General features: G+C 48.1%; 4 protein-coding genes, 1 non-coding gene and 2 pseudogenes across 13 annotated transcripts; 4 read left to right on the top strand and 3 right to left on the bottom strand.

Moving 5' to 3' along the window:
• Window positions 1-1,054: 1,054 nt before the first annotated feature.
• Window positions 1,055-10,692, bottom strand: LOC136151171 (RWD domain-containing protein 1 pseudogene; annotated as a pseudogene).
• Window positions 10,693-10,949: 257 nt separating this feature from the next.
• On the top strand, window positions 10,950-39,330 carry ZNF318 (zinc finger protein 318). Of its 7 annotated transcripts, none has more exons than XM_065912481.1 (10): window positions 10,950-11,534; window positions 14,099-14,250; window positions 19,679-20,294; window positions 21,536-22,999; window positions 24,632-24,731; window positions 26,854-27,158; window positions 32,925-33,125; window positions 33,582-33,681; window positions 34,602-34,720; window positions 35,002-39,330. In XM_065912481.1, exons 1-10 carry the CDS (start codon window positions 11,079-11,081, stop codon window positions 38,305-38,307), a joined length of 6,819 nt encoding a protein of 2,272 aa, XP_065768553.1. In that variant the 5' UTR covers window positions 10,950-11,078; the 3' UTR covers window positions 38,308-39,330. The 7 variants fall into 7 exon arrangements, 5 of the variants coding, with proteins under 5 accessions (XP_065768553.1, XP_065768552.1, XP_065768557.1 ...); XM_065912480.1 differs by having other exon boundaries at window positions 19,679-20,318; XR_010660021.1 differs by lacking the exon at window positions 35,002-39,330 and having other exon boundaries at window positions 19,679-20,318; window positions 33,235-33,681; window positions 34,602-34,649.
• A 20,337-nt stretch (window positions 39,331-59,667) lies between these two features.
• Window positions 59,668-59,770, top strand: LOC136151997 (U6 spliceosomal RNA). The gene has a single exon (XR_010660158.1). It is a non-coding gene; the product is annotated as a U6 spliceosomal RNA (small nuclear RNA).
• Window positions 59,771-60,482: 712 nt separating this feature from the next.
• CRIP3 (cysteine rich protein 3) lies at window positions 60,483-63,347 on the top strand. Of its 3 annotated transcripts, XM_065912366.1 has the most exons (8): window positions 60,483-60,586; window positions 60,848-60,942; window positions 61,366-61,423; window positions 61,520-61,651; window positions 62,440-62,511; window positions 62,605-62,699; window positions 62,788-62,845; window positions 63,012-63,347. In XM_065912366.1, exons 1-8 carry the CDS (start codon window positions 60,544-60,546, stop codon window positions 63,071-63,073), a joined length of 615 nt encoding a protein of 204 aa, XP_065768438.1. In that variant the 5' UTR covers window positions 60,483-60,543; the 3' UTR covers window positions 63,074-63,347. The 3 variants fall into 3 exon arrangements, with proteins under 3 accessions (XP_065768438.1, XP_065768439.1, XP_065768440.1); XM_065912367.1 differs by lacking the exons at window positions 61,366-61,423; window positions 61,520-61,651 and having other exon boundaries at window positions 60,553-60,586; window positions 62,411-62,511; XM_065912368.1 differs by lacking the exons at window positions 60,483-60,586; window positions 60,848-60,942; window positions 61,366-61,423 and having other exon boundaries at window positions 61,575-61,651; window positions 62,411-62,511.
• A 677-nt stretch (window positions 63,348-64,024) lies between these two features.
• SLC22A7 (solute carrier family 22 member 7) lies at window positions 64,025-69,761 on the bottom strand. The gene is made up of 10 exons (XM_065912364.1): window positions 69,341-69,761; window positions 68,585-68,688; window positions 68,317-68,471; window positions 68,025-68,193; window positions 66,887-67,010; window positions 66,446-66,555; window positions 65,753-65,967; window positions 65,483-65,591; window positions 64,553-64,759; window positions 64,025-64,156 (listed from the first exon to the last, which is right to left on the bottom strand). The coding sequence occupies exons 1-10, from the start codon at window positions 69,734-69,736 to the stop codon at window positions 64,102-64,104; spliced, it is 1,644 nt and encodes a 547-aa protein (XP_065768436.1). The 5' UTR covers window positions 69,737-69,761; the 3' UTR covers window positions 64,025-64,101.
• A 6,632-nt stretch (window positions 69,762-76,393) lies between these two features.
• Window positions 76,394-111,828, bottom strand: TTBK1 (tau tubulin kinase 1). The gene is made up of 14 exons (XM_065912460.1): window positions 111,721-111,828; window positions 106,488-106,635; window positions 106,168-106,241; window positions 105,829-105,969; window positions 104,796-104,900; window positions 104,303-104,368; window positions 103,791-103,883; window positions 103,580-103,705; window positions 102,111-102,265; window positions 100,758-100,989; window positions 100,343-100,521; window positions 97,120-97,681; window positions 77,475-79,036; window positions 76,394-76,781 (listed from the first exon to the last, which is right to left on the bottom strand). The coding sequence occupies exons 1-14, from the start codon at window positions 111,826-111,828 to the stop codon at window positions 76,394-76,396; spliced, it is 3,939 nt and encodes a 1,312-aa protein (XP_065768532.1).
• Window positions 111,829-126,058: 14,230 nt separating this feature from the next.
• Window positions 126,059-128,953, top strand: LOC136151170 (5-hydroxymethyl-dUMP N-hydrolase-like; annotated as a pseudogene).
• Window positions 128,954-135,652: the final 6,699 nt, after the last annotated feature.

The following is a 135,652-nucleotide window of genomic DNA, read 5'->3' as shown; positions in this document are numbered from 1 at the left end:
ATCCCAAGGACAGAGAGGAACTTGGGAGGCTATACAGTCCATGGGGTCGCAAGGAGTTGGACACGACTGAGTGACTGAACTGGCCTGAAATGAGTGACTCTTTCCATTTTTTTTTTTAATCCCTCTTTTTTAAGACTTTTTCTTGCCCTCTCTTTTTTCTCTTGACCAATCAATTCTGCTAGTTTTGCTTGTTTAGTTAGTTTATTTTAAAGAACTTTCTTTTGTCTTTTTTAAAATTTTAAGCTTATTATTTTGTATTTGGTATAGACAATTAAAGAAACTTATTTTGTCTTTTTACCATCTGTTGTATTCAATTAATTTCTGCCTTCATTTTTATTACTGCCACTCTTCCTCTTTCTTCAAGGTTATTGTGATTTCCTTTTCTTTAGTTTTTTACCTGGAAACTTAGCTGAGCAATTTTTTAAACTTTTCTTTTGTAATATAAACATTTAGGACTATACATTTTTCTCTATAAATCACCTTATCTGCATCTAATGAAGTTTTGGGGGGAGGAGTTGTTTCTATACTCATTATTTATTGAAGTATAGTTGATGTACAATATTATATAAGTACAATATAGTGACTCATAGTCTGGTGAAGCTTTTACTTAATTCTGAAAATGTTCACACTTAAAAGTTGAAAGAATTGTACAGTGATACCCAAATGCTCAACACCTAATTTCTACAGTTAAGATTTTACTTTGTTTGCCTTATCATGCAAATTTTCATTTATTCATCCCTTCTATTGATTTCAAGGGTCTTATTTTTTTATTCACTTGGAAGGAAATGACAGATATTAGCACATTTCACTCTTAAAAACTTAAGAGTTTTAAAAAGCATGCATGTCATTACCTGCAGTTCATTATTTTTATTGATTGATTGAAAATTTAAGATCAGTTTATTAAGCTCAATGATGAAAGCTATCAGAAGACTTTTTTCCTGAAAATCATTTTTTCTTATGAAAAAAAGAAAAGAAAATCAATACACACCCTCAGCATAGACACAGATGCTGTGGCAGTCAAGCCTCTCTAAGAGGAGGATAGTTTACTAGTTGGTCAAGTCACTCTCTGGTCAGCAGGACTGTAGTCTGGATCATCCTCCTTATCCTCTGGCTCCAAGTCATTTAATTTCTGGGCCAGTGACTCATCTACCTCCACGTTGTATCCGGCATCCTCCAAGAACTGGATATTAGCTGTGTCAAGATTACGATCTGTTTCAAACAGCTGTTTCCCACTTAATTTACTTTTTTCTGCTTTTTCTTTTACTTTCATTCATTAAAAAAAATTTCCAAGAGTTCTGTATCAAACTTGGCCTTCCAACTTAAGAAATTCTGAATAGTAATAGGAGTACCATAAAATTGCTTTTCAGTTTCTGCTCTTCTTCTTGTCTTCAAGTTCCTATTTGACCTACCAATTTCACTTAATTTTATTGCACAGCTATTGCTAAAGATAATACTATAGAAAGGCTTTCTTCTGCCTGTAATGCTAGTAACTTTAAAAATGTCTGAGACTTTATTACCTTCTAGGTTTTTCTGGAAGAGTATTTCCTAGAGGGGAGCTTCATCTGGGTGCTTTTCCCTATATGTAAACTTGAGGGGAGGCACAACAGTTTCATTGTTCTCTCCAGCCTTATATGTCACAGGAATGGTGAGGCTGGTTGGATTTTTCTGATACTTAGCTGAAATACTACCAAAGGAGAATATATCAGGATATCAATATATCATTTGTATTTTGGAAGACCAGTTGTTAAGAGGGTTGGATCAACATACAATCAAGCTCTGAAGGAATCAGGGTAGATGGACTCCAGAGATTCCAATTTAAAAAAAATATATATATATATATTTAATATTCTTTTCCATTATGGTTTATCACAGAATACTGAATATAGTTCCCTGTGCTATACATCAAGACTTGTTGTTTATCCATTCTAAATACAACAGTTTGCATCTACCAGCCTCAAACACCCAGTCTATCCCTCATCCTAAAATACAGAAAAGTGCAAAAATCTTAAGTATATAGCTTGATGAATTATCACAAAATGAATACATCTAAATCAAGAAATAGAAAAGGATTCCAGAAACTCCCCTTATGTAACCATTACCTTGACTTCAGACACCATAATTAATTTTGTTTACTTTTTGAACTTGGTATAAATAAAATCATATAATTTGTATTTTTGTCTGCATGGCTTTCTTTGGTACAACACTGTATCTGTGAAATCCATATAGTTGCATCTAGTGATGATCTTCTTTTTCATTGCTATATGGTATTCCATTGTATGAATCTACTACAGTTGAAATTCTACAGTACTCATTCTACAGATGAAATATTTACTACTATAAATAATGCCATGAGAACATTTTTGTGTGTCATTTTTATTGTGGTAAAATATACATAATATTTCCCCTTTTATTTATTTTTAAATATACTTAAATATATTAAATATATTTTAAATCCAGTGGCATTAAGTATATTCACAATATTGTACAACTATTACCACAATTCATTTCCAGAACTTTTTCTTATCTTTTTGATGCACATATGTGGATATTTCTCATGGGTATATACCTAGGAAATGCTAGATCACATTGTATATGTTCAACTTTAAAAAAATATTGCCAGGCTTCTCTGGTGGCTCAGTGGTAAAGAATCCACCTGCCAATGCAGGTTTGATCCCTGATCCGAGAAGATCCCACATGCCACAGATCCCATGGGCCACAGCTATTGAACCTGTGCTCTAGAGCCCAGGAGCCACAACTACTGAAGTCTGAGAGCCCAGAGCCCATGCTCTGCAACAAGAAAAGCCATCACAATGAAAAACCCATGCACCGCAACTAGAGAGTAGTCTCCGTTCACCACTAGAGAAAACCCACGCAGCAATGAAGACCCAGCACGGTCAAAAAAAAGAAAGAAAAAATTATTGCCAATGTTTCAAAGTGGCAATAGTAACTTACATGCCCACTAACCCTGTATGATAGTTCCCATGGCTCTATGCCCCTTAATTTTTAATTTTAATTATTTTAGAAATTTGTTTTGTATCTTTTCTCACTTCTCCGATAACTGTTTAGCACCTTTTCATACACTTTATGGTCATTTAGACAATAAAAAGGGCTAAAGAAACAGAGAAGACAAAACTGTATCATGAAATTTGAAGCTAAAGTTGTATTATTTGTGTGTTGGCGAGTAGTTTACATTTCTAATAATATGTCTCCCATTGACTAAAATCAACCCCACAGGGCACTATCTCTCACACTTCCACACTGCACATATGAGATTATATCTTAAAAAAGAAATAAAATCCTTTACAGTCACTTGAGCGGGGTCTAGGGACTTAATAGTGACAAAGGCATGAATGGAATCCACCATGTTGAACAGAATATCATGTTTTCTAATTACTATTATTACCAAAAAGTGGGGTCTAGCTGCTCACCGCTCTAAAACCAATAAACAGGCCAACCTGGTGGAAGGGAAAGTTTGCTTTATTTCAGACGCCAGCAACTGTGGGGCAAGGGCAGATGTCTGTCTAAAGACAAACCGCCCCCCTCCCCTCCCACCACTCCCCGCCCCCCACAAGCCGGGGGTAGGAGCTTTTATAGACAGGGAGAGGGGGCTGCGTACAGTCAGCTCTGATAGTCATCTTCAAATTGGTCATCAGTGGTCTTACCTGCATCATCTTGGTTATTTTAGGTACAGTTAATCTTCAGTTCCAGGGTCCAATTGTTCCCATTTCTTGAAGCCAATTCTTGGAATTGTAGCAGCTTATGTCATGGGTACAGCCTAGTTATCATGCAGTTAGCTTCTTCCACCCTCCTGTTTTTTTTTAAATTAATTAATTAATTATAATTGGAGGCTAATTATTTTACAGTATTGTGGTGGTTTTTGTTTTAGTATCTATAAGACAGTTCATCTATAAGCCATATAGATATGGCTCAGAGCATTATCTAGAAGCCCTTGAGGAGGGACTAAAGGTCCTTAACTATGCTCAATTAGTACATTATTATTATTTGGTCTTCTTTGACTGTTTGCCTTTGTTTCTGCATGTTCTCACTTCTCTGATTAAACTCACTCTTTGCCTAAGTCTTTCCACAGACAAAAGGCAGGCAGAGGACATGGGGGGGCAAAGACCTCAGGGTCCTGCTCTGTTTCATTATTACTGATATGTAGGGTGTCACACTATTGCCACTCCACTCACAGGGAGTGCCTAGGCTCAGTTCTCATCTAAAGACTGCCAACATTTTTGTCCCACCCTCTCAGCACACAGCTTTCCATAAGGCTATGGCCCCAAGCAGAAGGTTGACAATAGTTTTGTTCAGCTTGCTTGTAGGGGCAAAGTTGTCCTTGGCTTCAAGCTGAAAATCAGTCCTAGATCCCTCACCTCCTGGGAGGCATAAATCTCTGACTGCTACCCTTGATTCCAGACTTATTTCGGAGCCAGGGGCTCTATGGCTTCAGCAAATTCACAGAGGTGTTGATGTTTTAAAGTTTAGATCTCTTCACTCTTTTCAAGTTTTGTCTGTCATTGCTATATGTCTGTTACAGAGTATGTGTGTGTGTGTGTGTGTGTGTGTGTGTGTAAAAGCTGTAAGCCGTTTTCATCTGTCTAGTAAGTTTCTCTCTCTCTCTCTCTCGTTTTTTTAGCCACACCGTACAACATGTGGATCTTAGTTTCCCAACCAGGGATCGAAATTGTGCCCCCCTGCATTGGCAGTGCAGAATCTTAACCACTGGACCATCAGGGAAGTCCTAATAAGAGTTTTGTGAATTGATGACACACAGGAGTTGTGACAGGATGTTAGTTAGATGCTCCCTATTGTCTTTGGAGTTTCAGCAGAAGTCTCAAAGGCAGAAAGCAACACAATAAATGCCAGGCAACCTCTTCTCCCATCCATTTCAAAGGGAGATGGGATAAGATTGTGAACCAGTCTGCCAGCATTACTATTAATAATTATCCACATTGAATCAATATAAGAGAAGGAGAATTGTGTTGGGGAATTCCCTGTGAGCTATATCCTCTCCCACCATTCTGGGGAGGGAGAGGGGGGTTTTCCCCTTTGCTGAAAGCCAAGTGGGGGCTTCCCTGGTGGCTCAGATCGTGAAGAATCTGCCCGTAATGTGGGAGACCTGGGTTTGACTCCTGGGTCAGGAAGATCCTTTGGAGAAGGGAATGGCTACCCACTCCAGTAATCTTGCCTGGAGAATTCCAAGGACAGAGGAGACTAGCAGGCTATTGAGAGAGTCAATTCCTAGGCAGAGTGATAAGAAGTCCAGGGGTCCCCAAGGAGAGAGGGGTCTGGAATTCTCAAGGAGGAAGAAAGGACAAACTTCTTTGGTCCCTCTACATTCCTTAGGATTATATAACAATAACGTATCCTGTCTGAGGACAGTCTGGAAAAAACCTTCTGTCTCATCCTGTCATCTTAAGGTGTAAATTATGGGAGTAGGGCTAGTGAGGTCTTTACAACCTCCAGACATTCTTGTGATTCACTGTAATAACTAGTTAGAGAGTATATAATTCCATTGCTAACACTAGCAAGGGGGTACTCTTTCTGCCCCCTTCTGATGCTCATGTCAGAATCTTTCTCTATCTCCTTTACACTTTAATAAAACTTTATTACACAAAAGCTCTGAGCAATCAAGCCTCGTCTGTGGCCCCGGATTGAATTCTTCTCCTCCAGAGGCCAAGAATCCTGGCGTCTTTGCGTGGTTCAGCAACCACCTTTCACTATGGCCCATGGGGTCACAAAGAGTTGGACATGACTGAGTGACTAACACACACACGCACACCCAAGTGAGACACAGACCTCCACTAGCACCTTGCAGAATGTTTGGCTTAGATCTCCTAGAATTAGAAAGTCCACAGGGACTCATGTCCTAACTCCCACCTGAGGAAGTCCATATGCAAAATGCTGGCTGACCAGCTTTCCTGGGACGAGGAGTAAGGTGGGTTGCACAGAGAATGAGCTGCACTGCCCTTGCCAGTAGGGCAAAGATGCATGAGTTGTCCTGTGGGACAAGTATGCCTAGAAGGAAACAACGTGAAGTCATTAAAAAGGTCCTTCCCACAAGGGATGCTCTGAGAGGAAAGGAACTTCATGAGAGCATATTTTACAGAATCTGCAGCAGGCCATGAACTTGGAGGCAGGGGGAGAGGAGTCATAGGCAGTTAATCAGAGGAGAGGCATTGCCTAGGTCCCAGTAAGAGCTAAAAAAAGCCCATAACAGTGACACACACAAGAGAGAAAGAGCCAACTTTCTTGAGTCCTCCAAGGCCACAGGGAACCAAATTTCGACGATAACAGCATCCCGCCCCAATTGGAAAAAGCTATGGCCCTTTCCCCTAACCTTTTCTCCTCTTATACCAAACCCTAGGGGAGGAGTTTAGAAACAGCAGCTGGTCAGCAAGAGAGAAGGAGTAAACTCTGAGGAGTAAGGATGTGGAGAAACTCGGCACATCTTCCTTTATCACAGCAAGACTCACACCTGAAGCAGGCAAGAGCTAGAGGAGGGGCAAACCTTTAGCATGAATGAAGTTGAGAGTTGAATTACATTTAGGGCCTAAATGTATGAAAATATATGAAATATATGAAGAATATGAAAAGATGTGAAAATATGAAAAATATGAAAGTATATGAAATATATGAAAGTATATGAAAAATATGAAATATATGAAAGTATATGAAATATATGAAAGTATATGAAAAATATTAAAAATATGAAGTATATGAAATATATGAATAATATGAAAATATGTGAAAAATATGAAATATATGAAAGTATACGAAATATATGAGGAATATGAAAATATATGAAAAATATGAAAGTATATGAAATATATGAATAATATGAAAATATATGAAAAATATGAAATATATGAAAGTATATGAAAAATATTAAAAACATGAAAGTATATGAAAAATATGAATAATATGAAAATATATGAAAAATATGAAAAATATGAAAATATATGAAAAATATGAAAGTATATGAAAAATATGAATAATATGAAAAATATGAAAGTATATGAAATATATGAAAGTATATGAAAAATATGAATAATATGAAAATTTATGAAAATATGAAATATATGAAAGTATATGAAATATGTGAATAATATGAAAATATATGAAAAATATGAAAGTATATGAAAAATATGAATAATATGAAAATATATGAAAAATATGAAATATATGAAAAATATGAATAATATGAAAATATATGAAATATATGAAATATATGAAAAATATGAAAGTATATGAAAAATATGAATAATATGAGAATATATGAAAAAATATGAAATATATGAAAAATATGAAAAATATGAAAGTATGAAATATATGAAAGTATATGAAAATATGAATAATATGAAAATATATGAAAAATATGAAATATATGAAATATATGAAAATATATGAAAAATATGAAATATATGAAAAATATGAAAAATATGAAAGTATATGAAATATATGAAAGTATATGAAATATATGAAGATTATGAAAACGTGAAAATATATGAAATATATGAAGAATATGAAAACATGTGAAAAATATGAAATATATGAAAGTATATTTAGGGCAGGTGTGAAGGGGAAGCAAGGGAGTTTTCCAATTATATACTTTGGGGCCAGCTCCCCTGATAAAAATAATTATTCAGTATTAGAAAAGGATTGAAGAGGAAAAGTTGATACAGTGTAACTATCCCTGATTCAGCATATATGGACTCCAATGAGCTATAAACACCTATTCACATTTTCTTCATATTTGCTTCAGTTCAGTTCAGTTCAGTCAATCAGTCATGTCTGACTCTGCGACCCCATGAACCGCAGCACGCCAGGCCTCCCTGTCCATCACCAACTCCCAGAGTCTACCCAAACCCATGTCCATTAAGCTGGTGATGCCATCCAACCATCTCATCCTCTGTCGTCCCCTTCTCCTCCCTCCCTCAATCTTTCCCAGCATCAGGGTCTTTTCAAATGAGTCAGCTCTTTGCATCAGGTGGCCAAAGTATTGGAGTTTCAGCTTCAATGTCAGTCCTACCAATGAACACCCAGGACTGATCCACTTTAGGATGGACTGGTTGGACCTCCTTGCAGTCCAAGGACTCTCAACAGTCTTCTCCAACACCACAGTTCAAAAGCATCAATTCTTTGGCGCTCAGCTTTCTTCATAGTCCAACTCTCACATCCATACATGACTACTGGAAAAGTCATAGCCTTGACTAGATGGACCTTTGTGGACAAAGTAATGTCTCCACTTTTTAACATGCTGTCTAGGTTGGTCATAACTCTCCTTCCAAGGAGTAAGCATCTTCTAATTTCAAGGCTGCAATTGCCATCTGCAGTGATTTTGGAGCCCAGAAAAATAAAGTCAGCCACTATTTCCAATTTGCTTAGATAACACCAAAAGCAATGGGTAACCAAAATTCATACACAGAATAATAAAGACCGAGTGTACACCTCTGGCAGAGTTTTAATTAGCACTCTGCTCCACGTAGTCACTTAGGACCCAGGCTGACAGGCTGTACCTTCTGGAGCACATAGCTTCTTCAGTTCCACAGCAAGGAAAGAAAGAGCATTTTATAACTACTCTTTCCTGATTCCCAGAGGTGATACAAGGTGCTTGCATTCACAGCTGTAGTGACTAGAAAAGTCATAACACTCCCCTTTTTGAAATGGGGAAGGAAGCATTCTTTTTCTGGTGCTAAGCATGATAGGAGCCCCAGATATGGTGCATGAGTGCTCAGTCACCCAGTTGCATCCGACTGTTTGCAATCCAATGAACTATAGGGCAAGAAAATACTGGAGTGGGTTGCCATTTCCTCCTCCAGGGGATCTTCCCAGCCCAGGGATCAAACCAGCGTTTCCAGCATCTCCTGCATTGGCAGGTTGTTTACCACTCAAGATTTCCAGGACATTTTACATGGCAGCCTCACTTACAGAGGCTGTCACTCTTCTTTGATAGGACTTTTACCTGCTGAGCTACTGTATCTAAATCTTAGATTTCGGGTCTCTGTCGCACACGTTATGAAACATATTTTTAGACTGCTCAGAAACCTTGTACATAACTCATATTTTCTGCATAAGAGCCATCACTTTCTCAGATTGCTTTACTGTCACTTCTTTTACTACCATCAATCCTGGTAGTTTTCTTTTCACAGAGAAATCACATTAAAGAAAGCTCTGTACTGTCACATTACACAGTTAAAAGAAAACAACAGAACTGGGTTGAGATCTGGATAACTGGCATTTGACAGCATTCATTCATTAGCTGATAACTCATTCCCTCATGATGACTTCCCACTATACAGATAATCCCAACTCATATTTCAAACAAAATTGGCTATCTGTGAAAAATAATCTGAGATTTAATTTAACGGACTATGCAAGGATTCATATAAAAAATTCCATGTAAACTGAATATGGGAAACAAAATCGTTAAAAGTGTTAACAAATATGGGAGAATATATTAAGAATCTTGACATGATGAAGGCCTCTTTAGGCCAGAAAATCCAAAGTCAGCAACTGGAAATTCAAATGCCTCTAGGGAGCAAGCAATACTGAGTGAAGATGGGTGTGAGAGAGATCAATTAGTAAAAATTTATTTTAATTTTACTGAGCTATGAGGTAAGTAAATGCCATTATACAAACATGTGAAATTGGACAGACTCTAAATTTAATATGAAAAATATCAACTAGAAAATGGGAACCTTAGGGAATGCCCTGGCAGTCCAGTGGTTAGGGCTTAGCGCTTTCACTGCCAGGCCAGGGTTCAATCCCTGGTCAGGAAACTAAGATCCCACAAGCCCCACAGCTCTATCAAAAAAAAAGAAAAGAAAAGAAAATGGAAATCTTTTTAAATTAATTTTTTGTGTTGTCTCTTCTTTGCAAACAGAAACTTGATTTTCATACCAATTTCAGGCTTTGTGTTTCTAATAGAGGAAAACTTTCAAGCCATTAGTACTTTATTTTGAAGAGTTCAATTTAGCATCAACATTTTTTTTTTCATGTTTTGACCATTGTTTTTCTTATTTTTTTTTAACTTTTGTACTTAGAATGTATGCAGGACCCTGAGTCCCTGTACTTAGTATACAGGGACTACCACTGCACCCAAGAGTCCAGGAAAAATCTGGTCGCAGACTGGAGGATTCCAAATCCCTTCCAAAATCTCTCCAGGCCTCCTAGCTGTCACGATGTAGACCCCTAGCGGTGAGCTACGTTCACGATAAGTGTTCTGATTGAGACAGCGACAATTTTACTCGGGTGCCTGCTTTGGGTTTGATTCTCGCCCCCGAATCGCCCCCATTCCGCACTTCCCATCCTCAATTTCAACTTCTACAAAAGAGGCAAAATAGAAAGTAAATTGTTGGCCGTGGTGTGGCTTCTATGGGAGCCGGGACTTCGTCGGTCGTTCTTGCCGAGGTGCGTAATCTTCCCCATAACGCCTTGCAGGTTTTTAATATTCCCATCACTTACAACCATTTCTTGTCCCCACGTAAATTAACAGGGTTGCGGGTAGGGGAAAAGTAAAGATGCTCCCGCCCCCTCGAAGCCACCAGCGTCCCGAGGACGCGAGCATCCCCGGAAGAGCCAACTCCGCTCCCACTAATCCGTTCCCTTCCGCTCGGCCCAGCCCGGGCAGAGCCCTTGGGGTCACGTGTTCGCCGGAGGAGGGGAAGTGGGCGGCTCAGCGGCCGCCATCTTGCCGGCTTGGAGGCGGAGCGTGAGGAGCGCGGGTCGCGCGCTTCTCCTCCCCTCCCCTCGCCCAGCCTCGCACCGCCCTTCGTGCTCCTCCCCACTTCTGGCTCCCTTGGCCGCTCCCTGAGTGGAGGAACGGGGAGCCCCGGAGGGCGGGGGGGTGTGTCGGGCCCGTGCTCGCGCCCTCCAACCGCCAGCCGCGGCCGCGGGGGCGCGCTCAACCGGGCCCCAGGGGCGGCGTGGGGCTGAGGGGAGGGGGCTGCTCCGGCTGCGGGGGCGGCGCACGGCGGCCGTGGCGGCCGGGGTTGCAGCTGCGGCGGCGCGCTGGGGGCCCGCGTCCGGGGCGCCCCCAGGTTGGCGCTGCCGCCGTGGCCGCGGCTGCCAGGACCATGTACCGCAGCGGCGCCCGCTCCTCCGTCTCTTCACACCGGCCTAAAGAGAGCGGCGGGGGCGACCCGCGCCCCGGCCGCAGCTCTGGCTCCTCCTCAGGCCCGGCTCGCCGCACCTCACCGCCGTCCTCCTGCTCCTCCTCGTCGCGGACCCCGGCTCGCCGGCCCCGCTCTCCGTCAGGGCACCGCGGCCGCCGGGCCTCTCCGTCCCCTCCGCGGGGTCGCCGCGGATCCCCGTCTCCGCTCCGCGGCCGCCGGGCCTCGCCATCCCCGCAGCGGGGTCGTCGCGGCTCCCCGTCCCCGCCGCGGGCCCGTCGCGGCTCCCCGTCGCCGCCGCGGGGCAGACGACTCTTCCCGCCGGGCTCGGCCGGCTTCCGAGGGAGCAGCCGGGGGGAGTCCCGCGCCGACTTCGCCAGGGACGGCCGCGGAGACCATCCAGGCGACAGCGGCAGCCGGGTAATCCCACCCCTCCACCCGGACTCTATGCTCCAGCCCCCTCGCCCGGGATTCCCGCTTTCAGAAACCCTCGCCGCCCGCACGACCCGAGGCCTCCAGGCCGGGGTCCCCACATGGAAGCCCTTCATCCCCACGGCTCCCCTCAGCGACACCCGAGCCAGGAGGTTCCCGGTCAGCCCCGGGAACTTCATTTGCACAATAACGGATTCTGGACGCGCCCGGGCGCCGGCTCGGGACGCCGTGCTGCGTTTCCTGGGAATAGGCTGGTTCTCTCCCTCTGTGTGAGGTGTGAAAAAGTTTGCCGGGCGAGGGGAAGCTCCTCCACGCCGTGTGTCTGGTACTTTTTCAGTAGTGGTGTCCTTAGAGTTGGGTGGTTTTGTGTGTGTGTCCCCCTAGAACTGAGCTGCGCCCTGGATCTGGAAAAGGGTGAAATGTCTTTGTGGCGACTTAGGGTGACTTAAACAGTTCTCAGGATAGACACCGAGAGAATGTAAACTGTTCGGTCTCTGTGTTGGAGCTGCTTCTCCGAAATCGAAGTGAGGGTGTCCACAGTCGTTGTAATAGCTGCTGCCACTTAACCTAGTTGTGTGGCAGGAATGATGCTCAGCCCTTCACTTTACACGTTCTCTGTGAACATTCACAACCTTTTTGGGGGGGCGGAGGGGAGAGTTACTGCTTATCTAACAGCGAAGGAACTCACAGAGGTTTAAGAAACTTAATCAAGGCGATGCCCATAACAAGTGGTGGAGTGTGATTCAGTTCTTTGCCTGGTTCCCAATACCCTGAATTTAACTGTTATGTTTCCCTGCTGAAGGGACAGAGCATGAGGTTAAAAAGGTTAGTTTAGAGGTAATACTGACTTTTCACGCATCTCTCCGTTAGTAGAGCCTCTGGGCAGGATCTGGTGTTTTGGTGTTTGTTTTTATTATTAGTTAACCAATCCTTTAAAAAAAAAAAAAAGTGACAAAGTTTCTGTTTTATTTAGTGGATCTCTTAACAGTACCTGGGTACTCTTGGTCATAGGTGAACTGACTTATTAAGATTTTAAGATTTTCGTAGCTGAGTATGATAGTCTGAATGTTAATCACTACAGAGAAAGTAAGGAAAACAAAAAACGATGAGTTTCCATAACTTCCCCTTTCTTCTCCAATGCACAACCTATTTGCTCCAGTCTTTTGTCTCAGTAAATGACATCACTCGTTGCTCAGCCAGAAACAGTGATCATCTCCCTTCTCCCAGTCTGTAAGGATAACTTCATTTATCTAAACTATCAGCTCTCCCTCCAAAATACATCCTCCAAGCTGTTGTCCTCCTGCCATCATTCTTGCCTAAACTTTATTATCTCTTGCTCAGTTTATCGCATTAGGCTCCATTACACTCCACTTTTGTTACCATCCAGTTTTTTCTATACCTAGAAATCAAAATGATTTTTAAAGACCTCCATTTTATGTATTTGAGAGAGATTTATTGAACGCTTACCATGCTGTTCTGCACACTGGGAATAAAGTAATGAACAAACCAGTCAAAAACCCTGCCCTAGTTGAGCTTATGTTCTGACAGGGGGAGTTGGATAATAAGAGAAGTAAAATGTCTTGGCATGTTAAACAGGATTAAGTGCTAAGAGAAAAAACAGAAAGGAGTTACAATTTTTCGTAAGGTAGCCAGAGAAGGCCTTCTGGGAATGTGATTTCTTAATAAAGACCTGAAGAAGATGAGGATGTGAACAGAGTAAGCATCTAGAGGAAGTATGTAGTTATGTCACTCCCCTGTATGAACCCCTTCTGTGGCTTGTTAAACTAAGAATAAAAATCCAAATTTCCTAACTGTGGCTTCTGCCTGTTTTGTGTCACTTCGCTGCAGTCACGCTGGCCACCTTTCTGTTCTCCCAAACATGCTAAGCTCATTGCAAAGCATGCTCTTTTTGCCTGAAACATCTTCCATCTGTTCTTTGCAAGACTGACATCTCATCATTCAGGCTCCAGATTAAATGGTATCACCTCAGAAAGCCTTCTCTAACCATCTTATCTGAAGTAGCTCCTTTTCCCCAATCTTTCATGTCATCATGTTTTAATGACTTTATAACACTTCACAGTGCCATCAGAGATATATATATTTTTTAGCCTGTTTGGCTTGTCTCCTTTATTGGAAATATAAAGATTCTGGTAGCAGACTTAATTCACTCCTCTGACCCCATGCCTGGTGCCAGAAAATTAAAGAATTTGGGAGGATTGGAAGTATGGACTTTTATCTAAGAAAATGATAATTAAAAAATTATATATATATATATATATGTTTATTTATCTGGCTGCACAAGGTCTTAGTTGGAGCATGGGAATACTTTAATTGTGGCATGTGGGATGTAGTTCCCCAACCAGAAATGGAACCCAGGCCACTAGACCACCAGTGAAGTCCTTGATTATTTTTTTTTAAGTCCTTTATTTTTGGAGTAGTATCTTACCATAATCATTTCTCACCCTGTAGGACCATAGTTTTAGGAAGGAGAACAGTTTTGAGTGTAGGAATGTCTTGACCCTTTTGACTGTTACTATCTTTTACTTTTGTAGAGACGCTCTCCTGGTCTGCGATCTGACTCTTCTTTGGAACAGAGCTTACGGATCACTGTTGGCAATGACCACTTCTGTGTTGGCATACCAGAACGGAGGAGACTTAGTGATCGACTGGGGTCACCAGTGGAAAATCTGGAGGATGCAGATAGGTAAGCTTCATCTGAGGCAGGGCACCATACGAGTACTTGAAGGTAGAAATGTTGCTGTTTTCCGAATGATGTATTTGAAAGGGTGGTACCGGCACTGAAGTTTATGCCCTATGTCCAGTAGAAAGTATAACATTGAAAAGAGTGGGGTGGACTCTGTTGCTGAAACAATTATGCAGAAAAAAAGACTTTAAAAGATCTAAGACTTCCCTAGTGGCCCAGTGGTTAAGACTCTGCTTCCACTGTAGGAGGCATGGGTTTGATCCCTGGCCAGGGAACTCCAATCCTGAGTGCAGCTTGGCCAAAAAAAAAAGGTCATCCTGGCCCCAACTGGAAAGGGGGAAGTTGAGGGAATATAAACAGTTCCCCAAATTAAAAACAGTTGAGATGATACAGATTCTAAAATAGTGGAACTAGGGGTCCCTTCTGCAAAGGAAAGTTCTGAACAAAATAGGATATCTGGGAAATCTACTTATTTATGGCTGCACTGGGTCTTCATTGCTGCAGTCGAGCTTTCTCTAGTTCCTTTGAGTGGGGACTACTCTAGTTGCAACCCAAGGGCTTCTCACTACAGTGGCTTCCTTGTAGCACAGCACAGGCTCTAGAGCTTGGACACAGTAGTTGGGGTACACTGGCTTAGTTGTCCCATAGCATATGGAATCTCCTGGACCAGGGATCAGACCTGTGTCCCCTGCATTGACTGGCAGATTCTTAACCTTTGAACCACCAGGGAAGTCCTTAGAAATCTTTTTTTAAATGGTGTTCTTTTTCAGCTTGTCCAGGCTGAAATATATATAGATTCAGAAAAGATTTCGATAAATTCATATTTATTGTATACAGGCACACACATATATAGGCATTAATAGAAAGAGATCTTTTAAAATGTTTAATTTCAGTTATTACTTTACAACCACTGAGGGCTAAGGAAGGGCAAATATACTCTACAGGTGTTAAATATAGATTTCAGGTACTAGAAACTTAGGTATGTATGGGAGGTAAAGAATCGCATTACATGTTTTTCACCTTGCCAAAGTAAAAGAGTTAGAATGGGAGTGCAGGGAAAGCACTCTTTCTGAGAGCTGAGAACCATGTCTGTTAATGGTCTCTGCCAAGTATATTGGAAGTTTTCACAAATGTTTAGCAGTAGCAGTAAATCAATATAATGTTCTTTTAAACTGTGACTCTCTGTGAAGTAGTGCACAGAATATAGGCAGGCAGGTGGGGGACAGCTGGGCAGGAAGTGTGAGGACCAGTGCTGCCCTTTGGTAATATTTACTTCAAAGCTTCAGTGACTATTCAATGCAGTGAAGCAAGGCAGGACAGTCATATAACACTGAAGCTTCTGAAGATAGAGCTTCAAGGTATGTGACTATATCACTTAATTGAGGCAACAGCCCATGCCCTTCTGGCTGCTTCTATTTTGGGAGATGATTGAGTAGGCAGTCTGAGTAGGTGGTGCATAATGTGATTCTCTTCCTTCCTTAGGAGCTCAGGTTTTGAGGTGACTTTAGCATTTCCTCTTGCTAGTTCTAGGGTATCAGCTCCCCTTTCCATAAACTGTTATGCATGTGTGCTTCAGGTAAACAGTTGTTTGTTTATAAGTTATAAAAATTAAAAGTTTCCTCTCAATGTATTTGAGGTAGTAATTTTCTCTCTTGAATCCTATTTCAGAGAGAGAAATTTATTTTAGAGAAAGTGAGATTAAGGTTCTAAAAGGAGGTTCCAGGCCATTCTTTAGACTTTTTTGCCCTCAGCACTCTTGCTCAATCTGGTTTGTGTGGATAATTACTGTCTGCTAAAACCAGGCCATAGGAACGTTGGCATTTGCAAAGTGTCTTCCTGACTGTGAGTCCAGTCTTCAGCTAATGAAACAGGCCATTTCCATCATTTGTATGTAGGTGTGTGTTTATTTTTTCCTGAGACCCTGTATTCTTTCTCTTCCCATATTTGATCTGTTAAATTTTATACCAGGTTTGGGTTACAGCCAGATTGCCAGGGTTGTCGTTCTCCTCACCATGGCAGTTCTCTGTGTAGGACTGTAACTTACTCTGCAAAGGAAGTGTGAATAGGTTGTGTGAAGACTCTGAGCTTCTGAATAAGTGTAGACATGAGGTTGATTTCCCTTGTATATCAGAGTACTCTGCACATTATACATTCCATTCATGGTATTCTCATCTTCTAACTCCTCCTTGCCCTGATGTAGGGAGTAGGATTTTTTTCCCTGTTACTTGCCTTAGGGACAAGACAGAAGCACAGTCACTTTCTTCAGGCATTTTGAGGAATCAGCACAGGAAAATAATGGGAAATTTGAGCTCTGGAGAACCTTTTTTATCTCATCATATACATTTTTTAGCAGCTTTTTTATTTAGCCATAATTCATATACCTTTGCAGTTCACCCATTTAGAGTGTACAGTTCAGTGATTTTTAGTATATTCATAGAGTTGTACATATACCACTGTGACCAATTTTAGAATTTTTCTTTTTGCGTCATCCTTAGCTACTAGTCTCACCCACCCAGCCACTTAGCTACCCACCCCCCAGCCTCTCACTAACCTTCTTCTGTATTTATTCTGGCCATTTCGTAGAAATAGTATCATACAATGTGTGGTCTTTTGTGACTGGAGTCTTTCACATAGCATAATGTTTTCAAGATTCATTCATGTTTTTACATATAATAGAGGTTCATTTTTTTTTTTATTGCTGATAATAATCTCATTGTATGTATTTTGTTTATCTGTTACCAGTGTTGAGTGGATGGATAGCATTTTAGTTGTTTCTACTTTTTGGCTGTTATGAATAATGCTGCTATGAATATTGGCGTACAAACTTATGTGGACATATGTGTTTTTTTTTTTTAAACTTGCTTAAGGGAATGTGTAAACACAGAAAAAGTAGAACAGTTCAGTGAGGCTCTGTGTACCCATCACCTACATCATTCAGTCAATTCTTTAAGAAAAGAGTTGGACTTGACCAAAGCTTTCAGAGAGAGTTTGTCACTGGACTATTCTGAGCTGCAGGAGATGGGGCCCTTTTTAGGACTCACTTTTATTGCAGTCAGTTCTCTCTCATCCTTTGGGAAAACTAGGGAGGGAGGACATGAGCTTCTAGCAGGCAACCTGATTTCTGCCTAAATTTATACATTATCGCATTCTTTTAACTGTTTCTATTCCTTTTTATTGGTTTTTGCCTCCTTTTGCAGGAGATTGCAGGTTTGGGTTGAGTCTTTCTGAGAGCCATTTCATTATTTCTAGCTTCTCGATGTTTAATGTTGGATTAGATTTGAGGCTAGTATGTCTCTTGGTGAAGAAAGCTGAATGTAAGAGCAATGGATGAACTTGCCTACTAGCCATGGAGCCTGTAATTTTCCCCTACGCTAATGTGGTCAGAGACTATGTATATAGATGGTGTTTTGGCAGTGGAGCGATTCAACTTATGGACATTCCTCCCTGAAAAAAGATGTGTTCATGGCTGGCAGACCTGCAAAGTAAAATATTTTGCTGTATTTATGTTTGATTTCAGAGATCATCTTTGGTCAATTGTCACTCTTTCCTATTATTTCATAGTACATTGAGACCACAAAATTCCCCAAATTCTTGGGGAGGAGGTGAGTAACAGGAACCTCGATTCCCATAGATGACATTCTTATAGAAGAGGTGATAAAATTTATCCTTTATAGTCTTTCATAAAGTTGCTTATAGCTGTAACCCCAGTCTAAAACTGAACAAGAGCTGTGCTAGTGAATGAGAAAAAGCAGCTCTTTGATGTTCCACTAACTTGAGTCCCAGAAATAGGAAAACAACTATTATTAAAAAAAAAAAGTCATTTCTCAAAACTTACAAAAAAGCAGAAATAGCTACTAGAAACTGTAGAATACAGGAATGATTACCATCCTGTGGATAGTAATTCACTCTGAAATGTGAGTGACGTGTAAATTTTTCTAAGTTGTATGCTTAAAGTGCTTTGTTCTTGTTTAGTTGCCCAGTTGTGTCCAACTCTTTGTGACCCCATGGCCTGCAGCCTGTCATTCTCCTCTGCCATGGGATTTTCCAGACAGGAATACTAGAGAGGATTGCTATTTCCTTCTACAGGGGATCTTCCCAACCTAGGGATCCAACCCAAGTCTCCTGCATTGCAGGTGGATTCTTTACCATTGAGCCACCAGAAAAGCTTAAAGTACTAGGGGATCTTTGTTTCTGTGATTTAAATCAGAAACTTTTAGGGGGCAGTAGAAGCTTTCTGGGGCTTACCCAGTGGCCCAGTGGTAAAGAATCCACCTGCCAATGCAGTAGATGCAGATTCGATCCCTGGGTCAGGCGGATCCCCCTAGGGGAAGGATAAAGCAATCCATTCCAGTATTCTTGCTGGAGAATTCCATGGACAGAGGAGTCTGACAGGGCTGCAGTTCATGGAATCTCAAAGAATCGGACAGGACTTAACAACTAAACAGCAAAAACAGAAGCTCTGTGACCGTAATGTCCCAGAAGATTAGGATACTGTGTGTGGTATAGAGATCTGAGCTGAAAGAACAAATGTTCCATCCTGTTTTTTTACCTTCATGGTTTAAAAGTCTTAAGACCTTTTAATTTCTATAATAAATCTATCTCACTGTAATAGAAATATATAGTGAGATAACCATCACATACTTTTTTTCTGGGCCCAAGATTAACAAAATGCTTATGGATATTCAGGCAAGGCAGGAAAGAGTATAACAAAACAGACTGTGAGGGAGTTTTATGGTTTTTAATATATGATCCAGTGAAACGAAGCAATTGCAGAACCTTCTAAAACTTACAAGAAAAATCATGCCAATTGGATGGATCAGTGGTTAAAAAAAATTTTTTTCCCATAGTGAAACTCTGTTTTTCCAAATGAAATATTCTGTAGAATTTGACAATATGAACAGGTAAAGTTGGCCTGCTCTAACTCAAATTTTGTTTTTACAGTTTTTGTTTTACACCTTAAAAAATTTTTTTTGGCTGCACCCGGCATACACGGTGGTACCTGAAAATCTGCGTTTTTAGAAAAAGTTCCTGGGAAATACTGATGTTGCGTATTCAGACCACAGGTTTAGTAGCAAAGAGCTAGTGTGAAGTTGTGTGGCCCAGGACTCTTTGTATTCTGGTAGTGGTATTTTCACATCTCCAAGACCTTTGCATGAGACTCTGCATCCCCAAAGTCTAATCAGAGAAAGAATTGTGTCCAGATAGATTAGCAATCTCTTCCATTGGTTAGAGGCTGCAGCTGCTTATGCTCTGGGAAAAGGGAGAAGAAATGTTGCATGTATATACGTAGATTTGTTCTGACTTCATGGTTACTGTCTTTTGTTCTAAGCATTCTACAACCCCCTTGCCAGATGTCAGTCTCTTAGCCTTGTCTGGTCTTGCCCTTTCCAAGTCCATTATATTCAGTGATCCTTGTCTCTTTCCTCAGGGATGACCTGACTGATGATTCTGTCTTCACTCGAAGCTCCCAGTGCTCTCGAGGTCTTGAACGATATATTTCCCGGGAGGAGACACCTCTCAGTCCCTACTTGGGACAACTTGATGAGGACTACCGAGCAAGAGAAACTTTCCTGCATCGATCTGATTATAGTCCTCATATCAGTTGTCATGATGAGCTGTTGCGGGGAACGGAACGGAATAGAGACAAACTCAAAGGCTCCTACTCTATACGACCTGAGGAAAGTAGCCGGGAGGCCAAACGGCCCCGGTATGATGACACAGAGAAGATGCACAACATGGGAAGTGATCACCCGAGTTTTACATCAGGGACTCGCAACTATCGACAGCGTAGACGGAGCCCAAGCCCTAGGTTTTTAGACCCTGAGTTTCGAGAGCTGGACCTCGCCAGGCGAAAACGAGAGGAAGAGGAGGAACGAAGTAGGAGCTTGAGTCAGGAACTGGTGGGAGTTGATAGTGGTGGCACTAGTTGTCCCATCCCTGGATTGTCAGGTGTCCTAACAGCATCGGAGCCAGGATATTCTGTACATCGGCCTGAGGAAGTATCTGTGATGCCCAAGAAGTCAATTCTGAAAAAGCGGATTGAGGTGGACATGGAGCCTTCCTTGCAGGTCTATGCTGTGTTTCTTCTAGGGTGTCTTGCTTGTCTCTCTCAATATTTTAAAGCCTAGTTACTTTCCTGGGGGCTGTGTCCCTAAGGTATCTTTGGAATATATGTTGGTGCAACATTGTTATGCTTATGAGCTGTACCTTTCAGGACTCTCAAAGGAAATTGTAGGCCTCACAATGCAATAATAGATGGCTTCTATTGTGTATTAGGCTTCCTAAGAGGCTTCCATGGTGGCTCAGACCAGGGAAGAATCTGTCTGCAATGCAGGAGACCCGAGTTTAATCCCTGGGTCATGAAGATCCCCTGGAGAAGGGAATGCAAACCCCACTCCAGTATTCTTGCCTGGAGAATCCCATGGACAGAGGAGCCTGGTGGGCTGCAGTCCATAGGGTTTCAAAGAGTCAGACAAGAATGAGTGACTAAGCACACAGGCTTTCTAGACAGACATTTTAGAGAGTATCTATTATATAAAGTTTTTTTTTCCTCTAAGTTGGATAGTCCTGTAGGATCTTTGAATATGGGTTTCTTGGAAATGAAGCTTGAAAAGCAAAGGGAGGAGCTGATTGAATTTTCCTCATCTCTCTTCAAAGAGAAGAAAAAAATGTATGAGTGGTAGGACACTAGACCAGAAATCAGATAATTCTAATTCTGGATCCATCTTTATCACCAGCTTGTGGTGCGATTTTTTAGACAAGTCACCTAACCATTCTGGACCTTGATATTTTTTTCCTTACCTACGGAGATGGTCAGGCATGAGCACTTATTTTTACTTGTTCTCTTAGGAGCTAAATGTTTCTGAAGTGCCTGAGGCCACTTAGGGAAGTAAGAGAAGGCTGATCAGTTAGGGATCAGAGTTTCCTGACCGTACTTCAGTCAAAGTAGCTCTGCTTGTATGTTTTTTTCTTTTGAAGATTCATAGAGAAAGCAGGTAAGCTAGGGCATCACTAAAGTCCTTTTGAATTCAAATTCCTTGTTAAAGACTACAACAAATGGGCAAAAGTTAAAATTCAATCTGCCTTCTTTTCTGTTTCCCTTTGCTACAGCAGAACCATCTGGAGAAATGGGAAACCATATCTTGAACCTGGCTAAGGACCTCCCTTTCATCCACATGTATCTTTGCCCTGTTAATTCAAGAGCAACAAAGTATTTATTTAATCTCAGTTGCTAGTTTTCTGAGATCCTTTGTAGAGGCTAATTTAGTTATGTTTATCTTTGCAGCTTGAGAGTTTTCCGGGCAGTACCAGCTCCAGCCAGGATCACCCTCTTTACTCTGGACACTCATCTCTTCCACTGAGTGGTGCTATTGCCGCTTTCGCCTCAGAGGTTGAGAACAACAAGGCAGCCGTGGTAGAGACGACACTGAAGGAGTCTCCGGGCAGCCTCTACCAGTGGGGCCCCCTGCCTGGGGTACCCAAAGACAGCAGTCCCCTCAGAGAGAAGTTTGGGAGTTTCCTGTGCCACAGGGAAAAGTTGGATATGAAGGCTGAGGGGCCAGAGCGACACACAGACTTCTTGCTTCCTCACGAGAGAGCTAGCCAGGATGGCAGCGGTTTCTCCTGCATTCTGAGTATGTTAGCAGATTCTACCGGTACGCAGGAAAAAAGGCGACTTAGCTTCCCTGACATTGAGGATGAAGAGAAATTTCTCTATGGGGATGAAGAAGAGGATTTAAAAGTGGAATCTCCACCAAAGCCCGTTGGGAGCTCTGAAAGTGAAGTTATGAGGCAGAAGGCAAGCTCCCTACCCTCTTCAGCTCCAGCTGTAAAGCTAGAATCAATAGAAGAGACCAATCCAGAATATGCCAAGATTCATGACTTGCTCAAGACCATAGGGCTGGATATTGGGGTAGCTGAGATTAGTAAACTGGCTGCACGCACACAGGAACGACTTCATGGGAAAAAGCCATCAGGTACCTCTGCTGACCGCCGTTCCTCTGCTGACCGCCGTTCCTCTGCTGACCGGCACTTTTCTGCAGACCGCTGTTCCTCAGTTGACCGCCGTTTCTCAGCTGATCGGCGCTCTGCAGATCCTCACAGACTGGAGAGCGGGGAAGTGCACCATAGCAATACCCACTCCCCAGAAGTGTCTCGTCCACACCAAGTTTCCCCTGTGGATCCTTACTTGCTCACAAAAAACAGCCCCCCGTTCCTAAAGTCTGACCATCCAGTGGGTCATGTTGCAGGACCTGAGGTGGTTGGCAGTGGGTTTCAGTCATCTGTTGCAGTCAGGTGCATGTTGCCATCAGCCCCATCTGCCCCAGTTAGACTTCCACACCCTGCTTCTTTATCTCAGTTTCATGTGCCAAGGACCTCTCAGTTTGCTGCAGCTCGCATACCTCCAAACTACCAGGGACCTGCCATTCCCCCTGCTTCCTTTGATGCCTATAGGCACTACATGGCATATGCAGCCTCAAGGTGGCCCATGTACCCTGCCTCCCAACCTTCAAATCACCCTCTACCAGACTCACACAGGACAGTGCCAGTTAGCAAACAAGCTACCCGTAGCCGTCCCAACCTCCGTGTGATCCCCACTGTGACTCCTGATGAGCCCAAGCATGAGGAGTCAGTGCTGGGCTCAATTCCTACTGCCCAAGTGCCTGTCCATGTGTCTATCCCATCACTTATAAGATATAATCCGGAGAAGATTTCTGATGAGAAGAACCGTGCTTCCCAGAAACAGAAGGTAAGTGTTAGCTTTGGGTTTCCTGTGCCTACATCTTCTATTTTAACATAAATTTGTATTTGTCTTTTAGAGGAAGCTAAAAATTTTCAAGGTCCAAGGCAATCTTTAGAGACTGCTGTTATTACCATAATTTTTTCTTTGATTGTTTTTTCATTTGACCTAAAGTCTGGCCCTAGGTCCCACTGCGATTAATAGACTTCTTTTTTCCTAAGTTTATTTCTCTATCTGGAATTACCAGCCTTAGGACACTATGGGTAGGAGCTGGGAGCCTTGAAGTCTTTAGTATGACTCATCAGAGAGTGAGGAACCAAAATTGAGTTCCTTTCCTGATTTCCATAGAAATCAAGAAATCTGTGTTTTATCCCAGTGAGTTTTGGATCTTTTTCCTGTAGTGATTATGGGGTTTAAAACTATTCACTAGTTGTTGCTTGGTAACTAAACCAAGAAATAAGCTTTGTTTGTTCTGGTTAACTTAGAGTCCAGGAATAATAATATATTTTATGACACTTTTTAAAAGTAGTTTTTATACTGTCAAGGTTCATTGGGTTCCTTGACTATAGAAAGCAAGCAGTGGCTGGGGTAAAGATATAATAATTTTAGATGTTTTAAAGCAGTAGGTAAAAATTATGTAGAGATGAGGAATACAGAATATAATTTTGAATAGAAAAATTAATGCATACTGTTGATTTTAAAGGTACTTGATAGCTAACAACTCACTTTGTTAAACACAGTGACATAAGGACCATAAAATTATAATATGTGTAAATTTGGTTTGCTAGTAAAATAATTAAGACCTGAGGAGAAAAATAGAAAAGGTGAAATTGGAAGGCTAATCTGATTTTTTTTCCAGTTTAAAAGAAATTTAGCTAATCCTTGAGAAGACCAGAAACACCTCTTAATTTTCCATTGTACTCGGGTGCCGTGAACTTAAGTGTTTTGTGGGGTTTTTTGTTTTTTTTTTGTTTTTTTGGGAAAGAGGAGAAGAACTTCCATATGACAAAACCCAAGACTGCAGAGACACTCTGAAGACTAGTGCTTTTCCTTTCCTTTACCTTTAAGAACCTAGTACTAAAGTCAGGGCTGACCGTACACAGGTTTTTCACTTGAGTTCCTTTATGGACAAGCCATATTTGTTTTTCTCATTAGGTGATAGTAGTATAGTTGAAAGATCAAAGACTTTAGGGCATATATACTTGGATTTTAAATCATCTTACTATATGATCTTTGGTATGTTGCTTAGTCTTTTGCAACCTCAGTTTTCTTACTGTGAAACAGATGATATCATGATTAAATAAGATGATACATATAATGCAACTAACACAGTGCTTCATCCACAATACATATTTGTTCCCTTCTTAATGGTTCCTTTTGGACTCAGAACTACTATCTAATAGTGTAGTGCTTCTACAAAAATAGTAGTTTCCAATCAGTAGAGTTCTGGAAAGGATAATTCTATTCTGGGACCTGGATTGGAATGAAATATCATCTTCATTATAAAGTCGGAGCCTCTGTGTGCAGGTGTTTGTATTCTTGCGTTCAGGTATTATGTAGTATGAGGATTTCTGGAAAAGAACAGTAGAGAAGGGGGGATGTTGTAGGCTAAAGGGTCTGTTACCATTTTTTATTTTGCAGGTTATTGAAGAGAGGGAAAAGCTGAAAAGTGACCGTGAAGCTCGCCAGAAGAAGATGTACTATCTTAGAACTGAGTTGGAGCGGCTTCATAAACAGCAAGGTATCAGACACTACTTTGCATGGCTGCCCTTTTGTTGTAACTTTAGTAAGAGAGCCAAATGAGGAGCTTTGGGGACTCTCAAACAGATTCATTGACATTGAAGGTTCACTTTAAAAAAAATTTTGATATAATTAGACTTACAGAAAAGTTGCATTAGTAGTGTAAAAAATTCTCAGGTATTTTCCATGATTATTAGCATTTTACTATATTTGCTATATTCGTTTTTCTCTCTCAATTGTGTGTGTGGGTGTAATTTTTCCTGAACTATTTAAGAGTAAGTTGTAGATATGATACTCCTTTACCCCTAAACACTTAAATGTGTATCTTCTTCTTTTTTTAAAATACTTTAAAATTTTTTGACTGCACTATGCAGTATGTGGGGTCTTAGTTCCCCAACCAGGGATTGGGGTCTTAGTTCCCCAACTGTGTCCCTTGCAGTGGAAGTGGGGAGTTCTAACTCCTGGACCGCCAGGAAGGTCCCAAGTGTGTGTCTTCTGGCTACAAGAATTCACTTGTATAACCATAGTACACTTACCAAAATTAGAAAATTAACAGTAATATACTAGTCTACCGATCTTACTCATATTTCATCAGTTGTTCCAATGATGTCCTGAAGCAAAAGAAAATTAAAGATTATTATGCATTGCATTCAGTTGTCATGTTCTTTTAGTCTCCTTTAATCTGTAACAGTTCCCAAATCTTGAGAAGAGATCACATGTTTTGTAGAATGTCCTCTAATTTTGATTTGTCTGCTGTTTCCTTATGATTAAATTCATGTTGTGCATTTTTAGCACAGGAACATCACAGAAATGATGCTAATCATGTCAGGTGTTGATTTGTCCCATACTAGTGATGTCAACTTTGATCATTTGGTTAAGATGGTGTTTGCCAAGTTTCTCCACTGTAAAGTTACTATATTACCCTTTTCAATTAATAAGTATCTTATAGGAGGGATACTTTGAGACTGTGTAAATACTCAGTTGCTCCTCAGACTTTGGCCCACTAGTTTAGTATTCATTGATGATTTCTTGTCCAAATTAGTTATTGATTGTTAAATAGTAATTTTCTGACTTCATCATTCTATTTACCTTAATTAGCTTTCTACTACTACTAGTTTTCTACCCACCCCTCCTCCCCCATTTATCCATTTATATAATATTTTACTATTATTATTTATCTTTATGCTCAAATTGCCCCAAATTTGGCCAATGAGAGCCCCTTTAAGTTGGCTCCTGTGTCCTTTTTTTTAAAGTTATTTTTATAATTGGAGGATAATTGCTTTAAAATGTTGTATTGGTTTCTGCCATACATCAACACAAATCAGTCATATAGGTTTATACATGTCTTGTGTCCTTTTGATGTGTTCCTATCATTTTTTGATTTGTGGGTGTACACAAAAAGATATTGTGTACACCCACAACAAAAAGATGTTCCATTATGCCTCTGTTGAGTATACCTCTTCACCAGTGCTTTTAGGACTTCACATATACACTAAGGAAAGAACATAAAATATTACACTTTGGTGATAACAGAAAAGCAGAGAGTGGGAGAAGATGTAATTTCTTGTTTGGCTTTGGATATTTTAGGGATGAGAAGCTTAGTTATTAATCTTGTGAGGATTAATTCATGAGAACCTGCAGTTTGGAATAAGAGAGAGCATCAGGTGAAACTTAAGGCAAAATCTAAAACTCAGTGGATGTGTTGGTGAAGGGTCCTTAAATCAGATAAAGTCAAATATGTGAATAATTATTTGGTTCTCTGGAGAGGACAGCCACAGAATTCATGTATTACAGTTACAGCATATATTAACTTTTTTGGAGGACACATGCACATAAACTTGTATATGCCCTTTTAGGTAGGGATACATGGAGCCTCTCTTTGAAACCTGTCCATAGATCTTTAGCTAATAACCCCTACCTAAGAGATAACGTAATCACTCAACCTTTACCTCCATAGTAGCGTCACCTAAACCGGCCCATGTGGAAGGCAAATCTCACTTTCTTTTAGGATGTTTCATGGAGAGAGATTTTGTGAGCATAAAGTCTTAAGGATTAGTATTTATGACTGAAGAATGACTTGTTAACTCTCCTGTGTTTCTTTCTGTTGACATTTGACTACTCAGGGGAAATGCTGCGTAAGAAACGAAGGGAGAAGGATGGTCACAAAGATCCACTCCTAGTAGAGGTGAGTCGGCTTCAGGATAACATTATGAAGGACATTGCAGAGCTTCGACAGGAGGCAGAAGAGGCAGAAAAAAAGCAGTCTGAACTGGACAAAGTGGCTCAGATCTTGGGAATTAACATTTTCGATAAATCTCAGAAGTCTTCAAGTGACAGTAGAGAGCCTACAGAGAAGACTGGGAAAGCAGAAAAATCCAAGAGCCCAGAAAAAGTGTCGTCATCCTCAAACTCCTCTTCTAGCAGCAAGGTAACAACTCAACTTTTCCATTTCTATTGTGTCTTTTATTTCCATGGACTCCTAAAGCAGCCTTCTAACTAACCATTTTCTTAGCTTCCTTTTCCAATCTGTTCTTACTCTTGCTAGTTATTTTTGTAAAACATAGTTTAGATTGTGGTACTGTTCTTCAGAATTTTAGCAGTTCCCCATTGCCTCCAAAGTAGAATCCTGGGCCCTCCATGTTCTGGATCTAGCATTTACACCTTAACTCACTCCAGTCCAGCTTCTAGTCTTCTCACACCTTGAAATGCCTTTTTGGTTTTTCATGTTTAGCAACAAGTTCACCACCATGTTGAAGAGCCTCAAATTTCAGTTCTCAAATCAGTATTTGATACAAGGAACCACTGTCTCCTAAAAACTGTTTTTTTCCTTTGGCTCCCATCACATTTCTTTTCCTTCTTATATGTTAGCTGCTCTGCTTAATTTCCTGATCTTTGAATATTTTAGTTCTTCAGGACTCAGTTCTAACCCAGGTCTCCAGAATTCTGCTTTTTCCCTAGGTCATTTCATTCAGTCCTATGCTAAAATACCATATTGACAATTTTCAGTTTTATATTCTAGCTAAGGTGATTCTTCTAAGGTTCAAGTCTGAGTGTTCAACAGACTACTCACTATTTCCACTTGATTGTCTCAAATACCTTAAAATCAATGTATCCTAAGTTAAACTAAGATTGTTCTCAGCCTCCCTCTAACGTTTCTTCCTCCTGTTTGTTACCCGTCTCAGAGAATGACATTACATTACAGTCCAACAGTTTTTATGCCAACAACCTGAAAAGCATTCTTAGTGCTCCCCCTTCCTAACTGCTCCATGCAATTACAGAGTCTGCCAATTCTCCATCCAAGATAAATCTCAGTTTCATTCATCTCATCATCTCTATTGCCATCCAAATTCAAGCCACCTTCAATTCTTGCTTGTACTGCTACTGTCTTAATTCTTTCTCCACATTCAGCCAGTGATTATAATACTATTTTGCCTACCTCTTCAGCCTCATTTCAAGTCTTATTTTTCCTTTGCTCTCTGTAATTTCATTACTGGCATTTTCATTCCATAAATGTTTCATCCTCTTAAATGTCTTTGTGTCTTCTCCTCCTTCTAATTACTACTCTTCTTATCCTGTGTTCTAACTCAGATTCATCCTCAGATCACAATTTAAATTATTTCCCTGACTCCCTTTCTTGATTTTCCAGGTTGTTAAATTTGCCTGATATACACTCTCATACCTACATTTTCCTTCTTAGCATTTATGGCCTTGTAATTATATTATTACATGTGTTCCCCAGTTAGATTTTAAGGTTCAAGGAATCAGGGACCATATCTGTCTCATTCTCCAATATAGTGCCCAATACACAGCTCAGTGCCTGCCACATAGCAAATAGATAGTGCTCAGGAAATCTGACACTGCACCTTATATTCCTGCCACCTCAGAATGCTTGCACTTTTCCACATGTGCAATATAGTATGTGCCTCTCTAATATTGCATTAATAATCCTCTTAGCCTGGAATAATCTTTCTCCCAACCCTACTCCTCCACTAAGGCCCAACTTGAATACTCCCCTCCTTGGTGAAGAATTCCTGAATTCCACTGTGATTGAGCCAGATGTTTTTTAGCATTCCCATAATATATTACTTTGTTCCTTTATAAAATATATTTCATTCTGTCTTACTGAAAGCATAATTAAACTCATGCCTGATTTCATGCCTGTCTCTTGCACTAAATGAGAGCTTCTTGAGAATAACAGAGTATAACTCACCTATTTTTGTGTTTTCCCATGGCATCCAGTATGTCTAGTACATAGTAGATGGTCAGTTAATATTGGGGTTAGAGAAGAAGATACTCTGTGTTCTCTGTCAGCCAAGTTCTAATTTTTTTATGTCTTCTTGGGAGAATTCTCTTTCTCAGCCAGGTAGGACTATTTTCTTATACCAGGATCATAGAGTTCAGGGCCTTTGATGGGGGAAGAGCTTGTAGTTGACTTACACATTCTCTGGGGTTCCGTTTAGGCATCAACCCCATGATAAACTACCATCTTGACTTGAGTGAGAGAATGTTCTCTGAAGTTAACAAGAATATGTTGCAATTCGATTTTCATTTCAGCAATAAGGAATGTTCTCTCTGCAAGCTCTGTTTCCTACCTGTCTTTGGTCTTTCTTCTTTCTTTGCCTCTTTTTAAAATGCGTGATTAGTTTGGTTTTCTTTCTCTTAAATCGCTTATTTCATAAAAGTAAACACATGCACATTTCCACAGTTCCATTCACTTAGACACAGTTGTTACTAATAAGTTGGTGTGTATTATTCCAAATTACCTTTTTCTCTTCATTCATTTAATAAATATTTCTTGGTCTCCCAAAAAGTGCCAGACAGTGTTTAGATATGGGAAGTATAAAAGGGAACCATGAAAAAAAAAAAAAAAAGGGAACCATGTAGTTGGTGGTGGTAGTGGTGGTTCAGTTGCTAAGTCTCTCTCTCTGCAACCCCATAGACTATAGCATGCCAGGCTCCTCTGACTTCCACTATCTCCCAGGGTTTCCTCAGATTCACATCCAGTGAGTCAGTGGTGCTAACTAACCATCTCACATCTTTCGCCTTCAGTCTTTCCCAGCATCAGCATCTTTTCCAGTGAGTTTGCTCTTCCCATCAGGTGGCCAAGGTATTGGAGCTTCAGCTTCAGCAACAGTCCTTCCAGTGAATCCAGGTTCCTATGCAACATTGTTCTTTATGGCATTGGACTTTACTTCACCACCAGGCACATCCACAGCTAAGCGTCATTCCTGTTTTGGCCCAGGTGCTTCATTCTTACTGGAGCTATTAGTGATTGCTTTTCGCTTTTCCCCAGTGGAGCATATTGGACACCTTCCTCCCTGGGGAACCTCATCTTCTGGTGTCAGATCTTTTTGCCCTTTCATGCTGTCGATGGGATTCTCCAAGCAAGAATACTGGAGTTGGGTTGCTGTTTCCTTCTCCAGTGGACCACGTTTTGTCAGAAGTCTTCATTATAGCCCTTCCTCTTGCCTGGCCCTGCCTGGCATAGCTCATAGCTTCACTGAGTTACACAACCCCCTTTGCATAACAGGGTTGTGATCCTTGTGGCTCAGTGGTAAAGAATCTGCCTGCAATGCAAGAGATGTGGGTTCGATCCCTGGGTTGGAAAGATCCCCTGGAGAAGGAAATGGCCACTCCCGTATTCTTGCCTGGGAAATCCCATGGATGGAAGAGCTTGGTGGACTACAGTCCATGGAGTCACAAAAGAGATTACAACTTAGCCACTGAAAGCTATGTAGACAAGGTCCTTATTGTCTTGTAATGGGAGATATGCAGGTTAGGTAATGACAAGTGCCTAAAAAAGAAAACAGGCCAAGGAATATGGAGTAGTTAGGGAAAGTCTTTTGAATAAAGTGACATTTGACATTCTGTTCCTAGTCATATATCTGTTTTGATTATTCAGATACATCTTTTAATAGATTTGTGTGTTTTAAAAAAAATTGGTTGCACTGGCTCTTTGTTGTTGTGCACAGATTTTCTGTAGTTGTGGCTGCTGCTGGTGCTGCTAAGTCGCTTCAGTCGTGTCCGACTCTGTGTGACCCCATAGACGGCAGCCTACCAGGCTCCTCCATCCCTGGGATTCTCCAGGCAAGAGCACTGGAGTGGGTTGCCGTTTCCTTCTCCAATGCATGAAAGTGAAAAGTGAAAATGAAGTCCCTCAGTTGTGTCCAACTCATAGCGACCCCATGAACTGCAGCCTACCAGGCTCCTCCGTCCATGGGAGTTTCCAGGCAAGAGTACTGGAGTGGGGTGCCATTGCCTTCTTTGTTAGTTGTGGCAGGTGGGGGCTAGTCTTCGTTGTCATGCATGGGCTTCTCATGGTGATGGCTTCGCTCGTGGAGCATGGTCTCCAGGGCACATGGGCTCAGCAGTTGTGGCTCACGGACCCTGGAGTGCTCGGGCTTCAGTAGTTATGGTGCATGGGTTTAGTTGCTCCACAGCATGTGGAATCTTCCCAGACCAGAGATTGAACTGGTGTCCCCTGCATTGGCAGGCAGATTCTTATCCACTGTACTACCAGGGAAGTCCTATTCAAATGTATTTTGATATTTTGTTATTGTTCAGTTGCTAAGACTCTTTGCAGCCCCATGGACTACACCATGCCAGGCTCCTTTTTCTTCTGCTATCTCCCAGAGTTAGTGGGCGATAGTTGCTCACATTCATGTCCGTTGAGTTGGTGATGCTATCTAACCATCTCATCCTCTGCCGCCCCCTTCTCCTTTTGCCTTCAATCTTTCCCAGCAACGGGGTCTGTTCCAGTGAGTCAACTCTTTGCATCACATGACCAGAATATTGGAACTTCAGCATCAGTCCTTCCAATGAATATTCAGGGTTGATATCCTTGAGAATTGACTGGTTTGATCTGCTTGCAGTCCAAGAGACTCTGAAGCATCTTCTCCGACACCACAGTTTGAAAGCATTTGTTACTTACTCTTCTGGTATTTCATGACTATCTTTCCATGTCAGTAAATAGACTTCTGTAATATCATTTTAGCAACCTTATTTTTATTGTTGTATGGATAACAAATTTAACCAGTTAAATCACCTGTAGTTTGACCTAATTTCCTAAGGATAAATATCATGGAATAGAATTGCTTGGTCAAAGGTATAAAGAATTTTGAGGTATGTAATATGTATTCCTCAATTATCTTCTGGAAAGGTGGTGTCAGTTAGTATTCACAAGCAGTGTATGCATGTGTCCATCCCTTACCTGCTGGGTATGATCTGTTTAGTGACCCTTGAATAGGACTGTAAAAGGGAAAGATTATCTTTGAACTCTCAGTTGTTTCCCTTTCTCCATTTAGTCTTCCTTTCCCCACCAGCCAATAATCCAGGTGCTCCATTCCCTGATCGTGTCTACTGTGGAACCTCCTTCATACTTACCTTCTCTGTGTTCCAGAATTATCTTTTTTATGTGCCTCACTCCCCAGCATTATCCAGAATTCTCATTTCCTGAATACCTTGTTCTCAGCTTGCTGAAAAATGAATTCATATTATTTATTATTGATCAGTTAATGTTGGAGAGTTGATATGTTTTAAAAGAGGATTCATATTTAACTGAAAGATGTTAAATTCTAATGGTGACATTTTAGGCAGTTAGAAACATTTTACCCAGATTCCTGTAAGTCATCCTAAGTGGATGACTTTCCCCTTTATCTATGCCAGCCTAGGTTCTCTAGTTTTCTTTACTGGATGTGTCTGTGATAAGAGAGTTCACTGTCATCTGGTTTGTTTTTTTTTTCACTTGCCTAATCTGTCAATTACCTTTTCCATTTCCTCTTCCCTTCCTAGTTGTTATCATGTGTTTAGTTGTACAGGTAACACATTTAACGTCTACCAAAGGTGATACTATAGAAGATTCCTGTCCACTCTTGTTCTCTACCTCTCTCCCCAGAGGCAGCCAATGTTTCCATAATCCTGAGTATTCTTCTAGATATTTTCAGATATATAAGTAAATATATTGTCATAATGGTTTGTTCTTCATGATGACATGACACTGGAATCAAATTAATTCTCTTTGAGTCTTGCAGACAGATTCCTTGTGTGGTTTGTCCCAGTTTGTGCAGCTTTAGGCACTGGAAATATGATCATATTGTACTATTTCTGCTATTGTGGTAGCTACTTGCTTTTTCTGAGGGAAGACAGATCTAGATTGTCTTGAATTCCTTCTTAGTACAGGTTTTTCCTCCTCTAGGAATCAAAGATAAACAATGAGAATTTCCGAACTAAGAGCCCCAAGCCTGCTGAGAGCTCTCAGCCAGCTAAGCAGTCTGATCAACCCGTTGCTGCCTATGAGTATTATGATGCTGGCAATCACTGGTGCAAAGACTGCAACACCATCTGTGGGACCATGTTTGACTTCTTCACCCATATGCATAATAAGAAGCACACACAGGTAGGTATCTTGCCCTCTGTTATTTCCATTCTTGCCCTCCTTCCCCTCAAACTCCTATACCCCCATCTGTATTACAAAGCTGGAAAATGAAACATTCTCATATGGGCAGGAGCCCCAATCTGAAGAGCCAAGAGGTACCAACAAAGGAGACACCATCCCCAGGGCTCAGTCCAGGGGACCTGCCTGTAACTAAACACCATGGCAAGTGTAAGTGAGGCTGCTGCCTCTTTTGATTCCTTGAGTACCTGATTATTTGTTTCATTTTATCCATTGCTAGTACTTGCTCTAACATATGTTTACCTTTTCCACAGGTGATTTCCGTTTAAACAGTTGGCAGAGTGGGTGGGGGTGGGCAGCTGGGGGCTTCTGGTCCCCCCTGGTTGTTGGGGAGAAAAAGAAAAGTGGGTCATTGAGATTTTAGTGCTGTGTGTGAGCGCCTCTGCCTCTTGCAAATAGACACTGGATCCCTACAACAGACCTTGGGCTTCAAAGACCCAGAATGAAGCCAAGCAAGATGCTGTAAAGCGCACTGACAAGATAACTGTTCCTGCAAAAGGTATGTTTCCTCCTTGCCATTTTTGTGGTTCCTTACATTCAGTCAGGGAAGAGGTATCCCTGAACTAAGATGCAAGGAAGCATCATAGAGTGAGACATAACCATTACTTCTAGCAAAGCTGCAAGATTGCAGTCCATGTGCACAACTAGGTCCTAAAGAAATAAAGAGAGCCATAAGACAGGAACAATCTCTATCCATATGGCCAACAATCTAACAGATGTTAAACACACACATACCACTCTAAAATAAAACTTTGTGCTCGCTTCGGCACCACATGGGCTAAAATATGACTTTCTTCACCACTGACTTATGCACCAAAACCTTATTTGAAATCCAGGTGAAAAAGAACAGTAAGAGGTGCAAAATAACTGCCTTTTCAGCTAAGAACTATAAAATATTTTTGAATAGTTATCATTATGGGCTAAGTTGAGAAATAGTTTCTTTGTCTTTAAACTTCTCAGTTTCTTACCTTTGTAAGTAGTCAGTGCTTCTACATCCTTTATATCTGTAGAACATAAATTCCTAAGTAATTAATACCAAAATGAGAGATTCTCATACAAATAGTACTGGGCTTTTTGGGAGTATAATTTTTAAATCTCCTAAGATGCTTAGTGCTAGTTAGAATTTGAGGAGAATCAGCAACAAAAATGAGTCTGGCACAGAAAACTCCTAAATTAACCAGTTAAGGGATTAACCAGTTAGTGTTCCCAAAATGTAGAAGGGATGGAGGTCCTGAGTTTAGGCTTTAAGTTGGAAAAACACACCACTGGGATTCTAAATGCTCCTTCTGACTTGAAAGTGAGTAAAGTCCTCTATACTGTTAATCATTTTACTGCAAAAGGGAAGTGGGATTTCCTTTGGTTGCTGTCATCTTGGGTTAGAAATGACTTACTTTCTTGACTTTGTTCCACTTCTTACAGGCTCTGAGTTTCTGATTCCCATCACTGGATATTACTGCCAGCTCTGTGAGGAATTTTTGGGGGATCCAATTTCTGGAGAGCAACATGTGAAGGGTTATCAACACAATGAGAAATACAAGGTTGGTCTTTGTAGTAGCCTATGGAGTTTTCCCACTTTCTGCAGTAATCCTTTTGATGTTGTCAAGCTCAGAGGTAGAAAAAGTCCTTAACACTTCAAATTCTGTATACCCATAAAGAAGTTCTCAGTCCTAGTAAGAAATGTTAACCTGAGAGGACCATTTATCCTTGAGGAAGGTGACTCAAAATTTTCACTAAATGAGTTCTAATAGTGGTAGGGCCAGATTTTCTCTCTTAAAGCATTTTGCCCAGTTACTGAGCCTTTATCTTTTCTCTTCCCTAGAAATATGTGGTTGAAAACCCATTATATGAGGAGCGACGGAATTTGGACCGCCAGGCTGGCTTGGCCGTGGTTCTAGAGACAGAACGGCGGCGGCAGAGTGAGCTGAAGCGCAAGTTCAGTGAGAGACCGAAGGAAGAGAAGAAAGAAAAACAGGCAAAGATTATGAAGGAAGTAAAGGAGGACGACAGGGTGTCTGAGGAATTAGAGGACCAGCTTTCTGAGGGTGGAAACTCCCCTGAAAAGCCTGAAAATAGAAAGAGGCCTAGCATCAAACTCCAATTAAAAGAAGAAATAAAGAAAGAACCACCAATATCTTCCTCTTTTGGGAAATTCAGCTGGAAGAAGCCAGAAAAAGAGGAGGAAAAAAGTTTAGTGATCCCAAGTATTCCCAAAGAAGAGATTGTGGAAAGTGGCAAGGACAAAGAGGATGGCAAAGCTGATCCTGGGAAGGCAAAGCCTATCAAAATCAAACTCTCTGGAAAAACTGTTGTTGCACATACTAGTCCTTGGATGCCTGTAGTGACAACTTCAACCCAGACTAAGATCCGACCCAACCTGCCCATTCCATCCACAGTCCTCCGCAAATCAGGTTCAGCCACAGTAAGCAAGCCAGCTCCACTTAACACCTTTCTATCCATCAAGTCTTCTGGAACCACTGCTAAGCCTCTGCCAGTGGTTAAAGAGTCTTCAGCTGATCTCCTCTTGCCTCCCGACATCATCTCTAAAGCATTTGGAGGGGAAGAGGTGATTTTGAAAGGGTCTCCAGAGGAAAAAATGGTGCTGACTGAAAAGAATGAGCCACCACATATACCTGAACAAATGCTACCACCTCCACCACCACCACCCCCACCGCCACCTCCACCACCTCCAGTTATACCTCCTCCAGCTGCCCCATCTCCTGCCCAAGCAAATGCTATTTTGGCTTCAGTAAAATCAAACCCAGTTGTATCTCACACTGTCATCCCTGGCTTCCTGGGTCCTAACATTTTGAACCCAGCATTACCGGTAGCCATCATGGCCTCAGCACAGCCTACTGCCATTCCTTCTGATGAGACGGCTCCTGGGGTGAGTGAGAGTGACCGGGACCAGACCCTATTCTCTGTGTTGGTGCGTCCTCCACCTCCCCTCTCAAGTGTGTTCAGTGAACAAGCCAAAAAATTGGAAAAGCGGAATTCATGCTTAGCCACAGCCAATGCTAAGGATCTGTATGACATATTCTACAGTAGTGGTGGAAAAGGAGCCCCTGACACTAAGTTGAGTGGTGGTCCATTGGCCAACGGGGAAAACAGAGCTGAAAATTCAGACACCTCTTCCACTTCTACTTTGAACAGCAGTGCATCCCAAGAGGAGTTGCCTTCAGGTAGAAATTTGGTCTCTGCTCCTTTGGTCAGCAACTCTGAAAAGCCTGTTTCAAAACCTTTGGTGTCCCTAGGAAGATTGTCAGTTGTAGAAAATGTAGACTCAAAAAACAGAGACAGCAGCTATGGCTTTCTGCAGCCTCTGACAAGATTATGCCAAAACAGGCCTTATGAAACTATTACTCCAAAGACAGAGACTTTGGTCAAGTGGGCCTCTGGTTCCTTCCAGAGTGATCCTAATAAGGATATAGCTCCAGTGAGGAAAATTGAACTTGACATGGGAGACCCTGGGCCACCAGGTGTGGAGCCAGCCTCTGAGCTGTCAGATATACAGTGTCATACCATGCAATCTCAGAAGTTGGTAGAAACCCACCTTGTGGAATCTAGTAAGCAGCAAAGCCAGGAGCTCCACCAGTCTAAGGATTGTGGGGAAAGTGAAGTAGACACAAGCACTGCACTAAAAGAAGAAGTGAAACTCTCTGAAAGGACAGTGAGAGAGGGAACAGATATTAATGTTGGGCCCAATAGCATAGAGGACTCTAATTTGAACAGTGGGAACAGATGCATGTGGGAGGAAGAAGTAGAACAGCCCAACTCACATGGGACTGAAAAAAAGGCTAAACAGTCCAGGAAATTGATAACAGAAAGTAAAACTCAAGGTAAAGTAGTACCTGAATTGAAGACACAAGCTGTCTCTTCCACAAAGGCAAAAATAGACTCATTTCCGCCAGAAGCTAGGTCTTTACTCCAAAACCCACAAGATGTGAAAATTTCTGCCCCAGAATTGCTTCTTCAGTCCCCAGCCAGATCAGATATGTGTTTGAAAGACCATGAACAGAAGCAAGGAGTTTCAACTGGTAGTGAGGAGTGGCTAGAAAATTCAGCACCAGAATCAGCTTCCAGAACTTCTAGGTACAGAAGCCTCAGACTGAAGAGAGAAAGATCAAAAGACTTGCAGGGTAAAATGACCTATAAACTGACTGTTTGGGATGAGAACAAGAAGCCAGAGACCTGGGAGAGCCCAGAGAAACCACAAGCAGAAGCCCTGGAGCTTCGAGATGTCCATCCAGAACTTACAGTGACAATAGAGAACAAGGCCTTAGAAAACTTTGAAGTTACAGACTTAAAAGTAGAAGAGCTTGCTGCCCTGGGAAGCCTGGGGGATATAGGTGTTGATTTCTGCAATACTCGGGTAGACCCAGCACATAGATCCCCAGTTGCCCTGTCTCAGAAAGTATGTGAAGAAAATTCTGTGTTGCCTCTAGGAAGTAATCCCTCCAATCTCACCGACGTTGAACCAGTACCATCCTTTTCTGAGTTTCCCTTAGATTCTCCCAAAACCCTAGTGCTGAACTTCGGAGCAGAGGGTGAACAAAACTCATCTAATCCCAGAACTGGGAGGATCGCTTCTAACATTTTGAAAACTGGACTTCCTATAGAAAACGTTGGCCTTGGCTTGGGGAGCCTTGAAGGAACACACCAGGCCCTGGACCTGTTAGCAGGAGGAACGATGCCTGAGGAAATAGAAGAAACATCTCAATTAGAGAAACAAGATTCACTCAGATTGGAATCAGAAACAATTAATCCTTTAGGCCTTGGGCCATCTCCTTGCCTTCCAGACCTTGTTGATTTTGTCACACGGACATCTGGAGTTCAAAAAGAGAAGATATGTTCTCCTCTCTCTGAGCCAGGTGACCCTCCTGAGTGTAGTTCCCTGGAGATGGGACCACTACAGCTAGAAATACCGAATGCATCCATCACGGAAGTAGCAGTTCCTCAAGTAGATGAGTATAGTGACAACCCTTTGAATGTAGTAAAATCTGTGGCTTCAGGGTCCCATACAAGGGAACAGGTAGCCGGAGGCAGTACGATCCCTCAGGAAATAGCTGCACAAGAAGCTGCAGTTGATGCCCTCCAGGACCACACGGAATCCAGTGTTCACAGCTGAGATAGCATGTTCAGAGCTACTTGTGGATGAATCCTATTGGCTTCTAGAAATCAGGTGCCCAGGTGACACAGGACTAGTTGGATCTCATCTGGAACCTACACTAAGAGATGCAATCAGCATCTTAGAGTAAATGTTCATGGAAGCTAAAAAATTTACCTCCGTTCCTTTTTTCCTTAAGAAACCAGACAAATCAATCATAATTTCTATACATATCTGTAAAAAAGTATTTTCTGTTAATTATTATTATTATTTTTTGCCAATTTATTTTCTCCAACTTTGTCATTAAAATCAAATGTCTATCTGGCTCACCACCTAGTGTGCTTTGATTGTATTTTGGCTTTGACTCTGCCATTTCTGGGGGAGGAGGGAGACAGAGCTGACTTCTCCAATTGCTGTGTTGTATTCCCACCCAATTTCTTGGGCAGCTGATGGATCTCTGGGAGAAAGACAAGAAAGCCTGCTGAAATGGAAAACTACTGATGAAGGAAGGATTGTTCATCTCTTAGGCTTTCCATTTGGATGGGCCTGCCTTAACATTGTTTGAAATGGAGCGTGAGTAGCCCTTTTGTTTACTGTTTACTTCCTTGTGGCATGTCAGTTCCCACACTTCCTTCATTCTGTTGCCCTTGCTTGAGCTGGTCCTGCTAATCCACAAACCTATTTGGAAATGACCTCAGTAAACATGGAAGAAAATCTACCAGGCTCACTTTTGGAAGACAACAAATCGGTAAGGCTTATTCATGGCTCAGTGCCAGGAGGAGATAAGCTTTTTGGGTCCCTTTTGTTTTTGAAATGGCCTTTGTTCATTGTACTGTGATCCACTGACACTTTGTGCAAAATTATTTAGCAGCCATTTTCTGTTCTGAAGAGGTAGAAGATCTGAAACTTGTTTTGGGATTGTATTCATTCTCTGTTCCACACTCATATGTATTCCTTCCTCTACCTCTCCCTTTCCCATTTTTTTCTCCTTAGTGTGATGTTTTGGGTTGTACATTTGTTCAAAAGATTAAAGATTTATGAGTTGACTTGGACAAGTTTAACTTTATTTTTATTGTGTTAATTACTTGGAATAAATGCATTAATCTCATGTTTCTTTCTGGATTTTTGTTTTGCAACCACACACATTTGAATTTCATTGGAAAGCTAGAACAATGAACTTCCTCTGCCCTATTGTCTGTCTCCCCGTCCCAACCTACTTTCCTCAGTTGTTAGGGCTACTTTTGTCAGGTTATAGTCTCTGCCCCAGTGCTTCCTGGATGGGTGGTGAGTAGGCAGCAGAGGTCTGGTTTTGGCATCTTTCTGTTGTGCAGCTTTGTATATACTTTCATGTTGACTTGCTCAGTGCTGCTTTGGGAACTGAGCTCCCCAAAATACTCATGTTCTTGCTGAGGGTGCTCTTGGGCAACAGAGAGCTTGGTCCTTAGATTTTCTAATATCTGTCCCAGTTTCCTCTTGACGCTGTAACTTGGCTCAATAGAGGCTTTGATGTCTTATTTTCCCACATGCCTCAAAAATAATGCAAAGTTGCTGATCTTTTTTCCTAAGAATTCTTGTTTTTCTGTTTCCTTGTGTGCAGAGCTGCAGAATCCCTGTGTTAAGTTTATGAAGGCTATTTTTCTTCACTGATTCAGAAATTTAGACGTTGTCCTGGCCTCCCTTATTTGTCTTGTGGAAGGGGCACAGATTTGGAGTAGTTAGGTCCTTGGATGATCCTCGGCCATTTGCCTTACTGTGGTTTCAGACAAGTTACTTTGCCACACTGTGCCATAGGGATTTTTTTTTTCTTTAATATGGAGGATCATTGTCTCCATCTCACATCAGATGTGTACAGGGTCAGCCATCCTGAACTGTCTTCCAGAGTCTGCTTTATAGGCCGAAACCTGAGTTCAGTGCATTCTTCTGGCCTGGAAACCATAAGCAGATTCAGAAGGTCCCTTTTAACAAAACATAACCCGGGTAAGCTTTGGAGATATATTTGTTTCTCCAAAGAACTGCTCCCTCTCCATTCTGGGAGTTTATTTACAGAAATTCAGAGAACATAAGAGTTTAAAATGCCAGTAGTTACTGAATTTCAGGACTGTTCACTTAGTAAGTTCCACGTCCCTTTGGGGAGAGATGGGTGAGTTTAAGTAGGCATGGAGAAGGGTTGATGCCATACAGATCCCAGCGCTGAACACTCGGAGTCAGAATCTTACTCTCTGGTTGGAAGTGGGTCACGTGAGAAGGATGGGGGAGGGAAAAGACAAAATTTAGGAAGGGTAGAACTAATTTATGGTCAGGAAGTTCCCCTGGAAAAGGGCATGGCAACCCACTCCATATTCTTGCCTGGACAATCCCATGGACAGAGGAGCCTTATGGGCTACAGCCCATGGGGTCACAAAGAGTCAGACATGACTGAAGCGACTTAGCATGCATGCATGAACTAATTTAAGTAACTGGAGCTGGAGTACTTTGAGAAACTCCTCTTGTAGTCTTGATAAAGGGCCACTACCAATCTTAGGCTTTTTCTAGAATAATGCCCACGTTTAAGAGCTGAAGCAATGGTGTTCTTCATATCTGCCTTGAACCAGCAGAAGGAGAGCTTTTAGGATTCTGTAGTTTGGGTGGAAAGTGTTGGTAGCTTCCTCTTTCATCAGTGGGATAAGGTTTTGGAGCTTATTTAGAGAAGCCATTTGAAACGAAGGGCAGAACTTGAATCCACTTGCTAGCGCCTAGAGTCAGGGCCTGTTTCTTTTTATTCAGTACTATCACAGTACTGAGTAAATTTTCATCTTAGGAGACAGGCACATGCAAAGAGTGGATCCTAATCTTTACATGTGGCTTATGGTGTCACATAACTTTTAAACATCTGCGAACATCAGAAATAGTTTTTGTTTGATTCCCTCAATTATGAGAACAGATGATCAGCAGTTAGTTTTAAATTTTGGCGAACACCAAGTTTTACCTAGGTTGTGTAAATAACCCCCTAAAACTTCCCCTTGACTTTGTGAATGGAGGCCTTTGCTTTGTAAACCTCTTTCTTTGCAGCTAACTTCAGGGCACATAATATCCTTAATAACCCTTCTGCTAAGCACACCTGTTTAACGCTATGCCACTCCATCTCTGAAAAATGTCAAAATGTTAGCTTGTGTTTTGGTAGTAAACACGCCAGAGTGTATATCCATTTATCAGACTGCCAGGTTAAGACACTGAGCAAGAATGGGGAGGTGGGGCTGGGGAGTTTGGACATATAGAATACAGGCGTCCAGTAGGGAGTTTAAGTGTTTTATTAAAAAGGGGGAGAGGGGGCAGGGGATCAGGGAAGAGACAGTAAGGTGGGATTTTGTAAAAATACGTATTCCCAAGCCCTGGTTCTAACTTCCACAAAGCTTACCTTTGTTCTAACCTGCAAAGAACCTAAGCAAGGTCTTCATTAACAATTCTATGAGAACATGGACAAATAAAAATAATTTGAGATTGTGAGCACATTTCTTCTTTGAGTTTAGTTTTACAATAATGTCTTATGTAATTTTTAACCAAAAATTACCTATACAATAACAGTATTCATTGATAGGCCAAGCACCTGAATTTACAATGAAAACCTACCCTTGAAAAAATCATCACCCAGATTTGCGCTCAACCCTTAACACTTGCGAAGACCATGTGCGTTTACATTGTAGCACTTATTGTGGTTGTACTTTTATATTTATGTGTTTCTTTGATTCATATGTGCCTCTTTCCCACTCCCTTCCCCCAACTAAATTATAAATTCTTGAGAGCAGGAAGTCTGTCTTTGCTTACTGTTTTTTATCATTGTATTCACAGTACACAGTTGCCTGGCACATTTAAGAGTGCTTGATAAAAATTCAGTAGAAGAATTAATGTTGTAGTAGTAGCTATTTTTTTTAAATTAACTCTGAATACTTAGCAGTTTATAAGTGAGTAAAAGCTGTGTATTGCTGATTGTATTTCCTGGGTGCTTAATACTTCAGAAGCTGACTGCCCTCTTGCTTCTGTCCTGGATCTTTATCTATAAGGCACTGTCTATAGCAGTGAGTGAATATCAAGGCTTCCATCATTTCAGCAGCATTCCAGAAAAGTGGTTGGTGCCAGGCTAGGAGGGGTACACTGCCCCTGAAGCTCCTACAGGAAAAACAGGATGGGAAGGGGGCAGTGCATTGACTTTAAAGTTAACAATAAAAAACTTTAGGGACTCTGATTTTCAGATGGCTCCTTTTCTCCTTTCAGCCAGATTTTATAGGCATTTTGAAGTAAATTAAGCCCCAAATCCCTCTGATTTAGCTGAAGGAATAATTCAACCTTTCATAGCCCAGCATCCTATTGTCACTTCATCAAAATTCTAAATAAAGTGGTCAATTTTATTTCTGGAAGGAAACAACCAAAAGAGTTGCCATTGGAAAAGGAATGAGTGGTGCTTTCACTTTTTATTTTGTATATTTTTGTTTGAACATTCTGACCATGAAAATGCATTTTATATAAAATACAAATATTTTATATGCATATAAAATATGTGCACATACAGGGAATTTTTATGTCAGTGAGACTTCTCTGGTGCTGAGAATTGTAGACCAGATTTTTTTTTCCCCTTCTGTATACTCTTATGTATTAAAAAAATTAATTTTTAAGAAAAGTTATCACTCAGGACATTCCTGTCTTCACGGTCATCAGTTTTCTGTTATTACAAATAGGTCTTGCTGCTCTTCTCTCAAGACTTCCTAAATTCCTCTATTTCCATCAAGGTGAGGCAATATACATTGACTCTTCTGTTCCTCTTCCCTAGCTGTAGTTCCTATCTCTGTGGAGCGGGTTATGCATTTCCATTCATGCTGAATGGGCACTTAAACATTAAATTATATAAATCAAGATACCTGTCTTCACAAAACTTACTTTAATGCAGGTATAGAAAAGATACCACAAAGTCTTTGTTGCATTCAAAGGGACACAAGATAACATATCTAGATGTGTTGATTAAAAGCTTTACAGGCTTTTGTTCCTTCCACTCATAAAGGATCAGGCAAGAAAAGTGTTTTGTAGTAAACAAGGGAAATGAACATGTTTAAGAGAAGCGAATGAGCAAAGTAAAAAGAGAGACAGGGACTTTCCTGGCCTTTCAGTGGTTAGGACTCTGTGCTTCCACTGCCGGGGGCACGGGTTCGATCCTTGGTTGGAGAACTAGGATCCTGAGTGCTGCACAGTGTGGGCCACCCCAGCTCCCAACCCATCAAAAAAAAGAGACAGTTACATTATTGTAGAGGAAGATAGCAAAAAAATTAAATCGACCATGTTGAGGTAGTGTTTTCTTTCATCTTCTCTGATACTTTGCCCCTGCTAAAGTTCTATCCAACCCTTGATAGCCTGCCTACATAAGAATGATTATGATGACATTTACCCACTCTAACCCACTTATCTTCCTTTTTTTTTCAGGAGCAATTGCAGAAGTCTAAAGATTTCTAGAAGGAAGGACCGCAGAAGACATTTTTGTTCAAGGGAGGCAGGGACAGAAGCCATAGGAACAATGAGTGCCCCTGGGGCCAGTGGGCAGCGTCACCTCTAGGGTCTGACTTCCAGAAGGTGCATATGATTGCTGGAGCAGGAATGGGTTGTGGAGAAGGTCCTGTTTTTTTCACTGCCAGGAAATGGTGAGTTGGGTGAGTAAAATGTTATTTATGTCTGTATCTTTGTACCAGTAGAGGAGGAGCAAGATGAGGATAGGCACAGAAAGCATATATTTTAAACTTGCCACTCCTCATCTCAAATTATCTCCTAACTTCTATCTCTCATTTTGAGATTTCTTTTTATTTATTTATGGCTGCACTGGGTGTTCGTTGCTGCATGCAGGCTTTGTCTAGTTGTGTCAAGTTGAGGCTACTCTTTAGTTGTGTGTGGTCTTCTTATTGTGGTGTCTGCTCTTGTGGAGCACAGACTCTAGAGTGAGCGGGTTTCAATAGTTGTGGCGCACAAGCTTAGATGCCCCATGACATGTGAAATCTTCCCAGACCAGGGATCAAACCCATGTCCCCTGCATTGGCAGGCAGATTCTTTTTCACTGAGCCACCAGGGAAGCCTTCATGTCTCATTTTATGCCCTGATACTTATGTTACAGCTGTGGGATTCAGACCTTCTTATCTGTCCCAGGCCCTGGGCCCAATGTTCCTAGCTAATAGAACATCTCCCATCTCAGTTTTAACCTTCTTTACTGGTCCATACAAGAATCAGGGTAAAAATTGGGTATGTCCTTGGAGGAATGGAAAGTGTTAGTCACTCAGTCGTGTCTGATTCTTTTGAGACCCTTGAACTGTATGTAGCCCGCCAGACTCCTCTATCCTTGGAATTTTCCAGGCAAGAATACTGGAGTGGGTTGCCATTTCCTTCTCCAGGGGACCTTCCTAAACCCAGGAATTGAACTCGGGTCTGCCGCATCGCAGGCAGATTCTTTACTTTCTGGGCCACCAAGGAAGCCCGTCCTTGGAGTAGTGGGATATAAATAGACAAAGGAGTCTTAAGAAAGTAGGGACAATCACAGAGGATATGTTTGAAAAATTCTGGGATTTCGGATTTCAAGACAACTATTAGCAGTTTCCATTCAGTCTTACTTTTCTTCTACACACAGTGAAACTTTTGGTATACAGAAAGAAGCAAGCATTTCAAAATACCAAGGAAACACCTTATTCTCTGTGCATCTAAAATGCCTGTAGGTGCTTCTTTTACTCCCTTTTGTGCTTTGAAACTGGACTCATGAACACAGGATGAGAACCTGACTTTTAGGTCCTTCAAACTCTGAGCTTTATTTAAATCTGAGCTGCCCCAACTCCAGATTTACCTTTAAAACTGTTAGCCTAGTTTTATTTATGATTTGTAAACCTGGTACTTTTAGAGCCCTTGAGGTCTACTGCCCAAATAAATCTGTAGTTTGGATAACTTTGAGGACTATTCATAACACTATAAATATAAAGAACTTCATAATGTACAGCCAAAACCATCAACAGAAGAAGAAAGAAGGAGTAAGGAGTGAAAAAAATCTCACAAGGCCTCTTTTTGCTGAACTTACATTCATTAAGGACTACTCATTCCTCAGGCATGACCCTGTGGATGAAGCAGTGGAAAGCAGCCTGGTGCCAGGGCTGCCAACACTTTGTCACCACTACTTTCTATCCCTTGCTGCAGCTCAAAATCTGTTTTTCATCAGCTACCACATTCCTCTGCTCAGGGACAGTCAATGGTATGGGTCACAGCTTTCATTCCAAAATGTGACTCACCTACCTACCAGCCTCTGGTTTGCTGCTTAGACCTCCCTTTGTCAGTGATGTCTGGGGGTCCACCTCTGAGATATGCTGATCTGGGGCATGGGCAAGGGAAAGCAAACATTTTCTAGAATAATATTTTTCCATTTGGAAAAAAATTTTCCCTTTTAAAATTTGATATGCTACAGTTCATATATGTTATTAATGAGTAATAATTATTAATATAATTACTGATTAATAATAAACCTTTTTAATTGAAATATTCATATAACATTAAATTTCACATAACACGATTCATCATTTTAAAGTGTACAGTCCAGTGGTTTTTATTATCTTGAAGGCTGTGCAGTAACCCCCATTGTCTAACTCCAGAATATTTCCATCACTCTCTTAAAAACACATCCCAATTAGCAGACATTCCCAATTATCCCCTGTCCCAAAGCCACCAGCAGTCATCAATCTGCTTTGTGTCTTTATGAATTTACCTATTCTGGACTATTCGTTATAAACAGAGTCATATAATATGTGGTCTTTTGTATTTGGTTTCTTTCACTTAACATTTTCAAGGTTCATCCATGTTGTGCAGGGTATCAGTAATTCATTAGTATTTTGTAAGTGTAAGTGTTAGCTGCTCAGTCGTGTCTGACTCTTTGCAGCCCCGTGGACTGCAGCCCGCCAGTCTCCTCTGTCCATGGGATTCTCCAGGCAAGAGTACTGGAGTGGGCTGCTGTTGAGTAATATTCCCCTGTATAGATAGGCCACATTTATTTGTCCGTTAGTTGGGAGACATTTGGGTTATTTCCACTTTCTGGCTCTTATGCTGCCGTGAACATTTGTGTACAGGTATTTGTGTGGATGTGTTTTTCAGTTCTCTTGGATATGTATTGGCAGCTGTTTTTAAAAAATACAGTTTTTATTAAAGTATAAAGTGCATACAAAAAACAAAAGCACACACACCACAAGTGTTAAGCTCAGTACTTTTCACAAAGTGAACACTTTGTGTAATGCTTTGGGTAATCAACACCCAAATCAAAAAATGGAATGTGACCAGCACCCCTGAAGCCTCTCTCATATTCTCTTGGCAGTCACTACTTTCCTGAATGTAACTGCTATCTCAAGTGGGTTTTGTTTTTGTTTTATGCAGGTGAAATTCACATAACATAAAGTTAGCCACTTTAAAGTGAACAATTCAATGGCATTTAGTACATTCCCAATGTTGTACATCCAAAACCTCTGTCCAGTTCTAAAACATTTTCACTACCACAGAATAAAACCACTATATAGTTAGTTCCCATTCCTGCCTCTCCTGGAAATCACCAGTTTTCTTTCTGTCTTTCTGGATTTAACATATTCTGGATATTTCATACACATGAAGTCATACAATAGTGATTTTTCTGTTTTCTTTCACTTGTAATAGTGTTTCTGAGGTTCATGTATCAGTGTTCCATTACTGTTTTATGGCTGAATAATATTCCACTGTCTGTGTATACCCACAATTTATTTATACATTCATCTGTTGATAGACATTTAGGTTGTTTCCACCATTTGGCTGTTGTGCACATTACTGTTACAAACATTTATGCATAAGTACTTGTTTTGAGTACCTGTTTTCAGTTATTTTCAGTATGTACCCAGAAGTGGAGTTGCTGGGTCATATGTTATTATATATTTAACATTTTTAGGAACCACCAAACTGTTTTCCCAGCACCTGAATCATTTTACATCCCTTCCAACAATCCAGTTTTTCCATATTCATGTGTGCATGCATGCTTAATCACTCAGTTGTGTCTAACTCTTTGTGACCCCATGGTCTAGCCCCCAAGTCTCCTCCATCCATGGGATATCCCAGCGCAAAAATTCTGGAGTGGGTTGCCATTTCCTCCTACAGGGATCTTCCTACCCAGGAGTCAAACCCATGTCTTCTTTGGCTCCTGCATTGGCAGGCAGATTCTTTACCACTGTGCCACCTGGGAAGTCCCTCCATATTCATAGCACTGGTTAAATTCCTTTTTCATGTATTATAACCATCCCAATATTTTATTGTGGCTTTGCTTTGTATTTCTTGATGACTAATGATATTGATCATCTCTTTGTGCTTTTTGGCCATTTATATATCTTTTTTGGAGAAATGTCTAATAAAGTTCTTTCCCATTTTTTAATTGTATTATTTGCTTTTTATTGTAGAATTATAAGAATTTTTAATATATTCTGGATACTATACCTTTATCAGATACATGATTTGAATATATTTTCTCTCATTCTGTAAGTTGTCTTTTCACTTGATTTTGTTGGCTCTTTTTTTCCTAGTCCCTCAAGGTGTACGAGTGAGGTTGTTGATTTGAAATCTTTTTAAAAATGTATACTGGACTTGGGTGGCAGTCCAGTATTAAGACTTTACCTTCCAGTGCAGGGGGTGTGGGTTTGATCTGTCATTAGGGAGCTAAGATCCCACATGCTTGTGGCCGAAATCCCAAGACATAAACCAGAAGCGATATTGTAACAAATTCACTAAAGACTTTAAAAAAAAATTCATAGCTATAGTTTCCCTTTGAGTACTATTTTCACTGTACTCCATACATTTTGATATGTTGTGCTTTTATTTTCACTCATCTCAAAGTATTTTACAATTTCTCTTGTGAGTCCCTCTTTGAACTGTTGGTTCTTTAAGAGTGTGCTGTTTAATTTCCACAGTTTGTGAGTTTTCCTCCTGTTACTGATTTTTAGCTTTATTCCATTGTGGTTGGAGAAGATGCTTTGTATAATTTTAATCTTTTTAAATATACTGAGACTGGTTTTGTGACCTAACATATAATCTATCCTGGAAAATGTTTTATGTGAGCTTGAGAAGATTGTGTATTTTGCTGTTTTTGAATGAAGTATTCTGTGTATATCTGTAAGATTTAGTTAATTTAGTATTGTTCAAGTCCTCTATTTCCTTAGTGAACTTCTGTCTAGATGTTCTGTTCATTATTAGAGTATTGGAATCTCCCACTATTGTTGTAGAACTGTTTCTCCCTTCAATTGTGTCAATATTTGATTTGTATATTTTGGGTTTCTGTTTGATATATATGCATTTATAGTTTCTATATCATCTTAATGAGCTGACTCTGTCAATGTATAATGACTTTCTTTGCCCTTTAACAATTTTTTATTTTTTTATTTAAAGTCTGATTTTAACATGGCTACCTCAACTCTCTTTTGGTTACTATTTGCATGGAATATCTTCTTCCATCTTTTCAACTTATGTGTGTGTTAGGATCTATTTTTTTTTCTTTTTTTTTAGTGGGAAGGGATGTGTTAGGATCTAAAGTGAGTTTAAAGTGAGTTTCTTGTAGACAGCATATAGTTGGATTTTTTTTTTCATCCATCTGCCAGTTCCTGTTTTTTAATTGATGGGTTTAATTTCTTTATATTTAAGGTGGTTATTGGTAAGAAAGAACTTATGATATCTTGCTGTTTATTTTCTTCTATCTTATGTCTTATCTTGTATCTTTTTTGTTCCTCAGTTCCTTCAATACTGAATTTTGTTTGATTAATTTCTTCCTAATGTATTGTTTTGATCCTCTCTTTATTTCCTTTTCTATATATATTTTAGGTTTCCTCAGTGGTTACCATGGGAATTATCATTAACATCTTAAATTTTATAACAATCTCATTTGAATTGATACCAACTTAGGTTCAATACTATACAAAAAATTCTTATTCTTCTCCTATATAGCTCCATCTCTCTCCGTATGTTTTGTCACAAATTATATCTTTATATATTATGTGCTGATTAACTAGTTTCATAATTATTGTTTGTTTTTTAATTTATTTTAATTGGAGGCTAATTATTTTACAATATTATAGTGGTTTTTGCCATACATTGACATGAATCAGCCTGTGTGTTTGTCTTTTAAATCATGTAGGAAACAAGGAGAGTGGTCACAAACCAAATAATACTGGCTTTTATATTTACCTATGTTACTTTCCCAGATTTCTTTCTCTCTTTGTATGGCTTTGAGTTATTGAGTTACTGTCTGTTGTCCTTTCATTTCAACCTAAAGACTTCGCTTTAGCATTTCTTGTAGGGCAGGTCTAGTGGTGATAAACTCTCTCAGCTTTCACTCTCTAGGAAGGCTTAAGGTTTTAATTTCCTCTTTGTTATGAAGGATAGTTTTGTTGGATACAGATTCTTGGTTGAGAGTTTCTTCCTTCAGCATTTTATGCCACCCCAGTCTTCTGACCTCCATGACTTTTGATGAGAAATCAGCTGTTAATCTTATTGAAGATCCCTTGTACATGATGAGTCACTTCTCTTGTGCTGCTTTCAATATTCTCTCTTTGTCTTTTGTCACTTTGATTATAAAGTGACTTGGTTTGGATCTCTTTGAGTTTGGTCTGTTTGGAGTTTGTTCTACTTCTTGGATGTGTAGATTCTTGTCTTGTTGAATTTGGAGAGTTTTCAACCATTATTTTTTGCCTCTTTTCACTCTCTTCTCTTTCTGTAACTCCCATAATGCATATGTTGGTCTGTTTGTTGGTGTCCTTTGCAGAGTCAAACAGTCCTTTAGGCTCTGTTTATTTTTCCTAACCCTTTTTTCTTTCTGATACTCACATAATTTCAGTAGTTCTCTCTTCCAGTTTACTCATTTCTCTCCTGCCAACTGGAATCTAAAACTGTTGAATCCCCATAGTCAGTTTTTCATTTCAGCCACTGTACTTTTCAGTTCTAGAATTTTATTTGGTCCTTTTTATATCTTTATATTAATACTTGTTGATTCTCCTGGGTTTTTTTGTCCATAATGTGTGGGCTTCTCATTGCAGTATCTTCTCTTTTTACAGAGCATTGGCTCTAAGGCACACGGGCTTCATTAGTTGTGGCACATGGGCTTAGTTACCTCATGGCACGTGGAATCTTCCCAGACCAGGGATCAAACCCTTGTTCCTTGTATTGGCAGGAGGACTTTTAACCACTGGACCTCCAACACTTGTTACTTTCTGTTTTTCTTTTTTAATTATAGCCATCCTAGTGGGTATGAAGTGGTATTCTTATTGTTTTGATTTGCATTTCTTTAATGATAATGATGTCAGACGTCTCTTCATGTGCTTATCAGCCATTTGTGTATCTTCTTTGGAGAACTGTCCAAATCCTTAATTAGGACTATTTTGGTTGTAACAGAAACTGAACTCATACAGCTTACGAAAGAAAAAAAAAATGAATAGGTGGTAATTTGTGGTTTGGTAACTGGGAAACCAAGTCAGAATTAGATCCAGGATGTCAGAGGTATCATTGAGCCTCTTTGTTCCCCATTTCCTCAGCTCTGCTTACCTTCTCATTTTCTCTTTTCACTAAGGGGCAAGTTAACCCTTGCAATCTCAAGTTGCAATTGTTTTTACAAGCTTCTATGTAGGAAAGGAGAGTGTATCTTTCCTTATAGCTCCAAAAAAATCTCAGGGAGGATGTTGATTCATGTGAATTGGGCTACATTTCTATCTTTTAACAATTACTGTGGCCAAGTGGATGAAGTATCCAGACCAAGCCCTGGTCATTAGCTCACCCTGAGAAGGCAGGGTCTACCTTACTGAGGAATCTAGACTAAGTTGAATTAATGTGCACTAAGGAAAATGAAATTCTCCAAAATAAATGCTTCTAAGTAGAAAATAAAATGTTCATTCAGTACCTTCTTTGTTTGTAGCCGCCGCCTCTATGGCTTTTTATCAAAGGATAGGTGCTCAGGTTTTTATCTCCACTAAGATACTAATAATTGCTGCCATTTTTTTGGTGGTGAGGTGTGGGGTATAAGAGATTAGAAATAAAGACATTATAGCTCTACGTGTTCCAAAAGCTCAGGAGAAGAGGAGAAAGAACCCAATCATTTAGGAGTTGGGAAGAGGATAGAACTTGGCTCCTGATTCTGTGAACTTGAACTTCATAGAGGAACTGAAAGACTTCTCTATAAAAAGGTAAGCATTTGCATTTATTTAAATTCATAAGATTAAACTGTTTTAGTCTTATTACAGTCTCATGACCTGGAAGAACTATTCTTGTATATTATATAAAAAAAAAATTACCCCCAGACCTTAGTGATAAGATGAGGAAGTGGCAGATAGTTTCCACCAAGGAGCACTGTCACCATCTATCAGATTTGTAAGTAAGCTGACCACCAAGTTTCACTCCTTTTCTCTGTTTCCAGCATATGGATACATTTTTCATGCTGCCGATTATTTGGAGGTCATTTTTTAAAATACACTTTCGGATGAAATGCACATTCCCAAGTAATACTTGAGAAGCCAAATCCATCTTTGCATGGAAAACCATCATTTAAAGCTGTTACTGATTTCTTCACAAATGTATGTTTGGGCTTCCCTGGTGGCCCAGTGGTAAAGAATCCGCCTGCGATGCAGGAGATGCAGGAGACATGAGTTCGATCCCTGGGTTGGGAAGACCCCCTGGAGGAGGGTATGGCAACCCACTCCAGTATTCTTGCCTGGGAATTCCCTTGGGCAGAGGAGCCTGGGGGGTTACAGTCCACAAGCATATGTTTGAAGGCAGCCATGGTGAAGAGTCAAGAAGCCCTTTCTGACCGTCTTGATTCTGAATTAGTCCAACTGATGCCACTGAATCACAAAATGTAGTTTCCTCAGTTGTGCTAAGCAGCTAACCACAAGTAGCTAATACAGAGTGCTCTCAACAGCTTCATCTGATGGCAAGTTGATGCTGGGAAACAAGGGAAAAATTGGACAGACTCTTGAAAGCTTCATAAATAATGTTGATTATGCAGCAGCAATTACCTACAAGTGGGATGATTAGTGTATTATAAGAAAGTATTTCAGTTTTGTGTGTATGTTTCTATTTTTGTAGGGGTTTTTTTGTTTTCACTTTTTGTTTATAAACTATAGAAAGTAAAGCTTTCTATTTGGAGGGGATATTCAAAACATGGAGTGAGAAAGCACAAGGGTTATGGGTAATAAAGGTTGAAAAACACAGTGATAAAGAGATAAGACTGATTTTTCAGTAATATACATAACTGAGTGAAACCTTTTAAAGGAGTCATTGTAGATAAAAATTTTGATAATGCCTTAAAAGTCACAAGCATATGACCATGTACTCGAACAAGTCTACTATAGTATAAAATGAGTGATTTATAGTTGTAATTAAAACTCATTGCAGCACTAACCTGACACATGATAAGAACCATATCAGTAAGGTGCTTTATAGTTTATATAACACTTTCCTACAGTCTCTCCTTTGCCATATATTTAATGATGGCATAATTGTGTTACCTGCTAATTCGACTTAATTAGTAAGTTCTTGTGAATGACTGTAATTAGAGGGACTGATTTACTGCCCAAGCAAATTTTCAGTTCTCTTTTTACTTTATTAGTTACCTAATATTTATAATCAGGATCAGTTTAAATTGTATTCCATTTTGCATCATACATGCTGATTCTTATGTAAAGAAACAACTACTGATTCTTACTCCTTGAGAGCTGAACTCCTCTTGCTCCAGGGCTTTTGTTATAACAAAACTTTCAACCCCTACCAGTCCACTGATAACTGCACATATCTCCCACTGGTCCTCATCTACTCATACTGGAGGGATATGTGTGTGCAACATTTGACATTCATTCACAAAAAAATATTTATTGAGTACCATGTGCCAGAAATTGAGCAAGACACTGGAAGCATACATAGTCCTGGGTCCTGCCTTCCCAGGGTCACAGACTAATGGGGTAGACAGAGCCTAGATTGTGGTGGGAAAGGTGGGCAGGAAGTTGGCAGACCTATTTTTCCTCATTTGATTCAGCACTCAGGAAGGGAAAACATAGCTCTCATAGGTTGCACACAGGATGCTACAGGAGGGAGTGCCTGGGGCCAATAGCCTGGCACTAAATAGGTGAGAGGGAAAGCTGAGGTAGGCAGGAATTAGTGAAGTGAAGATATTGGAGAAGCAAGTTCCCAGAAAAGAGGTAGCATCTGCAAAGGCCCTAATGCAGGAAAGAACTTGGCAGATTTAAGAAGCTCATTTAGTATAATTACAGAAATTGAGGCAACAGGAGAAATGACTTAGAAGAGTGGAAAATCCTAGAGCCAAGTTAAAAATTTTATCTTGAGGGACTTCCCAGGTGGTCCAGTGGTTGAGAATCCACCTGTCAGTGCAGGGGACACAAGTTTGATCACCGGTCTAGGAAGATCCCACATACTGCAGGGCAGCTGAGCCCACACACCACAGCCACTGAAGCCTGCATGCCTACAGCCTGTGCTCTGCAACAAGAGAAGCCACCACAATGAGAAGCTTGTGCACCACAATGAAGAGTACCCCCCCCCAACACCACAACTACAGAAGCCCTGCGCATAGCAACAAAGACCCAATACTGCCAAAAATACATTAATTAAAACAATACTTTATCTTGAAGGTGCTAAGAAGCCATGGAAAAGTTTTAATGACATTTCCCTGCCTCTTGTATCTCAACCCATTAGTTACCTGGATAGGCCCTCTTATCTTCAGGTCAGAGATGCTGTGCAGACAAGTGTAGTATCCTTTCAGACTGAAACACATGGATAGCTTAGCAGAAACCATACTTAGGAGCATCAGGTAGGAAAAGTATGAACTCAAGAGTCAGAATGCTTGAAGGTCTATAATGTATAATGTTGAACACATTTCTTAACCTCTCCAAGCCACTTTCCTTTTCTTTATAGTTGGTAATGTAACATTGAAATCCCTCATCACATTGTTGGATCAGAAATAACAAGTACAGTGCCTGTGATTGGCATTCCATAGGTGTTAGCTGCCACTATTTTAGCAATGCTCCCTTGCTAACAAATTTCAAACCCTCTTGGAGAATTGAATCACAAAATCATATATCATCAAATTGTGAAGAAACCTTAAAGATGTCTGTATGTGATGCTTGGATTCTTTCTGTAACACTGATGAACAGTTGGTTTGTTCTCCAGCATTACTTGTAATATCCAAAGACAGGAAGCTCACTACTATCTGAAGCAGCCACTCCATGCTTGACTCTATTAGCAGGTTCTTTTCTTGGACTGAATCCAAATCTGCTTCCCTATGACTTCTATTCAGGGGTTTCAGTAGTAGACTCAGTAGTAGTAACACCTCTTCCCTGTGACAGTCCACTAGGTGTTGGAGGTCATTATCTCCATTTACCACTCACTTAGAGTTGAAAAGCTTGTTTCTTCACCTAACAACAATAAAAGGGTCAATTAATTGAGAAAACAATTATAAAACATATATATACCTAACAATACGACACGAACTGTTAACGGGCAACTTTAATAGTAGTAGTAGTAGTAGTTCAGTTGCTTAGTCGTGTCCGACTCTGTGATCCCATGGACTGCAGCATGCCAGGCTTCCCTGTCCTTCCGGGAAATAGAGCAAACTATTGCCCGGAGTTTGCTCAAACTCATGTTCCATTAAGTTGGTGATGCCATCCAATCATCTCATCCTCTGTTGTCCCCTTCTCTTGCCTTCAATCTTTCCCAGCATCAAGGTCTTTTCCAGTGAGTCAGCTCTTCCCATCAGGTGGCCAAAGTACTAGAGTTTCAGCTTCAGCATCAGTCCTTCCAATGAATATGCAAGGTTGATTTCCTTTAGGATTGACTGGTTTGAGCGCCTTGCAGTCCAAGACACTCTCAAGAGTTTTATCCAGTGCCACAGTTCAAAAGCATCAGTTCTTCAGCACTCAGCCGCCTTTGTGGTCCAATTCTCACATCCATACATGACTACTGGAAAAACCATAGCTTTGACTGTATGGACCTTTGTCGGCAAAGTAATGTCTCTGCTTTTTAATATGCTGTCTAGGTTGGTCATAGCTTTTCTTCCAAGGAGCAAGTGTCTTTTAATTTTGTGGCGGCAGTCACCGTCCACAGTGATTTTGGAGCCCAAGAAAATAGTCTGTCACTGTTTGCATTGTTTCCCCATCTATGCCTTGAAGTGATGGGACCAGATGCCATGATCTTTGTTTTTTAAACATTGAGTTTTAAGCCAGCCTTTTCACTTTCCTAGTAGTAGTGTACTAGTAATAATAACTATTATTTGCTGAGCACCCCCACTAAACTTGGTACTATAAATACACTCATAAATAAGTCTCAACCTGTCAACTGAAGAAAGTTAGAAAAGTAAACAAGTGTAACACAACATTACAGATACTATAACAGGAATGTGCAGGAAAAAGCAGGGGGCAATTAGGGGAATAGTCATCTTGATAGAAGAGGGGCCTGCCTCTTAGATGATACAAACTATACCCTCTCAGTTGAGTAGGTAATACACTCAACTGGACTTATTTGTGGTATTTGTTAAAATATTTCAGAGGCTTTAGTCACACAAAGTATTCAAAACAACCACTGTCAGTAACTGCAAATGCATTCTTACAAGAGATGTTATTTTTCCCTGTTAATATTCTTTACAAAGACTCTTGGGTTAGAGTCAGAATAATGGAAGCCAGGCAAGGAAGAAGAGTGGAATACTGTGATTTGCTGTACCTGTACATGGATGGCAAATACTTGGAAAGGAGTATTTAAAAATATTTGGAAGACTAGACTTGGCTAGTCTTTCATAAGCACTGAAATAGAAAAGGTGAGGCGTAGTATGTTTGTTGTGGCCATTCAATATAGGAAGGCCACAGAAGATGGGGAGCAGTAAAGGACCTGCCCACTGACTGCTTGCAAGTTGTATGAAAGCAGCATGGTATTTACAGTTCAATGCTTGTTTCTCTGTGTGGAGCCCTATACTGGATGCCAGGGTAAAGAGAACCCAACCAGGAGGCTGAGGTATGGGCACAAGGTGACCCAACGCAGAAAGAGGTAGGGAACCTTAGAAAAGGATTATTTGATGTGCCCTGGAAATTCTGAGGACAGATCCTTGGACTGATGAAGTTAGCCTTCCTTACGGAGGCAGCATCTCCAGGAATAAAGCAATGAAGTCCTCCCAAACTCTTAATGTGGGACTTTCTTCAGAGAGCCATAGAGTGGCAAAAGGTAGTGAACCTCAAACTGCCTTTTTGAAGAAGAAACACGTGAAAGAGGCAGAAACATGACAGTAAAATATCAGTGGAGAGTAATTTTTCAAGTTTATTGAAGAATCCTTTCAAGAAACAATTACATAACTAAGGATCTTGAATATTCCCCCAAACAAGAAATGATGAGAAAGCATAGAAAAGTTTATTTCACAATGTGTAAGCCTTCTACCTTTAGAAGTCACTAGGGAGGATAAAACAAGTGTTGTTAGAAGCAGAAAATACAGAGACAAATGAGGAAACAGGAGTGTTGAATAGAAATTCAGACACCAGTCATATCCCCATTGCCCAGATGAAGGGACTGAAGTTAAGAGACATTCTCCAACTCCTAAGACACAAATAGGACTCCTTTTCCCCCAGTAGGGCAGTTGCAGCCCAGTGATGGGTTTAGCACACATGCCCCCTTCAGCCTTTTCTGAACTGACCTGACAAAACAGAGGCATTTACTTCCCAAAACTCTAAATGATATTTCATCAGGGGACTGTCTCCTCAGCTGGGGCCCTAGTGCAAAGTGATCTCTCTTCTGCCCCTCATTTGCTGAACTGACTTTTTTTTTTTTTAAGTAGTTCCCTTCAGGCATTATTATTAAGACATTATCCACATACCATAAATGTCACCCTTTTAAAGTGTACAAACCTATGATCTTTAGTATATTCACAAGATATCACCACTGTCTAATGCCAGATCATTTTCATTTCCCCATAAGGAGACCTGGTCCTCACTAGTAGATACTTCCAACTATCCGTCCCCTAAACCCCTGGGAACAACTAATCTACTTTCTGTCTTTATGGATTTTCCTATTCTGGATGTTTCATATAAATGAAATCATATAATACATGGTGTTATGTGTCCAGCTTCTTAACAATGTTTTTATGGTTCACTCATGTTGTAGCTTGAATCAGTACTTCATTTCTTTCTTTTTGGGGGGGGGGGTCTGGCTTTCCCCCCCCCCCCATTTATTTTTATTAGTTGGAGGCTAATTACTTTACAATATTGTAGTGGTTTTTGCCATACATTGACATGAATCAGCCATGGATTTACATGTGTTCCCCATCCCGATCCCCCCTCCCGCCTCCCTCTCCATCTCTTCCCTCTGGGTCTTCCCAGTGCACCAGCCCTGAGCACTTGTCTCATGCATCCAACCTGGGCTGGTGATCTGTTTCACCCTTGATAGTATACTTGTTTCAATGCTATTCTCTCAGAACATCCCACCCTCACCTTCTCCCACAGAGTCTAAAAGTTTGTTCTGTACATTTATGTCTCTTTTTCTGTTTTGCATATAGGGTTATTGTTACCATCTTTTTAAATTCCATATATATGCATTAGTATACTGTATTGGTCTTTGTCTTTCTGGCTTACTTCACTGTGTATAATGGGCTCCAGTTTCATCCATCTCATTAGAACTGATTCAAATGAATTCTTTTTAATGGCTGAGTAATATTCCATAGTGTATATGTACCACAGCTTCCTTATCCATTCATCTGCTGATGGGCATCTAGGTTGCTTCCATGTCCTGGCTATTATAAACAGTACTGCGATGAACATTGGGATACACGTGTCTTTTTCAGATCTGGTTTCCTCGGTGTGTATGCAGGAGTGGGATTGCTAGGTAGTACTTCATTTCTTTTATGGCCAAAGAATAGTCTATCATAGAGTGTGTTTTGTTTATCCATTTATCAGTTGATTGACTTTGGGTTTTTCTACCTTTTGGCTATTGTGAACAGCAGTACTATGAATATTCATGTTCAAGTTTTTGTGTGGACAAATGCTTTTTGTGTTTGTGTAGTCAGTTGCACCTAGGGCTGCAATTGCTGGGTCATAAAAGTTACGAGCAACCTAGATAGCATATTAAAAAGCAGAGACATTACTTTGCCAACAAAGATCTGTCTAGTCAAGGCTATGGTTTTTCCAGTGGTCATGTATGGATGTGAGAGTTGGACTGTGAAGAAAGCTGAGCGCCAAAAAATTGATGCTTTTGAACTGTGGTGTTGGAGAAGACTCTTGAGAGTCCCTTGGACTGGGGAGATTCAAATTCTTGGACTGCAAGGAGATCCATCCAGTCCATCCTAAAGGAGATAAGTCCTGAGTGTTCATTGGAAGGACTGATGCTGAAACTGAAACTCCAATACTTTGGCCACCTCATGCGAAGAGTTGACTCATTGGAAAAGACCCTGATGCTGGGAGGGATGGGGGGCAGGAGGAGAAGGGGACGACAGAGGATGAGATGGCTGGATGGCATCACCAACTCAATGGACATGAGTTTGAGTACAGAAGTTGGTGATGGACAGGGAGGCCTGGTGTGCTGCAATTCATGGGGTCACAAAGAGTCGGACACAACCGAGCGACTGAACTGAACTGATGATAACTCTGAGTTTAACTTTTTGAAGAATTGCCCGACTATTTTTCAAAGGGCTACACATTTTACATTCCCATCAACATTATATGAGGGGTCCAGTTTTGCCACATCCTCACTAACACTTTTTTTTATGATAGCCATTTAGTAGGTATAAAAAAGTATCTCCTTGTGGTACTGATTTTCATTTCCCTAATGACAAACGATGTAGAGCATCATTTCATGTGTTGTTAACCTTTGTATATCTTCTTTGGAAAAATGTCTATTCAAATTCTTTTCCCAGTTTTCCCAGTTTTTAATTGGGTTGTCTTTTTATTGTTAGGTCATAAAAGTCCTTTATTTCTGATTACAAGATCCTTATCAGATATATGTTTGCAAATACTTTCTCTCATTTTGTGGGTTTATATTTCTTTGAACTGTCCTTTGAAGCATTGCTGGACTACTTTTAACAAATACTAAAACATCTTAAAGTAAATTAGGAATATGTAATTGTTGTTTGAAGTATACTTGTAAATTTAATAAGCATTATAATTTTCTGAGCAAGCCATGTTTTGACCATGTTTTGGGGCTTCCAGACTAAGTTTTGAATTCATTATGGGATCTATCATAATAATAGTTATCACTTTATAGCATTTAGGTACCAGGTGCTGTTTGAGCACTTTGCACGTATTAACTTATGTAATTTTCACCACAATCCTATGAGGGAGAAATTTATTTCACTACTCATTGTACAGATAAGAATGGAGGCAGGTGCTCACTTTGGCAGCACATACACTAAAATTGGAACCATACAGAGATTAGTATGGCCCCTGTGCAAGGATGACAGCAAATTGGAGAACCATTCTGTATTTTTACAAATTTAAAGAGTAGCACTGAAACATTTACATTACCATATGTAAAATTAGATAGCCAGTGGAAATTTGCTGTATGAGGCAGGGATTCAAACCCGGTGCTCTGTGATAGCTCAGAGGTGTGGGATGGGGTGGGAGGTAGTTGGGGGAGGTTCAAGAGGGAGGGGGCCTATGTGTACCTACGGCTGATTCATGGTGATTTATGGCAGCAACTAACACAATTTTGTAAAGCAATTATCTTCCAATTAAAAAAAAAAAAAAGAATGGAGGCAGAGGAAAGTTAAGTAATTTGCCTGAAGGAAAGTTAAGTTGAGTAATTTGCTCAACAGAGATGAGCTCCGGATTCCGTTCTTAACCATCTGCTACTGATGAGGCGAAATTAAACCATTTCAAAGAATGCCTACCTCCTCACTTCGGGGAAATAATAGTGTTTTCCTGGCGTCTACACTGTGAACAGTTTTCCCCTCTTTACCAAGCCAGAAACTAGTGCCACCTTTCCAGGCGTCCTCATTAGTCCGTCCCCTCCCAGTCTAGCTTCAGGGCCTTCTCTCCTGTCCACTGGTCCGAGACAGTTGTTGGAAGTAAAAGTTGTCTGCGTTCCCCAGTTGGAGTGGGTCTAAATTTCTGTCGACCAGTTGGAACCAAGCAGCAGCAGATCCCGCCCTAAGAGGCTCAGGGCCAAGCCGTGGGCGGGGCCAGCAGAGGGGGCGGGAACTGGGCCCCCGCTGACTTGCCTCTACACTGTACCGCGGCACTTGCAGCTCAGAGCGGAGCCATGAGCTGGACCTGCCCGCGTTGTCAGCAACCCGTTTTCTTTGGTGAGGCCTGGGTGGAGAAAGGGGAGAAGACGGGGCAACTGAGAACTACTGGGTTCCCTGAGGACGCAAGGAGCTGGCAACTAGTTCCGGACCCTCTTTCCACCTGTGGGGTGCAGGGCACTCGGGCGGGATGGAGCTGGCCTCCCGGAGACACTCCCCCTCGCCTCTAGGAGCCAGGGTGGGCGGGAAGAAGAGGGGAAAGGAGGGCGCCTTCTGCTTGGCCTGGCTCCCCTCTGCACGATTCCACCTTGTCCTCCGCAGCAGAGAAAGTGAGCTCCCTGGGCAAGAACTGGCACCCATTCTGCCTGAAATGTGAGCACTGCCACAGCGTCCTGTCCCCAGGAGGGCATGCAGAGGTGAGGCCTAGCTAGGGCGCACAGCTCAGTGTCTGTCACCATCCCTGAGATACCAGCCCCCCCCACCCCCCTCGTTTCAGCACCATCTGCCCACCAAAGGCAGCCTCAGCATTCAACTCCCAAGATCACCTACCCAATAGGCACCATACGAGCCAGGATTTGGGGAGCCTGAATTGTGCTGAGAGATCCGTGCCTTGTGGGGTAGGGTTGGGAAACAGCTGTGCTTCCTGACCTGCTCTTTCCCTTTTTCTCTGGCCACTGTGGCAATTCTGGCATGCCAGCTCGCCCCTCACTCCTCCCATTCCCTCCAGCCCAGGCCAGTAGACAGTCGCACCTGGCAGCCTGTCTTGGGGAAAAGCCTGTGGGGCACAGGAGAGGCCCTGTTGGGCCCTAAGCGGTCCTCTTCCCTCTGCTTGTACCTAGCACAACGGAAGGCCATATTGCCACAAACCATGCTATGGGGCTCTCTTTGGACCCAGAGGTAAGTACCTGTCTGGAAAGGGCCAGGGGATAGCAGAACCCTCTGTGTGGCTGGGAGCTGGAGACTCAAGCCTGACCTCCCCTCTTCTCTCTGCAGGGGTGAACATTGGTGGTGTGGGCTCCTACCTCTACAAACCTCCTATTCCCACACCTGCCAGCACCACTCACCTTAGCCCCAGCAGCTTCAGCCCCCCCAGGCCCAGGACTGGCCTCCCTCAGGGCAAGAAAAGTAAGTGAGATTGGGCCCCAGACAAGGAACTCCTCCTGACCCTTCCCCAGAATGGAACAGGAGGTGGGACCAGGTGGCAGTACCCCCACCTAGTCCTCCGCTTCCGCTTCACATGCCTACAACCTTGTTCATAGCAAAGTCTTCTCCTTGGCTCCTTTTCTGATATTTCCTCATGTCAGCTGCTGAGTAAGAGGTAAATTGGGCAGATGGCATTATCACCCCCACTTTACAGGTGAGGAAACTGTGGTCTGTAAAGGGCAAGTGAACTTGTGCAGTCACACAGCTAATCAGAGGCAAAGCTGGCCTAGAACTCAGGCCTCTCCCAGGTCAGGGCCATGGAAGGAATAACCGAGTGTGAGGGGTCACTGAGATGGGCCAGCCCCTCACATTCTTTCATTTCTCTCCCTCCCTGTTCCTTCATCCCCTGAGTGGACAGTGACACTGTGCTCCCCAACACCTGACACCCCTGCCCTGGCCAGCTCCTGTATCAGCTCAGGTTTCCTGAGGATTGGGTTGCTGACAGAGTTGGACTGGTGGGCACCTGAGCCCCTGGGAGGATGAGAAGGAAGCAGGTGGTCCCTCCTGCAGACAAGGATGGGGCAGGAGATGGAGTCAGAGGGGACTCAGCTCTGCCTGAGTAAAGCAGGCTCATGTCCATGTGGTTGGAAGGCTGTGGGATGAGCCTGGCTTTTGGAAGAGGACAGTGCCATATACAAGCCAGGGCTGATGGGCCCTGATTAGGCCTGGCTCCCATCTTAGCCCTAGCTGGGGGCCTCTTCCTCTTAAAGGCCCTCCCCACATGAAGACATTCACTGGGGAGACCTCATTGTGCCCGGGCTGTGAGGAACCCGTCTATTTTGGTAAGTGACAACAGAAGGCTAACGGAGGGAGGTGGTGCCAGGCAAGTGGGTCTCCCTGCTCTGTCCCTGGAACTGCCACCTCTCCTCTACCAGCTGAGACGGTGATGTCTTTGGGCAGAAATTGGCACCGACCCTGCCTGAGGTGCCAGCGGTGCCGGAAGACCCTGACTGCTGGGAGTCACGCTGAGGTGAGCAGGGCAGGGGTGGGTGACTATGCTGGAAGGGAGGCTGGAAAAGAGCCAAGCTGAGACGTCTCTCTTTCTCTCTGTGTCCCAGCATGACGGCGCCCCCTACTGCCACATTCCCTGCTATGGCTACCTGTTTGGCCCCAAAGGTGGGCAGCCCCAGCCCAGACGCTGGGCCTGAAGTATGGCATGTGGGTCTGTGTGGACAACTTCCCCTGTGATCAAACACACTGCAGGCCCCTCCCAGTTCCCTGCAGCCTTCAGCCCATCGACCCCCAACCCCAAGGCCCTTGGTGATGGGGTTCTCTCCTTCAGGTGTGAACATTGGTGATGTGGGCTGCTACATCTATGACCCCGTGGAGATAAAATCTAAATGAAATACTCACAGGAGAGGTCACACTAACCCGGGTCTTCCATCAACCCCTCCATGGAAGCTACAGAATTTTCTAGTCCCATGAGAGTGGGAGAAGGTGGGAATCTGGCGGCCTGGGCCTAGGCTCCATGGTAAACCAGAGTCTACACTTTCTCTGCCAACTCCTCCCTCTCCCATTCCTATCTGGTCAGGGGACACAGGCCCACCTCACTTGAAGGGTGCCTCTTGGTCTTTCCAATCCCTTGACCCAGAAAGTTCTGTAACTTCAAGGTACTCATAAAACTTGTGTTTATTTTTGCTTCTCCAATAAAACGTTGGCTCCCATGCCTTCAATTCTTCTTTAGAGAGGAGGCCTAGACAGTGGGTTGCAGGGTGGGGAGTGTAGGGGTGAGGGGGTGCATTAACCTGCAGAGTGCCTAGGAGGTAGCAAAGTCAGCCTCAGGAACAAAGAGCTCTGTTCTCCTGGTTCCCTGGCTCTGACACTGGGCAGGCCCAGCCCCACACAGTGGACAGCATGCCCAACAGCCCTACTGGTACCAGAAGTATCACAGGACAGTTATTTGTCTAGCACCATTTCTAGAAGAAGCACCTTAGCATCTCATTTGAGCATGAGAGGAGATAGATATGTGGTGAGGTCTGCTAAGAGGCTTCATTATCCATTTGAGAGATGACCAGAAAGACCCAGAGAGGGAAAGTCACAAGCCCAAGGTCACCCAGAGATCACTGTGACCAGAACCCAGGGCCAGACTCAGTGGCTTCTCATCCAGGGCTTATCCCACAGCTCCAGGGGCACCTTTATTTATGAAATCCTCCCAGCCATGAGAGGGGTGCCAGACTTCTCCAGCAGCCCACTGCATTCTGAGAAGCTGCTGTGTTACTAGAGGCCAAATAGTCAGGCTGGATGAGAACAGAGAGAGCAACTGCAGCCCCAGGCAGGGGGTTCGCTGCCCCCGCCCCAGTTCCAGGGTCTGCCCTTCTGTTCTCTCAGCCCCTGCTGCAGAACTTCTGTAGAGGGCCTGCCCTTGATACCACTCAGTCCTGGACCTGCTTCATGGGCATCTCTTCCTCCTGAAGACTGGATGGGGCACTGGGGAGGAAGGAGTCATGAGCAATGGTGGGCTTTAGCCTCTCAGCCAACCACCCCAGCCTGCCCCTGAGGGCTGGCCTAGGGCTTCCCCCAGCTCTTGACATGCAAACACATGCACTCCCACAAGTGACTCCCACACATGCCTGACACATCCCTGACATGTAGGCGTACCTGAGTGTGTGTACACATCCTCTTCTTCCCGGACACACACACAGGTATGGACTCATGGACACTTTTATACACACCTCAGGTCATGCTCCCATGCACGCTCGCATACATGACCGAATACACATGCGCTGACATGGCTCCCGCTCTGAATCTTATCTAAGATGTCAGGTACCTGGACACCCATACCCACATGCACGTGCTCACACAGACACAGTCCTGTGCACACACCTCTTCCTCTCCACATCTTGGATGGTCTCTGGCAACTGTGCCTGCTTTGTCTCTGGTAGCAGGAGGGCAGTGCAGGCAGCCAGCAGGGCGATCCCCCCATAAGCGAGCTTGGGCAGTGACAGCCATAGTCCGTCCAGCAAGGCTGCCAGTGGGGCCAAAGACCCCCCTAGCCGGCCCACCAGTGCAGTCAGCCCCATCCCCGTCTGTCTGTTCAGAGAGAGGGCAGAGGAGAGGGCTGGTACTTGAAATTACTTGCAGTCATGTCTCACGGGGCTCCCCTTCTGGGCTGGCAGGCCCTGGTGCCCCCTTCTCCCCTGACAGCTAAGAAAACTGGGGCTTCTTTTAGGTGGTCTTCCCACTCACTCCCAAGCCCGGGGGCCCCCAAGTGAGCACGCACAGGAGGATGGGCCCCCGTTCTGATAGTACCAGTCAGGTACTGCAGAAGGGAAAAAAAGAAGTCATTAGAAAGAGGATGGGGAGAGGGTGGTGTGAAAGGAGGAGGTCAGCAGCTGGAACAGACTCTGCCGTGCTAGAGGAGACAGAGGGCTTTCTCAACATGCCCAGCTGTCTGCCCATCTCCTCTCCACCTGTCAGTAGCTACCTGAAAGAGCCTTATGTCCAGAGACAACCCCCCAAGGGCAGCTCTGCTTGGGCTGTGGTGAGTAGGATGGGATGAGTTGGACAGATGGGGCCTTTTGCAACTGTTTTCTTTTAAAGGAGCCCCAGAGAAGTTGTCTGACTTTGCTCAGGGTCACTTAGTAAAGATTAAATGCCCCACTTCTTCCCAGATTTAGGCAAACGCAGACGGCTCAGATTAGTTCTGTAAGGGATGGATGACAGCGACCGGGGTACGGTATACGTGTCTAGGATATTAGTAAGAGATGTGACTAACAAGCCCTCCCTCCAGGTGGCTTGCCTGGGACCCCTCACCTGAGCACGGTAGGGTACAACTCCGACGTGAACAGGTAGGCAGTGGTAAAGGCAGCTTCAGAAAAAGCTTTCCCCATCACCGCCAGGACGGTGCTCCAGGACTTCATCTCTGGAGGGAAAGGGGTTCAGGCAGTGAGCAGGCCTTGCCGGATAACCGAGGTTCTCCAGGCTAGGAGGTGCAGTCTCGGGAGAGGGCGGGACTTAACTGGCCTTGAGTCGGGGCTTCCGGGATGGGATGGGGCGGGTTCTCGGCCAGGGGGCGGGGCTCACCGGGGGACACCAGTAGCCTGAAGCCCAAAGCGAGCGCGGCGCCAAGCAGCGTTCCAGCCATCGTGAGGCGGCGTCCTGCGTGGCGCACCGACAGATAGACCAGCAGCTTGGAGGGCAGCTCCACGGCCCCGAACACCAGCTGCGTCAGGTACACGTTCAGGCCCAGTCCCGACACGTCCAGGCTCACCCCGTAGTAAGAGAAGTTCACTCCAAACCTGAGGGGGTCGCGATGCCGCTCAGGGGCCCTCCTTCGGGCCCCATTGTCCTCTCAGGAGCCTTAGGCCTTTTAGAGGTACCATCTCCCCCACCTTCGGAGCCCACTGCCCATGACCTTCCCAGTCTCCGTAATCCCTTCTGAGTGTGCAGCACATGCCGGTGGCCCAAACGGCCTGACCTAATCTTCACAACAACCCCGTGAGATAGGAACTAATGGCGTCCGGTCGTACAACAGAGGCACTGAGGCTCAAGGTGCTAAGTGATCTACCTGTCCAAGGAAGCGGCAGAGCTTGCGTTTGCCCCCGCGTATCTCTGACGCCGGCTCCATCCTGACCTTCCAGAGTCCAGTCCCCCCAGAAACTGACCCTCCCTTCATCCTCAGTTAGTTTCACCTGTCCCGTGTCCTGTCACACTCAGCACCAGCTGGAGCCCGCCCCTCCCCCACCCCGCCTGGCCCAGGTCAGGTTCCCTCCTCACCACACCACCATGCAGCACAGTGAGATGTATCGCAGCCGTGGTGTCCGGAACAGGTCTAAATACGAGGGTCTTCGGACCATCCGCTCCGTGGCAGCCACTTTGTTCAGGGCCTGGTGGGGGAGGAGGAGGGTTTGTGATGCCGGAATCGGCTGTAAGGCCTGAGCAAGGTGCCTTGTTCTCCCTGGATCCCCATCCTTCTCTTCTGCAGTAGAGGGGGAGGGGATGCTGGTGGGAGCTGAGTAGGGTGGGCCCTGAGCAAAGGGTGTGGCCCACCAGGCCCTTCAGGACATCCTGAAGAGTTTGGGACATTCTACTGGGGTCCAGGAGCTTTTCTTGCACAGTGTGGACCCCAGGAAGGGCACCCTTGACACAACCTGCTGACCCCCACACTCACACACAAACATGTACTTGCACACATGCACATCATGCATTCACTCTCACCTCCCGGCTCAGGCTGTCCTCACCCGCAGGCTGTCCATTGAGCCTGGCACAGTGGAGCAGGTACCTGTGGGCCTCTTCCACACGGCCCTGGGTCAGAAGCCAGCGGGCAGATTCAGGCACCCACCTGGGGGACAGGAGGAGGCCCTTCAGTCAGAGTCACCGTCCTAAGCCACATCTCCTTCCTGGGCACACTTGTCAGCCTCCAGACTCTTCCCCACACAGTACCCTCAGCCTGGAACATGTTCCCTTCCCAAACCCTCCTCATCTAATGAATTATTCATCCGTTAAGGCCCAATTTCAAAGCCACCTCTGCCCACTCTTCTTTGCCCAGGCCTAGGTACCCCACAGCCTGAGATTCCCTGCTCTGCTCAACTGTATTGGTCTCACTCCCAAAACCTCAGCTCCCAGCACTAGTTATCACTTCTCCCACAGATGACCAGGAGGGTATAGGATGAAAGAGACAGACACACAGACATACCCAGAGGGATCATCCAAAACCAGTTCATCTGGGGGAGGCAGTGAAATGTCCATCTCACCCAGCCTCTCACCCTCCTGTTTGGACTCCTGTGCTGGCTTTGCCCGCACCCCCCACTCCTCCAGGGCACCAACCTGTTTGTGCTTAGCTCTGTCTCTCCATCCCCATCTCTCCTGTCACTCTGTCTGTGCCTCTGAATCTGCCTTTCAGCCCTGGTCTCTCACTGTCTCTCAGAGGTTCTGTCTCTGGCATTCCATCTCTGTCTATATTTTGTTCTCTCTTTCTCTGCTTCACATGCCTGATGCCATCCTCTTTATACTGATGTTTGTCTCTCTTTCTCTTGGTCACTGACTGTTTCTCATCATCTCTCAGTTTCTCTTTCAAATCTCGTCCTTGCGTGTGTGCTCAGTTGCTCAGCCATGTCCGACTCTTTGCAACCCCATGGACTGTAGCCCACTAGGCTCCTCTGTACATGGGATTCTCCAGGCAAGAATACTGTAGTGGGTTGCCATTTCCTCCTCCAGGGAATCTTCCTGACCCAGAGATCAAACCCACATCTCCTGCATTGGCAGGCGGATTCTTTACCTCTGAGACACCTGGGAAGTGATTCATTTTGTCTCTGGCTTCTGTATCTCCCACTCCCCAGCTGCCCACAAGTCTCACCAGAGGGTAAGGATGCCTGGGGCACAAGGCAGGGTGACAGTCAGTAGAAGCCATCGCCAATCCCGTATCAGGTAGCCGATCAGTGCCAACAGCATCACACCCCCTGTCCAGAAGGTGCTGCTCAGGACACCTGCCACGGTCCGGTGTCTCACGTCCAGCCACTCCAGTTCTGGGCCAGGGCAGGGGTTAGAGGCAGGAAGACAGTTAGCAAGGGCCAGATGGGCTCAGTCTCACCTTTGACCGCTGCTCCCTTCCAGTCCTCTAGGTCCTACCCATTCTTTGCGTGCCTTACCCAGTGGCATCACAATGATGGTGAAGCCAGCCAGAGCCATGCCAGTGAGGGTGCGAGTGATGGCAAACATGATGTAGCTGACCGAGGCTGCAGACGCCAGGCTCAGCACCAGGGAGCTCACGTAGGCCACCAGTAGCAGGCGGCGCCGCCCAAACCTGCACAGGGGTCACGCAGGGTCAGCACCCTGTGGACGGGAAGTCCCATACCACTGTTAGTGGAAGAGGGGTCCCCACCCCACTCCGTATCGGCCCCCTCTACCTCACCCCACCTGTCAGACAGGTATCCGTAGACCACGGCCCCCACCAGCACACCGGCGAAGAAGAAGGTGGAAGTGGCTTTGTTTAGGCCTTTCTGCTCACACACAAGGTCCCACTGCAGGAACAGGCAGGGAGGGGCCTCCTATGGGCAAAGGCCCCTTCCAGCTGGTACCACTCCCTCTTCTCCCAGACCCTGGGGCTTTCTGAGGTCAACTGTGCCATCCTGGCACCTCCATGTAAGATAAGAAGTCCCCAACTATTCCCTCCAGCTTGGGGGGTGGAAAACTTTGCCCCCCACCCCAGTCCTGCAGCCTCAGTTTTTTCCCATGGAAGGCCTTGACTATGACGACAAGAGTTCTGCTCCTTCCCAGACAGACTGTCCCCCACCTCCTCCTCCATCCTCCAGATGAATTATATAAATCCTAGACCTGGGGCCTGGAAAAAAGAAGGGAGAGAAGGAGTCCTCTATTGTTCTTCCACCTCTTACAACAGAAAAACCCTTCTCAAATCTCTGCCCCAGCTCCCTGAGGCGACTTGCCCCTCCCTTGCCCTAATCACCTCCCAAGTGGTAATAGCAGCTCTCACAAAAGGCCTTTACCACAAGCCAGGAACTAAGCTCAGTGCTTTAAAGTTATAGACCCCATCTACAGGTTGGTAAACGGAGACTCTCAAAGGTAAAGTAATGTATCTAATGCCCACATGGTAATCATCCAAGGCAATAGCAGACCGATCCACTCACATGTCCCCCAACCTCCCAGCTCGGGTACCTCAGTTGCAATGGTGGAGGAGAATTCCGAGTGGTTGTACTCCCAGCCCTGAGGACAGGGCACTGTGGAGGGCTCACCCTCTGGTTGCTCCCCAGGGTTCTGCCCTCCTTCCCACAACGTGCTGTTGGGGAGGGCCTGCAGATGGGTGAAGCGGAGGCAAGAGCTGAGCCTGCCGTCAGGCTCCCGGGGCAGGTGGGCCTCCAGCCACGCATCCTGGTTACTGAAGTTGTCAGGGGCTCCAGGCAGGGCACAACGGTGGGCCGGCACAGCAGCCAGGAAGATGGGCAGGAGGAAGTGCATGGGTAGCAGCACCCGGGGCAGGGCCAGCAGAGCCACATTCCGCAGCTGGAAGGGCCCAAAGCCGCCCACCTTGTCTAGCAGCTCCTCGAATCCCATACTGCTTATCCACCGACCTTCTCCTGCGCGGACTCCCTCTATAATGCCTAGCACAGCTCAAAGCACCCACCACTTGAACCCTTGGACTCTGGAGGCGGGAGAGACAGACTGATGAGCAGAGAGCCTTCAGTCAGAATCCAGCCCTCATGGGCTGGCCCAGGATGGGGCCCTCCCAGGCCACCCAGGTCTCCAGGGATCCCTGCCTATCTGGCTTAGTTCCCCAGGGGAGGATGGGGAGTCGGGGAGAGGCTGCCATCCACTCAGAAGTCACTGACATTGTGGCTCTGGGACTCACATATTGGTGCTCAAGGACCAAGTGGGGTAACCATGAGCTGCCAGGGGGTAGCTGGGTGTGTGGGAGATGAGGCCCTAGTCCCTTGGTCAGTAGCGCTTCCAAGGGTCCCTATAAGGAGATGTCCCCTAGAGCATGGTGCCAGCTCTCCCTGGATGCCCTTTGTCCTATGAAGCCTTAGTTCATCTGTGTCTATTTGTAGCCACAGCCTGGCCGGCAGCTCGGGATTCAAAACCGAGATCTAGGTCCTAACCAGGTGAAGGGTTCTTCCGGCTGAGAACCCTTCCCGTACACAGGAAGGGAACACGAGGCCTTCCTATACTCCTACCTGGAGTGTATGTCCCAGCCAGAGACACACCTGAAACCGCACCAGCCAGCCTGGCTGTCCTGGGGATCCTAGACCCATCACCCTTCCATTTTTTCACTCAGGGTCTCTCAGAATTTTTCTGATCTCCCCACTCAGTTCTCATTCATGGCCCCTGCCACGAAAGCACAGTGAAAGCCAGCAATGTTAGACTCATTCTCATCTGATTCTACCAGGTTGACAAAGCTGGGAGATTGTCACATCATATTCCAAGGGCTCCAAATTTCTAAGCAAATAAGCTTCTCAAGGGCCTAAGCTAAAAATATATATATATATATTTTGAAAATCTCTCATTTAATCTAGCCCCCACTTTGAATAGATAAGAAAAATGATTTGGGAGGCTGAGAACACCTCTGGCTGGGGTCACCCAGTGACTCAGCAGCAGAGAGAAGACCTGGACCCCTGACTCTGGCCCCAGTCTTTAACCCAAACTGCTGAGCTGGAGATGTTCCAGTCTGCACTAGGCTGGACTCCCTGAGATAACTCTGGGAAAAGAGCTAAATTGTTGATGTGGTGTGTGTTACTGGTGGTGCTAGTAGACTTGGGAGTGATTTGGTGGTGATGACGGGAGGTGATAGTAGTATTAACAAGAGCTGTTGAGTCTCTAATGCAACTTCTGCATTTTGTAAGGTAGAAAGATGCCTCTGCCATAGTCCCTGCCCTCTGAACATGCAGTCTGGCAGGAGGGTTAAAACAAGTGATACAAGCCCCCTGCACCGGCTCCAGTCTCACCCCTCTCAACCCCCGCCCCCACACCCACTGGAATGAGCATTTTAAAACACAGATCCAACAGGGTAATGTCTCTGTTTAAAACCCTTTATCAGGGACTTCCCTGGTGGTCCAATGGCTAAGACTCCGTGTTCCCAACGAAGGGAGTCCAAGTTCAATCCCTGGTCAGAGAACTAGATTCCATATGCCACAGCTAAGATCCCACAACATGCAACTAAGAGTTCGTATGCCACAGCTTAAAGATCCTATGTGTTACAACTAAGACCTGACATAAATAAATAAATATTAAGGAAATAATCATAGTATCCAAAAGGTAGAAGCAACCCAAAGTCTATCAGTCCATGAATGGATAAACAAAATGTGATCTATCCATACAACAGAATATCATTCAGCCTTAAAAAGGAATGAAGTACTGATAAGATCTAAACATGGGTGAATCTTGGAAACGTGCTGTGTAACGAGGGCAGTCACAAAGAGCCACATATAGTGCGATTCCAATGATATGAAATGTCCAAAATAGGCAAATGATACAGACACAGAAAATAGACTAGTGGTTGTGTTGGGCTTGAGGGGTTGGGGAGAAATGGGAGTAATTTCTGGTAAGTATGGAGTTTCTTTCTGGGGCTGATGGAAATATTCTAACTTTGATTGTGATGACTGGTTGTACAACTCTATGATACACTAAAAACAAGGAAGATCTTTTTTTAAGATGTTGTTGGGTATAAAAATCATGTTTCAGAATAGTAGGTATAATATGCGCCTCTATTTATATGAAATATATATGGAAAGAGTGCTATTATTATAAACCTAGAAGGTCTGAGATGGTAACACACCAAGGGGTTCACAAGGATTGCCTCCAGATGGTCACATTTGTGGATGGGAGGCTTTTGTGTTTTATTTTACATGCTTTTAGCACTTGCCTGTTCATTACAAACATGACCTGCTTTTGACATTTTTGAACAAGAAGGAAGGTAAAAGCATGTGGGGGTCGCACTGAAAGCTAGTGAATCAGGCCCTAGTGCTCCCTTGCATCGTGTCAAAAGAAAGGAGAAACAGGAGATGGTTACACAGGCTCTGGGATGTCAGAGCTGTGGTGGGGTGGTCTCCTCGGAGGGAAAGCAGGACATCAAAGCCTGGGTCCTTTTCCCTTGGATCCCAGGCAGTGCTGGGAGTCTGCCCTGGGACAGAAGTTGTTTATGTATTGTCTAGGTGAAAGATTCACACATACTGAACCTAGGGTCCAAAATGCAGAAAGTATAGCAAGTACACTGCACTGCAGCCTCCCTCCCCCCACCACCCTGGCCTCCCATAGCAACCAGAGGCCTCTAACTCCTCTAAATAGGTGGACATTACACACACAGTCCTTTTACTAGATACAAAAAGCCATCTCCTCCATAGCAGAGCTTCACAGCACCCACGACATCACATGCTCTACTAACAGGACCCCATTAAATGGACATCTAGATTGTTTCTCAGTGCTTGCTGTTACAGGTTTACAGTCTCTGATCCAAACAATTGAAAATCTTTTAGAATTCAGAATACATTTAGAGTTAGAAAAGCAACTCAGTGTATAGTCCATATATTAGAAAACATCCCAATAGGACCTAAGGCAGCATCCCATAATCAAACATGTTAATACTTCACTGAAAATATGTATGATAAGTGGAATTAATAGACTATAAATGGTCTTGTCAGGTTTTGATACCAAATGAGTTGATGCTGATCTAATGGGATGTCTGTCTCCTAGTTTTCAGAACTTTCTGGCTTTTGGAATTGCAGATGAGGCTTTGTGGAGCTCAAAGGATGCTGCCGTGGATCACTTAGGACATATAATTTTGCGAGTTTACAGGTATATCCATAAGATACATTTCTAGGAGTGGAGATGCTGGGTCAGAGGTTTTGTTCATTTGTGATTCATAGATTTTGCTAGAATAATGACCATTATTCTTCCTTGCCTATAAGCTGCTATACTTTCTGTACACTTTCTGTAACACTTGTGCTTTTGTCTGTTAAATTGGGGGCAATGAAAATTCTTCCCCCCTCCCTCTCTGCACAAAGCTAGACTTAAAAGTCTCTTGGAGCCAGGGGAGCAGAGAGAGCCCTAGCTTTGCTATCAGAGACAGCAGGGCCATCCCCTTCCACCCACGTGACCCTGCACAAGTTACCTGTACGCACCCTGAGCTTCCATGTCCTCTTCTGTAGACAACCAACCTCCAGGACAGTCCCTCCTCACATTCCCACCAGCCTGTTCTCTCCCCCCTGCCTACTCCCAGCCCCAAGGCCTGGGCTTTGCCCTATCCCCCAAAGGAAAAAGAGTCCAGGCTAACAGAAAGAAAGGTCCACAGGCTTTTTAATGGTGTGATGGCTACTTCCCTTCCGAGACCCGATCTAATCATGACAGCGGCTTCCAGGGTGCTGGGGTGGGGATGGACAGGTGCAAGGTGGGCAGAGGCCATGCAGTGACTAGGAGGGGTGGGGGAGGGTGTTACATTCTGTTTGGCATGTAAACATTCTTCAGTGGCTTCCCCAGGGAGGGGAAGGGCAACTCCCTGCCCCTCACCCCATGCTCACCAGGGCTGATTCCCCCTGACCCCACCCCAACTGAGAAGACTGAGCAAGCCAGGCCCCTGCAAGGAGCTGGGAAGGGGGCAGCCCACATACTGGGGGCACGGCTCCTCACCTACACCCTCTTCGTGCACAGTGCGGCTGGGGAGGGGAGGCATGTTCTGGGGTGAGTAGACCTGCATCTGAGCCAGTGACACAGGCTGTGGCGACGGGGAAATGCTGGAGGGTCTGGTGGTGGTGGTGTGACACTCTTTTATAGAGAAAGGGGCTCAGGACTGGGAGGGCTTGGTGGGCAGGAACGGGTGCCCAAGGGGGAGGAGACTGCAGTGGGAGGTGGGCACTGGAAGGTGTGTTTTCCTCTGCCCTAGACCCTTCCGAGGCGGGGGGGAGGAGCAGAGTCAGTCCCTTAGCCCCCCACACACTTGCCCCCTCCTCTCCTCCCCCACCTCAGTGACATTCAATGACGCAGAGGCCTGAGGTCAGTTGGGAGCCCTAGGGAGGTCCGGAATCCCAAGGGCAGACAGGGTCTTGCGTCTCTGCCCAGCTCGAGTGCTGGGTGAAGCTAGAGTGTGGGATGGGTTTGGGGCTCTCTCAGGCTGCCCCCTTTTTCCTCCCAACACCAAACCAGGGTGTTGTTGGTCCTGGGGCAGGGGTGAGGCTGGGGGGCCCTACATTCATGGTTCGGTTGGTGGCAAGGAGCAAGCCCAGGACCTGGGCACCAGGGGTCATGCACTGGTCCCCACCTGGCACGAGCTGATTGTCATTCGAAGAAGCTCTAGGTGGGAAGGAGTGGCCCCTCCTCCACCCCCTCTGCTGGACCCAGAGGGCAGTAGAGGCCTTGGGATGGGTCTCGGGTTGACAAAGAGGGCTCTGTCCGGAGAGGTTTCCTGAGTGTTCTGGGAGCTTCTGCGTCAGTGAAGAGTGAACCTTGAAGGCCATCCACCCTGGAGTCGTCCCCTGGGCTGGTCTGCAGAGAAGCCACCACCTTGGCATAGAAGCAGCTGCCCAAGCCTGCCGACTCTCCATCAGGGGCTTCAACTGGTGCCACCAGGCTTCTCTCAGGGCCGATTTCCTCACGGGCATCCTTCTAAGTGATGGCGGCTGGATGCTGCCAGACCACTAGGGCAGGCTGAGGCCTTTACTCCTCTTCCCCGGGCTGTCTTGCTCTGCTTTCTGTGACCCAGGGAAGAACAGAGGGGCCATACCAGGGGACAGAAGCTGGGGTGCCGAGGATGGAGGAGGACCACAGGGGCCTGTCCCAAATGGGCAGGGTTGGCTATCCCCTCTGCAGCCCCTTGGCCCAGATGTAGGCAGTTGAGGCTGATGATGAGTGGGGATGAGCTATGCAGGAGCCAGACCCAGGAGGAGGCCCCGTATCCATTCATGGAGCAGCACAGGCCTCGCCCTCAGCAGGGACTGCTCAGCTGCATGGGCTGGACAAGAGGGGACAGGCTGAAGGGTGAGTTGAAGGTGGTGGGCACTGGGGCTGGACCCATCATAGAAACATACAATCCGGAAGTGAGAAGGGCCTTTCTGCCTCGAGTGCAGGGGCCAGCTGTCTGTCTGTCTGTCTGCCTATTTCTGCTATCTCTCCCGCTGGGGGAGATGATGGTCTGATCCAGCCCACTCTCCAGGGCCAGCAGGACAGGGAGGGTGATGCAGCCAGGACTGGGTCCCTGAATCTCCCAAGGGCCAGTGCAGAGAAGATGATAACCATTCTCCACCCCCACTGAATTCAGGAGAGAGAGAAGTTGGCTGAAACTGCAGTAGGCAAGATTGAGGTTAGATGGCAAAAAGGAATTCCTGATGGTGAGGGGTCCTGAGCACTAGATCAGGGGACCAAGGGAAGGGGTGAAATGTTTTTTAAAGCCCCCCCCAACTTCCCACTGGGAAACACTTGCCCAGGAAAGCAGCCCCCGCACACTTGATGGTTCCCACGCAAACTTAGGGAAAGGGGATCGTTGTACCCTAGAGGTGCGAGGGAGCACCCTTCTCCCATCACCTGCCCACTGCTTTCCACAAGGGTGGCAAGGACGGTGCTGACTCTGCGGCAGGTCAGACCTGCCCCCTCACACCTGAGTAGACCAATGGCTCCCAGGTCTCACCTCCCCAACTCCAGTCTGGCAGCGGAGAAGAGGTCTTTCCAACCACCTGAGCTCCCAGGGGATGGTGGGATTAGCCCATAGTGGGAGGCTGAAGCCTCCATTTCTGGAATTTGAGGCTGCCTTTCCGAAAAGGGCGACAGGTTTGGGGGGGGGGGCGGACTTTGGCTGGAAGAGGGTCAGTTGGAGGGAAAGATGCCACAGGATGTGTAAGCAGAGTTCCCTAGGGGAGCATGGGGAACAGCAGAGGCCTGGTGGGTGAGCAGGGGTCCCCATTAGTGGAGTCCTTGGTGAAAAGTCGCTGAGCCTTCCCCGGGGCGGAGGGTGAGCCTGCCCCACCTGAAGGGCAGCAGGAGGAGAGGCGGAGAAGGGGAAGGATGGGGAGGCGGGCGCTCCCCCAGGCCGGTTCCCCCGATCGATCGGTAGGGCCGGCGGGTGGTCGCTGCGTGTGCTGGCGCGCGTCCTCGCGGGTGCAGGCGGGAAGCTGGGTGCACGGGTGGCGCGCGTCAGGCGCCTAAGGCTGTGCTGGGAGCTGTTTCAGTGTGGCCGGCTGCGGGTGGGGGGCCGGGGTGAGGGTGGGGGGCCTCAGAGAGCCGCGCGCATCATTATCTGGCCCCCGCCCGGCTCTCCGCGACCCCCGCCCGGCCTTTGGTTGCTGCGCGCTGAGTCTGGACTTTCCCTCTGGGTCCTTTCTTGGAGCCCCCCAAAGGGGAGGGGGTGCCTTCAGGCTGCGCCCGGGCCTGCGGGGCGCCCCGGGGTGGGGCGGGCCCGGGCCGGGCCTGGTGCGAAGGGGAGGGGCTCTCTTTTCGGGACAAGGACCGGCTCCGCGGGGACGCGCTGGGATGGTGCGCGGAGGCGGGGAGGCCGGGACTGCGCGGGGCTGGGGGCCTTGTGCCGGCTGGGGCTCGCCCGGGGCCCGGGCCTCGGCCGGAGGGCTGTTTGGGACGGAGGTCAGCAGCAATGGCCGTCCCTGGGGGCTTCTGCAGCTGGAGCCTGCGGAAGATGCGAGGGGAGGGCAAAGAAACAAAAGGAGATACAGTTTCAGAATCTCCCTGGGCACTGAGCACGAATCGTGCCATCCTCAGAGGTGGATGAGCCTGAGGATGAGAACTTGGCACAGACGATCAAACCGAGGCAAACAAACTGAGGCGTGGTGCCCCGTCCTGGAGGACGGGGCCTCTAAGGGCCACCCTCCCCCCTCCCCCCCACCGCCCGGGCCGCTACCAAAAGAGCTGGCTGCATGCTTTCTCTGATATCTCTGTTTCATCTTTACATTCTACTGCATTATATACTCATGCTTATATTAATATATTAATTATTAATTATTATATTATATATATTAATATATAATAATTAATATATTAATATATCCCAACTATTCTAGCCGTTATCTTTGAGCTTCAAATGCCCCGTGACACACCAGAGACTGAATGTGGACCCCACTATCCCCCATCAGCCTTTCCCAAGCCTGCCTCCTTGACATCCCTCCAGACACTCCCTTGAGCCCAGTGCCAGGGCTGGGACCCGGGTCAGAGGAGAGATTGGGTTGGGGAGGTGTGGCTAGATTATCAGTATCCCTTGCCTCCAGGGAAGCCTCCCCTGGAGGAAGCCTTCTGTGGTCACCCTCTGCCATGCGCCCCCCCCCCCCCCCCCCCGCCCCGCACCGGAATGGCAGCGGTTTCTCACCTGCTGGTGATGGCTGTGTCAGATGCTGGGGCCGCACCTTGGGGTCTGTCAGGGGGCTGCTGGGCTGTGGCAGGCGTGGGCATGCGGACGCTAATGGGGCGGGGGATCCGGCTCCGGGTGGCAGCTCCCTGCCCGGCTTTCCTGGGCACCGCAGGCTCGGAGGCAGGCGTGTCCTCCTCGGAGCCTGTGCCTGAGAGAGTCTCAGAGGCGCGGCGTTGCTCCTCGCTGGAGGAAGATGAGGCCCCAGAGGCCAGGCGCAGTAGCAGGCGGCCCTGCCTCTTTTCCATCACCAGCCGCGCCAGGTCTTGCTGTGGTCGGGCCCTCTTGCCCCATCGCTCTTTGGCCGACAGCGAGCCAGAGGGCTCCGAGCCCGTGTCCTCCTCGGACAGCAGGACAGGGATTCGGCTCCTGGGGCGAGGGCCTGGCACAGCGTGGCGACTAGGAGAGATGGTGGCCAGTTTCTCAGGGCCTGGCTCCAGCAGGGACACGGGGGCGGGCCCATCAGCCAGGGCTGGGCCGTTGGGCAGTGAGTCTGTGGTCACCTCCAAGGGGCCACTCCCCGGGGGTGCTGACACGACACAGCTCTCCAGCCCTGACAGGGCAATGCCATTCTCCAGGTGTGCAGCGGCCCCTTCCTCCGCCACCCTCCCATCAGAGGGCACCTCCAGGCCCAGCTCGCCCCCAGAGCTGAGCTCCTCAGACCGGGAGGCTTGTCCACCGGAAGACATGACATTGAGGTGAGTTTTCTCCGCAATGTGCACAAAGGTCCTCTCGACTTTGGTGAAGGGTGAGGAGGTGACTGCCACTCCCCCTGCCCCGATGGCCACCGCTCCCGTCCCCTGCCCTGCCACAGGCCCAGGGGGCTTGGGCTCGGACTTGAGGACAGAGGACAGGGTGCCTGGCTCCGACACATCCAGCTGGCTGCCAGTGGGCTGGGGCCGCTCCTGCTGAGGGGTGAGGGCGGCCAGAGTGCCCAGGTCAGGGTCAGGGGCCAGGTCGGCAGTGACGGGCGACTTCTTCATGTCACCAGGGGAGACGAGCACCAGCGTTTTGGAGCCCTCCTCAGGCTCCAGGTCCCCGTCAGCCATCGAGGCCCGGCCCCTGGACTCTTTCTGATCATCGGCCAGCAGTGTGGAAGGCGCACCCTCCTGGCTCCGGTCTGTGCTCCTCTCGCTGCCCTCACTGCTGGAGCCACTGTGTGGTCCCAGAACCTCCCCCAGGGCCACTGCCTCCTCCTCCTCCTCTTCCTCCTCCTCCTCATCTTCCTCTTCCTCCTCCTCATCCTCTTCTTCTTCTTCCTCCTCCTCTTCCTCCTCTTCTTCCTCTTCCTCCTCCTCCTCCTCCTCTTCCTCCTTCCCATTTGTTTGAGGCTGAACAGGAGCCAGTGGGACCTGGGGGGGTGTGAGTAGCATGTGCGAGAAGCCCACCCTCCGGACCCTGTTGAGCAGTCGAGCCCGTTCACGGTAATCGGAGAGATCCTTCTTGAAGTCCTGGTAGGGCAGGCTCAGGGGCACAGCTCGTGGGAGACCATTCACCTCAAACGGGGGTGCCACGGAGAATACCTGCAAGGGGCACACACAGGGACCCACTGAGGTCACCGCCCTGCTCCTGGGCCTGACTGCACCCCTAGTCTTGGAGGCCCGCCACAGTGTGCGTTCCACTAGAGCAGGCACAGAGGCTTGTTTCGATCATTGTTCCATCCTGGGAGCCTAGGCTGGTCCCTGGGACCTAGTAACTGCTCAATAAATCTCTGATGACTGTTTCCATGCTCCAGGTCCCCTGGAAGTCCCAGGCCTTTATCCCAGTGGCTCTTCCATCTCCCAGTCTCCCCTTAACCCCCATTCCTCTCCTGTATCCCACATGTACCCTGAAACCCAGAGCCAACTATAATTCAGTCAATAGAAGAAAATGACAACTGCAAGCCATCATAGCCACCATATAGATCAGCCCTTCCTTTTGCAGGTGAGGAAACCAGGTCCAGAGAGGAGCAGCAAGTGTCTGGGTTGCCCTCACTGCCTCCTCATAGAGTACAGTTCCTCAATAGCCAGGGAGTTGGCCGCGGGGCCACCAGAACCTGTCAGGGCACAGTTTGGACCGTCCTCCACCCCGTGAAGTACAGGCTGGGTCCCTGGAGCTCCAGCCCCCTTCCCACCTGCCTGTCAGCCAGGAATTTTCCAGTCCTCTGTAGGTGCATTTTGAGTCCACACTTCTCCAGAAAGTCACAGCCAGCCTATGAAAGACAGTTCTTTTTCACTTGATTACTTTTGTCCCTTGGAAGTTTTGGGCAGAGTCCTTGGCCATGCGATGGCATTTCCTTGGTTTTTAGACTCTTGCCACATCTCCCTTCAGCCTTCTTCCTTCCAGGCTCAAAAGACCTGAGCATCTTACCAGGGCCTCTGCTGCTATGTCTTCTCTAGCTCCACCCTTGTCAATCTCACATCCCTGGGCACCCACACAGCACCAGGCCGCATCAGGGCTGACATGGCTTTGTTCCTGGGGGGATGGTACGGACGGTGTCCAGCACTTTGTTGGCCTTTTGAACACACAGGGCTTCTGTTTTCTGAAACACAGCCCTTGCAGACCCGAAGCCCTGGAAGGGCTCCAGCACCTTCAGGGGTCATCCAGACTCAGGGATTCCTGCCAGGCATCCCTCTTGAACATCTGTGTCTGCTGTCCTATCCCCATGGGCACAACCCTGTCCTGCCTGGTGGTTCCCCAGCCACAAGCCTGATTGATTTTTTTTCCATTCTGCATTGCCCGTCCGTTTTTCCTACAGCTGCCCAAGTGTAGGCAATCTTCCTGAAACTTAAACCGGATCTCATTTCCCCCTCTTTCAAACCTGCAGAAACCTATGGTGGGCCCCACAGTCCTCAGGAGATAGTCCCAATCCTTGGCTTGGCATAGGTGCATTCTCACTCCTCCCCACTCCTCCCTACCTTACCCCACCCCATCCCAGCCCATGATCTGGCTCCTACCTCCTGCTCCAACCTCACTTTGCTCCCCTGCTTACATTCCAGCAGTTCTGAAAATACAGTTTTCTCATACTTCTGATCCTTCCCTAGGCAGCTTCCTCTGCCCAGGGGTCCCTCTCTCTCTACTGACATGACAAATTTTTATTCTTCTTCCAGCACCCAGCTCAAACAGCTCATTTTCCCAAAAGCTTCTTGTCCACCCAACAAGCAGACTTCACCACTCTCCTTGTTTTCCCACATCCTTCCTTCACAGAACCTTCCACCCTCTATTTCACAGGCATGCCTTTACATGGTTCTCTCTCCTGGTAAATGGTGAGCCCCTTAAGGGTTTTTCATTCATTCATGCATACGTAAAGTCCTTGAATGTCTATTGTCTTGGCCACTGTGTTAGAGGCTGTAAATTTGTGGATCAACAAGACAGACCTGATCCTTGTTTTCATAGAGTGTGCAGTCTCTAGGTTAGGAAGTGAGATGGGGATAATGCATACTCCACAAAGGCTGTGACCAGAAACGAGGTCATATAAGCAGTGGGTCTGGCTTATAGCAGTGGATTGATAAATGTTAGCTCCCTCCCATCCCCATCCCACTCCCGCCTCCTACCCCCTGCTCTGGCTTACCCTGGTTTGAAGATCATCACCTCCCTCCTCAATCCCAGAAACTCCGGGATGCCATACCTATGGAGGCAGGGAAAGAAGAGGCTCTCCAGCTGAGGTCTCTGTGCACTCGGCCCATAGGCAGGTGGAGGAGAAGGAATCCACAAGGCCAAGATTTGCTCAAGGCTGTGACTTCTCCCCTCCTTAACTGTCATAACCTTCCTCATGCAAGACAAGATAGTGTCAGACACCAGACAGGACCCTAGCACACGGAACCCACCCACCAAGTACCAGATACATCCTACTCAGCAGGGGTATCCTTCAACCCCACCAAACCACTCTTCCTCAGCAGAATCCCAGCCTATTTTCCTGCCCATCTCTGACATTTTGGGCGTCCCTGTTAGAATGATCTTTGCCCCTGCCATCTGGCCAATTCTTGGATCTCTCTGGAAAAGCCCCATTCAAAGGATGGATCCTCTGCTCACAGTGCCCACGTTAGATGCTCATAGGTGGAATCCTCTCCCCTTCCGTCTCAAAGCCCTCCCCTTCCATTACTTGGGAGGAATGAGGTATCTGCACTGGAAATCAGGCATCACTGATAATATCAGACTGGGAAACTGAGGCCTGGAGAGAGGCTTCAATAGGCCTGAGTCACAAAGGCACACTAGTCAGGCTAGCCCAGAACTCAGAATTCTTCCCACTGCTTCACTGGCCTCTCACCCTCCCAAGTGGTGAAACTCAGGACCCTCTGCCCTTCAGCAGAGCTGTGAACCTCAGTGAAGACACAGATTTACCCTAAGGGTTACCCGGCCTGGGCATGCTTGGTTTTCTGTTTCAAAGCCCCTTCCCATCTGGCTCCAATTTGGGGAGCACCAGGGCTGGAAGCACCCCTCCTCCTCCTCCTCAGAGAGCAGGAAGTCCTCACTCACCCTTTCTGGCCTCTCCTGGATGCCTAAATCCAGTGAGTAGTCACCTGTTCACACAGGTGATCCTGTGCCTGTTCAATCAGCCAGCGATCCCTGGACAGCCCCTGTGCGCTTGGCCCTCCAGGCCTGAGGACACCACGGGAGGGGGACAGCAGTGACACTCCCCTGTTCTACCTCAGAGGGGAGAGGCAGTGCTGGGTGTCAGCGAGGGGAAGCCAGTGTCCAGGGCAGCTCACACCTTCCTGGTCCCTTCTCAGGGCAGGGACACTGTATGACTTCAATTTGCTTACTGTGGTTCTCCAGCCTGCTTGGCACAGCGTTACTTGGGGATGCTTTTTAAAAATACAGAACCCCAAGTCCTACTCCACAGATTCTGTTAGGTCAGAGATAAAGCCCAGAAATCTGTTTCAAAGCTCCCTGGTGACTTGGATGGAGTTGGGCCAAAGGCAGATGCGGTGAGGGTGTGGGAGGAGGGGAGGCAGGCCTTTGGAGCAGAGACGCTCAGGGAGAATGGAAGCCTCAGCCCTCCCCTGAGGGCGCTGAGTCCCAAGCAGAGGCATGTGGCCTTCTCAGCTTCAGAGCTCAGCCCAAGTCCGGTTTACAGTCAGCCGGAAAAGTGAACAAAGGCAGATGGACCAGACTCCAAACTGACCCGGCCGCCAGCAAAACCAGGCTCTCCTCAGCCTTGACGCCCTGTTATTGACACTGGAGACAGGTTATTCCCCACAGCCCCCATCCGCACATAGCACCCATTGAGCAACGCTCTGACCTGGACCCAGGCCAAGCCCAGGCTCATCAGTCCACAGTCCCAAGGTCAAAGAAGGCGGGCTGCCCGGGGACAAGAGGACTATGAGTTCTGATACCCCCACCTCACCCTCACTGCCTGGTGGAGAGGGCTTTGTGCCTCTCACAGCAGTGCCCCCCACCCCCAGAGCAGCTGCCCAGCACATACCTCCCCGCCCCCGCCACGGGAACCCCCACTCCCCTTGCCATAAGTGCCTAGACTGACAGAGATGAGAGGTCAGCAGGGTACCTCCTCTGCTGGACTCTGCTTTTCCCGGAGTCTTTGCCCATCTATCTGTGTCTCTACACTCCTACCACATCTGCCAGGCCAAGAGCCCTCCCTCTGCTCTTTACCCCCCATCCAGGGGTGCCACCCACACCAGGCACCCTGGCCCGTGGCAGTCATCTCAGTGAAAGGGGTAAGATGACCTGGGAAGACCGTAGGTCTCTACAGATCCTCATACACTTGACCCCAGATCTCAGTGCCTGCCCCGGCTGCCCCAGGGCAAGGATCTCTCAATGCTCTGGGGATCAAAAAACACAGCTGTAGCTTGCCCTTTCTGGCCCCCACACTTGCTTTAGGCCCAAGGGGAAAGGTATTAGTATCTTCCTCTTTGGGCGCTATGGCTGCAGGCCTGTGGGGGTGGGGTGGGGGACAGTGAGAGGGTGAGGCCCCCTCTCCTTTGACCCCCTCCCTCTGCAATCTCTGCAGTCTCTGCGACCCTCTTCTTTGGTCCCACCCTCTCCTTGACCTAGTTCTCCCTCAACAGGCATTCTAGCCCTGAGTTCCCTGGGTTCTGCACAATCCAGTCTCTCACGGATTCCCCTCAACAGACCATTCTCCCCCAGGCCAGGGCTCCTTCAGATCCCCCATCAGGGCAGGGGACAGGGAGCAGGGGAAGCCTCCCCCGTGGTCTCCTCACAGGGTTCTCTGCTATTGTGGCTTCCCACCCCCACCACACTCTTGGCGTAATTGTCTGATCCCCCGAGAACTGATTACCACCTTCTGGTTCCCCATCCCCCCTCCAGCAAGCTGGCCATTTCCAGTCAGGCCAAAGACCAGAGTCCACCCCCAAAGCCCTCCTCCGGATGAAAGGAGACAGCCAGCCAGCCGCAGCAGTAAGTGTTGCTCAAGTCCAACTAGGTTGAAACTTCCTAGGGTCCCCTCCCTCTTCCTTCTTTGGCCTTTCTTCGCTGCTGGCTAAGGTAGGAGTGGGGCTGGATCCACTGATCTGAAATTTGCCACCCCCAATCCACCACCCCATCTCTGAGTCAGCAAAAGACTAGCCCCTGGCCTCTGCGCAGTGCTGCGACCCAAGAAGTGGTGGGTTAGAAAGGAGGAGGAGGAGGAAAGAAAGCAGGCAAGGCGCAGGTTCCTGGAAGGCGTCTTTAATCAGAATTTGGTAGTACACAAGCTCTCCGGATTGTCTGCATTAACATACAGGGACTTTAAAAGGCACAAGATCCCTTGCACAGCGACGCCTGACGGCGGGGCGCCCCCCACCCCCGCCCTGCGTGACCGTGTGCGCGGGGGTGCAGAGTCCGTGTCCTCCGCCCTCCCCCCCCAACCCCGGCGGCGCCGCTCGTGCGTGTCGGTTTCAAGTGTTGGATTTGTACAGTACTCGCAGTCTAGGGGCAGGGGCTCAGTGCATGCTCTTCTACCTGGGCCCTGGGGGGGCCCCCCTGACGCTGCTCTGTACACTGAGGACACACCCCGGAGAGAGAGAAAGAAAAAAAAAAAAAAGCGTCCCATCTTCGCGTGTGTGTGGTTTTGAAGTTTTTCGTGCATGCTTATGGCTGGCCAGGGTTGGGAAATAGTGCAAGCTTATAATACAGTATTATTGCAGTACAAAATGGGGGGGCGGGGAGTTATGATGGGATGGGGAGGCCCAGGAATAAACAGGCTGGGATTCGGGACCTCCAGGAGGATCCTCTCGCCAACCCCCTTCCCATCCCTGTCTCCCAACGCTGGGAGGGGGCTCCTCGGGCCCCTGGAGGGAAAAGGCTGCGTTGGGCCCGCAGGCCGAGCTTCCCGCATCCCACCAGACAAACCTCCCAGCGGGGCAGGGGCCAGCCCTCCACTCGTTCAATACTGACAGCCACAAGGGCGGGGAACCCCACTCCTCTCCCACCGAAGCCCCTCCAAGTGGCTGGGGGTGGGGGTGGGAAGGAGTCGACGGAGCAAGTGCAAAGGAAGCAGATGTTGGTCCCTGAGTTTTATTTGCGGGGATGGGGAAAGAGAAGAGTTGGAAGTGGGGGCATGTTTGGGGACCCCCAGGGCCCTCTGTGGTGTAAGTTGGGTGGGGCAGGAGACACGGAGGCTGGGGTTGGGGCCAAAAGGGGGGTGTTGGGTGGCTCAAAGCTTGGCTCCCCCTCAACTCTGGGCTCTTTGGCATCCAACTGCAAGGCCAATTTATTTGGGGCAGGGAGGGGAGGGGGCAGCCCTGTAGGCGGTGAGGTAACAGGAATCCGGTGTGGGCGACCCAGGCTCTTGAAACCCGGGAATTGGCCAGCTCCCCCTCCCCGCCATAGTCAGCACCCTGCCCTGGAGCACGGAGGGGCGAGGCTTCACACCCGCCCCGACCGGCCCCGGGCCGGGACCCGGCGGCCCAGAGCCGGCGGAGGGGAGCCAACTCAACCTTAGCGCGGGGCGGGGTGGGAGGCGGTGGGCGGCTGGGGGATGAGAACCCGGGGAGGATTTTAGCAGCAGGCAGCTCGGCGGGGGCGGGGAGCAGAGGCTGACGCCCGGGGGCGCCCGGGAGGGTTACTCTGGCGACGTGAGCGGCGTGGCTCCAGCTGGGGGGCTCGGAGGCCGGGCGGTCGCCTGGTCACGCCGCGTAGCAGCTAGTTAAAAAGACTGGAACGTACATTCGTGGTGCAACGGCCGCGGGAGCGGGGACAGAAGGGAATGTAGGGGATGGGGGTCCCGATACAGTGATAAACCTGCCAGAGGGGCCCGGAAACACGATCCTCGTGCTCTCCTGGGCCGGGCCGCTAGTTTGCTGTCCGGAGAGTGCATGAAGTGTGCGCGCAGCTACGGGGGTGTGTGTGTGTAGCAGAGAGAGAGAGAGCCTGTTAATCGTGGCAAGGTGAACCCCAGACCCCGCACCCCCACAGCCTGTGCGGGTAAAAGGGAGGGTAGGTGGTGGGACGCACGGCGGAACCAAGTGGAAGCGGAGGTCTCGGAAGGTTTCCATAGTCCTTTGGGCTTCATTGCCCCTCCTCCCCACGGCTTCTCAACTCTTCACTTGGGGGCTGGGGTCGCCGTTCAAGCCCAGGGGCTCCCTAAACTGGGAAGCCCACTGGGTGGTGTGGGAAACCGTTGGGGATGTTTGAGGGTTGTGGTCCTCAGTCTAGGAGCCTCTCCCTTAGGGAGAAGGATGCTTTAAAATTTTCAGAGGCTGACCCCACCAGTCCTGGGGGCACCTCTGTCCCTAATAGGAATAATGCAAACTTTGGGGACGTGCCCCCCAACTTAAGGAGAGTGATCTGCCACGCTCCTTGTTACCAATGACTGCCCATGGGGGTGGGCTGATTCCTGCCCTATGGGGTGGAATCCAGTAGAGTTTGGGGGTGGGGTGGGGTGGTGTTCAGGCTTTTATTAGAGGTCTATGCTTCCATCCTCAGGTGCCAAATCAACCCGAGGACAGCAGGGGATATGGCGTTCTCTGTGCTTCCACAGCCAGTGACCCCCAGAGCCTCCCTAAGCATGGTCCTCTCCTCTGATCACCCAATATAGACACACTGCCACAGCTCCTCTGCTCACCCAGTGGCCCAGGCATCCCAACCACTGCCTGGGCAGACAGCACCACCCCTCCCCAGAAAAGGAGACCTAAACAGGGCAGAGGAGAAATAGCAAAGGAGGGTCCTGGGACTCCCCACAAAGAGGAACACAGCTTTTCCTAGGATTGAAGGGGCCTGCCCCTCCTGGCTGGGGGAGCAAGGGTTAATGTACCAGCATGGCTCAGAGATTCCACCATTCCTCCTTATGCTGGACAGGGCCATTCCTTTTTTCCCCACAACTGGAATTGCAAAGGAGATGGCTGGGATTGGGATGCTAGAGGTTGTGGTGAGTGTTGACTGGTTATTGCTGTGACCCAAGCTGCCTTAAGTGGGTGGGGGTGTCTATTCATTACTGAGAATTTACTAGTGCATGTTTCACTGACCTAGGATCCTGTCCTACAGAGAAAATACTGGTCCTTTGAGGAGGACCCCACTTAACATGAACAAACCCACTGGCCCACACACACACTTAGGCATACACACCATGAGCTCACTGACATGTACACATAGCACACACCACACATCCCCACTGACCGTGAGCTGCCTGTTCTTAAGAAGCCCGCCCACGTGAGTGCTTACAGCCTTGGACAGATGGGGGTAGGGGGATCCTCAGGTGCTCAGGGAGTTTGCTCAGAGAGGTTGCAAACTGAGTTCAGGGTCTCTGCTCTTAAACCAGTTTTGTTTAGTTCACACAGTGATTTTTCTTTAAAAAGTTGTTTTTTTAAAAATTAGAAGCCAATATTTAAAAAGAGTGAGATTTCACATTAAAGGTGGAAGATCCTGGCAACAGTTGGTTGAGCTGAGGATGGTGGGGGTCCCTTCGTTTACCACAGTCCCCACAAGTGACCTCTCCCTGACACTGCTTGGCTCCTGTTGACATGAGTTGAATTGGTGACACTCATCTCAAATCTCCATCGTCAGTGGTATGAGTGTCAGTATCTGCCCTGCCTGTGAGCCTGACCCCAGGCATCCCACCGATACCACTGAGGACAGGGTTTTGAGCACCTGCTTTCTCACTGGAATGCTCACTCCACCCACCTAATCCCCAGAGCTGCTATGGGTATGCTTGGGGCCATGTGGGACTGAGCAGTTGGGGGTCTCTGGAGTGACCACCCAACCACCCCCAACTCCATCCCATGTCCAGGTGGGATGGAGAAGGAAGGAGAGTCTGATTCATAAGTAACTTCCTTCTTCCTCAGTAGAGCAAGGAGGGGCCAACCAGTAAGGACAGTAAATAATAAACAGACCGATACACAGACTGAAACGCTTTAAAACTCCTATCAAACAAGTCCTCAGTTATTCGGCATTGGTGGTGGGGGCGGGGGGTGGGTTAATATGCTTTTGTAAATTAGATATTCTGATTAATCCATTTAATGCAGATAATACTGGGATCTACTTCCTAGGCCATTATGAGGATTAAATGAGTTATTTTTGTAAAGTGCTTAGATCACTGCCTGGCACATGATAAGCTCTGTGTGCCAGTGACTGTTAAATAAAATAAATTAATAATTGGAAGCCACCACTACATGCAGGGTGTGACTTTAAAGTACAAAAATAGCATCTTCCAATACAATAAAGAGTGCTGCTCCTTTTCAAAGCTGGCCTTGGGGAGGCTATGTGTTTTCCCCAGGCAGGGTATCTTTTCTTGAAACACTCTGGCATCTTCCTTGGGAAACCCTTAAGAAAAAAGAGCTTGACAACACTTCAGGCTCACAACTTCCCTACCCAGCCCAGGACCTAGAGACAGGCAACTGGACTCCAAACCACACAGGGGTCTGCTGAGCTCCACATGAACTTGCTCCAACACACGTGGCTTCAAATAACCTTAAATGTTCCAAAAGTCATAGCTACCCTCAAAAGGTAATAATATCAAGACCACTTCCTATTAACTCAGAGCTTTATGGCTTATAAGACAGTTTCTCCTCCACTACGGAGGGCATATAAAAAGATGTCCCGCAAAGGACAAAATGTTTTGAGTCATGATCTTTAAAGGACACACTCTTTCCCACAATAATCAGTTCTGGGGGGGGGGGGGGAGGTGCATTTGAAAATTCAGCTACTTTGGGAATGCTAAACAGGATTCCCCACCTCCAAAACCTTTGGAAACACTGAAGAAGTGAAAGTGAAAGTTGCTCAGTTGACCCCATGGACTGTACAGTCCATGGAATTCTCCAGGCCAGAACACTGGAGTGGGTAGCCTTTCCCTTCGCCAGGGGATCTTCCCAATGCCGGGATCGAACCCAGGTCTCCTGCATTGCAGACCGATTCTTTACCAGCTGAGCCACCAGGGAAGCTATAATACATGTCTGATGCTAAATCGAGGCTGAAGCTAGTGCCGTCATCTTTGATAGGTCACAAGGCACTTTGGGATCTTAGAGTACCGCAGGGTTCTGGTCACGGTGTGGGAGCTGTGCTCAGGGTCAGGTAGTAGAACCCTCTGGAAGGAAATGCCGGATAACAGAGGGCTTGGTTTCATCTAATCCCAGATAGCGGGGGCCCTGCCCCCACTGCTGCTGATTGTGGGGTGGCTGGTGGACAGACTCCCCTTTATTTCAGCCCCTGCCGCCGGAGAGGGTAGAAAGAGGGCCAGAGGAGAGCGGGGAGGGAGGCAGGCAGTGCCAGAAGGCGGGGAGTAGGGCTACTGGCCATCCCACCCCCTAACTTTGTGCTTTGATTTTTCTCTCTTTTCCTGAAGGGTCTACCCTGACCCCTCCTCTGCCTTCTGCCATCACAGGGCACAGAGCCACCCAAAACAGCCCAGAGAGCAACAGAGTCTTGGACCTGGGGAGGTTCAAAAATGAGCAGTCAGGATGGAGGTGGGTCCCAGTTTGGCTTTCATTTCCAAATGGGGAGGGTGCTCTTGGCCCAGCTATCCTTAAGCTATCCTTTTGGAGAAAGGAGGGAGGTGGGTATGGGCTTAGCCCACATGGATGAACCACCTATGAGAACAGTTTAACTCAGGGCACTGTTCACTGACTGTGGCACCCCTAGGTTGAGGCAGGGGCCCTGAGGCCTCTGCTTGAACCAGAGACAGGAGATGAAGGGAGATGAGTTGGGAGGGAAGCAGACGTCAAGTGAAGAAGGAGGGAGAAAGAGGAGTCAGGATGATAGTAGGTACATAGGAAACTACCAAGGATTACACAAACATCTTTCTGATTCCCTAAGAGACACACACACTCACACTCATACACACCCACCCACACAGAACTGCAGCACTGGGCAACTTCAGTGGGTGCCATTCACATCAGGGTCTGTGTAACTGGCACCCCCTAAAATTGTGCAGTGCACAGCCTGAGCATCTATCCATGGCAACCCTGCCACATGCGCACATTCTCATACATAACCACACTCATACTCATAAGCGTACCAGCACACAAGCACACACACAGAGGCAACCTTACTGCAATAAACATTCTGCGGACCTTCAGGCCTCCTCCTCACCCTCCCTTCCTGTACTGGTACTGCCCTTCCTGGAGCCATCTTCACCACTGCCCCATTCCCCAGGGAAACAGAGGTGCTGGACGACATGAGCAGGAATGAAGACAGAGGGCCTTGGGGTCCCTGCAGTGACAGGTTGGGTGCTGAGAAACAGGCAGAAAGAGCAGTCTGGCATCCTGATCCCCCTCCTGTCTCCCGATCCCCCTCTCATCAGCCTACCAGGTGTTCTGTCTTCACCAGCACCCCTGGGGACCGAAAAGCTTGGCTGAGCACCCACTGGAAGGAGGCACCCTCTAAGAGGGGCAGTGGTGGGACTGCTGCTGTCTGGAATTTGTCCTGAGCTCACAGGTCTCACTCACCTCATCCTTAACAACCACCCTCTCTGCCGCTGCTACTAGGTAGGGTGCATCACCCTGAGGCCCCAGCTCGCTTTGAGGGGCAGACCCCAAACCCCTCCCTGTGCGTCCCTCCCCAGCTCCTAAGGAGCTGGGCCAGGCAACAGATGCCCCAGGGGAGGGGCAGCCTACAGTGGGCTGAGCTCCAGGACTCCTGGGTATGCAGGAGGGCAGGGCACTGTCCTCCGTGACCGTGGCCTGGGAAGGGCTCCCTGGGTCACAGGGCCACTTCCTCCCACGTCACTGAGTACAGAGGCACTTTCCCACCAAACCCCAAAGCTGGCTGGCCAGGCCCCTATCTCATACACAGGGCCACACACCTCACCCTGCCCAGAGAGACAGAGACACAGCACACCAAAAGGGACCGTCTCTTGGCAACCCCTCCCCAAGGGTGGACCATGCCCAGCCATGCCAAGAGATCACGGATTAAACAGAATAAGCGCCGTCCCAGACTGACTGTGACCCAGCACGCCTCTCCCTGACACCTTGATTTCCACCGGACTCTGGACCCACTGGTGGCTCCAGCCCAGGGCCCCTGTCCTATCCCAGAAACTGCACCAACAGCCCCACCCCTCCCTGCACCATTTGGCTGGCACCAAGCAGAGGGAGTTGATGGAGGGGGTGAGGGGTGGGGGGTTACAGTACCTTGGGCCAACGTTATAGGGGCTGTATTGCATGACAGGGAGGGTCAGGGTGTATGAGTGTGTGATTATTGCGTCCTGGGAAGGAACCATGGTCTCTGCCTGCTCCCCACCCCCCCCACCTGCCCCCTCCAGGAGGGGGGGGGCCCAGCCTAGGTCTTGTGGGTGAAGCGGGCCCACACCTGCTGCAGCTGTGACCGCGAGATGCGGAGCACCGAGGGCACGAGTCTGTGGTTGCCGGCGGCCAGGGGCGCGTGGCGCCGGTGGGGCGCCCGCACGGGGCTGCTCTCCGCCGAGCGGCTGCGCTGAATGAGGGAACCGGAGGAGCCGCCGCCGCCAGGGTGAGGGTAATGCTCAGTCTCCAGCGTGGAGGAGGAGAACACGGAGGACGCCAGTCGTCGCAGGGGGCTGTACCGCGGGAGGGAGTGCCCCGAGAGTCTGTCCTCCTCCAACTGAAAGAGACCAAAAGAGTGGAGGGAAAAGAGGTGTCAGGCACAGACTCGATCGACAGCTCCGTCTCGGGGGGCCACCCACCGCTGACAGCCCCTGCGGCGCCGGCGTCACGGGCAGGTGGGCAGGGTCTGGACCGGCTCGTTCTGCCTCACCACCTAGGCTCCGGCCTCCAACGCCCTTCCCCCACCTCCTCCTCACACCATGGTCTCCTCCCGGAGACCTTGCTCACTCACCTTCTCCAGGAAGCCTTCCTGGCTTAGATCTATATAGCTTGGAGTTCCCTCTGGGCTGGGGAAATCCTGCCCCCTCACCCTAGAAAGACCGCTCTAAAATGTATTGGCATCTGTGCACCATCTGTCTCCCCAGCTGGACTCTGTGCCCTTCATGCAGTCGCGCGAACACCAGCTGAGTGCCCTCTGCGACGTCAGCCCTGCCCCCACACTTACTGTCTCAGTGACGAGGTGGCAGAAGGGAAGGACTCTGAAGTCTGACTACACATTTGAATTCCAACTCCACCACTTAATACCTGGGTGACCTCAAGCAAGTTACTTTACTTCTTCATGCCTCAGCTTTCTCATCTGTAAAATGGGGGTAACTGTGGTTTCCTAAGACTCTTATGAAGATTAGGTGTTACAATATGCAAAGCCCTTAGAATAGTACTGGCCATGGTGTAAACGCTGTGTCATGCGAGTTGTTTATCACTCTCAAGAATGCAGAAAGAGTTTAGAGGATTGGGGGGTGGAGGAGCCAGTTGAAGTCATTTCTCCCAGGCAGCTTTTCCCTGTCCTCTCTAAAGTTTATTCAGAGATATGGCAGGGCTTGGCTGCCTCGCCTGGCCACCCATGCCCTGCTGCCCTCATACCCTCAGAGGGAAAAGGGAAATGAGCTCCGTGTCCCAGGCATGTGGGGACAGGAACGATGACTTGGCTGTCATCAGGCCTTGCCCATCCTGACCCCAACCTCTTCCTGGGACCGAGGCCAGTTTACATAGCAGTGAGGACTGGCTGGGCCAGCTGCTAGAGGGCTGAGGAGGGCGCCCCTGCGGCCACTGAAGGGGGGCCGTCTAGGGACCCGGCACGGAAAGGAGAAGAAAGAATATTTTGTAGGCTCGTCTTAACACTCACTGCCCTCACCATATTTTCCCCTCCTGCTTCTTCGTGGCCAAGTCTAGGATCCTTCTGAACTAGTCCTGTCTGCGCTGAGGGTTAGGTGACCAGGGCCCACGTGGGGATACCGAGGGCCAGCGGAACCCACCGTTGCTCACACCCTTCTCAAAGCACATGTGGGGGGCTCCAGTTCAGCACCTCAGGCAGAGTTTGGTCAGCAGCCAAAGGGACTTAGTTCCAGCATGTCTTGCCCTTTCAGGTCAGGCACCACCTGTGGCCACCTCCCTGTCCTCCGTGCCCAGCTGAAGCGTCACACCTGTTTTGAAGCCACCACAGCTTTCCTGGCAGGCTGGCTCCGTTCCGAGCAGACAAGAACCCACCGTTATCTCCCTGTGGCTCTTGAGTGTAAACACCGTCTCCACCCCCTTGCCTGTGAGCCTGATTCATCTTTGTCCCCCAGCCCCTTGCACACGTGGCAGGGAAATGCTCTAGGGGCTGCCAAACAAATGTCCATGTCCTCAGGAAATGTTGACCCGCTGGGTTATCAGCCAGAGACAACTGGTAAGGGAGGGTAAACATCCCTCCCCTAGATCCCACACTCTGTCCACTGCCCTCCCCTCTGGCCTAGCTTTCCCGGCCACTTCTGATTTGCACGGTGAATTCCAAAGAGGAGAAATCTAGGTGTGTGTAAGAAAAAAAAAAATTTAAGTGTCATGGTATGCACGCCAAAGAACAACAGATACTCTAAGACTGCCTGGTTCCACATTATCCTTGTCCTTGCTCCCCACGGGGGTAGGTGACAGACGAGCAAGTGTTCCTATCTTTAAAGATTGCTTTTAGGAGGAAGTTCACACATCAGACCCCGAGCAGACGGAGCTGGGACTCTTCCTTGCACAAAGGTGGTAGGGTGGGATCCCTACAGGGACTTCCTGCCTGCCCTGAGCCACTTAATCTAGGTATGTTACAGGATGCAGGGAGTTCCACAAACTGTGATTCCATGTGCAGTCAGGTGTGGAGCCCTCACCCAGGCTCAAGACTCTTTCCAGACCAAAAGAAGGGAAAAAAATATGCCAGTCCATTCCTCTCTCTTCCCCTGCCCTCGGCGAAGGAAGGGCTAGGCTTCATCCTGCTGCACTGAAACGCTGGACAAAACATCCTGGCCCATGTGCTCACACCCAGACACACACAGAGACACCACCACACACACCGACATGCCCACAGGCACACCTGCTGCCACGGCCCAGCCAGCGGGCGCACACATGTGTGCACACGCAACACACTCACACATCCACACACCACAAAGGCTCTTTTTGACCCTGCACAAACCATCTGCTGTCTCTGGTCTGTTTGCTCCCCACCCTCTCTTTTTTTTTTTGGTCACATGGCTTGTGGGTTCTTAGTTCCCCAACCAGAGATAGAACCTGCACCCCCTGAAGTGGGAGCACAGAGTCTTAACCACTAGACCACCTGGGAAGTCCCAGATTCAGCTTTGTCTTTTTTTTTTTTTTTTTTTGTCTGCACTGCATGGCTGGTGGGATCTTAGTTCCCCGACCAGGGATCAAACTTGCATCCTTGGCAGTGAGCATGCCTAACCACTGGACTGCCAGGGAAGCCCCTGATCCGCTCTTAAACACATAGCCCTCAGACTGTGTGGCTCCGAGCACAGCCCTGGAGCCAGCTGCCTGGATTCAAATCCCACTTCTACCCCTTAGCAGTTGGTGACCCTGGGCTACACACTTAGCACCTCTGAGTCTCAGCTTCCTCACCCTGTAAACAGAGGTGGCCTCTGCACTGTGTCGTTGTGAGGATTCCATGGGGAAAATACAGAAGCTCAGGAGCAGTGCCGCTGTGTATTCTCATTAGAACCATCACTGTGGTGACTACCCCGCCAGCTGGGACACTGTAGACGTCCAGGGTTCTCCACGCACGACACACTCTACAGACACTCTGAAGGTGCACCCACACGTGTGTACGCGGACACACGGACACACCCACACATCACTGCACACTCTTGGGTAAGCTGACACAGAAAAGCACATACGTGGCTGTGGGATGTGGCCCAAGCTCGTGTCTGCACTGTGGGGAACCAAGGCCCACACAACCTAACACCCCATCCAGACTCGCACGACTCATTGCTCGCCGAGACGGGCAATGCCCACCCTTGTCACCAGCAGGACCTGAGCCCAAGACTGACCGTACAGCAGGCCTGCATCTGCTCCCCCAAATCTCACCCCCTTGGCTGGAATTCCCCAACGTGAGGCTGACTCCTAGGACCGGGGCGGGGGGGGGCATCTGAAGGTGAGAAAAACCTCCTAGACGGCTCAGCTGCACAACTCTGAGACCCCCCTGGCCTACAGTCACCAGGAAGAGACTGGAAGGGCCCCGGTCCTGAACTCGGCCTCTTGACTTTAATTCTGGGCTTTCTCTCCACCCCACACACACCATCGCCCTCTGTCCCCCTTCCTAGGCTCTGCACCTCCCGGGGGCCCAGCCTGTTGTGTGTCTGATCTCTGATGCCTCTGGTCTCTGACACAGAGGCGCAGTAGGTGTGGAAAGATGAGGTGATGAATTAATGAGAGGGGATCAAGGGAGCCCAGACGGATCCTGCTCCTCCTCCTGCTGACCCAGTGCTGGTTCTGGTGGGAACAGAGCCCAGGTCAGCAACATAGCTGTGCTGCCCAAACCCTGCCTGGCTGAGCCTCCAACTCAGGCTGGCTAGGCCCTCTCAGGGTGGGAACTCATGGTCCCCGTTTTTTGAGCCTCCAGTTTTCCAGCCCCCAGGACAAGGCCAGGACGTACAGTCTCAGGATCTCAGGTTAAAGTCTCTCTTCTACACACCGGGAGGGGGCCTGAAGACAGTCCTGTCTGGAGCTGCCTTCTCCGGGCACCAGGGTCTCCCGGCCAGGCCTCCTGACCTGAGTGCTCAGTGGAACTGCCCGGGCACCCGGCATCTCCCAGAGCCTTCCACGTGCAGGCCCCCCACGGGACAGTCGAGTGGAACGCACACAGGCCCTGAGCCCTCCAGCATCACTTCCTTGGCTCTCTCCAGTCCTCTGAGGGGACATGGACCCCAGTCAGCACCCAGGGTGAGTGGTGGAGCCACTTCCTGGGTCAGAGGTCAGTCTCTGCACCACACAGAGAAACCCAAGCAGGCCAGGGGCCTTCTGCCTGTTTGGACACCCCATATTTGCAAAAAAAAACAAACAAACCAGAATACCATGAGACGTGCTGCGACCCCTCACCCCAGCATTTATGATGCAGCCACCACCAGACCCCTCTCTGCCCATCCTATCTCAGCCCTCAGAACTCCCACATAAGAAGGCGACACGGCAACCTGACTGGGTCCTCCCAGGGCTCCCAACATGCCAGCCCCTGTGCCCAGTTTAGGGTCCCCCCGCCCTGGCTCCTTTCCTCCCCATCACTGTCTGACATCCTGGCCCTCAGAGTTCACCCTCGGCACAGAGCCTGCTCTGACCACAGGACGCCCCCCGCTGCCTTCACCCCCCCTTCAGCAAGCTCTTTCTTGACTCCCCAAGAGCCCTCTCCCCAGGTGTTCCAGGCTCTCACCCCTTCGTCACACTCTTTTTCAAGGTGTGAATGTTTCCCAGCTCTGCCTTCACCCTGGGCTCTCCCCACTCCACATAGTCCTTTTGAGTGACACCACCCACTCCTGTGGACTACAAGATCCCCAAATCCACATCTCTCACTGAGATCTCTCTCCTGAACCCCAGTGCCTCCACAGTGGACATCCCCCAGGTACCATGAGGTCACTGCGTCCAAATCTGAGTTGATGCTCCCTTTAAAACAACTCAGTGACGGCACCACTGCCCACCCAGAACGCCGGGTGTCAGCGGCGACTCCCTCGGTCTCTCCCCAACACCCCCAGGCTCCATCCACCCTGTCCCATATCCAGAGTCCCCACCCTGCTCCACACCACCAGGGCTCTCTTCTGCTGGCGCCTGCCATGTGGCCTTCCTATTGATAGGTTTGTGCCCCTTCAATCTGTTTTCCACACAGCACCCAAAGGGATCCTTCAAAAGTATCAGTGTCATCATATCACACCCCTGCTTAAAAGCCTGCCATGCTGTGCCACGCTAAGTTGCTTCCGTCGTGTCTGACTCTGTGCGACCCCATGAACTGCAGCCCGCCAGGCTCTTCTGTCCTCGGTGGCTCACCAAGCCTTCAGAATCCAGCCCCAAGGCCAAAGCCCTCCCGGACGGGGCCCTGGGACCCAGCTAGCAGCCTCATCTGCTGCAACAAGCCGATCAGTGTTTCTGATTGCCACCTCTGGGCCTTTGCATACCCTGTCCCCATGCTCTAGGACGTCTTTCTCCTGTTTTGTCACCTGGCTGACGCTGCCCAGAAAGCAAGACTCGACTCAGAACCCTGCCCGCCACAATCATTCTTGCAGACCCTTAAACCTGTCTCCCTTCATCACGGCTGCAACCGTTGGGTGCTAGCTGGCAGCCCCCGGGGAGCACACGGGAGCACTCTCAGCGGCACGCCAGGACTGTGGGCGTTGGGAATGGGGAGTGGGGTGCGAGCCCAGCCTTACCTGTCTCTGCGGGCCCGTGGGATCCGACTCTCTCCGTCGGGGGCGGGGTCCAGAGTGCAGGGGCGAGTGGGAAGGGCTGCCGGGCGTGGGGGGCTGTGATGTCTCTGACCGGCCGTCGGCCTGGCTCAGCTGGGGTGGTGGGGGCTGGGCAGGTGTCAGCCGCAGGTCCTCCTCGGCCAGCGTGTGCATGCCGCGTCCCCGGGGCCGGACGGCGGGCTCTGGCCCTGGCCGTCGCCGCTCCTCAGCCTCCTCAGGCAGCGGCCGCAGCTCCTCAGGCTCCTCGTCCGTGGTGCCTGACGTGCTGGGCTCAGCCCCCGGGGGGAAGTCCTTCAGCTCCGTCTCCTTGTCGATGATGACCCACTCTTTGCTGTCGAAGTCCTCCTCCTCGGCCAGTGGCACCGAGCGGAAGGCGTTGCTCAGGGCCTCCTGCTCAACGGAGGCTGACACGTCCATGCGGCCGCTGGCCTGCCGGTCGGCGTGGCCTGTGTCCACTGACAGCATCTGGGCCGGCTGCGAGGAGCAGGCTTGGCGCGATGGTGAACCAGGCAGATCCATCCGTGACCTGCAAAGCCACCCCACGTGGGGCTCAGTGCCCGGCCTCTCTGGATCCCCAGGGACCCCGAGGTGGAGCTCTATGCCTGGGACCTCCTGACTCCGTCCTCCTACCCCGGGCCAGGCTCAGCCACCTCCTGGGTTATCACCCTGCAACCTCAGTCCTTGCAAAGAGCTCATGCATTCATTCAACACACATTTTTGAATGCTTACTATGTTCCAGGAATCTAAACACGCAGTAAGTAAAATTCTTGGGCTCAAGGAACACTGTCCTCCAGACCATTCCCAGAAATTTGGATCTTCCTAAAGATAACTTGATGCTTGCCCAGCCAGGGCTTCCACCCCCTCCAGGCTTGCACCTGATGTGCCCAAGACAAACACACCCACCTGGCCCTCGAGTATGCTGATGGTTTTCTGGCCTCTTACCATCACCCTTCAGGCCTACCTGGCTGGTTTCAGGTAGTGAACTCCAGTGACCGCCCCCCACCCCCCACCAGCCCAGAACAAAGCCCACACGCCTTAGTCTGGCATTCAAGGCCCCTGGCAGCCAGACAGAGGCCCTGTTTCCCATTTACCCTAGCCAGACCCATCTCAAAATCACCTACTTTTTCCTAAATTTTTCACACCTCTGTGCCTTTATAAATGTCGCTCCTCCCGCACGGCCTGCTCTTCCACCCTGTGCTGTCCACCCCAGCTCAGTGTCACTTCCTATAGGGAGCTGTTCCCACCTGCATTGATGGGGGGCTAGTTTGCCCTGGGGGGACTAGTTTGCCCTCCCAGGGCTTGCCTGTGTCCCCTCACGTCACAGCACGTGTGTGTTTATGAGTCTATCTCCCCGGGAGGCGGTGAGTTCTGCCAGGCAGGGGTTGGGTCCCCTCTGGCTTTTGCCTCTGGGACACTGATTCTACCTGGGGACATCTCTTTCGTTGTTATCTTAACCTGTGCTGTGAATCTCACGTGATTTGCTGAGGTTCTCAACTGAGGTTTACTGGCCCCAAGGTGAGGATATTCCTCAGGAATGCTACATGAGGAAGATGCCGGATACTACACAAGGAAGAACTGTCCTCCCCCACATTCCAGGGTGCCCTGCTGAGAACCGCAGAGAACTCACTCACACTCAGGCTGTGGGCAGGGGGCTGACTGCCATCCTCCCCGCAGAATCGAGCCTGTGAGGGGAGGGGTGCAGATCAAAGCCTTCTGTCGGCCTTTCTCAGCATCCTCCCACCCTGGCCTATGTGGGCCCTGCCAACACTAATCTGCACAGCATTTTTATCGATTTGTTCGTAAACTTAAAAAAAAACAAAGGGAGGTCACCCGGGTCTTACATTCACACTCCTGTTTAAGTGGTTGACGTCACTTGCTTTCCCAAGAGCGTGGCTTGTTTTGATGGACATGAAGGAGAGACGGGGCCAGAGGGAGAGAGAGGCTGAAGATGGGGTTGGGGGGGATCAAAGAAAGCAGGGTGGGGCACACCCTGATCCCATCTGCTTCATACACTCTCCTGCTCCCACGTGCCCCAGAGCCCCCAAATCCTCTGCCCTGCTTGAGATCTTGACCCTTCCCTTCCAGAAAAATCTCCCCTTGACCCCCTCCTCTCCTGAAACAAGGGTCCACTCTGGGCCAGACCAAGGTGCTCTCCAGGACTGTCTTTGCTCAGGGCATTTCCCACCTCCCTCCTCCACTCATCTCCCTTCCAAACTGCCCTTCCTCACTCCTCCCTGTTTCCTGAACCCTCTGGGGGACCAGGAGGAAAATGTGGTCTTCTTTCCAGGGGATTCAACCTGTGAGAGTGTGAGTGGGGTGAGTGTGGATATGAGTGTGTGTGTGAGGGCTGATGGCTCCCTCAGGACAGGGCCTTCGTCCCTCCGTCCTGGGGTCACCAGAGGGATTGGCACAGGGCTGCCCTGTCTCGAGTACCCCAGAGGGGCACTGTGCCCATCCCGGAGGTGGAGCGCAGTTTGGGGCAGAATCCAGAGGGGAAATGGTGGCTGAGATGGGGCAGGGGGAGACATGGGTGTGGACAGGACCCCCTACCCCGAGGCTGGGCCAAGGGGGCTGGGGTCATCTCTGCCACCTGAGGTGGTCCCACCCACCAGATGAGGATCCCGCCCTGGTCCCTGGCAGCCGTGGGCCACCAGCCACTCTCATCCCACATCCTAAAGACTCGCCTTGGCTCTCAACTCTCCCAACACTCCCTCACATCAACCAGGTCCCTCTCCCTCCCTGACATTCAGACTCCCAAGCCCTGACCCCCAAAGCATGATCTGTCTCCTTCTCAAAACCCCCCTCAACACCCGCTGAATCTTCTCCAGGTCCCTCCCCCAGAGCTGGAGGAAGCTTCCCCAGTTGCTCTGAGGCCTCTGTAATTAGTCCCTAGGGAAAGAGGTTCTGGAAGCACGCCCACCTACCATCTCAGCCTTCACCTCCTCCTATGCCTGCCCTCACCCCACGCCCCTCCGTGGCCTGAGCTGGGCCCTCTATACCCCCACCCCCTCTCCAGGGCTAGTCACTAATGCTAACTGAGTCCCCAGGACCAAGCATAAACCTCGTAACCCTTCCAGGGTCCCCCACATCTGCCTGGAAACTGCCCTTCCTCCAGACCAGCTGTGAGACGCTGATGGGATGGGAGGGGACTGGGGACTCTGGACCATCCCCCTGGCTCCAGACCCACCTCCTGTCATGCAGTTCCACCCGCCCGTCTGCTGTGGACAGCCTCTCGGACTCAGGGCTGTTGACCCTCCGGTAGCGCAGAGAACGGACAGGGGTTGTCGGCGAGTCTGGGGGAGCCCGCACTGGGGAGCTGGGAACCCCCACACCGCGGCTCTGCTCCTCCTCCACCACAGCGGGGGTCTGCAGGAGAGGGGAGTCCCATGAGCTGGGGCTGACGGGCGGCTGTGGGGCTGTGGTTTTCTCAGGGCAAAGGAGGGAGCGGGAGGTCCAAGCACTGGGTGCCAGTGATCCCGGGAAGGCGCCAGCCCAAGCAGGCAGGGCGAGCAGGCAGGTGGCTGGGGAGAGGGATCCACGGGTGGGGAGCAAGGGGGGAGGGGGAGAAGGCCACCCATGTCGCCCTCCCTGGCTGCAGTTACTTTTCCAATGTTGATCCGGAGTTTGTTCCGGTTGACATCCGTCTCCTCCCAGACTTCAGCCTCAGGACCCCCGGGGTGGGGGATAAGGTGGGGGCTGGGACCCAGCCCCTCGGGGGGCCGTCCAGGCAGGATCGGGGGTGCATTCTCCTGGTCACTGAGGTGCTCGCCCTGCAACACGTCCTCGGTGTTCTCCCGGAGCAGGTCACCAGGCACTGGCGTCACATTGACCACCCTGTGGAGGCCAGGAGGGGGCCGTGGGCAAGGCTGGTGGGGGGCTGCCCTCTCATCTAGCCCTGGAGACCACCCACCACCTGTGGGCGGGGGCATAGGAGAGGTCCAGCAGGTTGGGGGCGTCCATAGGCCTATCTCCATCTCTGGCTTGTAGACCCTCTGGGACCATAATACCCACCCAGGTGGCTCCAGTGGGCAGAGACTTGGAGGCGGGCCACAGCACCACCTGGCTCTGTTTATTTAGGAGATTCGCTGCTTTGCAGGCCTGCCAGCTCCCTACTGCAGTTTGCTGGCCTGATTCCTCGAGACTGGGCATACACGCCTGCTAAGTCACATCAGTCGTATCTGACTCCATGTGACCCCATGGGCTGTAGCCCACCAGGCTACTCTGTCCACGGGATTCTCCAGGCAAGAATACTGGAGTGGGTTGCCATTTCCTTCTCCAGGGGATCTTCCCGACCCAGGGACAAACCCGTGGGCAAACGAGTTTCTTTGCTACTAGCACCACCTGGGAAGCCCTTCAGACTAGGAAATGGGTCTAAAGAAAGAATCACTTTGGAGTTCCTCGAGCAACATCATCACAGAACTGGCACCACGTGTACCAGCAAGTCCTGCCGAGTCTCCCCAGCGGGTCCCTTGGCTTGCTCCTGGGACGGTGAGGCGGGGGGAAACCTTCTCACTCTGGCCCCTCCCTGGGCCACTCAGTCTTTGTACTTTTCACTTGGATCTGAGTTTGCCGACTCATCGATTACAAACATCCTCAACTCAACTGAGCATTTTGAGGTCAGGGGCTGCAAGTTTCTTCTCTGAGCCCTACAGGGCCCAAAGCTGGGGCTCAAGACCTGGCCATGTGTGATCACCAAACTGTGGGCCCCGGGGGAACCTCACTCAGGGCTCCCTACTCCCCAGGAAGGTCAAGAACTCCAAATAGGGATGTCCATAGCATCCCCAGATTGAAGGACTTCCTGGGATTCAAGAGCCCCGCTTCTGAGCACCGAGAACAAGAGACAGCCAGGTGTGTGTCCGGGTAGGAAGAGGAGGAGAGGGCTGGCTTCCCAGGTGACACCTGGGGGCAGGGGTCGTCTGCCCCCCCACAGGGCCATCGCCCCTCCCGAGACTCACCCAAACATGGCTGCTGTCTGCCGCGTGTTCTGCTGGGGCGGGGTGGAGGTGCTCGTGGACAGGAGGGCGTCATTGCCCGCCTTCTCCCAGTCAAAGGCCTCATTCTCAGCGATGCCCCGCTCCTTCATGCTGTTCTCAAACACTGACATGATCAGCTGCAGGGGGCAGGGGTGGCGGGAGGACAGAGCGGTGACCCCAGGGGCTAGCCAGGAGGAGGGGGCAGGTGCTGGGGTTGCAGAGGGGAAGACAGGGGCCTTCCAGGACAGGGAAGGGCCAAGAGGGGGCATTGGAAGGAGAAGGGCACATTGATTTTAAATGAAAACATGCACACGATATGCAAATCAGCATGCAAATTATTGTCTGGACTTCAGCTCCCCCCTGGCTGGACACGGGCCCTTGGAGATGTGTCCCTCTCATTCCTGTCCCCAGCCTCCTCTGCCATCGCCACCGGCTCAGCAGACGCAGCAGCAGCAGTAGTTTCCCAAACCCACCACCTGGGGTCATACCTCTGCACAGAATGCTTCGTCTGCCTGCAGTGCCTGGCCCACCATTCTCTCCCACCTGAAGCCTTCCCTGATTCCCTCGCCCACACAGCCTCAGTTTGAACCATTCACAGGCCTGCCTGCCGCCTCTACATTTCTAGCAGCCAGTTGCAGGGCCCAGCTCAGGGTGTGCTGGAAGCTGTGTGGTCTGGGGGACCTCATGAGGCTCAGTTAGAACTAAGGGGCATGGTCTCCCGACTACCCAAGTAAGGGATCTCTGCCAACAACCGGGTCTCTGGGTTTAGGAGGTGGCAGTCCCCCAGACGTTCCTGCTCTGACTTAGCTCTCTCTCCAGACGGTTCTCTCTGCTAGCGGGACCCCCTTTACTGTGGACCCACTGTAGGCCTGACACTCTCCGTGCTCCCGAGGGGTGTGGCCATGCCTGGCACACAGTGGATCCTGGCAGAACACTGTTTCCCCCATTCTTTGATCAGGGTCAGCAGGCCCCATACAAGTGTGGTGAGGGCACCTTGGAAAGAGCACTGGACTTGGAGGCAAGTGTGCCCGAGCCCTGCCCTGCTCCTCACCAGGCTGCCAGGCCTCAGTTTCCTCATCTGTGAAATGGGGACAATCATCCCACTTGGTCTCCTACAGAGTTTCGATGTAAAGTCCTCGAAAGCACTTGGTTTCATTAATGATTAAGTGCTGGAATAATAACATGAAGAACACGTGATATCGCCAAAGGCTTGTTTTAAAGCTTAAATGAATTAAGGCAGGAAAAGCGCTGAGAGCAGGATGAGCTCTTGATAAATTGGAGCTGTGACTGCTGTTTACAAGAGCAGAGAACAGTTTCCTTCGTGCAGTTGGACGAGCAGGGGAGGTGCTCGGGACCAAGCCGGCAGGGGCATGGGGCCTCAGCAGGATAGATGGTGCTGGAGACGGTCACCCACAGAGAAGGGGGTGCAGTGGTGGGTGGCAGGCTCCCACCTGGTAATCGGGCTTCGTGAAGTAGTCGAGGCTGGCAATGTGGTCCAGGAAGAGGTGGAACTCGGAGGGCATGTGCTTCAGCAGCATCCGGTGCTCATACTTTTCCTTGATCATCCCTACCTGCTCCTGGAGGCAAAGGGACACCAGGAGATGGAGCCCCGGCTGCCCTCCATACCCTCGCCACCCCCAGGCCCAGCTGTACTGGCCTCACCTTGTCCTTGATCTTCCTCCAAGGCAGCTGACCCACTGCAAACTCCACCAGCATGTAGAAAAGGGACCACAGGTCATCGTGGCGGCCCATCTCCTGGGGGTGGGGGTGCGGAGGGGGGTCACCCACGGCTCTCAGGTCCTTCCCTGGGAGTGGGGGCTGACCCTTCACTGGGGGACCCCAGTCAGGGTGCCTGTGGGCAGAGCTAGGGTCTCCCTGAAGCCATGGCTCCACTCCTGCCCCATCAACACACAGGATCCCTCAATCAAAACTTCTGTGTGAGTTTGCTCCTCCTCCAGAGATTCGTGGTGTGGACAGAGAGGAGGGGATCCCCCAAGTAAGGAAGAAGGTGACATCAAGGGGAGGCACCAGGGGAGCCCTCCTCCAGGGTCTCTGGAGGGGCAGCTTCCAGCCCCCGTCTCGGGCTCCTCCCCACCCCGCCAACAGCCGCACACCCTACCCATGACCTGTGCCCGTACTGTCTTACCTCCCCCAGTCCCGGCCCAGCCACTCACCCGGTTCTTGTGGGCATTGACCGAGGCATAGCGAACGGTCCCCCGAAACCCGGCCACATTCCGAGGCTGCAGAGGGGAGGACACCACCAGGAATGTCACCCACCGCCCTGACCGTGATCTCAACCCTGCTTACCAAGCCTCCTCAGCCCACTCTAGCCCTGCCGGCCCCCCCGCTCCGCCCCCTACCCCACCCCCGCTCCGGATCACGTGGGTCAAGAGCACCCTGACACACAAGCCCAGTCTTAAACCTGCCTCCCGCCCCTGCTTGATGCCCCTGCTCGTCTGTCCTTGCCGGGAGCGGGCAGACATCACAGGGCGTGGAAGTGGCCTGCACTCAGGCCAACGGGGAGAGGGAACGGGCCGCGTGTGGATTCAGCGCTGAGTGACACTGAGGCCAGGCCCGTCTAGGCAGCTTCAGGAAAGGCTGGGAAGGGTCCCCAGATCCGGGGGTGGGGGCGAGGACGCCAGGATTCCGGTGAGCGGCGGTACTCACAGGCCGGACGTCCCCCGTGGTGTTGGTGTACTGCCGGGCCAGCCCGAAATCCAACATGTAGCACTTTCGATAGGTGGAGGGCAGCCTGCCCATGGCAAAGTTTGACTGGGGGGAGACAGCAGCTGTGAGGCCACCTGTGAGCTCCCACCTGGCCCACCTCAGGAGACTCCAGAAACAGCTCTGGTGAGAGCCCCTCCACCCCCCTCACACTCACACGAGAGTAAAATACCACCATGACCCTCGTCTGAGGGGCAGGTGTGATTATCATCACTTTAGAGAGGAGGAAACTGAGGGCCAGCTGGGGGCTTCTCCCAGATCACACAGCAAGAGGTGACCCAGCCGAGGACCGCCTGGCTCGGAGCCCCCGGGACTCCCGGCAACCATGTGGCCTAGTGTAGCTGTCCTGCTCTGCAGCACCAGGCAGCCAGCATCGTCCTTGCCATGTGACTTTCCGCCACTCAACCAACCTTTCTGGGCCTGCTTTCACTTTTTTTGTTTTTTAATTTGCTATTTATTTATTTGGGCCTTAGTTGCAGCACGTGGAATCTAGTTCCCTGCCCAGGGATCGAACCCGGGCCCCCTGAATTGGGAGTGGAGAGTCTTAGCCACTGGACCACGAGGCAAGTCCCTCACCACTTTAAATCAGAGGTTTTCCCCCCAGCACCAAGATCCGAGATGTCACAAAATTAGCTACTTGGAATCTCTTCCCAAACCCCAGCCCCGAGGTCCTCTTCCTCAATCCCTCCATCTTTCCCCAACCCCTTCACCTTTCCCGGTTCAAGGATTATTCAGGTCAGGGGTGAGAAAAGGGAAGAGGAGAGAAGAGAGGGGAGGCCACGGGCATGGCCAAGGGTGGACAGAGGTGCTCCTGGGAGGCAGGGGAGAGGAGGAGGTGGTGCTGGGGATGGAGAGCAGGAGGAGGTGACAGGCAGAAGAAGCTGTCCCCGCCCCAACCACTGCTCTGGAGAAGACACAGGGGACCCAGGGAAGGAGAGAAGGTGGGGGGAGCTTCGGAGGAGGGGCCCACCCTCACCGGCTTGATGTCGCGGTGCAGGAAGCCCACGGAGTGGATGGCCTCGATGGACTCCAGGATCTGCTTGCCCAGCCGCAGCGTGGTGCTCAGCGTGAAGGTGCCCCGCGGCTGACTGCGGCGCAGGTCAGCCAGGTTCCGGCCCTGCGGTGAGGGCGGGGCCCTGCTCAGCTGCCATCCAGCTGTCCACCGCCACCGTGACACTCTTCCCAGCCTCGCCACCCCCCTAAGGCTTGTGCCCAGTCCCCGCTCCTCCGGAGTCCACCGTCTCCATCCTACCCCAGACGTCCCCGCCAGATCTCTTGGGGGAGAGAGGAGGGAGGATGGGCCGTGGGGGCTCACCTGGAGCTGCATCACCACATAGTTGAACTTCTCGTTCCGTCCACAGCCAATGAACCTGCACACGTGGTCTTTCCCTGAGGGGTACAGACAGGGGTCTCCCAACTCCCACTCCTTCTTCCCTACTTCCAACCCTAAGGTGGGCTCCTGGGGCGCTCTTGATTTCTGGTCCCCCAGCCCTGGGCCCTGAACATTTCTCCCACCTCCCCCTGCACCTTAAGCCCATCGTGGTTCTTGGACTCATGTCCCAGAGCCCCTTGCCCATCACCTATCGGCCCCGGGCTCCATCACTCCTCCCCTCCCCTCCTGCCCTGTACCCACACCTTGCAGCTTTTTGAGCACGGCCACCTCCATCTTGAGGACCTGCTTGGGTTGCTGGGCTGACTCCACCTTGAGGGCCACATTCTCCCTGGTCAGCAGGTCCATGGCCTCGTAGATCTCACCAAAGCCCCCGCCCCCGATCTTTTTGAGCTACAGAGACAGGGGAGAGGGGAAGAGGGGGCACGGAGATCAGGCTGAGTAGCTCTCCACCCAACCCACTGCTGGCTCACATCCTTCAGTGTCCTTGGAGGAGAGGATCCCCCACCCACCAGTGCTCCCACCTCCTCTCCTAGTGCTAGAGACAGACAGCTCAGCAACCACCACCCCCCCCCCGCCACCCTACACACACACACAGGGCCACACATCACGTGGGCAGGGGGGAAAGTTATGAGATCTGAGACTACACAGAGACATGGAGACAAACCCATGCAGGATTCTAAAGAGATAATGGGCTGTTGTGAGCCATTTAAAGGACATAAATACCACGCTCCCCCCATCCCCCACCTAGACTGAGCAGCCTCCATCCAGAAGCAAAACTAATTTCCAGAACCTCACAGTTTCAGGTGGGTCCCCCAGGGAGGCCAGCCCTTTCAGGGGTTGGCAGTCTCCTGAAAGATGACACCAGGGGCAGAGAGCATCTAGAGGAGAGTGTCTGGGGGTGGGGACTCAGCAAAGGGTGTTCTCTGCCCACGTCATTCCTGAGGCCTGAGGTCAGATGCCCAAAACCAGGGTGAGTCTCCTCTCCCAGGGAACATGGTGGGGATGGAAGTTTGGAGAAAATCTGTCTGTTCCCAGGGAGCACTGCAGTGGATCTCTGACCCTCTGGGCTCCCCCACCTCCAGCATCCCCAGGCAGGGAGTGAGAAAAGACAGAGGGGAGAACTGAGAGAGAAAAAGAACTGGCCAGGGGAGATGAGCAAAGCTGAGTTAGGGGGCGGGATTAAAAGTCATTTCAAGTCAGGGGACCAGGGCTCTTGCAGAGTGAGGGTGCTGCTGGCAATGATGGGGGGACAGGGGAGAAGGTGCTGAGTTCTAAGTGGGGACTTTTTTGGTTTAAGTAAGATGCACACGTGTTACTGCCATCTTTCCATGCCACCAAAATGATAAGCATGAATGTTCTGGCTGATGCCCTCAAGAGCATCAACAACGACAAAAAGAGAGGCAAATGCCAGGTTCTTACCAGGCTATGCTCTAGAGTCATCATCCAGTTTCTAACTGTGACGGTGAAGCATGGTTACATTGGTGAGCTTGACATCATCAGTGCTCACAGAACTAGCAAAATTGTTGTGAACATCATAGGTAGGCTAAGCAAGTGTAGGGGGATCAGCCCCAGGTTTGAGGAGCAACTCAAAGATCTAGAAAAATGGCAGAATAACCTGTTCTCGCTCCATCAGTGTGATTTCACTGTACTGATAACCCCAACTGGCATCATGAAATGTGAGGAAGTAGGACAAAAAAACACAGGAGGGAAAATCCTGAGATTCTTTTTCTAGTGTTGTAACACATCCAGGCAAATAAAATGCCTCACTAGGAAAAAAAAAAAAGAAAGAAAGAAAGCTGTACAGTTCCATTCTCACCTCCCAAAGAAGCCATCATGGATAGCCTGCTCTCTTCCTGAGCCCTTTCTCCTGTCCTGCTGGATTGTAAATGGCTTGTAACACACCAGCTGCAGCTGGGCTTACTCACAATTGGATGGAAGCTGCTCTGGTCATCCAGCCTGTAAACTCCTGACTCTGAGCCTCCCGCATCTCCGAACCCTCCCTGTAGCATTTACTCAGCACTCACATGCCCAATAAATGTTTAATGGTGGTTGAAACATGGGAACGGCAGAGGAAAGGGGGCAGGGCAGAGCTGAGGACTGGGAGTTCCCAGCAGGTCACAGTGGTAAACACTCTAGAAAGAGACAGGAGGATGCAGGGAAGATTGAGAAGACAAGTGGAAGGCTGGTTGGGTTCTTGTGCCCAAGAAAGAGGATGCAGGAAGAACAGGGAGACACCAGGGTCCCTCTCTGCTTGAGATAAAAGGTAAGGTCAGGCTTCCAGAAGAATTTTGAACAGGAAGAGACAGAGACAGGCTCAAGGGAACCTATGGCAGGTCTTCTGGGGAACGTTAAACTCAGGGGAGATTCTAGTATCTTCTAGATTCCTTTATGGTTTTCTTTGTGGCAACATGGAGGAAAGGGCAAGGGAGAGGGTACGACCAGTACCCTTGGGTTCTGTCTGCTCCAGACTCACAGATTTCATCTCAGCTCGTCCCCAGAGGCTCCCAACAACTCACAGGAGTTGTCATTTTGCACAAAAGGAAAACTAAGGCACAGAGAGTTAAGTACCTTGCCCCAGTTCGCACTGCTAGTAAGTAGCAAAGCCAGGTTTCATTTAAATCCAGGCAATGGTAAAGAACTGCTTGCCAATGCAAGAGACCTGGGTTTGATCCCTGGGTCGGGAAGGTCCCATGGGGAAGGACAAGGCAACCCACTCCAGTATTCTTGCCTGGAGAATCCCATGAACAAAGGAGCCTGGCGGGCTACGATTCATAGGATCGCTAAGAGTCTGACATGACTAAAGCGACTTAGCACATGCAATCTAATGCAGAACCCATGCTCTTAACTGCAATTTTGTAGGAACTGTTGATCATACTGGCATTAACAGTATGAGTGCTGAGATTCAAGCCCAGATTTGCCGGGTTCCAACATCCTTGCTAGAGATGGTAAGGAGGGCTCAGGGCACTCAAGACATTTCTGACATCTATTCCCGAATTTCCCAGGACACCAAAGGGTATTTCTCTACCACCTCCACTTCCAGTTTTTCTCCTCTCTTAGTTCCCTACTCACCCCTACCCACCCATTACAGAACCTCTGGGGGCAGGAGAGTACACTGGGCACAGAGGCTAGTTCCCTAATAATACTTTTAGAAGGCCATGAAAATGTTCTAATTTCTTTTAAAGTCATAAGGGGAATAAATGAACTTTTTAGATAAAATTTTTATGATATAATATTAATTTATTCCTTATTATAGAAGTGCAATCACACAATTGCAATTTTTAGTACTTTATTATTTTTGAAGAGGCCAGTTGGAGGCAAAACTGACTGCCCAAGCCCCACAAAAGTCCCAGAACAGCTTTGCCCACGCCCAGTAACAGGAACATTCTCACAACTAGACCCTGTTTCTTCCCTCCTACATTTTCTCAGGAACCCCTCCACTGCTGAAGGACCTCGATACAATAGGACACAATAGGACCAGCATTCACTTAGGAAAAAGGAAACCTGGTTTCTTGGCCCAGCTCTGGGTGACCCAGGATGAGTTTCTGCTTTTCTCCTTCTGTAAAATGAGAATGGGGCTACAATAGGTCACAATTCTCCCTCGACTCTGTGATCTTAATTCTTGGAGAGATTTATACTTGGGAAATGAATGGCACAGTTCTGTGACTGTTGCACTAGCAATCGGACAGAGCTGGTTTCACCAGCCAGTCATGGGAACCTGGCAAGTTAGCTCATCTTTGTGTCTCAGTTTCCATACCTGTGAAATGGGAATAATAATGGTATCTATCCCATAGGTTGTTGAGGTCAGGCATGTAAGGGACTTTACACATTGCCCGGCCACAGTACATGCTCAAAATAAACCTTAAGTTTTTATTGTTATTATAGTTTTTTATTCTGATTCAGAGGGGCACCCCTCAAGAAGAAAGCTGTCATTTAAAAATACTCCACCTAGTGCCATGGACCCTCCTTTCCTCCTGGCGTAGACCATCTGAGCGGCTTGTTCTTGGTTCCTGAGCTGTGCCTCACTCCTGGCCCTCGTGGAGGCTGGCTGAGGGGGGTGCATCTGGCACCCCACCCTGTCTACTTCTCCAGGGCCCAGGGAGGGAGTGAGGGGAAAGAGAATTCACCCTGTAAAGACTAAGGGCTTGCTCCCTGTCCCCAACCCGACCTCTGCCACGTCTCTCCCCACTCATCTCCCACCCCCTCCCTCAAAAAGCACAGGAAAGTTCTAACCTAAACTCGTTATGCTGGCGAGCACCCTCTTCTCACCTCTTCAGTGCAAAAGTCCTCCTGCCCCCAATCTGCCAGAAACTACCCTGAACAGGACCTGGTGGGGGTGTGGTCTTGGAAGAACACTCCTCACTTTGCCAGACCCTCATTCCTTTGATTCCTGCCCTGGATCCTCCTCTCCTGATTTCTGTCCCCTCCCTTCCCCTCTCAGGAAGCCCCCTCTGGGACACAGACAGCCCATTCCCTTGCTCTCTGGCTTCTCCAGCTCCCTTCTCAGCCCCTGCTCCCAGTCCCAGGGACATCTCTGACAATGTGTTGCGGCTTTTGCCCCTCTCCCTGGGCCACTGGCGAATCTGCCCACGGGGTGGCTGTTGCCATGGTAACCGGCAGGGCAATCGGGACGTCCCACTCTCCTTTCAACCCTGCACCTCTGGTGAGTTGAGCCCCCACCCTCTGTCCAGTGGTTAGGACTGTGCTTCCACTGCCGGGGGGCAAGGTTGGATCCCTCGTTGGGGAACTAAGATTCCCGCGCTACCAACAACAACAACAACAGCAAATCAGTATTTCTACAGTAGGTCCCGTTCAGCATACACTGCACTGCCTTTGCCTCGACCCTCACGCGTCTCCCTCCCATCCGAGGCCCAAAGCTCTGAGGAGGCTCGGACTACAATTCCCAGCAGGCCGAGCAGCCTGAAGTCCCGGGCTGGAGGAGCAAGGCACGCTGGGAGATGGAGTCTCGGCATGTTGCACCTGCCGCAGGAAGCCGTGAGGGGAGGAGGGTGGATGGAGAAGATGGAGTGCGGATGCGGTGGGAGCCGCCTGCAGGGCCTCTTTCCCCGAACCCAGGCTTTTCTGTCCTCTGCGGAAGAGGAGGGGCTCGCTCACTGCCCTTCTCCAAGGTCCAACAGAGAAAGAGCCCCCTCCCCCACCCCCATCCTCCTCCCCTCCCAGAGCTCTGCAGCTCCCGCTCCGACATCCAACCAAGAGTTGTTTCAGGCTGGGCCCAACCAACATGACCTAGCGGGGAAAGGGGTGAGAGACGGCGGGGTTGGAGACGGGGGCACCGGGAGAAAGCGATGGTCGACAAGTGTAGGCAAAAGAACGACATGCAAGCCATGTGCAAATGAACTCAGGGGCACCTCCCTCTTAGGGTAGGGCCGCCGCAGGCACCTGCTTTAACAGGTCTCCAAGCCCTCCCCTTCCACCTCCCCGCTCCCCTCCCTCTGCCTCGCCGGGTCACTCACTCACCACCTTCCAGCGATCCTTGACCACGTAGTTGGCCGGCAGGATGTCGGCCTGCTCCCCTCCCCCACTCATGTTGGTTTCGTCCTTAAGAGCGGCCGCTAGGCACTGCATTCGCCAGCCGGAGGGAGGGGTGTCCGCAGGGCCTGCCCTGAGGGGGCCATCTACCTGGGGAGTGGGGAGGGACTGTGAGGGAAGCAGGCTAGGACCCGGGACCCACTTGCAGATATGGAAGAGGCGACTTCCGTTCTCCTGGCTGGCATCTTTCCCTGGCCCACTGGGTAGATGCTCCAGGGGTCACTGGGGGGAGCATTGTGTAAAAACCCAGGTAGAAGTCCACAAATGCCGTTCGGGGGGAAAGAGATGCAAACTATAACCTGGAGATGTGAAAACCAGCAATGGGGACACACATGTGATGGGAAAAGGACAGGAAAATGATGTGTGAATAGGCTGTGGGGAAAGCGTTTCCCAAAGAGACAGATGCTAACGAGTGTGGGGAAGACTTGCTAACTGAGGAAGGCACAAGACTGGAATGGGTGTTTGGGCAGGGAGACCGGAGCCAAGAAGGACCAGCATGGGGATCGGATCTGTGGTCCCCACACCCACACATTTTCCATGCCACATCGTGCCCAGGAAACTGTGCATCTAAGGCTCATTGAAAGGGGAGACTTGCTGACCAAAGGGTGACCCAGGGAAGACCCACACCACAATGACAGAGCGCTCTAATCGACCGTGGGAGAGGTGATCATCTGAAAATGAGGTGCTACCCAACAGCCCCTTGAGGATGGTGCTGAGTGAGAAGTCTGCCACCATTCTCAGAGCTGAGCCCAAACCATGGCCACGGCCACGGGGGGTGAGAAGCAAGGATGTGAGCGATTGGGTGAACATCAGGCGATGGACTCAAGATGTGGATCTCACAGGTAAGGCAGCCCTGTGGTCACCCAGAGGGAGAGAGAGGGCTAAACTGGGGGGAAGTGAGGAGAGTGGGGAAGTGGAAGCAGTCTAAGAGAAGGCAGGAGGAATACTGGGTAGCAGAGGGTCTGGATGGACAGTGGACGAGAGAGCCTCTGCCCACGCTTTTCTGTATCAGCTCAGGAAGGAACACAGCTCTTGTCACCTTTGGATAGGTAGAAGTTGGATATCGGGAGGGGTGTGAGGGCTGGGAAAGTCAGCCAGTGTTACCCAGGGAAATGTCACTGGTGCGCATGCGTGTGTCCGTGTGTGTGTTCATGTCTTTGTGTGTCTTTCTGTGTGTGTGTCTGTGTGTCTTTGTGTACATCTGTATCCATGTGTGCTTATATGTGCTTTTGTGTCTGCCAGTGGGTGAGGTGCCTCTGTGTAGACAGGGGCCAAAAGAGATGGCTTTTTGAGATCTCTGCCAGCCCAGTACAGGAATGGATCTTTTCCTCTCTTCTTTCCCTCTACACTTCTCATAAGCACACGGCTCTGCCCTCCCAGTGACCCTGGACAGTCACAGATGGAAGCAAGTTCTTCAGGCAAGGTATGGTGGGGGAGGTGGAGAGGAGGAAAGTGCCTCAGATACCTGCGGATGGGGCAGGAACTCCGTGAGCCTCAGTTTACTTGGGATGGGCTCATTGCCCAGGCCTCCTGTGTCTGGCCATCCAGGCCATCCAGGCAGTATGGGATAGTGAAGGCGGGGAAACCATCTTCAACAGGTCATGGTGTGCCATGAGGGATCTACAGGGAGAGGAACATTGCCACTGTTTTTCTGCCAAATGACTCAGCTGACTGTTTCCTCCAATCCACGCAACTTCAGAGTGTCAGGACTGTGGGGATATCAAATAGGCTTCTACCTTCCTTCTGCCAAGTGGCAAATGGGGCATCAGGAATTCAGAGGGCAATGGGGGCAATGGCAGGAGGGGGAGGGATGGGGCAATCTGGAATAAAGGTGGAGGAGACAGGTGGAGGCCAAGATTGAAGAAGCAATTGAACCAGGAGGGAGGGATCCTTGAGGAATTAAGCAGGGTGACCTCTGGTGGGCCCTCCGAGTCCTGTGATGGTGGATTTTACAGACAGAAGAGGACGATGTGAGTCCTGATCCCATTCTATAGATGAGCAAGCAAAGATGGAACAGGTGAGGTGTGAGAAGGTGGAGTGGAGGCAAGTGGATACATGAGGGTTCCCTGCCTCTCCCTGCCTGCCAGCCTCCCCACTCTCTGCTTCAGAGGACTGCACTCAGCCCAGACTAGGGTGGGATGACCAACACAAGGAACTTGGCTGCCCCATGACTGCCCTCTCAGGACCCTTGGGTGTGTAGCGGCATAGATGTGTTGTGAGAGAGGGCTTGTGGAGGAGGTTTTATGAGTATCTGTCAGTGACTGTGTGTATGAGAGAGTGGGATCAATGATGTGTGTGTGAGTGTGGTGGGGCGTATACCCAGGTGGTTGGGAGCTCATCACGGCATATGCACATATAGGTGTTGGTGTGCACCTGTGCAAGGTGTAAGCCAGGTGTGTGTAGGAATGTGGGAGCCCGGGTAAAGAGAAGTGTGGGGGATCGGTAAGCAGTAATGGGAACAGGTGAAGAGAGGTGTGGAAGGGGGCAGAGGGGAATGGAAGGGACAAGGGGAGACAGGACCAAAGGAGGGGGTACATCAGATAGAGACAGGTGGGGGTACGCATGACAGGTGAGGAGGGGACAGGACTCTGAGAGGGGCTCCTGGGCACAGTTGAGGGGTGAGGAAGTAGGTAAGCAGGCTGCTAGGAGGAATGGAGGGACTGAGGACAAGGGAGAGAGGTTATGAAGACAGCGGAGAGGACTGTCAGGGATGCGAGGAGAGTGAAGCCACAGGGACTGGGACTGGCGGAGCGGCGAGGAGCAGCACCCCGGGAGGACAGGCTGGAGAGGGTGGGTAATGCGGGGGGCAGGGCGCCATTCCAGGCCTCGGGATGCGGCCCAGGCTGTGTAGGCCAGCGTCCCAGCTCGGGTGGAGACGGAGACAGAGCCGGCACAGGGAGGGGGAGCTGGAGAAGGCTGCACTGGGAGCTGAGCCAGGCCGAGGCCCGATGGGTCCCCAGAAGGAGCCCACTCCCCGACCCCCGCCCGGCCCGCCGGCCGCGCCCCGCCCCGCCTCGCCTCGCCTCGCCTCACCTGCTCTGTGCCCGCTGCGGCTGCGGCTGCGGCGGCGGAGGCAGCGGCTCGGGGCGGCGCATCCCCCGGGGCCGGGGCGGAGCGGGGACGGGGGCGGCTCAGTGCGGCGCTGGGTGGCCCGCTCCCTCGGGCGGCGGTGGCGGCGGCCTCCCGACCGGGACCATCCCGGCCCGGTCCGGCCCGGCCCCGATCCTTCTCGGGCGACAGCGGCGGCAGCAGCAGAGCGGGGAGCTGCCCACAATGCACTGCGCCGCCAGCATCAGCACCAGCCCTGACATCACCTCCTCACCGCCCCGGCTCTTACATCATCGTCCTTGCTCTGACATCACATTCCACTCTGCTCCTTTCTCCACTCCTGCGACTCTACGACTCTCTCTCCGATGGAACTGCTCCGGTTCCTAGGTTCTTCTCACTGGCCTCTGCCATTCACTTGACCTCCATCCCCTAACAGTGCCCTGTCGCTCTTTACCTGTCCCCACAAAACTCACCTGTCTCCATCACCCTTTATCTTCTCCACTCCCAGCGTGTCCCTATCACTCCTCACCTGTTCCCATCAGGCTCAACTGATTCTCCCACGACATCTTCTATACATTCATATTACTTTCCTCTAAAATCATTTCCCCTCACCTGTACCCATCCTCTCATAAGTCCCCTCCCCTTTTCTTCTAACACCATCCCCCACCTATAACTCTCACCTCCCTACCTCCTGGCGCAACCTGGCTCTTTCTTTCTTTGACCATTTCTCCCATCTGTTGACAAACTCTTTGTTTTTCTCACCAAATGGAATGCACACTCCTTACCGTGACATAAAACATTCTTCTCAATATGAGCCTAGAGAAGCTAGTGATACCCTTCTGGACATATTGGATTACTCAACATTCCCTGAACATACTTTGCATTTTGTCTCTCTCAATTCCCTTCTTTCCATCCCTCTTGTCCTCAACAAATGCACACTAATTTCAACAATCATAATGACAATAATAATAATAATAACAGTAACGATTTACTCCTGCCAGACACTGTCCTGAATTTTCACATGTTAATTCATTTAACCTTCATAACAACCCTTTGAGGTAGCATACTATTGTTATACTTATTTTATTTTATAAATTAGCTTTAATTTATTAACTTGGCTGTGTTGGGTCTTTGTTGCTACATGGGCTTTTTCTAGTTGCAGCAAGCAGGGGCTACTCTCTAGTTGCGATATGCTGGCTTCTCACTGCTATGGCTTCTCTTGTTTGCAGAACACGGGCTCTAGAGTGAGTGGGCTTCAGTAGTTGTGGCACATGGGTTTAGTTGCCCCCTGGCATGTGGAATCTTCCCAGACCAGGGATTGAACTAGTGTCCCCTGCATTGGCAGGAGGATTCTTAACCACAGGACCACTAGGGAGTCCTTAAATTACTTTTTATTGGAGTATAGTTGCTTTATAATGCTGTGTTAGTTTCTTCTGTATAGCAAAGTGAATCGGCTGTAATATACACATATATGGTCTCTTCTCTGGATTCCCTTCCCATTTAGGTCACCACGGAGAACTGAGTAGCATTCCCTGTGTTATACAGTAGGTTCTCATGAGTTATTTATTTTATGCATAGTGTCAACAGTGTATATGTCAACCTCAATCTCCCAGTTCATCCTTTCCCACCTGTGTTCTCTAGGTCTGTGTTGTTATGCCCATTTTATAGATGAAACTAAGATGCAGAGAGGTGGAGTAATTTGCCTTAAGTTACACACACACACACACAGCTAACAAGTGGCAGAGCTGAAATTCAAACCCTGGTCGCAGAGTCTGTGCTGCTAACCTCCATGCTGGGAAGAAGGGTCTCTGAATCTGCAAGAGTAGTCATAGGAGGCTTCTTGGAGGAGGTGCACTCAACTGTAATTTGAAGAATATGTAGGGATTTTTCAGCTGATGAGTGGGGCCAAGGCAAAGGGTGGGAGGGAGTTCCGGGCTGAGAAGACAGCATGTGGTGAGCTGGGGGTGCCCTTGTGCCAGGTCGTGAATGAAGGGCTTTGTGTGCTGGGCTAAGGAGATTGCTTCCTCTCCATTTAGTTTTTGAAAGCTGGATAATGTGATGAGCCATCCCGATCCCCCTTCAGAATCCAGGGACTCACTTCCCTGGCTGCCTGGGGTGCTGAAGACCAGCTCTCACAGCTCACTCCCTCTCTAGAATTGCCCTTGACCAAGAGAGTTGCCATGCCCAAGATCACGTGCCCTTCTGGGGGATATCCCATAGTCAGCCGATGATAGAACTGTGAGTACAAAGGCCTGACCCCCTCACCCCACCTCAAGGCAGCTCTGAAGGGACATCCTATTTATAAACCCCCCATAGGATGAGGCAAGGCAACTGTTGAGGCTGCATCAAAGCTCAGCGTCTCCTCTGCCCAGTGCTTCTTCCTTCACCCCTCCTCAGATGTTGATCTCAGAGTACTTCCCATAAGCCTGCTGCGTGAGCATCCCTGTCCCAGACTCAGTGTCCAGGAGACCCAGACCTTTTGAGAAGAAATCACCGAAGAGTTTTAAGCAGAGATAAGACACAGTCTGATCAGAGTATTAGGTTAGAACTCTAGGTTGACATTTTTTTTAAGGTTTTTAAATTTTTTATTTAAAAAAAAAATTTTTTTTTTTGGCTGCACTGCATGTAAGATCTTAGTTCCCTGACCAGGGATCGAACCTGCAGCCCCTGCAAAGGCAGTGTGAAGTCTAATCACTGGACCACCAGGGAAGCCCAAGCTTTATTAGTATTTTAGAAGTGTTGCTGTGCTGTCTTCTAGCTTGCATTGCTTCTGATAAAAGATCTGCAGTTATCCTTATCTTTGCTGTTCTGTGTGTAATGTTTTCTACCCTGGCTACTTTTACAAGTTTCTCTTGATCACTGGTTTTAAGCTGTTTGATGATGTACCTTGGTGTGGTTTCTTGCACTTGGAGTTTGTTGAGCTTCTTGTAAATGTGGATTTATAGTTTTCATCAAGTTTGGAAATTTTCTGGCCATGATTTACTCAAATATTTTTTCTGCTCTTCTCTTTCCTTCAGGGACGGCAACACCCTGTCTACTAGGCTGCTTGAAGTTGTCCTGCAGCTCACTGATGTTTTGTCCATTTTTTCTCAGTCCTTTCTCTGTGTTTCATTTTGGATAGCTTCCACTGTTATTTATTCAAATTTCTTAATCTTTGCTTTTGTGGCATCTAATCTGATTTGAATGCCATCCAATGTATCTTTTTTAACTGTAGTTTATATCTCTAGAAGTTCCATCTGGGTCTTTTAAATTTTTTCCCATATTTAATTTTCCTTCTAACTTCTTAAACATATAGAATAGTTATAATAACTCTTTTAATATACTTGTGTAAGAATTTATTATCTGATAAATTTCTGAATCCACTTCAGCTGATGTTTCTTTACACTGTAGGTCATATTTTTCTGCTCCTTTCCATTCCATAATTTTTTTTGGTACCAAATATTGCTAATTTTACCTTATGGGATCCTGGATAGTTTTGTGATTCAGTAAAATTGTTGAGCTTTGTTCTGGGGTGCAATTAATTTACCTAGTTTGATCCATTCAAGGCTTACTTTTTACGTCTTTGTTAGGAGGGAACTGAGCAGCGTCTAGTCTGGGCCTAATTTTCCCCACTACTGAGGCAAACCCTTTGGTATCATTTACCCAGTGCACCATGTGTGATGAGGTTTCCCATGCCAGCTGGAGGGAAAGGCACGATATCTAGCTTGTGTGAGCTCTGAAGTTTGTTCGCTCTGCTCCTTTCAGATTGTTCTTTTCCCACCTCGGATAGTTTCCTCACACACATGTACTGATCAGTCCTCAGCTGACTTTCATGGAGAACCCTCTGAAATTCCAGAACTCTCTCCTATCCTGTGCTCTGTCCTGCAGACTAGCTGCCTTGGACTCCCTGGACTCCCCACTCTGTTTCCTCAGCTCAAGGATCCAGCTTAGCCTGGATCCCACCTGCCTGCAGCCTGGAAACCCCACGGGCAGTCCTCCACCTGGCTTGTTTCCATCTTTCAGGAATCACTGTCCTATGCTGCCTGATGGCCAGTGTTCAGCCATCATTGTTTTATGTATCCCCTCAGGTTTTTTTTTGGCTTGCTTCACCGATGGGTCAGACGGTAAAGAATTTGCCTGCAATGCGGGAGACCAGGGTTCGATCCCTGGGACAGGAAGAGCCCCTAGAGAAGGGAATGGCTACCCACTGCAGTATTCTTGCCTGGAGAATACCATGAACAGAAGAGCCTGGTGGGTTACAGAAGTCCATGGGGTTACAAAGAGTCAGACATGACTGAGCAACTAACCCTTAGACTTTTCAACATACAGCAAAGGAAACCATCAACAAGATGAGAAGGCAATCTACAAAGTGGGAGAAAATATTGCAAATCATATATCTGATGAGGGGCTAATATCTAAAAAATACACACAATTCATACAACTTTTAAAAGTCCAATTTAAAAATGGGTAGAGGAGACTTCCCTGGTGGTCCAGTGGTTAAAAATCCACCTGCCAGTGCAGGGTACACAGGTTCAATCCCTGGTCCCAGAAGATTCCACATGCTGCAGGACAACTAAACCCACGTGCCACAACCACTGGGCCCAAGCGCCCTAGAGCCTGTGCTCTGCAACAAAAGAAGCCACAGCAAGGAGAAGCCCCTGCACTGCAAGGAAGAACAGCCCCAATGCACCGCGACTTAAGAAAGCCCTTGTGCAGTAATGAAGACCCAGTGCAGCCAATTAATTAATTAGTTGAATTGAAAATATTTTTAAAAAGTGGGCAGAGGATTTGAATCGACATTTTTCCAAAGAAGACATGTAAATGGCCAACATGTATGTGAAAAGATGCCTAACATGTCGAGGAGCGATTAAGCCTGTGCAGAGCAACTACTGAACCTGTCCTCTAGAACCTGGGAACTGCGATTGCTGAGCCCATGCCACAGCTGCTGAAGCCTGTCACCTAGAGCCCCTGCTCTGCAACAGGAAGAGCCACAGGCAACAGAAGCCCAAGCACAGCACCTGGAGAATAGCCCCTGATTGCCGCCAGCTCAGGGAAATGTAAACCAAAACCACAATGAGATGCTGCCTCACACTTGTCGGGATGGGTGTTATCAAAAAGTCAAGAGAGAGTTCCCCGGAAGTCCAGTGGTTAGAACTCTGCACTTTCACTGCCATGGACCTGGGATCAGTCCCTGGACAGGGAACTAAGATACCACAGGATGTGCAGTGCAGACAAGAAAATAATTAATTAAAATACAGGAAATAACCAGTGTTGGTGAGGATATGAAGAAAAGGGAATGCTTGTGAACTGTTGGTAAAGATGTGTGTGTGTGTGTGTGTGTGTGTGAGAGACATGGAATATTATTCAACCACAAAAAAAGGGAAATCCAGCCAGTCCCAGCAACATGGATGGAATTTGAAGGCATTAAACTAAGTGGACTAAGTCAGACAGAAAAGCACAAATACTGTATCCTATCACTTATATGTGAAATCTGAAAAAAAAAAAAATGACATCATAGATAACGGAGAAAAGATTGGTAGTTACCAGAAGTGGAGGGATTCCCTGATGGCTCAGACATTAAAGAGTCTGCCTGCAATGTGGGAGACCTGAGTTTGATCCCTGGGCCTGGAAGATCTCCTGGAGAAGGAAGTGGCAACCCACTCCAGTATTCTTGCCTGGAAAATCCCACAGACGGAGGAGCCTGGCAGGCTACAGTCCAAAGGGTTGCAAAGAGTAGGACACAACTGAATAACTTCACTTTCACTTTCAGAAGTGGGGTGTGGTGGTGGACGAAGTGAGTTGAGGTGGTCAAAAGGTAGAAACTTCCAGTAATAAGATGACTAAGTCCTGTTAATGGTGACTATCATTAACAAACTATATTATATACTTGAAATTTGCTAAAGTTGGACATTACTTTGCTGACAAAGGTCCATATAGTCAAAGCTATGGTTTTTCCAGCAGTCATGTATGGATGTGAGAGTTGGACCATAAAGAAAGCTGAGTGCTGAAGAATTGATTCTTTTGAACTGTGGTGTTGGAGAAGACTCTTGAGAGTCCCTTGGACTGCAAGATCAAACCAGTCAATCCTAAAGGAAATCAGTCCTGAATATTCATTGGAAAGACTGATGCTGAAGCTGAAGCTCCAATACTTTGGCCACCTGATGCAAAGAACTGACTCCTTGGAAAAGACCTGATGCTGGGAAAGATTGAAGGCAGGAAGAGAAGGGGACGACAGAGGACTAAATGGTTGGATGGCATCACTGGCTCAATGGACATGAGTTTGAGCAAGCTCCAGGAGTTGGTGATGGACAAGGAAGCCTGGCATGCTGCAGTCCATGGGGTCGCAAAGAGTCAGACACGACTGGGCAACTGAACTGAACTGAAGAGAATAGATCTTAAGAGCTCTCCACACGATAAATAAATGTGTGACTATGTGTGGTTGGTAATGGGCATGAACTAAACTTATTGTGGTGATCATTTCAAAATACAGAGGTGCATCATATCATTATATACCTGAAACTAACAGAATGTTACATGTCAATTATCTCTCAGCTTTAAAAATCCACTTAAGGGGCTTCCCTGGTGGCTCAGGCATGAAGGATCTGCCTGACAGTGCAGGAGACTTGGATTTGATCCTTGATCTGGGAAGATCCTACATGCCGAGGAGCAACTAAGCCCAGTGCATAGCAACTATTGAGCCTGTGCTCTAGAACCTGGGAGCTGCAACGACCGAGCCCATGTGCCACGACTACTGAAGCCTGCTCACCTAGAGCCCATGCTCCATGACAGAAGCCACAGCAATCAGAAGCCTGAGCACTGCAATGGAGAGTAGCCTCTGATTGCTGCAACTAGAGGGAAGCCCGAGAAGCAATAAAGACCCAGCACAGCCAAAAATAAATAAATTAATGGAATCATAAAAACAAAGAAAACACAATGCAGGAAGAAGCTACAAGCCTTCTTCAGTTACTGAAATATTTAAAAAATAATACATTAAGAGAAAGCATGACAAACAAAAGAAGCGGGGGGAAAGTATACTAAATATAAAGGACAAAAGAAGATAATAGGAAAAACTTCCAAACCTGTAAGTAATCACAATAAATAAGAATGAATGAAGTTCATTAATTAACAGACCATCAGCTTTTAAAAATGTAAATATAAGCTGCTTACTAAAGATGCATTTGGAATACAGAAAGGTTGAACAAAAGGTGTAAAAATATGAGACCAAAAGAATTTTATAAAGTGGGTCATTTTATAAGGACAAAAAAGGATACCACTCAGAACTTGTATTCACCTACTAGTCTCAGAATACAAAGTAAAAATAGTTAAAATTATAGGAAAAAATATTTTTAATTCACTGTCAAAGGGAGGGTTTAACAAAATTACCCCAATAATTGATACTTGTTAGCAAGCAAGATCCAACCAGTCCATCCTAAAGGAAATCAGTCCTGAATATTCACTGTAAGGACTGATGCTGAAGCTGAAACTCCAACACTCTGGCCACCTGATTTGAAGAACTGATTCATTTGAAAAGACCCTGATGCTGGGAAAGATTGAAGGCAGGAAGAGAAGGGGATGACAGAGGATGACATGGTTGGATGGCATCACCAACTTGATGGACATGAGTTTGAGCAAGCTCTGGGAGTTGGCAATGGACAGGGAGGTCTGGCATGCTACAGTCCATGGGGTCGCAAAGAGTCGGACACAACTGAGAGACTGAACTGAACTGAGCAAGCCATTTGTAATAGTTTTAGTTTTCAAATGTTCTATATCCTTACTATTTTTTTTCCCATTTGATTTATCAATTACTGGGGTAATTCTGATAAACTCTCCCTGCAGCCAACTCCCACTCCCAGCCCAGCCCTCCATGATCTGCTTTCTCTTTCTCTAAATATGCCCTTTCCGGACATTTCATCTAAATGCGGTCATGCACTGGGTAGTCTTCTGTCCCTGATACGAGGACATACTTGGACACACGGACCCGCACACCACCGTGGCTCATCACTCAGAGCCCCATCACTGTGCCCCGGCCCTCCAACTCAGGCCTCTGCCCTGAGCCGAGGATCTGAGCCGCCAGCCAAGGCTGGCTCTGCATCCTGACCACCTCAACGGTGGACACAGAGCAAGTCGCAGGGCCTTGTTTCCCATCTGGAGAAACAGACAAGATATCCCTCTCCTCTTTCTCCTTCAGCCTGAGGTGGAACGGGGATGCCAGGCCCCTCAGAAGGGTGTGCCCTGAGGGGATGGAGGCTGGCCTCTTTTCTTGAGGACACAGAGGCAGAAGCGAGATGCTCTGTGTCTCTATGTGCACGTGCTCCTCCTGGGAGGCGAGAACCGCAGGACAGTGTGACTGAGGGTGAGGAGGGCGCCCTCAAGGTCTCTGGCCCCCGGGGCCCGCCTCCTCAGGGTGCGTGGGTGACCGTGTGTGAGGAGGTGCTGTGAGCACTGGTACCCAGCTGTGCACACGCTTCCCCACGGTCTTATCTTAAAGATAAGGCACTGAGCTCATCAGAGGCCAGAGGTAGCCTCAGATTTCTTTTCCTTCTCTTTGTGTCCTTGGATTTTAAAAAATGGTAATTGTGTCTGCTCTGTCACTCCATGTGTGAGTATTTCATAATTAATCAGGAGGAATTCATAGGGAACCACCAATGACACTTTCCTCTGAGAAATGGGATTGGGGTCTCAGGACTCCCTCTCCACCACATACTCTCTTGTTCCTTTTGAAATTTTTGGCCTAAATTTGTGTAATTTTCATTGGAAAATGAAAATTGTTCTTAGAAGTGAGAGATGATGTGTTTGCCTGGCTCCCTGCAGATCCTGCTTCCATCAGATTAGCTTAGGGCTGAGCAAGATTACAAAGTGCTACCAAATGCAGCTGCTCATTTCATCCACTCATTCATTCAACAAACATCTGATGAATGTTTCCTACAGGCCAGGCACAGCTCTAGAAGCTGGGGATATAGCAGTCAACAGAGAAAAATGTCTGCCTTCTTGGGGACTTACATTTACTGAGTAGAGAAAGACATACAACAAAATTAGTCAATTATATGATAGTGAGAAGAGAAAAGCCCAGGCAGAGGAGGGTGGTGGGGATGGGAGGCTGCCATATTGAAGAGGGTGGTCAGGGAAGGTAACCTGACAGACTTGGAGGAGGAGAGGGAGTGATGGGGACTGCTCTGGGAGAAAAGGGCTCCTGCCTGCTAAGGCACCTCAGTTGTGTTCAACTCTGTGCGACCCCATGGACTGTAGCCCACCAGGCTCCTCTGGCCATGGGAGTCTCCAGGCAAAAATGCTGGAGTGGGTTGCCATGCCCTCCTCCAGGGGATCTTTCTGACACACGGATTGAAGCTGTGTCTCTTAAGTCTCCTGCATCAATAGATGTGTTCTTTACCACTAGCACCACCTGGGAAGCCTGAAAAGGGCTCCAGAGGACAGCAAATGCCAAGGATCTGAGGCAAGAACATGCCCAGCTTGAGGAAGAGGCAGCGTGGCTGCGGAACAGACGCTGAGGCTAAAGGAGCTGGGATGAGAGGTGAGAGAGGCACCGGGTCCTGTGGGGCTGCTGCGCCCCTGAGGGGGTTGCGGGTTTTACCCAAGTGAGATGGGAGCCTTTGGAGGCTTGGCTGAGGAAGGTCATGACCTAACTTCTGGGTTTACAGGTCCCCCTGCTGGAGACCAGACTGTGTAGCAGGAAAGGGGGTCGACTGTGAAGAGGCTGAGAGAGGTGGTGGAGGTTTGGAGGAGGGGGCGTCAGTGAAGGTGGTGGGCATGTTCCCCCCCAGGACCTTATTGGGCCTTCCAGGGCCAGACCCCTCTCCCAAATCCTCTGCTTTAGCTCCTCTCTGAAGTACCTACTACTGCACGATTGCACTCATCTCACACGCTAGCAAAGTAATGCTCAAAATTCTCCAAGCTAGGCTTCCACAGTACGTGAACCAAGAACTTCCAGATGTTCAAGCCTGATTTAGAAAAGGCAGAGAGGAATCAGAGATTAAATTGCCAACATCCGTTGGATCATAGAAAAAGCGAGAGAATTCCAGAAAAGCATCTTCCTCTGCTTCATTGACTACACTAAAGCCTTTGACTGTGTGGATCACAACTCTGCAAAATTCTGAAAGAGATGGGAATACCAGACCACCTTATCTGCCCCCTGAGAAACCTGTATGCACATCAAGAAGCAACAGTTAGAACCGAACATGGAACAATGGACTGGTTCAAAATTGGGAAAGGAATACAACAAGGTTGTATATTTTCACCCTGCTTATTTAACTTATATGCAGAGTACATCATTCGAAATGCCAGACTGGATGAAGCACAAGCTGAAATCAATATTGCAGGAGAAATATCAATAACCTCAGATATGCAGATGACACTACCCTTATGGCAGAAAGCAAAGAGGAACAGAAGAGCCTATTGATGAAGATGAACGAGGAAAGTGAAAAAGCTGGTTTAAAACTCAACATTCAAAAAACTAAGAGGATGGCATCCGGTCCCATCACTTCATGGCAAATAGATGGGGAAACAATGGAAACAGTGACAGACTTTATTTTCTTGGACTCCAAAATCACTGCCGATGGTGACTGTAGTCATGAAATTAAAAGATACTTACTTCTTGGAAGAAAAGCTATAACTAACCTAGACAGCATATTAAAAAGCAAAGACAAAACTTTGCCAACAAAGGTCCGTATAGTCAAAGCTATGATTTTTCCAGTAGTCATGTATGGATGTGAGAGTTGGACTTTAAAGAAGACTGAGAGCTGAAGAATTGATGCATTTGAACTGTGGTGTTTGAGAAGACTCTTGAGAGTCCCTTGGACTGCAAGGAGATCAAACCAGTCAATCCTAAGAAAGGAAATCAATCCTGAATATTCATTAGAAGAACTGATGCTGAAGCTGAAGCTCCAATACTTTGACCACCTGATGTGAAGAACCAACTCATGAGAAAAGACCCTGATGCTGGGAATGATTGAAGGCAGGGAGAAGGGGACAACAGAGGACCCGACGGTTGGATGGCATCACCGACTCCAGGGACAGGACTTTGAGCAAGCTCCGGGAGATGGTGAAGGACAGGGAGGCCTGGCATGCTGCAGTCTGTGGGGTTCCAAAGACTGAGCAACCGAACAACAACCAGGGCGACCCCTCTCCCAAATCCTCTGCTTTAGCTCCTCTCTGAAGTACCTAGATAATAGTATCTGCCCGCTTTCTGAATTGTTTGGCAGATGCTCAAGCCACCACCCCCCAAATGGAAGAAATTAACTACCTGATGACCATGAGCACTTGGCCCATGAGCACTTGGCCCACAGACTTGTTGGAACCGTAACCCCTGACACCTGGCTGTTACCTCAGCGTCAACCAATTGGAGAATTGTGCAGGAACATCCCATACCCTGGGACGCCCAGCCCTCACCTAGCCTTAAAAATGCTCTCTTAAAAAAAAAAAAAAAAATGCTCTCTTGTACCCCAGCAGGGAGTTTGGGTGTTTTGAGACCCCCTGTCCTGAATTCCCTGCTTTTGGGGCCTGGCGGTAATCTCTACCCTTTCCTTCACCCACAAACCCGCATCGGCAGAGGGGCTTTACTGGGAAACCAGGAGCTGACCCAAGGCTGGCTGCTCAACAGGCTGGCTTCAGAATTTGGAAATACTTGGAAGAGAGAACCCGTAGGAGTTGCTGACGGATTGGGTGTAGGAGCTGATGGAAAGAGAAGAGTAAAAATCGATTCCAAGTTTTGGAACCTAAGGATCTCGGTGGAAGGAGTTGCCTTCGGCAGAGATGGGGGAACCTGCAGGAGGAAAGGGGCCGTGGGTGAGGAGGCAAGGACCCCCCACCTACTGCCTGGCGGTGTTACAGAGGTCGGGGAGACGCTGGGTCCCCAGACGTGCGTATCCTCGGCGTGAACAATTCGGAGGTGTGGAAGGAAGGCTCCGCAGGCCGGGTCGGGTGGCGCCAGGACGCTGGTAGCCCCAGGGCGCCCGGGGCGCGGGGAGGGGTGAGCGGCGGCTGGAGTGCCAGGAACCTGCCACCAGGCCCTGATGAGATGGAGCATCCCGAGGACCGGGAGCCGGACGTAGGGATCGTGTCCGGCTGCTGCGCTTCGGGGCAGTTCTTCCCAAGCAGTGGCGGCTGCTGAGCTGGAGGCGAGCGGTGAGGCTGCCTGGGTGCGGGCCGTGGGGAAGGCGAGGACGGGTTTGGCCCCTCGACAGAAACCGCTCATAGTCCAGGCCGCTGGACTCGCCCACCGGCGGGGAAGCTCCGGGCGGGGGCCCTACCTGGGAAGGAACTGCGGCCAGGGGTCAGACCGCATGCGTCCGACCTGGGAGCCCACTCCCGGCGTTCCGTTACTATCTTGACCTTTTAGGTCCTTCGTGGAGCACTTCATGGACTCCTTCCGGAGGCTGGGATGGGAGCGGGATGGGAGCAGGATGGGAGCGGACCGCGCTGGCCTCTGATCTCTCCCACCTAGCACAGAGTTTTCCTTTGACGTGGAGGTATCAGCCCTCCCTGACCCGACAGACCCCAGGTCCCAAGAACATCGTCTCTCTCAGGCCCTCTGATCCTCCTGCTCCTGCAGCGAGGTAGTCCGGATCCTGGCTGATTTTCTACTTTGGAAAGGGTGCCTCAACTCTCCCACTTCTCAGAAAACCTCAGGTGTGTGTCCCCCTTTTCCCTCCCATGGGCAGAGCCAGAATCTGTAGGACCCAATGCAGTTCTCAGAGACCTCTTTATTTGAATTTGATTCCTGGGTCTTCATCGCTGCGCACGGGCTTCTCAATGCAGTGACTTCTTTTGTTGAGGAGCCTGGGTTCAGTAGTTGTGGCCTGCGGGCTTAGTTGCTCCGCAGCAGGCATGTGGAATCTCCTCTGCTCAGGGATGGAATCCATGTACTCTGCATTGGCAGGTGGATTCTTAACCTACTGGGTCACCAGGGAAGTCCCTGGGGCATCCTCTTTAAAAAGATGCATCACAAAGTTGCTGGTGCTTTGGGAAGGGCCTATGCTCAACAGTTCTGAGGGAGCTTTTTGAAAATGCAGATCTTGGGATAAAGCCTTTGAGTCCATTTTTAATGAGCTCTCCAGTTATTCTGCTCTGATCTGGGGCGGGTGACCCTCAGGCTCCCAGTGGGTGACATTGAATCAAGCTGGAAAGCTGGGATCCTGGCCCTGTGACCCCAGGATATCCTGCCTTCACACCATCTCCCACTGGTTATACTTTGCTTTCAGGCAGTGATTCTCAAACTCAGCTGGGTATGAGAATCACCTGGAGAGCTCAGTCAGCGGCCCAGGCTCATCGATACCTGGGTCTTTGCAGTTGATCAGGTTCTCAGGTGGTTCTCACACCCACCAAAGCCTGAGAGCCTCTGGGGCCCTAGGTTCCTTGCACGGGCCAACCTCTTGCTCCTCCTGCCTGTCCCCACCTGGGATCCGATTCCTCCTCCTCCCCACCCCTCATCACTGACCCATGGTGAGTCCCTCCATCTCACCTGTATCACTCCTCTGGCATTGATCACATTCTGTCCCCTTGCAAGGACTGCATTTTCCTTGCAGGCTGTTCTATTCCCTCATTCCTTTTCATGGAATCCTAGTGTTGGGTGGGCCCTTGGAGGCCATCTCTCTGTCCCCTCCCCTTCCCTGAGCAGGGTGGACCTGGGGGTGTCTAGGGCAGAGGAGAGGAACTGAAGACCAGCGTGGGCCCCTGACCAGCTTTCCCTCAACCACAGGGGAAGAGGCTGCTGGAGGCGACAGGCTCATCCATGATCGGGACCTGGCCTGGCTGCAGCAGGCAGATGGTGAGTGGCCCCGTCCTGCCTGCACACTCCCCTGGGGTCCTGGATCCCCTGGACCTGCCTGGCTCCCCGCCTCCAAGGGACTCCCTAAGTTCCCTCCTCCCCACAGCCAGACTGTCGTGTGTCCCTCACAAGCCCGAGGGTGAGCCTGGTCTCCTTTCTTCCCAGCGGTCGTGGCAGAAGTGACCCAGCCCTCTCTGGGGGTAGGCTACGAGCTGGGCCGGGCAGTGGCCCTCCACAAACCAGTGCTGTGCCTGTTTCGCCCACAGTCTGGCCGAGGTGAGCACCCCCAGCCCTGGGCTCCTTTCCCAGCTCTCCTGGGTCCCGGCCCTCCTCTCCTTCCTTGGGGGGCTCTGAGCATTTGCCCACCCCAGAAAGGGATGGGAAGGGCAGGGCAGTGGGCAGTGTGGGAGGGGAGGGGGGAGTGTAGGATGGGATGGGGGAGACAGGGAGGAGGGAGTGTGGGAGGGGGTGAGTGGGGGGGTATGGGAGGGGAGGGGGAGTGTGGGGGGAGGGGAGGGGGAGTGTGGGGGGAGGGGAGGGGGAGGGAGCCGCCTCCCCCCGCCTCCCCCCGCCTCCCCCTTCCCAGCGCTCTCAGCCATGACCAGGGAGCAGCCCATGGCTCCGGGTTCCAGGTGTGTTACTACCACGAGGCAGAGGTGGAGGCAGTGGTTCTTCCTTAGAAGGTGGTTGCCTCTCCTGACCCAACTGTTTGACTTCACCCCAGTTTATGAAATTCTCCTGACGCCAGACTTGCTCTAGTACCTTTCCTGCCTCTTAGCCCCAGTACAGACGCACAGTATGTTTTCAATTCTAACTTTATGTCTGTGGGAGAGTGGAGGTGGGTGCATGTCCTCAGAAATAATCTTAACACCCTGCTTCACTTCAAGATGTAGAGACCCTCTAAGGGTCTGCAGGCCCCCAAGAGAAGGTTACTTCCTAACGCCCTCAAGCTCCCCCCAGGAACATTCAGGAGTTTGGAGGAAGCTGGGCTTGGGGGATTGCCATTCTTCTCTGTCACTGATGGTGGGCTGGACAACTAAGTATCCACTGATGGATGAATGCATAAAGGAAATGTGTATGTGTATACAGTGTATATGTATACACACACACACACACACCATGGAATATTATTCAGCCATAAAAAGGAACTCTTGCCCACTGCAACCACATGAGAACATAAGCAAAATAAATCAGACAGAAAAACACAAATATTGTATCATATCACATGTGAGATTTTTTTAAAAATGACGTCAGATACAGAGAACAGATGGTTGTTTGCAGAAGTGAGGGGTGGGTTAGTTGAAATAGGTTGAGGTGGTCAAAAGGCACAAACTTCCTGATAAGATAATTAAGTCCTGAAAGTGAAAGTGAAGTCACTCAGTCGTGTCCAACTCTTTGGGACCCCATGGACTGTAGCCCACCAGGCTTCTCCATCCATGGAATTTTCCAGGCATGAGTACTGCAGTGGGTTGCCATTTCCTTCTCCAGGGGATCTTCCCGACCCAGGGATTGAACCTGGGTCTCACGCATTGCAGGCAGATGCTTTACCATCTGAGCCACCAGGGAATCTCTCAATTAAGTCCTAGGGAAGTAATATACAGTGTGGTGAATATAGTTAACAATACTGTATTCTATATTTGAACGTTGCTAAGAGAGTAGGTCTTGGTTTTCCACAAAAGAAAATAATTTATTGTGTGGTGATGGATGTTAACTAAACTTGTGTGGTGGTCATCTCAAAATACACACATGTATTATATTGTGTACCTGAAACTAATGTTAAATGTCAGTTATATCCAGTATTTTTAAAAATCTACGTAAGACAAAGCATGGCAAAGAAAAAACAAGAAAAAGCATAGTAAGTAAAGCACAAAAGGGGTAGTGGAAAAAACTTACAAACATGTATGTAATCAGAATAAATGATGACATTCATTGAGTAAAAACAGCACTGACTCTTTAGTAAGCAGCTTGTTTTACAGACACACTCGGAATATAGAAAGGTTGAAATGAAAGGCAAAAATATGAGTCCAGAGGATTTATTAGGAATAAAAGTAGATCACAGGACAAAAATTGTACCACCAAGAACACATAAGAATTCCAAATTTGCACTCACCTACTAGTCTCAGAATACAAGGTAAATATAGTTGAAATTATAAGAAAAAAATCCACTGCCAACAGGATAGTTTAATAAAGTTACATCAGTAATTGATAAATGGGGAAAAAAATAGAATATAGAAGATTTGAAAACTAAAAATGTAAATAGCAAGCTTGATCTGATGTGTATGTGGGTATAGACTTCTATATGTATTATATAAATACTGTATTATGTATAGTATCTGTTTTAGATTTATCTTAGATATTATATTATCATATATAGATATTAATATACATATATATTATATATGATAATATGATATATTTATAATACATGTTAAAATATATATATGGATCTGAAATAGATATAACAAAATTTAAGACTGGATAAAACTGGATAGTGGCTACAAGGGTATTTGATATACTGTTCTCTATACTTTTCTCAGACTTGCTATGTTTTGTAATAAATTTTAAAATTCTTAATTATTCATAAGAAAATACAAAATTGAGTCCTAAGGCTGAATGTCCTCTTTTGGCCTCTGTTGATTCCTGACAAGGAAGAAGAGGACTAGGACCCCAGTTTGATAAAATTGTCCTCGTGAATGACATCATCAGCAACAGGGATGGGGGGGAACCCAGGCTAAGAATGTACCTGAGTAAGGTGGGTATGGTGTAGATTAGGGCAGAGAATCTCAGCCCTGCTTCCTCTCCAACATATCTGAGAAAGGAAAGTCACCTATGAAAAAACAAACAAAATCCAAGGGAAGATACATCTGGTCCCTGCGGCTTCTTCTTGACTGGAGGTGATGTGTGATCCAGGTGTTAAAGCTGGAGTGTGAGGCTGAACCTGAAGGGATCTTGCACGTGCATAACTTCTGCTTTCGCTGAATCTCTTCACCCTTCACACATCCCTCCATAACATTCTTTTGACTTTTTGAGTTAACGCTGGTCCTTCCCAAACCAAAGGGAGTCTCCTGTTTCAGACTCCTCTTCACCCCTGTTTTTTTAGCTCCTTTAGTGCCCACTGAGTGTCTCACAGAGAACACATGCTTTAAAAATGTATCCCCACAGCTACAGGTTTAAAGAGATTTAAGAGGCATATAAACAATGAGTAAGGTGAAACCACATGACTAGGGATGCGCATTTGGCTGATAACTTCCTATGTTTCTTTATGGGTTTATGTCCTTTTCTTTTTTGTCCTTCCTGTAAAAGTAAGGGCAGCGGTTCTTTTGGAGAGAATAAGGAGGCCATGATTGGAATTGAACACATGCAAGCTTCTGGGTGGCTGAAGATCTCTCTCTTGACGTGCATGAGTGGTGGTTATAGAGTATTTTATTAGTGTTTTGCTTTAAATTATTGTTTTATTTTTGGCTGTGTTGTATCTTTGTTGCTGCGCTGACTTTTTCTGGAGTTCCGGAAAGTCGAAGGTATTCTCTTGTTGCTGGTACTTGGGCTTCTCACTCTGGTGGCTTCTCTTGTTTGGAGCACCGGCTCTGGGGCATGCAGGCTTCAGTAGCTGTGGCTCCCGGGCTCTAGAGCATAGGTTTGGTAGTTGTGGTGCACAGGCTTAGTTGCTCTGGGGTGTGTGGAATCTTCCCGGACCAGGGATTGAACCCACGACTCCTGCATTGGCAGGCTGGTTCTTAACCACTGGACCACCAAATAGGGAAGTCCTATTTTATTTTAAATATTTGTTTATTTGGCTGTGCTGGGTCTTATTTGTGAAACATGGGATCTTAGTTCCTTGCCTAGGATCAAATCTAGGCCCCTTGCAGTGGGAGCACAGAGTCTTAACCACTGGACCACCAGCGAAGTCTCTAAAGATCATTTTATTATACTTCAGTTGTTAAGGTGGTTTTCTCAGGTGAATTTTATATTATAATAACATTTTTATTGGCATATCTAGTGACCAAACGAATGAGTGGTTCTGGACATTGAGAATGGTGGCTGCTAACATCAAAAAAGAGGCATGCAGATACTCTGTGCCCCATGGTGGGAGCACACACCACCACCTGTGAGCTAGTCTTGCCCCAGATTGAACCTGAATCTGATTACACCTCTAGATCCAACTCCAGTTTTATAGCATCGAGGAACACTTTAAATGCCAGTACAGAAATATCATCAGCAAACTCCAGACTGCAGAATCCTCTACCGGACAAATGAGGGGAGGAGAGAAGATATGCAGGGCGAACCTGTTGGTCAAAACAGACTTAAAAGGCATGTCAGCCAATCACAACATGTGGACTTGATGTGGTTTAAGTAAATTGTAAACAAATATTTATAACTTTTCTAAGACAAATTGGAAATTTGGACATTGATGAACTATTTGATGACAGTAAGAAAATCTTACAAAGTTTTTCAACCCTGATATTTTTGTTACTTTTTTGTGTCTTCTGATTTTTAAAAATACCTTTTAGAGACACATATTAAAGTATTTACAAAGGGGAACTTCTCAGCTTGTCCAGTGGTTAAGACTCTGCACACCCCCTGCACGGGGGCACAGGTTTGATCCTTGATTGGGGAACTAAGATCCCACATGCCGTGTGACGTGGCATATATATATATATATATTTACAAATGTAATAATATGATCTTGAATTTGTATCACAACAGTACAGTGAGGAAGTTGAATATGCATATACATGAAACAAGACATAAATTGGTCATGAACTAATTGTTGAATCTCACTATTTTCAGTACTTTATTATTGCCTTTTTAAAAATTATTGCCTTTTTAAAAGCAGCTTTATGAGGAATAACTTCTATCAGTAAAATCTGCCAGTTGTGAGTGTACAATTTAATGTAAACTTGTAGGGTTGTGCAGTCATCCTTACAGTCCAGTTTTGGAACACTTCCATCACCACAGAAGGCTTCCTTGGGCCCTACCCTGCGGTCAGTGCCTACTCCCAGCCCCAGCTGGGACCACTCCATGATCTGCTTTCTCTTTCTCTAAATACGCCCTTTCCGGACATTTCATCTAAATGCGGTCATGCACTGGGTAGTCTTCTGTTCCTGATACGAGGACATAAGTTGGACACACGGACCCGCACACCACCGTGGCTCATCACTCAGAGCCCCATCACTGTGCCCCGGCCCTCCAACTCAGGCCTCTGCCCTGAGCCGAGGATCTGAGCCGCCAGCCAGGGCCGGCTCTGCATGCTGACCACCTCAACAGTGGACACAGAGCAAGTGGCAGGGCCTTGTTTCCCATCTGGAGAAACAGACAAGATATCCCTCTCCTCTTTCTCCTTCAGCCTGAGGTGGAACGGGGATGCCAGGCCCCTCAGAAGGGTGTGCCCTGAGGGGATGGAGGCTGGCCTCTTTTCTTGAGGACACAGAGGCAGAAGCGAGATGCTCTGTGTCTCTATGTGCACGTGCTCCTCCTGGGAGGCGAGAACCGCAGGACAGTGTGACTGAGGGTGAGGAGGGCGCCCTCAAGGTCTCTGGCCCCCGGGGCCCGCCTCCTCAGGGTGCGTGTGTGACCGTGTGTGAGGAGGTGCTGTGAGCACTGATGCCCAGCTGTGCACACGCTTCCCCACGGTCTTATCTTAGGCACTGAGCCCATCAGAGGCCAGAGTTAGCCTCAGATTTCTTTTCCTTCTCTTTGTGTATTTTTTAAAGTATTTTCTTTAAAAATATTCTTTATGGTGTCTTTTTAGACATTTATTATTTGGCTGTGCTGAGTCTTAGTTGTGACATGCAGGATCTTTCCTGCAGCATGCGGGATCTTTAGTTTGGGCATGTCGGATCTAGTTCCATGACCAGGGGTCGAACCCAGGCCCCCGGTGTTGGGAGAGTCTTAACCACTGGACCACCAGGAAGGTCCCTGTGTCTTTTGCCTTTTAAAAATGGTTACTGTGTCTGCTCTGTCACTCTATGTGTGGGTATTTCATAGAGTGGAGGAATTCAGAGGAAACCACCAATGATGTTCTCCTCTGAGAAATGAGATTGGAGTCTCACTTTCCACCGGGAACTCTCTCGTTCCTTTTGAAATTTTTGTCTTAAATTTGTGTAATTTTCATTAGGAAAATGAAGATTATTATCAGCAGTGAGCCACGGTGTGTTTGCCTGGTTCCCTGCAGACCCTGCTTCCATCAGATTATTTTAGGGCTGAGCAGAGTACAAAGTGCTACTAAATCAGCTGCTCATTTAATCTGCTCATTCATTCAATAAATTTCTCATGAGTGTTTCCTAGAGGCCAGGCACAGCTCTAGAAGCTGGGGATACAGCAGTAAACAAAACAGAAAAACGCCTGCCCTCCCAGGGACTTACATTCCACTGACCATAGAAAGACATGCAACAAAATTAATCAATTATATGGTAGTGAGATGGACAGGGAAGCCTGGTGTGCTGCAGTTCATGGGGTTGCAAAGAGTTGGACATGACTGAGTGACAGAACTGAAAGGAAAAAAGACCAGGCAGAGGAGGGCAGTGGGGATGGGAGGCTGTCACATGGAAGAGGGTATCAGGGAAGGTAACCTGAACAGGCTTGGAGGAGGAGAGGGAGTGAGCAGGGAGCACTTGGAAGAGAAGGGCTCCAAAGGACAGCAAATGCCTAGGATCTGAGGCAAGAACATGCCCAGCTTGAGGAAGAGGCAGCGTGGCTGCGGAACAGACGCTGAGGCTAAAGGAGCTGGGATGAGAGGTGAGAGAGGCACCAGGTCCTGTGGGGCTGCTGCGCCCCTGAGGGGGTTGCGGGTTTTACCCCAAGTGAGATGGGAGCCTTTGGAGGTTTGGCTGAGGAAGGTCATGACCTAACTTCTGGGTTTACAGGTCCCCCTGCTGGAGACCAGACTGTGTAGCAGGAAAGGGGGTGACTATGGAGAGGCTGAGAGAGGTGGTGGAGGTTTGGAGGAGGGGACGTCAGTGGAGGTGGTGGGTGTGTTTCCCACCCACCCAGGACCTTACGGGGTCCTCTCAGGCCAGACCCCTCTCCCAAATCCTCTGCTTTAGCTTCTCTCTG

The sequence above is a fragment of the Muntiacus reevesi genome, chromosome 20, assembly GCF_963930625.1.
Source record: "Muntiacus reevesi chromosome 20, mMunRee1.1, whole genome shotgun sequence".
NCBI lineage: Eukaryota > Metazoa > Chordata > Mammalia > Artiodactyla > Cervidae > Muntiacus > Muntiacus reevesi.
Note: the sequence above shows the minus strand (reverse complement) of the source record. Positions and strands in the feature narration are given on the sequence as shown.

Bases quoted from the DNA above. Each gene is read 5' to 3' on its own strand.
- ZNF318 (XM_065912480.1), top strand. From the start codon at position 11,079: ATGTACCGCAGCGGCGCCCGCTCCTCCGTCTCTTCACACCGGCCTAAA. The intron at 20,319-21,535 runs GTCTATGCTGTG...TTATCTTTGCAG, and splicing joins ACATGGAGCCTTCCTTGCAG to CTTGAGAGTTTTCCGGGCAG. The intron at 33,126-33,581 runs GTAGGTATCTTG...TCTTGCAAATAG, and splicing joins ATAATAAGAAGCACACACAG to ACACTGGATCCCTACAACAG.
- CRIP3 (XM_065912366.1), top strand. From the start codon at position 60,544: ATGAGCTGGACCTGCCCGCGTTGTCAGCAACCCGTTTTCTTTG. The intron at 61,424-61,519 runs GTAAGTACCTGT...TTCTCTCTGCAG, and splicing joins GGCTCTCTTTGGACCCAGAG to GGGTGAACATTGGTGGTGTG. The intron at 62,846-63,011 runs GTGGGCAGCCCC...TCTCTCCTTCAG, and splicing joins CTACCTGTTTGGCCCCAAAG to GTGTGAACATTGGTGATGTG.
- SLC22A7 (XM_065912364.1), bottom strand. From the start codon at position 69,736: ATGGGATTCGAGGAGCTGCTAGACAAGGTGGGCGGCTTTGGGCCCTTC. The intron at 66,556-66,886 runs GTGAGAGTGAAT...CTCCCCCACCAG, and splicing joins AGGACAGCCTGAGCCGGGAG to GCCCTGAACAAAGTGGCTGC. The intron at 65,968-66,445 runs GTGAGGAGGGAA...CGACCCCCTCAG, and splicing joins CTGTGCTGCATGGTGGTGTG to GTTTGGAGTGAACTTCTCTT.
- TTBK1 (XM_065912460.1), bottom strand. From the start codon at position 111,828: ATGCAGTGCCTAGCGGCCGCTCTTAAGGACGAAACCAACATGAGTGGG. The intron at 106,242-106,487 runs GTGTGGGTACAG...TGTACCCCTCAG, and splicing joins CGTGCTCAAAAAGCTGCAAG to GGAAAGACCACGTGTGCAGG. The intron at 103,884-104,302 runs GTGAGTGGCTGG...CCCCACCCCCAG, and splicing joins TCAATGCCCACAAGAACCGG to GAGATGGGCCGCCACGATGA.